The 144179-nt window shown below is 40.4% G+C and overlaps 11 protein-coding genes across 11 annotated transcripts; 3 read left to right on the forward strand and 8 right to left on the reverse strand.

Annotated features, from left to right (window-relative positions):
• Positions 1-14274: 14274 nt before the first annotated feature.
• LOC121148894 (olfactory receptor 4F3/4F16/4F29) lies at positions 14275-15213 on the reverse strand. The gene has a single exon (XM_040969251.1). It carries the CDS (start codon positions 15211-15213, stop codon positions 14275-14277), a length of 939 nt encoding a protein of 312 aa, XP_040825185.1.
• Positions 15214-24290: 9077 nt separating this feature from the next.
• Positions 24291-25264, reverse strand: LOC121148370 (olfactory receptor 4F3/4F16/4F29-like). The gene is given in 2 exon segments (XM_040968430.1): positions 24291-24517; positions 24520-25264. Coding segments are annotated over 2 exon segments (972 nt in total).
• A 10997-nt stretch (positions 25265-36261) lies between these two features.
• LOC121148871 (olfactory receptor 4F3/4F16/4F29-like) lies at positions 36262-37200 on the reverse strand. The gene has a single exon (XM_040969215.1). It carries the CDS (start codon positions 37198-37200, stop codon positions 36262-36264), a length of 939 nt encoding a protein of 312 aa, XP_040825149.1.
• An 11470-nt stretch (positions 37201-48670) lies between these two features.
• On the forward strand, positions 48671-49636 carry LOC121148371 (olfactory receptor 4F3/4F16/4F29-like). The gene has a single exon (XM_040968431.1). The coding sequence runs from the start codon at positions 48671-48673 to the stop codon at positions 49634-49636; it is 966 nt and encodes a 321-aa protein (XP_040824365.1).
• Positions 49637-58759: 9123 nt separating this feature from the next.
• LOC121148906 (olfactory receptor 4F3/4F16/4F29-like) lies at positions 58760-59698 on the forward strand. Its single transcript, XM_040969273.1, has one exon. The coding sequence runs from the start codon at positions 58760-58762 to the stop codon at positions 59696-59698; it is 939 nt and encodes a 312-aa protein (XP_040825207.1).
• Positions 59699-65787: 6089 nt separating this feature from the next.
• LOC121148870 (olfactory receptor 4F3/4F16/4F29-like) lies at positions 65788-66726 on the forward strand. Its single transcript, XM_040969214.1, has one exon. It carries the CDS (start codon positions 65788-65790, stop codon positions 66724-66726), a length of 939 nt encoding a protein of 312 aa, XP_040825148.1.
• Positions 66727-72114: 5388 nt separating this feature from the next.
• LOC121148372 (olfactory receptor 4F6-like) lies at positions 72115-73265 on the reverse strand. The gene is made up of 2 exons (XM_040968432.1): positions 72314-73265; positions 72115-72179 (listed from the first exon to the last, which is right to left on the reverse strand). Exons 1-2 carry the CDS (start codon positions 73254-73256, stop codon positions 72115-72117), a joined length of 1008 nt encoding a protein of 335 aa, XP_040824366.1. The 5' UTR covers positions 73257-73265.
• Positions 73266-78711: 5446 nt separating this feature from the next.
• Positions 78712-79650, reverse strand: LOC121148861 (olfactory receptor 4F15-like). The gene has a single exon (XM_040969202.1). It carries the CDS (start codon positions 79648-79650, stop codon positions 78712-78714), a length of 939 nt encoding a protein of 312 aa, XP_040825136.1.
• A 9900-nt stretch (positions 79651-89550) lies between these two features.
• Positions 89551-90516, reverse strand: LOC121148373 (olfactory receptor 4F3/4F16/4F29-like). The gene has a single exon (XM_040968433.1). The coding sequence runs from the start codon at positions 90514-90516 to the stop codon at positions 89551-89553; it is 966 nt and encodes a 321-aa protein (XP_040824367.1).
• Positions 90517-98326: 7810 nt separating this feature from the next.
• LOC121148375 (olfactory receptor 4F3/4F16/4F29-like) lies at positions 98327-99298 on the reverse strand. Its single transcript, XM_040968434.1, has one exon. The coding sequence runs from the start codon at positions 99296-99298 to the stop codon at positions 98327-98329; it is 972 nt and encodes a 323-aa protein (XP_040824368.1).
• An 11313-nt stretch (positions 99299-110611) lies between these two features.
• Positions 110612-115316, reverse strand: LOC121148821 (olfactory receptor 4F3/4F16/4F29-like). The gene is made up of 2 exons (XM_040969149.1): positions 114486-115316; positions 110612-110707 (listed from the first exon to the last, which is right to left on the reverse strand). The coding sequence occupies exons 1-2, from the start codon at positions 115314-115316 to the stop codon at positions 110612-110614; spliced, it is 927 nt and encodes a 308-aa protein (XP_040825083.1).
• Between the last annotated feature and the right edge of the window lie 28863 nt (positions 115317-144179).

Here is a 144179-nt window from a genome sequence, read left to right on the forward strand (position 1 = left end):
CCAGATGAAGAGATGTATGAGCTAATGCAATAATTTACATTGTCTCCCTTTCCAAATTAAAGAAAACCAACCTTCTTGTAAGTATCTTTGAGGCAAACAGGAAATTTGAAAGAATGTATGTTCATATATACTGAATGCAGAAAGTCATAAATGTTGAAAAGTAGGTAGATAATGATGATAGATGATACATACAAACATGGGCATAGATACAGATTTATATATAAGTATATATAGATTGAAGATATCAGAGAAGGAATTGAATAACAACAACAAAAGAAAAATCACCCATGAAATGAACCCAATATATTGCAGATCATATTCCTGCATGGGATTTATATCAATTGTTGATATAGTGCATAGTCAAAAAAATTAGTCATAGAGAAACTGTTCAAAGAAAGAAATAGCAGAGCTTCTGGCAACTTCAGTGATGAGGGAATCTAAACTCAAAGATTCAGATTGTAGAGGCAGCAAGAATATGAGAAAGAAAACATTTTAGTCTAATATTTGAGTCTATTAGGTCTTCTGACGTGTAAAATGATGCATCTGTCTGTTTACTTAAAATCTCTTAAATTTGTCCCAGCAATATTATGTAATTTTCAATGCACAATTTTAGTGAGGAAGTCATAATATCCTAGTTCACAGATTGCATGTTTCTATATTTAGGGGGAAACAAAAGATCCCACCAAAAGACTATTAAAACTCATAGTGACTTTTTTGGCCTTTTTTTCCACTTTATTACTTTCATATTCCCACCACAACAATGGTTCTTTTAGTGTAAATTAATAGCCATTAATGTTTCCTAACCATGCGTCCTCAAAGGAATGGGTGTGTCAAAAACCAAGGGACAGGTGGGGTGAAGGATCAATGAATCATGTTGACAAGGCTCTTGAAATTGCTGGTGGATTAAAGCTTCTCTCAACAGGCCTTCAGAAGGATCTGGAAACTACAGAGCTTGGGCACAAAGTGGCTGACATGTAAATTAGGCTGGTACTTGAGACACACCAAAAAGAGCATATAAGGGAAACCATAGCCAAAACAAGCATTATCCTGTGAAGATGTTTCAATGACTTGAGTGTGTGTACACATCCATGCACGAGGGCAGTAGAGCTTCCTCATTGCCTCACTGTGGGTATCCATTAGGCCAATAGGAAGCATGGGCTTAATCTCACAAGTGTACATGGGGACAGTACCAACACCTGGATGATGCCATGGTTGGTGAGGATAGGGCAGGCAAGGACTGATCCTGAGAGCATCTCAGCTGAATGTTCAATCACGTCACTCTGGTTGGGGGTTTGTCAGGTCGCAGATCCACAATCAATTCTAGAGCTTGTTGATAGTGAAGCACCTGCTCATTGAACCCAGCAAGATTAAATTTGTCCTGGGTGTTGCAAGATGCAAAATCAACACACACCAAAAAAAAAAAAAAGAATTCTTCCATAACAAAATTACAAAACATTAAAGAAATTGAAAACACCAAAAATATCTCAAGATTTCTTATTCATGACTTAGGAAAAATAAATGTTATCACTTGGCTGGGAGCCTACCTGGCAAAGCTAGATCACAGTACCCACCAGTGAGAGTTGAAACAGGGGATAGGTGATGTTAGGCTGGGCCATGACAAGAGGTAGACAAAGTCAACCTGAGCCAAAGACCCACTGGTGTGGGCAAGATCTGTCATTGGGCAGGGTGGGGGAAGCTTCCTTGACAGAGGAAATTGACAGAGGAGGTGGGGTTAGGGTTAGGGTTAGGGTCAGGGTTAGGGTTATGGTTAGGGTTAGGGTCAGTAAGTACAAGAACCAAGGCAAGGAGCAGCCCAGACCAGGCCAGGTTACAAACCCACTTAACATACTTGTGGGTCAGGTCTAGGGGCAGATCAGGCTGGGCCAATTCATAACATCCACTGGCAGATCTGAGAGCCAGGACAGGATGCAGGAGGGGCTGGTTCAGGCTGTAACACCACCCAGTTAGGTGCACTAGGGCCAATGGGAGCTGAAACTGGGGTCACGCTGGACTGAGACATATATGCCATACACTGGTGAATGCCAAGATGAGGCAAGCCATATCAGTCCTGGGGATGGGTGCTGGATCCATGAGCCCTATGGCTGGAGGGTCCAGCAGTACCCATGCCACCTGACCTGGGTCCTTGAGCCCACCTGCGTAGTAGGTGTCATGTTCGTAAGCTCCTAGGGCCAGGGGTCTTATGGGACCTGGGTCCTTGGAGCAGCTTTCATGTTGGGTGCCAGATTTGTGAGCCCTAGGGCAGAGGTCCAGCTGGACCCAAATTGTCTGGCCTGGATCCTTCGACCCACCTGTGCAGTGGGTGCCAGGTCTATGAGGCCACAGGGGGCATTGGGTATGGCAGGGCCCAGGTCACCTGGCCCAGGGCCTTAACCCAGGATCAGTGAAATTGACAGCATTTCAAAACTATCATATCCACCTGGGCAGAACCATAAAAGTGTACACCACATCAGAATCCTGGCTTGATATCAGGTGGCTATTCCCAGGTACAGAGGCAGTCAGGAGGCTTGGTACAGCTGCGCCACTTCTCTCTCCCGCTTCTTCCAGAAACAAGAAGAAGTAGAAAATTTGGAAACAATGTTCACATTCACTTTTCCCTAAACCTCATTCTTTCCCATCCTGATCAATTATGTAAACATCATCAGAAATTAAAAATCAGTGACATTCTTCACAAACAAAAAAATCCTAAAATTAATATGGAAATGCAAAAGGCACTGAATATCCAAACCAATCTTAAACAATAAAAACAAAAGTGTAGGAACATAATAACAGATTTCAAAACATAATACAAGGCTCTTGCATATACTATATCCTTGTATGATACTGGCACAAAAGTAAATATAGACAAATGGAATAAAATGTAAACCTAGGAATAAAACCACACATCCACAACCAAAATATCTTTCACACATTACAAAAATACTCCATTGAGAAAATATAGTATTTGCAATAAATGATAAGGAGACATTCGATTTCCACACAAAGAATTTGAAAAAGGTCACCTATATTAAACTCTGCACAGAAATCAATTCAAAATAGATAGAGGAGATAAGATAAAAATATGAAATTACTGGAAAAAAAGATAAACTCCATAAGACATGGGCATGGGAAACTTTTCTGCATAAGACCAGGCAATAAAAACAAAATTAGACAAATGGGCTTATATCGAACTTAAAAGTTCTGCACAGCAAAGGAAACAACACAGTAAGGGTCTAACAAGCATGACAGGAATATAAGATTTTCAAACTGTGCATATCATAAATTATTGATATAATTCTACCAATTGTTTCAGTAACTTACCCCAGTTCGCCACAAGGTATTCCAAACAATAAAAAGTGAGGCAATCCTCCCAAACTCTGTCTATGAAGCCAATATCACCTTAATACCAAAGCCAGATAGAGACACAACAGAAAAAGAGAATTACAGCTTGATATCTTTGATAAACATTGATGCAAAGATCCTCAACAAAATACTGGCCAACAGGATCCAACAGTAAATCAGGCAGGTCATTCACTTAAAACAAGTGGGATTCATCCCTGGTATGAGGGAATGATTTAACATTCACAAATACATAAAACACCACATCAACAAATTGAAAAATAAAAACCACATGATCATTTCAATAGATACAGAAAAAGCATTTGATAAAACCCAACACCACTTCATGCTAAAAATCTTAGGCAAGAAGGGCATGGAAGGAACATTCTATAACACAATCAAAACAATATACGAAAAACCCAACACCAGCATCATACTCAATAGAGAAAGAAAGCTTTTCCACTAAGATCTGAGATGGCAAATATGTCCATTTTCACCACTGTTATTCAATATAGTATTGGAAGATCTTGCTAGTGCTATTTGGCAGAAAAAAACAAATTAAAGGAATTCAAATTGGAAAGGGGAATTAAAATTATCCCTGTTTGCAGATGATACAATTCTCTAGTAGGAGAAACAAAAGACTCAATAAAGAGATTATTGGAACTCATAAGAGACTTTGGCAGGGCAGCAGGATACGAAATTAATGAGCACAAATCAATGGCACTAGCAAACACAAGTAACTTAATGGCTGAGAAATTGTAAGTCCAATATCCTCTAAAATAGTGGAGAGGAACCTTAAATAACTTGGAATTAATCTAATCAAATATGAGGAAGTCATCTATTGTTGGAAGGACAATGTGAATCTTTGCCAGTGTAGAGCCAAAGCTAGCTGCAATTCCTCTGGGAAGGTCCCAGGAACAGTTAATACAGGAATAAATAGACAGGAAACTCCCTAGTTTGCACGTAGAATAATAGGAAAAAACTACTAGACAACAAGTTGTGTATTGGGGGATTGTCTCTTGCTGTTGAAATGTAAATGGCTCAACCACCCTGCCCATGTCTATGTGACAACCTTCTTTTAAAAGTCTGATGCTGTGTGGCTTTTCATTGGATGGGATGATGTTCTACCAGTTCTGCTTTCAAACCAGAGATGGTCTCCCCAAGAAATTGTTGAATTTATCTGGACAATAAGATGCTGGACTCTATGCATGGTACATGCTTGCAATGAAAGAATCATGACTGGATTTGATCTGAATACTGCAACAAGGTAGAGGAATCCACCATGGGGTGAGGGCACAGGGAGGGGTTGAGGGAATCCCAGAGTTTATGAAACTGTGTCACAAAATGAAATTTAAAAAAATAAGTCTGATGCTGGCAATAAATTTCAGCTATCTGACCATCCTGGTAGTCCACGCATACTGTTATCAGACCTCAACACATACTACGAGGCAGTGGTCATAAAAACAGACTAGTGCTGGCATAGATACAGAAAAGAAGATCAATGGAACAGAATAGAAATACCAGAATGGTGCCCACACAGGTATAGCCAACTAATGTTTGAGAAGAAACTAAAAACAAAAAGGTAAAAAGCCTGGCCTCTTCAACAAATGCTATTGGGGAGACTTGATAGAAGCTTGCAGAATTAAGAAACATGACAACCCCCCCCCCATCTATCACCTTATACAAAAATCAGCTCTAAGTGAATCAAGAACCTAAATCTTCACCCAGAAACCATAAAACTATTAAAGGAAATATAGAAGACACTCCCCAAGATTTATAAAAGGGGAAAGAGCTCTTGAAAAAGTCACCCAAAGCACACAGTCAAAACCAAAATAAATAAATGGGACTACATAAAACTCGAAAGTTTCTGTACAGCAAAGGAAACGATCAACAAAGAAGCAACAAACAGAATGGAAGAAAATCTTTGCACACTACACCAGTAATACGGGATTAATATCCAGGATTTACTAAAAGTTTCAGAAACTCAGTGACAGCCCTGTGAAGAAATGGGTGAAGGAAATGAACAGCCTTTTTCAAAAGAACAAATTCAAATGTCTAGTAGACATACTAAGAAAAAAAAAAGCTCAGGTTCCCTAAGTATCAGGGAAATACAAAGGAAAACCACATTGAGGTTCCACCCAACTCCAGTGGATTGGCCTACATTCAGAATTCTACTAACACCTGCTGACACGGATGTGGGATGGAAGATACCTTCCTTCACTGTTGGTGCAGAATGCTAAGAGAACTAAAAACTGACCCAGCCTCAGGGAATATATCCAAGGGAAATGAAATATGCATATGAGAAATAGATCTGTAATCCTTTATTTACAACAGAACAATCTACAATAGCAAAGACATAGAAACAACCCAGACACTGCTCAAAAGAGGAGTGAATATCTACTCCATAGAACAATACTCAACCATTAAAAATAATTAAATCCTACCATTTGAAACAAAATGGTCCCAATTAGAGACCATTATACTCAGTGAAATAAGTCAGACTTAAAAGGACAAATATCATATGCTTTCTCTGATACAAGACAAACTTCTTCAAACTATGAGGTAACAGCCCTTCAATACTGTTTTTGCTATGAGTTTTTTATGTTTTTTGCTTTTATTTTCATTTCTTCAAAATAGTTTTCTTTTGTTATAAAATTCTTCACTGACTCACCAGTCATACAGTGGCTTCATTTTCTTCAAGAATGGTTTTTATTTCCTTTACATTGGTCATTCAACAAGCAAATTCTAAGGGAAAATCTTGCTAGGAAAGATTATGATAAGAGGGAAATCAGAAATATCAAGTGAAACAGTCTAACTTAGAGTGTTGGAATTCACATGAGAAATATAAATTTGCAAAAATTAAAGGGATTTTATTTGCCACAGTCAGGATTATAGCCACTTTCAAGAACAGAAGTGATTGCAACTGGAAAAAAATAGAGGATTTGGGATATGGCCACCTAGATTCTACATCTGTGGTTGAGTGATAATTACAGGGTTGTCCACTTTTTTAAAATGGGTCAAACTTTAAATTTGTTTTGTGCTGCTTTTTCTATTGTTTTACTTTACAATTAAGTATAATGGATGATAGATGATGGCAATAATTTATGTTAATAATTGATAGATATTCAAAGTTTGTTGAGCAAGTGACAATACTAAGCCTTCAATGTATAACCACTCTTGTATGGAAGCCAACATTTAGTTACCATTGGTAGAACATCAGTGCACTTATATTTTTAAACACTGAGGGAAAATGAGTGGAAATTTTTAATCATCTATCCAAGGGCATGAGGCAATTGCATCTTTAGGGAGTCAGAACCACTCAGAAAGTTTTTGTCTGTTGTATTATACTCTCATGTGTAAAGTGCTATAGAATGTGGCATAGCAAAGACAGTTAATTAACAGCACTAATTGTGCTTGGGTAGTGACCAAGTGGAACTTCATAGACCTAGGACTGCCAGCCAGAAATCAGTTTTGGGAATTAATTTCTAGAATCATGTTGGTTTTCCCAAGACAACTAATGAGAAAGAAGTTAATAGGTCACTTAGGGGGTGACACCTTTTCAGTAAATTGCCATCTCTTTCTCCAACTTAGATTTTTACTTTGACCAGGAAGCCAGAAAAAAACAGCTCTTAAATAATATAAAAACAAATTATACTGTAACAAAAATGACAGAAAGAAAAAACTGGGAACAATTTTATGCTTTTAAAACTAGTTCTACATTAGGACATCTGTGTTGAAAGGTTCTCTATTCATGGACACTTCAACAAAATTAAGCTGCCAAAACAATCTATTCCTTTGTCTATTGCTTTCAAACTTTCTCATGGTAACTAGGGTAGAAAATAAAGAGTTGGGAACAAATGTAGCCACAAAAAAAATCTGTTTGTATGTGAAAGTCTTAATTAGCAAAAACATGAAGCATAAATGTTAACGACTATACTAACACAGATCTTGCAGCGTTCATTTGAGTCTGCACAGAGGCATCCACAGATCAACATTCCTTCAAAATTTTAAATGAACGTGTCAGATCTTGAGAAACTGAAAATAGTCCAAGAGAATAAGTGAAAGTTAAGAGTAAATTAATGCATAGTATTCAAACATAGCCAAAGAAAGACAGAGATTTTCATAGTTTTATAACCATTTAAGTCCATAGTTTAAAAATAAGTGTGGTAGTCAATGTTTACAGAGTAACTCCTCTGTGACAGGCATTTTATTTTTCATTTAGCCTTTACTCTAACCCTAAAACTGGAGTATTTGAATACTGGATTTCTGATTTATCTTGCATGTCTATCCAGTTTTATTCATGTTTATTCCCTATGCATTTTCTAACATACTTGTATATAAAGATAGACCCAGTAGGACACAAAGAGGAAGACAACTGGACATAGAAAGTATGTAAAGTAGATTTATAGAGTCTGATGTTACTTTAGGGTAAAAACTATAATTAACTATAATTAAATCACTAACACATCGTATTCAAAATAAATACATGAAATAGGAAATTGGCCATGTCAACCGTTATTATTTCTATTGCAATGTTGGTATTAGGAGTACAGCCTAAAGTCAGTGCTCCTAAAACATGGTTGAATTCAACACATACTCACTGAGCAGCTGCAGGCAACCAGAAACTGTGCTGGATGCTAAAGACACAACATAAGAAGTCTGCTCCTCAGAAGCTTTCTATTTATCGGGAGAGTTACACTTGCCAAGAAAGTATTCTCATGAAATTGAGCAAGTTAAAGAGAGAGGGAGAGAGAGAGAGAGATTCATAAAATAGTACAAGATCAGAGAGAAGGAGTTTGGAAAAGGCAACTTTACCTGAGATTAAGCTTGGAATCACCACCAAGTGAAGAACTGTGTGAGTTCTCCCAACAAAAAAGACACATGAGCAAATGGAAGGACCAAGAAATAATGGGATGCATGGAATGGCTTTGGCAGCTTTGCACTACTTCCAGGAAGTAGAAGAATATCAGGAGTAACAGAGACGAAAGGTTTAGGTCTTAATTATAAGAAACCTGGGAGTGGCCTTGATGGAAAGAGGAGCTGCAAGTGTCACTGTACCAGGAGAAGCAGAGGTGACCGATGCTGTGCGGCTGACATGTCTGATCCAGCGGTGCTGAATGCAAAGGAGACCCCAGTGCCAAGTTAGATGCTCATTTCCCATTTTGAGTCCTTTGTTGTGGAGTCTTTTCATTATCAGCCAAGCATTGTGAAGATATGCCTGATGTTGCTAAATGTGGAGGATGCTTAGAGAAGAAGCTTCAAATTAACTTGAAAAACTTACCATTGAAAATTAACCAAGGGACTGGCATGTTGGCTCAACTGGCCAGCTAATCCTTCATCTCCCAACACCAGGATTCCTTATAGGAACTGGTTCGTGTTCCAGTGCTCAACTTCCCATCCAGTTCCCTGATAATAGCCTGGGAAAGCAGTAGAGGGTGTTCCAAAGCTCTGGGATCCTGCACACATTTGGGACACCTAGAAGAAGCTCTGGCCTGGGATCGGCTCAACTCTGGCATTAATTTGGAGAGTGAAGCAACAGATAGAAGTCATTTCTTTCTGTCTCTCCTTCTCTCTGTAAAATTTCCTTTCCAATATAAATAAATCTTTTTTAAAAACAAGAAGCTGGAATCACTATCACAGAACAGCAGACGAAGAGGAGAAATAAAAACTAGAGACCATTATGCTCAGTGAAATAAGTCAATTCTAAAAGGACAAATATCATATGTTCTCTCTGATATAAGGCAACCTTCACACAAAATACACCAATAGATACAAAGGTACAAAGGTAAACATGTATGTACATGCAGTCATCTAGAGGAACTGCTTAATAGAGACTATCGAATTGAGATATGAAGATATAGCACAGTTTGCATGTCTACTTCCAAATTAAAGATGGATTCCCAATGAAACTGTCAAATATAACTTGACAGTAGGATACTGGACTCTGCCTTCTTCGTACATACAATGTCACAATATGCTTACATAGCAGAACAATGGAAGTATGACTGTTTTCTGAAGGACTGTACTATTGTAATAAAAAAGGGGGTATCAGTGGGACAAGAAGGGGAGGGAAAGTCTCAGAGCTTTTGAAATTGTATCATGAAATTAATTAATTTTAGAAAAATAAACTTTATTTACTTAGTACTATTTTATTTAAAGAAATACACATAAGAGAGGTGGAAGTAATAAAATAAAAATAGAAAACACTATCACAAATTATCATGAATTCCCAAATTTGCAAAGACAAGAGTGTGTAGGTTCACAATGTTTGAAATGGTTCAGCACAAATGTGTTCCTGTGGAGCCTCAGTAACAGGAGAGGAATAAGTTACCATTCAGGGAGAATTTCCAGATGACACCATTGATGCCATTCAGGAAGAAGGAACGACCTGAGGTGGATGGTGCAGTATGCAAGGTCTTGGAGAAGTGAGGAAGTGATTTTTGAAAACTCTGTACTTAGTTGTCTGAACAGAGAGCTGATGTGGCCAAAGGGAAAGAGGCCCTTTAAAATATATTTATCCTACAATATGACTGTAAAATACCTCTGTCCTGTGAGCACAGGCTGTTGCTTTTATTGTTAGAGAGACAGTTGTGACTATGCATGAAATACTGTCAGTCAAAAAAAAAACTTTCTCATTTAAAAAATCTAAAATATAAAAGAATAGGAAGTCCATAAACTGCTTTAATAAAGATTTTGCTTCCTTTCTATGTGTAATGATCAAATCAAGGTGATTAACACTCTTTTTCCTCAAACATCTGCCATTTTTCTGCACTGGAAACCATCAGTTTCTTCCCTATGTACTTACTGATTTGTTTATTTTTCTATTTATTTATTTACATTAGTATAAATTGGAGTTGCCTTGCTAAGAACACTGAACACTGAAATTGATTCATGGCGTCTAATTGCATTTTAGTGCTTCCGCTTTGGTACACTGTTTCATTTCTCTCTATTCCCACATTCTCCTGTTTTCCAGCTTCTAGTGACCACTCTTCTACATTGTGCTTCCATGAGGTCAAATCTTTCAGCTTCCACAGATGAGGAAGAACATGCAGTGCTTGTAGTTCTGTACCTGTATTATTCCATAAATGACCTTATTATTATAATAACATAGTCCTTCGGCAGAAGTCACAAGTCCAACACTCTGCTATTTAAGTATATCATGGCATTGTAGATATAGGCAATGGCAGAAAATCTACTATTGTAAATGTGTATTTAATAGTTTCATTGGGTGTTCTCCTTTTATTTTGAACTAGAGATGCATACTGCAATGTATTTTTACTCCTCACTATGCTAGTCTCCATTATACAGTTTATATTCGAGAATATATTATATACTTGTTTTACCTATATACCTGTTTGTGTATTTACCTGTGTATTTTGCATGAATGTTTCCTTATATCAAAGATCATGTGATATTTGTCCTTTAGGGATTGGCTTATTACACTAAGCATAATCCAGTTGGGACAATTTTGTTGCAAATGGTAGAATTTCATTCTTTTTAGTGATTGAATAGTCTTCCATGCAGTAGAGGTACCAGTTTCTTTATCCATTACTCTTCTGACAGGTATCTTGGTTGTTTCCATGTCTTCACTCTATGTGTTTGCTAATATGCTGTTTGTGATACTAACATCCTTTTCTTTACTTCTATAGGCATACTTCTGTTCAGCTCAGTGTACACATTCATAATTGCCATTTTTAATAACTTTTCTATTAAAACTGTCATCCAGACACTCTCAAGGCTGTTTAGCTTCCCTGGCTTGGCTCTGCTAGGTCAGTTATGCTTCCCTGTTCGCTTTTATCCCTCACAATTTTTATTGGAAGTTGAACATTTTCGATTTATGTTGTAACAGTGCTGGGTAATAGTTCCCTAATATTAAACTCTCCTTATTTTTATCCTATGTCTTATTTGTTTAGTTACCTGCTGGATTGTCTTAATAAAGTTTATTCATCACTCACAAAATATTAAGAACCAAGATTATTCTTCAAAGAGGCACAGCTTTGCCCTAGAATGACAGTATCTTTGCTTAACTCTCTTCTTTCTCAATGTCCTCCCTAGCCTTCAACTCAGAGTTCCTGCTAATTGCTTAATCACCATAAACAATGTCCTGGGTTGCATGTTGTTATACAAACCAATCGAGTCAAAATCTAGCTCTCCTGAAAGGTTATTTTTAAGTCTATTTCATATTGACTTTGATTCTCAAAGGGTAGATTCCAGTTGTCTTATTCCATAATTCTTTCCTAAATACTACTCACCCACAGTTCTGCCTGTATTTTGAATATCTTCTCCAATGAACATCTCAATTGTTTATGAACATTTCAATTCTTTTTTCTATTTATTTTTATTTTACCTGAGTTGTCACTTTCTGCCTTTCAGAATATGCATGAACAAGACATTAGATCAGAAGCAAGATAATTGAGACTTCAACCAGGCACTCTGATATGGGAAATAGGTTCCCAAAACTTGATTTAATTGTTGTTCATGGACCCAATCCTAAGTTATTCTTGAGACCACACTGAGGCTTCACAACTTGAATGAGGGCCTCCATCACATCATTCAACCTTAACTTTCCATTGAAAAAAAAAAGTTTAGCATTCATGACTCTTGAAGTTATAAAGCTGCATGTGCACAGAAGTCAACAATCCAATTGAAATTGTTCATTTCAAAAATGGGACTGAAGCAGACACTGAGACATAAGTGTCAAAAGTGATTGATACAAACCCCTAGGTCCATACTCAATGTGATATTCCTATCATATTACTGTCTCTACTCAAAACATAAACCCTCCTGGTATGGTTCCTCAGATTCAGCTGAGTAGCAAAAATGTTTGGAGACCTTTTATAAATTGTTCCACCTACTTTGTATTGTTGGCATTTGCCACAGATTAATATTTGAGCTTCACCATACTGTGTCTTACATTGAAAACCAAATGTCTGCATATCAGGCACAATTATATTGAAACAAAAACTGTATTATTTAATAGAAAAATATATGTGAAATGCTTACAAATAAACATTTAAAATGCGAAATCAGCATGCCCAAAGTTAAAAACACTGCAGACAGAAATTGAAAGAACATGACATAAATGGAGGGATGTTCAGCATTCATGAGGAATAAACATATCATCAGATAAGAATGACATCACAGAGTGAGGTCATATCCACTGGTACATGCATGAGCAGGAATAAGTGCTGGCTGGCTGGACTCTGCTGCGGAATCAACTGGCAAGTGCCAGGACGGGAGGCAAGTCCTGTTAGGCTAGACCACAGTACCACCTAGAAAGCGCAAAATCCAGGACTAGGAGTGGTCCTAGTACGGAAACTACAGGAACCTCTTCGATGGGCTGCAGCTCTCACCACTGAGCATAAGAACCAGGGCTGGGTGCAGGACAGCCTAGGCAGGTAATAGCAACCACCATATAAGTGTAGGTGGGACAGCGGGGTATGTTGGGCTGAGTCAGGCTGCAGCACCCATTGGAGTGAGTACTAGAGCTGAATTGGATGTGAGTGGGACAGACTGGATCAGTCTGTTGTACACACCAGTGTGCTTAGGAAACAAGGTTCAGTAGGGTTTGGGGGATCACTCTGACTAGTTGCAATTCCCACTGGTGTGCATGTGGTCTGATATGTGGTGGACAGGATTCAACTGAGCCACAGCCTTCATTGGTTACGTATAACATAAGGCTGGGGAAAGAACTGATTAGGCAACTGCAACCACAAGTGTGAGTAGGCTGATGGGGGTTGACAGACTGAGCCAGACCAGACATTGACTGGCACAGGCAGGAGTCAGGTTGGGGTCACCTCTGGTGAGATTTCTTGGGAAGCCCCCAATTGATTCGCCGGACTCAAGACTCCAACCACAGGAAAAATCACAAGATCTCTGATCTGATCATGGAGTACATGTGTCAGAATGAGTCTTTTAGGTTGCGGAAGCCTGTGTAGTAGATGGCATGCCCAGATGCACATGGGAGACATGACACCTCGCTCTGAATTACAGAGAACATCTAATACCATGGAAGAGGATAGTGCGCAGAATAAACTGGACAACTCTCAAGATCAAGCTTTGACATCGAGTGTCCAGCCAAATCAAAAAATCAAAACTCTAAGGTGAACAAGTCAGCCAATGGATATTAAAAGGATTTCCTCAATGAGGGAGCAATGAAATCAACAGCATCTCAGAACTGATAAAACCACTTAAGCAATACCCTCAGAACATGTTGCGCATCAGGGAGCCTAGGATGACATTGAGCACTCCTACCACCTTCCCTGCTGTTGCAATTGGGCTGTTGGAAGTGGTCCTCTGCCACACTTCACCCAAATACAGGAAGAAAAAATTTGGAAGCAATTTGTCTCATTTTCTGTCATCCATTCTACTACCTCTGCAAACTTGACTGGTGCTTGGAGTGGGCATGCATCCTTCTCAACTACATTAACATCATCAAAATTAATTTAACTCAAAAATTTTTTAAAGAGGGCCCGGTGGCGTGGCCTAGCGGCTAAAGTCCTCACCTTGAACATGCCAGAATCCCATATGGGTGCCGGTTCTAATCCCTGCAGCTCCACTTCCCATCCAGCTCCCTGCTTGTGGCCTGGGAAAGCAGTTGAGGAAGGCCCAATACTTTGGGACCCTGCACCCGCGTGGGAGACCTGGAAGAGGTTCCTGGTTCCTGGTTCCTGGTTCCCAGCTTTGGATCAGTGCAGTACTGTCCGTTGTGGCTCACTTGGGGAGTGAATCATGGGACGAAAAATCTTCCTCTCTGTCTCTCCTTCTCTCTTTATATTTGACTTTGTAATAAAATAAATAAATCTTTAAAAAAAATTTTTAAAGAATGATGTCATTGGTCTAATAACATTTAAATCAATATTTAATATCTCAAAATTTCTGAATCTAAACTATCAAAAGGAAGAAACAAAATATGCATGAAAAAAGTTAGCATATAATTTATGAAATCTTTCTGTAAATCGTCATCTGTTTGCAAACTCGCTTCATTGCTGCCTTCATTTCCTTGTTCCTGAATGTGTAGATGACTGGATTTAAAAAAGGAGTGATAACAGAATCAAAAATAGCAAGATACTTGTCCATCTGTGAATTAGGGTGTGGCCAGGTATAAACAAACAGGGTTGGACCAAAGAAAAAAATCACCACAGTGACGTGAGCAGAAAGAGTAGAGAGGGCCTTGGATGAAGCCCCTGATGAGTGTTTCCAAACACTGAAGAAGATGAAGACGTAGGAGATGAGGAGCACAAAGAAAGAGCCCACACAGATGAATCCACTGTTGACAGTCACCATGAACTGTAACCCGTAGGTGTCCGTGCAAGCCAGCCGGAGGAGCCGGGGAAGGTCACAGTAGAAGCTGTCCAATACATTAGGGCCACAGAAGGGTAAGGGAATGAGAAAGGCCAACTGGAACAGGGAGTGAATAATGCCCAGGGCCCAGGCAGTTGCCAGAAACAAAACACACATCCTTGGGCTCATGACGCTCAGGTAATGCAAGGGCTTGCAAATGGCCACATATCTGTCAAACGCCATGGCCATGAGGAGCACCATCTCAACACCACCGATGACGTGGATGAAGAAGATCTGGGTGATGCAGCCCCCAAAGGAGATGACTTTGTGCTTTTTGAACAGATCATAAATCATTTTGGGAGAAGTGACAGAGCAGGCCCCCAGGTCAATGAAGGACAGGCCTGCCAGCAGGAAGTACATGGGAGAGTGGAGGTGAGGGTCAGTGCTCACAGAGAACACAATGAGGGTGTTTCCGGTCATGCTTGCCAGGTAGAGCACAGAGGAGATGACCAGCAGGAGAAGCTGGAGCTCCCGGGACTGGGTGAGTCCCAGAAGCACAATCTCAGACACTGCCGAGTGGTTCCCTCCATCCATTGACCAGGCTCTGGGCTGCAGCTACAATTAGGAGAGCTAATAAAATGAGAAGAAAATTGTGATCAGGGGATACTAACATGTACTAGAATTGTTGGAATCTTAATTTTCTCATGAGCGAATGGTATACACCTATCCAGTTCTCAAATAGAGAAATCAGCACAATATTATAATGTATAGCTCCTATGTAATTTAAACCCACCCTCAATGCTATCAATGTAACTTCATTTTATCAAATAAGCAAAGTATGGCAAAATAGTTCTAGAACTGACATGTTAAATCACTTATGATTATGACTATTCCTCATTTCTAACTTATTCTATGGAGTGTTTACGCATTTTCTCACCATTTTCTTTCCACTGTACTTCACACTGACAATTCCCATATAGAAAGTATGGATAAAGGAAGACATTCTGATTAACAGCAACAGTTATCAGATCAGGAGTTGAGACTGAGTTAATACTGGTTAGAGACAGAAGTTGAATAGATGCTCAATACGAAATTGGAGAGCCCAGAGGCTAATCTTTCACCCTGTGGCAATGGTAGCCATTATGGGTGACAGTTTAGGTCCAGCTGCTCCGCTTCTGATCCAGCTCTCTGCTAATGGATTGGGAATGCAGCAGAGGAAGGCCTAAGCTCTTAGGACTTTGCACCCAGAGGGGAGACCTCAAAGAAGCTCCTGGTTCCCAGCTTCAAACTGGCTCAGATTTGGCCTTTGCAGCCATTTGGGAAATGCAAGACCTTCTCTATCTCTCCTTCCTTCTTTGTAAATCTGCATTTCAAATAAAAATGAATAAATTTTAAAGATTTTTTAAAACCAAAGATTGAAGAGCCCATAAATGTAGTAAAACAGGAAAATTGGAGGGGGCGAGGGTCCATTTAAAAAGAAAAAAATACAACTACTGTTATCCATCTCATGTTCTTTTATTTCTCTGCTCTCTAATGCCACTACTTGCTATACAATTTTATGTTCTTATGGAACCTTTAATGGCTTCAACATCCTGTAATGATTTCATAAGGAACCTCTACCACCCGTGATGTAAGGCTTTCACAAAGCATAATCAATGTTCATTTGGGGATTTTTGCAATAATTTCTGCCAAAGTGCATGACTAAGGGAACAAAGCAGATGCAGAACTCCTCTCGCAGTAGCTTTGTACATACACATGAGGGTGTTAAGAGCCAACACGAACAATAGTGGAGATGTTGACTTATTTCACGAGTGTCTATGTCTCCCAATGGAATCAGCTTCCAGTGCAGCTGACATTTCCCTGCGGAGTACTCACTACCTCCAACATAGTAAACTGTTCTGATGATTTGATATTGTACTAAGCAGTTTAGTCAAAATATGTTCAGATACAGGTGTTTTTATTTTCAAGAAAATTTTAAATTTTTTTAAGATTTATTTATTTATTTTCACATTTTATTATTATTTCAAAAATTTTAAATTTTATACATGCAATTTTTGTTATAAAATGAATTGAAAATGAAAGTAAGTCACTTCTAAGGGAAGCATATGGGATTTCTTACAGATTTTAAGCAATAACATACAAAAGATGACGAGGTTTAGTACTTCAATGAATTTTGCATGAGTAGAGAACAGTATTTTGTTTATGTGTCTAAATGGGTACTTACCACAATCATTTTCCCATAGAAGGAAGTATTTCCTGACAAGGCTTAATAGAGATGAATTGTTTTAGAAGTCATAGAGCTGTGAAATGAACAGGGTTAGTGACATCCTATACTTTTGTGTCCATATGTGCCAACCTACTCACAGTTCATCTATGTAAGGTTATCACTCATTCTAAACCACAAAACCCCATCTCCTAACCCCGATTCTTGGTCCTTTCCAATGGCATGCTCCTCTAGTTTCATCTACATAATGATTATGCTGTCATATCCTCAGCTAAAAATGCGCACAATTTCAAGAAGCACACATTTTAGAACCAAAAGTCTATGGTCTGGGCAAGGAAGAAGAAATAGCCACAGTTACTGCTCATACAGGTAGGATGAGTTTGTGCATAAGAGCATTGACTTCTTTGAGAGGTGATAAGGCACTGCAAGAACTGACAGGAAAACTTAGTACTTGTGGAAAAGAAAGGTATTGATGGAAAGCAAACACGTACAATGTAATGATGGGATGAAATTGCATGTAGGGCCATTTTGCCTAATCTGGTCATCAATATTGCAAAAAAAAAAAAAAAAACATGGGATCCAGAAAAGTTCATTGATTTTCTAAATTCAAACAATTAAATTCAGAATACAAATCATATTTTAACCAACTGTAATGAGAAAAGGCACTCAAGGGACTGGTGTTGTGGCATAGTGGATAAAGTCACCACCTTCAACCCCACCCATACTAACAATTTTTATTTTTCATTTTTCTCTTCTATGTCATATTTTCTTCTTGAATAAAATAAACCTTTTTAATATAAAATGGTTTCTAGGATGGATTATTCAATAAACCCAACTGCATGCTTTGTGTAAAAGATGCAATCAACCAAAAAAAAAGATTTAGAAAGTTTGAGAATTAAATTTATACCAAGGAAATGCAAACATAAAGCAAGCATGGGTGGGTATAATTCTATCATAAAATAAGGGAATGATGACCAAGTGTTTATAGAATATAATTAAGAAAACACAACCTTATGTAAATACCTATATGCCAAATAATTCTGCAATAATTTTTTTATTTTACATTTATTATACTTCTTCATATGAGAAAACACATGTGGCATTTGTGTTTCTGTGTCTGGATTATTTCAGTTAGAATAATAATCTACAATTTCATCTATTTTGTGCAGATGTTAATATTTCACTCTTTTTATGGATGGGTAATACATTTTATGATATGGTCAGCATACATAGGGAGAACTCCCATTTGTAAAACACAATAGCTGTAACTTACCATCTCCCACTGCAAAGGCACCTGGAACTTCACAGCATGTTCCTTGCTGGGAATGGTATTTAATTCTCAAACTTACAGCCAGCTTTCAACTTCTTTTCCTAAAGTAAATGGAATAATATGACATACAAAAAAAAGTATAGGAGATGTAAAGGCAAAAGAATAAAGACTCAATATGTGAGAAATGTGGAAGAATAGGAGAAATTGGGAAATATATGTACAATGATAAAGAAAAACAAGAAAGAAAGCCAAAGGAGGAAAGAAAAACGAGTTGGTGAAGATTCAGAAAGTTCTCAGTACAGCAGTCTCTGCTGGCGAGAGCACAGTTCAGGCCAGCACAAACATCAGTTTCTTACTGTAAAGCACTGAGGCAGGGCTGCCCTTGACTTTGACACGAGCTCCACTTACAGGAGATAAAACACAGATTCTCTCATCATCAGCCTTCTCAGCCTTCATAGAGATTCTGTGAAAACCAAACAGACAAAAATGAATGGAAAGACTTTTACACTGTACAACTGAATTTACATGTGTAATGCACTGTAAACATGTAACTTATACCATGCTTTGAATAGCCTGGAAATAATATCAACCAAGAAGAGATCATACACAGCAACAGAAAGTGGGCAGTTGAAATTCCCCCCATTGGAGTTATCTTTGTGCTTTACCACTGCAGGAGAGCTCTCTGTCCAGTTGTCTTCTGCTGCTGAAGGTCTCAGTAGAGTTATTTCCAAAGGCCATGGTTCTTCTATAGGGTAGACTTATTCCATGGCTGTCTCATGCCTCACAAAAGTACAACAATCATTTCTAAATTTTTTCTATGACTTCATCAATCCTAAAAAAAAATCAGATTGATTTTCATACATTATAACAGAAATGTTAATAACTTGTGCTTTGGTGAGCTTTTTGAAACCAAGTTCCTTATTATGTGAATAAAATAAAATTCATAAACCTGTTGGAGCTTCAGTTTCCTCATTTTTCAAGAAGAGAAAATAAAGATTGGACATCTCTAATTTGAAAATCAAAAATAATATTTCAGTGTTCCACTAATAGCTGGCAACATGGCATACCTATAGTGTACCTTATAGTGTACCTTAAGGCAAGGTTTCTATGCTAACGTAGGATAAAACTGCTCAATAAAAGTGTTCGTCAAAGTTAAAAAATAAAATAAATTTGCATGAAATCCACATAAAAGTACAACAGTGAAAAAAAAGTGTTTGAGTTAGAGACTATAAAGGAAAAAGACTTAGAAAATAAAGACCCAGCTATGAAACATATTTACACTGATAATATGAAAGGAAGTAGTGAAATATTAGCAGAACAATAGGAAAAGGAGACATGGACCAAAAGAGCCAAGAGAAGCATGCATCAAGAATGATGGAAGAGGAGAGAAAACCAAGCAAGGAGGGAATGGGATAATAAAGCCAACAGGAGTACATTTCTAAAACCTGAGATAACAATTCACACAAATTCTCTACATTGTAAGTAGGGTTCAAGCCCAGTATTGTATGCAGACACCATGAATGTCAAACAGGTTCATTAGTGAATCGATAATATAAACATGATACAGCTGTTAAAGAGCATATGTTTAAGTCATTAAAGGTTGTGTGTCAGTTTTCAGAGATCAAATATGTAACCCTGCTGTGATGTCAGCAGTGCTCAACAGCTTGAAATGAAGATGACTTCCAACATGAGAATGACAAGGGTTGAGAAGTGAAATGTTAGGTCAGGCAGAAAGTCACACAGAGTGAAAGTTTTCCAGTCTTCAGTTGGACCAGGATGCTAACAATAATGCCCAGGTCCCACAGGAAGATATATAAGAAAGAAAGAGTGAGGCTGAACAGTGGGAGATGCTCAGCACAGAGGACGGGCAGTCATTAGATAAACTTGATTCTCCTCCTTTATGCTTGGAACTTTATGCTCATCTTTTTGAGGGCAATGTTGTTCACTTTCCTCTGCCAAAACCCTCCCTCCCTCCACCCAATCAATTCTATCACAGTGCCTTAATTTCTGCTTGATTTTCCTTCCCTGGCACCAATGCTAAAATGCTCACACATAAGGTGGACATCATATTCAACTCAGAAAAACATTTCTTAACACGAGAGCACAGAAAGCTTGACTTACTGATTTACTCACTGAAGAATTTACTTTTGTCCCTGTCACCTACCTGTGGGAACTAAGAACACAGAATCATTAATTATTAGAATAGATACGGTTCTCATAAGATCAACAGGAACCAACAAGAGATCACTTCAGACATACGCCATACCTGTATAAAACCCAGAAGGCGGAGACCAAATGAAGTTACAGAGATCTGGAATCACCACACTGAGATCACTTGCCTTGGGAAATATCACCTGTGACAATTTGGGTTTCCCCAAGGTAGCCAAGCAGTTAACCTATTAATCAGGCATATTAAAGGCTATTCAACTTTGTAATGGTAAAAACATCTTTTCTAAGACCAATTTAAGTCTTACAATTAAACCTGAATCTCAAAGAACATTAAAACATTATCCTATTAAATTTTGAATCATTCCTATTAGGTACAACTTAATGCTATTCAATTTAAAGCTAGAATTACAAAAAAAAAAGTATAAAAATATATGGAGAGAGAAATCATAATATATAATATGAAAAAGAAGAAAGAGAATACATATAAAGAAATGATGTTTACCGTGATTTTGAAAATTACACACCCTGAAGCCAGTGCTGTGGCATGGCAGGCCCCTCCGTGGTTCCAGCATCCTGTATGGGCATCAGTTGTAGTCCTGGCAGCTCCATTTCTGATCCTGCTTGCTACTAATGGCCTAGGAAGGCAGCAAAGGAGGACTAAGTTCTTGAGTCTCTATGTCCGCATGGGAGACAAGGAAGAAGCTCCTGGTTCCCAGCTTCAGATCCGCCCAGCTCCTTGCAGCCATTTCGAGGAGTGAACCTGTGGATGGAAGATTCTTTCTCTATCTCTCCCCTACTCCTCCTTTCTCTCTCTTTGTAACTCTGCCTTTCAAATAAAAGTAAATAAATGTTTTTAAAAAGTGAAATCTTCTATCCATATTTTATTGTATTCCCATCACCACAACATGAAGCAGGTTTGCTGCTGCCATGTGATTATACAAAGTACACATGGATGAGATATATCATCAATGGGGAATTTAGAGCTTTCTCAACATTTTCTTCCCTTCTCCCATTACCATACTTCCTTCAATTATTCAAAACTCACAATGTTATCCACAAATCCACAAAGCATATGTAATCTAGAGCCCAATTTTCCAGAGTAAAACAAAAATAAGAAGACTGAGCAAGCCCCATTTATATAAATAAAAGACTCTCAGTCCACACTTGGAAAGAAAACTTGCATGGAATAAACTGACACTGCACAAGACTTAACATCCAGATAAGATTTTGAGCTGGGACAGGTCCTGTGGCACAGAATATAAAGGCGTTGGGGGACATCCACATCCTATGTCAGAGTTCCTGGAATTGAATCTCCCCTTTGCTTCTACACCAGCTTCCTCTTATTGCACATAGAAGACAGTCGATGGCCCTAGTAGTTAGGCCTGCCACATGTGTGGGAAATCTGGATGGAGTTCCTGTTTCAGTCCTTACACGGTTTAGCCTTAGCTGCTGTGGATATTTGGGAAGTGAATCAGTGGATGGAAAATCTCTCCCTCCTTCTTTTTGTCTCTCTGCATTTCAATTAAATAAAATTTTAAAGGACCTTGAGCTAATCAGGAAGCTCAGCAGTCCTACAAGGGCAGATTCACTGAGAACACTAGAACATGTGAACCTTCACTCCGGAGTGGCAAAGAAAATGAGAGCTCAGGGAGAAACATGCAGACAAGCCACTTTAGAATTTTTAGGCTACAAGTGTGGTGAAAAGAAAAACCAAGTCAAAGAAAGAGGAGGCAATCAGACAATGGCAGTCCCCACTGTGTAATGAACAGCAAAGGGTAAATCAAAGACATATGACGAAACTGACAATGTAATTTTTCAAAGAAAGAAAGAAGTCTTCCATGGGATGTTAATGAAGAAAACTATTAAGGAATAAACTCCACTAGTCAATAATAATCAGAATCACATGCTTTAGACCACAGAGGTATTAACCCAGTTTCTGTATCATAAAGGAGGGAATTTGACTTATAGTTTCAGCTTCCTGTTCTAACTTGCCATGAGAGCCGTCCTAAGATAAGCAGCTTACAGAGGCCATGTTTCCCAGTTCTTCAGCCAGCAGCCTTGTTTTCTCCTTGGGGATTATTTTTGTTTTTGTTTTTTTGTATAATGACTAATATGTCAGACTATTCGTATAAATGCTATTCTCAGGTAGGAAGTGTAGCAGGAAGAAAAATGAAAAATGAAAAAAAATCTTAACCTATTATGGCTTACTTCTTTAATTTTCATTCTTCCCCATAATACAAAATTTCTCTGCTTTTTTTCTTTTCTTGTCCTCAGGCTGATGTAGGGATTATAGTATTTTTCTACATAGTTCAGTGTAATCAAGAGGGAAAATAAGCTATACTTAACATTTGGCAACCATGAAAAACTTTTTTAAATTAATTTATGTATCTTATTATTCCATAATACAGTTCCATAGGCCCTGGGTTTCCCTTCCCCTTTCCCCAAATCTCTGCGTCCCCCATGTTTAGTTTCCCCCACTATTACATTACAATAGTATAATCCTTCACAATCAGTCTTAAGTTCTTCATTCTGCTATTTAAGTATATCCTGACATTGTAGACACAGACAATGGCAGAGTCCAGTATTCTATTGTCAAGATATACTCAATAGTTTCATTGGGAGTTCATCTTTGATTTGAAAATAGAGATGCACACTGCATTGGAGATTATCACATACACACATGAAAATCTTTCATTGGATTGTAGAAGGCATAATAAATCTTCCACAAGTTTTTACTGCAAATATTTGCTTTGTATATCATTCTGATTAGTATTCTTCCAGGTGACATAATTTCTTCTAAATTCATGTATTAATAAGAGCAATTTGAGACATACAAGTTCATGTAAATAATTATATTTGTTTCAATATGAAAAATTTGGAATTCACTTTTATACTATGCATTTTCCATAACAATGGTTCCAAATACTACTCGTGTACATGATTACCACGGTCTTTGTATCTTGCAGGCTAGCCCCCACTTACAACACCAGCATTGTATTACAGTGCAATAACTCCAGATTTTCTGAACTTGGTCCACGACTTGGGTGCTCCACATCCAACCCAGGTTCCTGGTAATATCCCTGAGAAGATAAACTAAGATGGATGGCCTAAATACCAAGACCCCTGCTACCCACTTGTGAGACTCTCAGATGTAGTTATAGGTTCCTGATTGGCCCAGTTCCAGCTTTCGCGGCCATTTGGGGAGTAAAGCAGAGGATGTAAGATCTATGTGTTTTTTATTTCACTTTGCTTTTTGAAGTATTCCCATACACTAGCACAATTCCAGATAGTAAGGAAGTAAAAATAGAATTCAGATATATATATATTAATGGAAGAATGAATCTCTATTTCACAAATACGCATGTGTATGTGAACAAAGGCAAGGCTGTCATGAGGTTAGGCTTTTCAAAATACTTCTCAGAAGCATTTCAACCAACAACTATGCAAAAATATGGAGTAACACTAGAGCCCTTACATAGAAGCAGTGGGAGAGGGGTGGGAAAGTGAAAAATAAAAAGAGGGTAATTAGGCCACCTCTGATTTGAGCTGAGATCACGTCGTTTTTATCTACATGAAAAACATCTAAAGATAAATTTTCCTGGTAGACAATATTACCAAGTGCTACACAGTAAAAGTAGAAGTCAATAGGTTACAATAAGCCTAAATGTGTTCTAGTGCGTCAAAGGAAAAAAGCAAGAGCCATTGTTCTCAAAAGCAAGAGACTAGGAATAAAACTAATTCTTTAACAATTTGGATGGCTCAGGAATTAGATTATAAACAAATACCTCAGAGGAAGAAAATAACTTAAAGAAAGGAGAAAGCAAAGAACTTGATTAGAACAACTACTACACATTTCTGCAATCCCATCTGAATCAAAGTCAGTTTTAGATTAAGGTTTATTTATTTAACTCTTCCCTCTTTATGGAAAGAGGAACATTTATAAACAGTGCAATAGCAATCCAATCAACCTTGCTACCCCAAAGCAGACAATTCCATAAAAAAAAAAAATCAATTGCAGAACACACAATTATCAGGTCTGGAAATATTATAGTATTTTTCTAAAGTCATTACTGCTTTGAAAACTCGCTTCATTGCTGCCTTCATTTCCTTGTTCCTGAATGTGTAGATGACTGGATTTAGAAAGGGAGTGAGAACAGCATCAGAGAGAGCAAGATACTTGTCCATCTGTGAATTAGGGTGTGGCCAGGTATAAACAAACAGGGTTGGACCAAAGAAAAAATCACCACAGTGATATGAGCGGAAAGAGTAGAGAGGGCCTTGGATGAAGCCCCTGATGAGTGTTTCCAAACACTGAAGAAGATGAAGACGTAGGAGATGAGGAGCACAAAGAAAGAGCCCACACAGATGAATCCACTGTTGACAGTCACCATGAACTGTAACCTGTAGGTGTCCGTGCAAGCCAGCCGGAGGAGCCGGGGAAGGTCACAGTAGAAGCTGTCCAATACATTAGGGCCACAGAAGGGTAAGGGAATGAGAAAGGCCAACTGGAACAGGGAGTGAATAATGCCCAGGGCCCAGGCAGTTGCCAGAAACAAAACACACATCCTTGGGCTCATGACGCTCAGGTAATGCAAGGGCTTGCAAATGGCCACATATCTGTCAAACGCCATGGCCATGAGGAGCACCATCTCAACACCACCGATGACGTGGATGAAGAAGATCTGGGTGATGCAGCCCCCAAAGGAGATGACTTTGTGCTTTTTGAACAGATCATAAATCATTTTGGGAGAAGTGACAGAGCAGGCCCCCAGGTCAATGAAGGACAGGCCTGCCAGCAGGAAGTACATGGGAGAGTGGAGGTGAGGGTCAGTGCTCACAGAGAACACAATGAGGGTGTTTCCGGTCATGCTTGCCAGGTAGAGCACAGAGGAGATGACCAGCAGGAGAAGCTGGAGCTCCCGGGACTGGGTGAGTCCCAGAAGCACAATCTCAGACACTGCCGAGTGGTTCCCTCCATCCATTGACCAGGCTCTGGGCTGCAGCTACAATTCTGCTAAAGGGAAAAAGGAAGAAGTTGTGATTATTCAGAATGATGATGATATTAATTATGTACATTCGCCGTGTGAATGAGAACTACCTGGGAAACCAATTTCTCATATGATGATGTTGGTCATGGTGGTTTTTACAGTGATGATAACAATAAAAACACAATTCAAAGGCCTATATTTTGGTTGGAAATACCAATCACATGAAGCTTCCCAAAGCCTAGAATTAATAAGAGAACTAGACCTACCCAAATTATGCCTCCACTAAAAATCATAACATGCAAGTGAAAAGCGTTTACTTACAATATAGAATAAAATGAATAAGCAATATACTTAAAACAAAATTAATGAGTAAGTCTTATAGTATATGTCTGTAATTTCCCATCCTAACATATTTTATTTCTGTTTTGCGTTCATTTTCACACTCTTCTTTCCATAAAATATACAATTAAATATGTTAAGAGTAAACATGAATTATAATCAACCAGTGGATCACCATCCAGTAGTAAGAGTTTTCTGAAACCTTAAATGGAACTGAATTAAATTGAAACAAACTGAGATTAGGATATAGCTTGAAAATAATAAAAATGAAGTAAAAAAATCACAGCCCACGAAAATTACAGATAATATGGGCCTTATCAAAGATGGTAGACGCATTCTTCAACATGCTCACTAAAACATCTGCACACACACACGCACAATTTACTTTCTTGACCATTTTAACTCCAAACTTCAGCAGTGTTAAATAATTTTTTTTTCTTTGTAAAACAAATCTCCAGAACTTTTCCATCTCATGATTTAAAACTTGGTATCAATTAAAAAAAAAAAAACTTTAAACAAAACTCCATTGCCCTTTCCCCAATCCCCATAGCCATCACACTACTTTCCATTTCAACGATATTACTCAACAGGTTGCCCATCATCAGCATCACATACTCTTTGTCTTATTTCACCTCATAGAGTGTCCTCAAGATTCAACTACCTGAGATTTCCATTGTTGGCAAAGCAGCTCTGATTTCAACTATCATTCTTTGATCTATTAAGATCATCCAGAGCCCTCTACTGGTCAAACCACTCAACAAAATTCCGCTAGAGCCATAACCTTGACCAATACTTTTCTGAAGACCCAAGAAATGCACAATGTTTAGTAAACCCTAGCTTCCACTACAACATGGGCCTACATAACTACATAGGATGTAAAATACATCCCCATACTCTTCCGTTTCTCTGAACATTTTAAGAGATATTAAAGGCCAGTGCTTGGAAACAATGAAATATTAAGGTTTGCTTCACTCTTGTCGCAGTTTCACCCACCCATTCCCTTTTTTTGCCTAGAAGTATCTCTGTTTAAAGTATTCAGTGTTTTCATTTATTGTAGCCTGCTATAATATTCTATCCCATCATATTTTCTGTGTGAGAAATCTACATGGGGAATCGGCACTATGGCTAAATTGCTAAATCCTTGCCTTTAAGCACCTTGTGGCCTGGGAAACCAGAGGAGGATGGTCCAAACCCTTGGGAGCCTACACTCACGCAGAACACCTGGAAGAAACTTCTGGCTTTAAATAAGTTCAGGTCTGGCCATTGATCCACTTGGGGAGTCATCCAAAGAACTTTCTCTCTGTCTCTCTTTCTCTCTGTAAATCTACCTTTTTAATAAAATAAATAAATTAAATATTCAAAAACTAAACAGAAATCATGTGGATAGGTTCTATCTCCAAGGTCACTGGTTTATGTTTTTAAGATTTTAGAGTATTTTAGAATGAAAATACTGTTAGACTACAATAAGTAACATAGAAGGGCACCAAAATTTTCTCCTTGACCTTGAACATTTTCACTTAAAGCTGATATGTAAAGAGGCATCTTTTAGGTTTTCATGTTGTGTGTTTGAAGGGTAGAGTGATTGAGGGAATGGAAAAATTGTAATCATTCTGTGCCCAAATACCCACCACAATCCTTTCTAGTACAGCGTGAACCCTGAGAACAGTCACTGAAAGTTTACTCTATTGAACAATACTAAGATGCAGTGAACAGGTTTCCGGACATGTTTTTTCATTTGCAGACAGTCTCAGAAAGCTGAAGAATTTTCTCATAAAAGACTTGCCTAGCTGATAACCCTTCCAGCAGCTTTCATTCATCATAGTGTACATTCAGGCAGGTTTCACCATGTCCCAACTCTAGCTGACAATTCCTGAGCACAGTCCCTAACGCTCAAATGAGTCAGTTTGTTGTACCTTCCCTAGTCTATAGTCCACAGTCAAGAGGAGCCACTTTCTGCTCTTCATATTTCAGAAGTATGCAAGCCTGGGTAGGGGCAGGAAACCAGTGATACTGCTCAGCGTGGAAGGCAGACAGAACGAAGGCCAACAGGATGACAGAGGCCCTGAGAGCCAGCTGCTCAGCCATAGATGAAAAGACATAAAGCCTTTTGTGAGCAAAAGTATAAGTACCCACTAGGTTCACACAGATGGTTCATTCCAAGAACTGGTTTGGACTAGCTGTCCATAATAGAAAACCCTGAGACTCGAAAATGTGAACAGAACTGCTCATTTTCACACTAATGGCAGCAAAAGTCACTGGAACCCAGGTCTCTGAATGTCTGATCCAGAAAGTACAGATACTGTAGAAAATAATCAAGGAAGGAAAAAAAATCAAAATTGCAAATACAACAGCTTACATCAATTTTCTCTTTTTTCCTTAAAGGGCTTGCATAACAATAATCAGATAGTACATTAAAATGTGACTAATGAAATATTAGAAATAAAAAATAGACAGAGGTGAGATTAGTCTTTGCTGCCACAGTTGTTCAAACTTCTTACATAGGGCCCATTTGAAATAACACAACAATGCCAAAATAATTAAATTAATAATTGTTATCACATTAGATTTTCCACCGCTGTAAATTTTACTCTCTTCAAAAGCCAATGAAAATTCTAAATGGTTTAATAAAATTTTTCTTCACAGCTCTGTTTCACTGAAAAGAAAAAATTTTTCTAATTCCATAAGTCAGTAATCCAAAAAAAAAACCAGTTAAAAGATGCAAATTATACATACAATGGTTAAGACAATATGTATACATGATACATAATCAATAGAGAAAATGTTTTTTTATGTGTGATAAGAATAAAAGTTCAAGCGCCAGTGTAGCTGGTAAAGTCACCATTTGCACACAGTGTCCCATTGGGTGCCAGTTCGTGTCTGGTTTCTCTACTTCCAATCCATTTCTCTACTAATAGCTTGAAAAAGGCAGGGTCACAAATCCGTGTGGGGACCTGGAAGAAGCTCCTGGTTTCTGGCTTTGGCCTGTAATAGCCCTGGACATTGAAACTATTTGGAAAGTGAACCAGCAGATGGAAGATCTCTCTGTCTCTCCCTCTCTCTCTTGGTAACTGCCTTTTTCCTTAGTATTCCAGTTCAAAACTCCTGTATCTAAAAAAATGTACTGGATTCATTAACAAAGAAAAATATATCCTAAAATCAATCAATCAATCAATCAATCAATACATTCCTTGAAACTTAGGGGAATAGATCAGTGTTATGAGAAAAAAGGCAAGTATGAGAAACACTGTCTTTGTCAGGAGCAATTTGTTTTAAGATCTAGAGGAGAGCATTGGAATTAAAGTTCCTATGGGGTGGAAGTGTTGTTAATTAACCATGCTAGAAATACTTCAGGTTCGTATGTCTGGTTATAAACCTTAAATGGTTTAAAATGAAAGATTCAAAGCATTATTTTTATTAGTAAAAGACTAATTTTTTCAAATCAATGTTTTCTGTTTTATTAATACTGATTATATATAAAAGAGTAGGTCATGTATCTTTTTTCTCATAACACTGAAGGACAGAAAACAATAAGAAAGAGAGAAAATATGTATGCAAAATGGAATCCCTCATGGAATTTCCAAGGTTGCACTAACCCAGATAAACATCTGTATAATAACTTACTGTATCAGCAAATAAAAAGGATGAACTCCATGGAAAGATAAATATTACCCTGAACTGATGAAAACACATTCCATACATTTACTGTTGTACCATACTGTATCGAAAATAAGTTTGATCAAATTAAAATGATAGGAAGAGAAAAGAAGCAAGCTTGACTAAGTTGAAACTAAGTTGAGCTGTTTACAAAGAGTTAACTGTTAGAAAAACCATTTTCAAGACCCACTGAATTTTCTTCAGATAGCTATTGCTAAGCATGTAGCACTGGAAGTCACAGAGACAGTTTATGCATGCCCAACAGTCAATAATGGATGCAGAAGGAAATTCAAGGACAATTAATCATAGCTCTACTTATCCTTTTCCCATTATGCCTTTTCCATTCAGTTATTTTACTTAAAAGATGCATTTACTGAATCTATTCTGTTGAATGCTTGGAAACACAATGCTATAATGACATTTAAATATGCACAGGCAACATAAGAGGAGTATTGCACAGAGTCAGAGGTTCAGTGATGGCTGAGTGAAGCAGGAGGAAGGAAGTGCAGCAGAACAATCCCAGTGGAAGACGTGACAGTGAACAGAGCTCTAGCAGACAGTCGCAGCTGATCTGAGCAGGGAGGATCTTCACGTCACTGAGGCCAGCCCTGCTTCCCACAGAAACTCCCACCCTATGGTAATCTTACTGTTTTTATCCCCTCACCTACCTGTTTTGCCAAAGGAATTAAGAAGACAGATTGTGTTAAGAGCCACATATGACCTGCAAATAGCAACCAGAGCCTATCCTGGATTGTTACAAGCACACACAAATAGTCAACAACCTCATAAGAACAGAAGCTAATTACTGCTCCAGAGAATACTGACCAAGCTAGCTATCCTGCCAAGATCTGGAGTTGCCAGGTTGAACTCCATTGGGCTAGGGAATTAGTTCCTTCGATCACGTTGATTTTCCCAAGGTATCTGAATTTTAAAAATTGTTGATGATTAGAATAAGAGCCAGGTTGGCTTTATTTTGTTGTTCTTCCTGTTGTTTTGGTAGTTTTCTTATGAGAAGGAAACTTTATGTCACACCCTAGAATGATTTTTATTCACTTCTTTATTTGTTATTTCCTGGTTGTCTGGATTTCCCCTTTTCTTTAAACATATAATATCCAAATAAAAATTGAACATATTTGCAATGTGAAAATATGATGTTTAGACATTGCAGACAGAACAAAATGATTAAATCATACAGCTTCATTGCCTTGCATATATATTTATTTTAGTCCCACTTCCCTTAAACATTTTGAGTCCACATGTCTGTCCCATGTGACAGATGAGTATCATTGAAAAATCCTCATTTCTGTTAGCTTTAATTGTGGTTTCAATAGGATTTAGTCTGTCAGACTCATGCATACATGCAAATACCAAACTGTTGTGTGCACAGTGAATGAGCTGCTACTGGATTACCTGATCCACTTTTGGTGTCTTGGAGGTGGGACTGGGTGCGGGTGTTAGGTGCCAGGCTTACCATTGGACGATAATTCTCAAGATCAGTTGACAGTGGAAGCAGAGTCTGGATGATCGCTGCGTCTCTGACTCTTGACTTGCCACGGGATCACCTCTCTCCTCTCCCATCCTCCAGGGTCAAAGGACGCCAAAACCATTGGTGCTGCTCAGTCTTCTGGCATGCAAGCAGACCTTTGCACAGCCTGAAAACTCCCCTCTCTCTGCCCACCAATATCTGCTTTGCTATCAGTGCCACAAGCACAGGAAATGGGTTTACATTTTATTTGCTAATATGTTCCAAGTACCCACAATACTAGAGACACTTTGTAGATATTTCATGATTGGTGTAAGAATGAAAAAACAGAAGAGGCAAAGACAGCTGTGTTTCATGGCTGCATAGACAACGCTAAGGGGAAAGCAGTTTTCAGGGATGGTCATAAGCACTGTCGGGTCAGACCTGCTGGTCATGGAACATACGAGGTACCCGAGAGAACATGTCAAATGATGTATCACAGATGAATTTGGATCCGAAAAGGGTCCGCATGTGCCACAGTGCGTCACCACCTGCAATGCTGGCATCCCAGATCCGAGTTCCTGTTGGATTCCCTGTTGCTTCTCCTATGACTCAGTTTCCCAATGTGCTGGGACAGTAGCAGATGGTGCAGAAGGTGGCTTGGGTCCTTGCCACCCAAGGAGGAGACCCAGATGGAGTTCCTGGTTCCTAGGTTCAGCCTGGCTTGATCCTAGCTGTTGCAAACACTTGGGAGGCAAAGTAGCAGATGAAACATCTCTCTCCCTCCATCTCTCTCTTCTCTCTCTGTTTCTGAATAAATTAATATATCTTTTTCAATTCATCAGGATTGTATTTTAGATAATTACGCAGTGTAGAATGGGGATAATTTTACAAATCAAAATGTAAATCACAGAATATTCACTAAATGATGCTGGGAAAAGTAATAAAATAAACACAAACTTTACTTCTTGCTGTATTCATCAAAAATAGGTTTAATGTACATTGTGTATCTTTTAATACATGTTTATGAATGTTCAGTAGATACTGACATAGAAATGCTCTTCATAAGATAAAAATATGGAAGTCATATTTTAAAATCATCATAGAGTTGGAGTATAAAAATTATAGATTTAGCATAAAGAGTGTCATAGGTGAAGTGAAAAATGAAATTGCAACCAGGGAAGTACCTTGAAAACACACGTAAGAATTAAAGAATTAATGGCTTTGAAAGAAATAGTCTTGAGCTTCAAAGTGGATTTCTGAGACTTACAATTCAAGAAGTTCTTACAAGATTGGATATACTAAAAATCAATAAACACAAAGCAGTATTTTACTAGTTTTCATCTTTGAAGTAGAAATCAACTTTTATACATAATCAGAGTCAGTCCTTGGAAAGCACACAGGCATGGATGCACTCAGCAAGCACAAGTGCTTTCAGACAAGAAATAACATGAGCACAGACCTGAAAATTATTGTAGCTTATTCATTCCCATTGTACTGTTTGTAGAGGAAATAATGTGGCATGCAAGCAGAGATTATTTGGAAGGGTTTCTAAGGCAAGTTAAAGTGTGGAAGGCAATCTACCCAACAACAGAAAATATGTAGTATAATCATAATTAATCATAATGTAGTGCCAATCACACATCTGAAACTACGGAATAGTATGTAATACCATGACAAAATTTTTAGATTTATTAATCAAAAAAAGCTATTGTAAATATCAGAAATATCCCAAGTTTAGTCATAGGACACACTAAATATACCAAGATATTATTAGGAAATATCCCCATGTGGTGGTTTCTATTTTCTAAATTCTGATTTCCAAGTAAATTTTGTATAATTTAGAGGAAATATTTTTTTAAATGAAAAATAATAGAAAAGATTTCACATCAGAGTTTTAACAGAGTTCTCTTAATAATGAAAAGGCTTTTATCAATGCCTCTTTAAATTGTGACATTATCACACCCTAAACAAATTTAGGAAGGAAATTTAATTTACCACCTCAGTTACTAATTACAGGTAGGTAGGAATTAATTTAATCTACAAAAGAGCTGTCATTAAATACTTGAATGCTGTAAAACATCTTTCTGCAATCTCAACCTCTCTTTCTCTCTCTCTCTCTCTTCTTTCATCTCTGTAAACATTTGTCTTTCAAATAAAAATAAATACATCTCTTTTTCTATGCCATGTGGTTACAATAAAGACACATTTTGCCAGAAAAATAAGATTGTGCAGTTGAACAAACATCAGGAACAAATATACAGTGCAGGTATTTCCACAGAGACTTATTAAAACACCTCCCATGACTAGACCTTTCTGTACTGCTAAGCCACTGCTTGAGATGCCCACATCCTGTACTGAGGTTTCTGGATGCAAGGCCCAGCTGCACTTACAGTTCCAGCTTCCTGCAATGCTGCGAGCGGCAGCAGGGAGGGGCTCAAGAGGCTGGGTTCTTGCCTCTGATGTGGGAGACCTTGATAGAGCTCCTCACCTCTGGAGTCACCCTAGCTCAGCCCTGACAGCTGTAGGCATTTCAGTGGTGAACCTGAATATGGGAGATTCTCTCTTTCTCTCTCTCCCTCTCTCTGTCTCTATTTCTCACTCCCTTCCTTTACATCTATCTCTCTTTGTTTGCGTTCAAGTAAGTCAATTTTTTTAAATACCTCCCACAGGCACAGCATGGTGACCTAGTGACTGAGGTCCCTCCCTTTCACCTGCCAGGAACCACGTGGGCACTGGTTCGCGTCCCAGCTGCTCCACTTCCCATCCAGCTCCCAGCTTATGGCCTGGGAAAGCCACAATCTTCTTTTCAATAAAAATAAATAAACTCTTAAAAAAAAGAAAGAAAGAAAGAAAGAAAGAACAAAAGAAAGATAATACCTCCCACACTGTAATTGAGACTGTGTTGACACAAATCATACAAATGTGACAAGAATTATCTTGCATCAGCAAAAGGAAGAGGAACAACCTGGTTATTTACATACATAAAAGTAATATAACACAGAAGACAGCAGAACGTGGTACCAAAAGGAGAGTCAAAACATAAATCTTGTGATGTAAGAGGGGTTAACGCTGTCCAGTTAAGAATAACCATAACTAAGGATCATATTTTTCTTGTTGTAAACACAGGCATATCATAGTATAGAAATATACCCACTGTGCTCGAGGCAATGGCTCAGTGCCTAAAACCTCACCTTGCATGCACTGAAATAACATATGGGCATAGGTTTGTGCCTGAGAATTTCCAGTTCCCATCCCATCCAGCTCACTGCTTGTGGCCTTACAAAGCAGTAGAGGGTGTCCCAAATTCTTGGGCCCCTGAACCTGCAAGGGAGACCCAGAAAACTCATGGTTCCTGGCATTCAATCAGTTCAGCTCTGGCTTTTGCAGCCTCTTAGGGAGTGAACCACCAGAAGAATGATCTTTCCCTCTGTTACCTGTTCTCTCTGTAAAATATACCTTTCCAAAAAATAAAACTTTTTTAAAAGGAAATATTTTGTTTAAGTATGAATTCTGATATCATTAAAAAGCTGAGTAGTCACACTAATTTATCTTGCTCCAAACCATTCTGGAAGAATCCTCATTATCATTCAGCTTCACAAAATTTTGCCGCAGTTAAAGAATGAGTTGAATTCACAAGCCAGCAACACTTGATACATATTTTGTGATAAACTAATAATTTGACAGATTGATCTATGAATTTCCATCTCCTCTACGTGAAATCAATCTTTAATCTTAAATTACTCAAGCTGTTACACTGAAGAAAAACAATTTAGATGTAACCAATGAACCAACAATCAATGTGAATCAGACTGTTTATGATCTACATCAAAGAACTGTAAAACTTAATATACTTTTAATGCCCTATGTTATTCTGTAATGGGTAGAAAGAGCAGAGAAATCTACCACCTTATTATAATCTGTGAGGAAGGCGTGAAGTATAACCTATCAAGAATATGACAGGTAACTTATAGACAATAGACTCAAATCAGCACTAGACAGTAGAAAAACTATCAAGACATACAGGGGGAATCAAGAGCAATCCTGACAACCTCTTTACAGGAGGTCATATGCACAGAGCTGTGGGTAGGGAGATGCCAGAGCCGAGCAGGAGAACAGGAGGAGGCTTGTATCCTAAACCTGGAGACTCCCAGATCCTGACCAATGACTATCAACTGACAAGGAGACCACAGGGAATTGGACTGCCCTTGAAGGCTAAGAACTCTGAGGTCATCCACTCCCTATCGGATCTCCCACATGGGATGGAAGAAGCCCAGATCCTTCCTCACAGGATCGAATGTCGTCGGAACAACAGCCAGGAGCCCTGAGCGGTCCTCAGAAAAAGAAGAACAGTAAAATCCCTTCGGGACACGGGAGGGGAGCGTTCTCTGGTCCTTACTTAGTTCCAACTTTGGCTTCCCATCCTCTCTTGCAATGACCATTAGGGTCATTCCTGAGGCCCCTGACACCCCACCCCCCGCAAAAATTAGATTAGAAAGATAGAGACCAATAAGGAAAGCTTAGAACAGACAGGAAACGGTCAGCGTGGATCCACATATACCTTACTAGGTAGGACGCAAAGATTAGTTACTCCTCGCTAAGGTATTGAAGATTTCTCTGCACGCCCCTACTAAAATTATTCTGCACCTCAATTGTAAACATATGCCATGTCAGAGTTACAAACTTGTTTGGACTATCCTAAAATTCACCAAGTTCAGTAAAAATCATGCTTCAATACCATAAACTGCTAAATATAAAAATGAAAAAAGACACAAGACAGCTGAATAGTACCCTATAACCATTTTAAGGTGTGCAGCAACCGGTTGTGTATAAACTAAAATTGAAATGTCAATGAACTAGTCACAGGATGTGGTTAAGAACTTACATTTTCTAACATATTGGTCACTCAATACCATGTCAATTCACTCCATAATGTTGTAAATTGTTGTTGATGTTATGTTGTGGCTTTTCATTGGACAGGATGATATTCTGCCAGCTCTGCTTTCAGACCAGGGCTGGTCTCCCCAGGAAACTGTTGAATTTATCTGGACAATAAGATGCTGGACTCTATGCATGGCACATGCTTGCAATGAAGGAATCATGATTGGATATGGACTGTAATACTGCAGTTAGGTGGAGAAACCCACCATGGGGGGAGGGGTTGAGGAGGGCGTGGGGAGGAATGGGGGAATCCCAGAAGTTATGAAACTATGTCATAAAATGGAATTAAAAATAATAAGAATTAAAAACAAAAACAAAAAAGATAAACAATTCAGAAGTCTTTGCCATGGAAAGTTCACCAAAGGAACAGCTTCTGAGAGACACTAGATTGTCCTTCTCCCAGAGACACTTCTTACCACACTACCTGCTTTTTCTAACTGGAAACAGGAATCAAAGTTCTCCATTAAAATGTTCAAAGAACTTCATGAGTTATATGGGATACCCAAATATGAATGGAGTATTTTGAAACACTTAATATAAACTTACAGATATTCAACATTACTTCAAGTCAGTAAGAAAACTTCACACTATGTTGTCAGGAAATTCTTCTGTAAATGACAAGTTGATTGCATACTCTTCTCATTGCCACGTTCATCTCTTTGCTCCTAAAGGTGTAGATAACTGGGTTCAGGAATGGAGTGAAAACTGCATCAAAAAGTGCAAGAAACTTGTCTATATGTGATGTGGGGTAGGGCCAAGTATAAACAAATATACAAGGACCGAAGAACAAAGTGACCACCATGATATGAGTTGACAAAGTAGAAAGGGCTTTGGATGAGCTGCCTGAAGAGTGTTTGCAAACCGTGATCAAGATGAAAATGTAGGACAGCACCAATATGAAGAATGATCCCAGAGATATAAATCCACTGTTAAATGTCACCATGAACTCCAGTCTATAGGTATCCAGGCAGGCAAGTTTGATTACTCGAGGGAGATCACAGTAATAGCTGTCCAACACATTAGGGCCACAGAAAGGCAAATTTACAACAAAACCCAGCTGAACTGAAGAGTGGATCAAGCCAATTACCCATGCAGTCACCAGCAACAGAACACATGTTTTTGGCTTCATAATGCTCAAGTAGTGGAGAGGCTTGCATATAGCAACATATCTGTCAAAAGCCATGGCTATCAGCAGCACCATCTCCACGGCACCAATGACGTGGATGAAGAAGATCTGAGCAATGCAGCCACCAAAGGAGATGACTTTGTGTTTTCTGAAAAGGTCATACATCATCCTGAGGGAAACAACAGAAGAAACGCCCAGGTCAATGAAGGAGAGGTTGGCCAACAGAAAATACATGGGGGAGTGTAAGTGGGAGTCCATAGCCACCGTGAACACAATAAGGGAGTTGCCTATAATGGTGGCAACATAAAATATGGAGGCGATAACAAAGAGTAGAAGCTGGATCTCCCAGGAATTGGTGAGTCCCAGGAACACAAACTCTGTCACAGAAGAATAATTTGCTCCATCCATTGATTTATCAGTTAAGGTGTCTCAATTGTTACTAGAGAAAAAGAAATGGAGACAAAGCAAAAATTAAGAATGTTGTAGGTTTCAAGGTTATAATAATTACCCAAGGATATTCATACTGCTAAACATATATGTGCACATATACATATATATGCACACATATATATACATATATGTATAGTGTTTAGATAGCTAAGGAAATAGATAGATGGAGAGAAAGAGACAAACATACTGATAACCTCAATTCTTTATTTGGAAGTGAGAGGTTTAACTGAATCAGTTCAATGCCACAAATAACATAACCATCACATTGACTTACAGGGACTATTTTATATTTATAAACAATATAATGTAAAAACATGAATGAATATTTATGGGTAATTGGAAGGCAAACATAAAATGAAAATGAAGAGATATGGCCTCATTTCCCAAAACTCACTGGTTCTATTTTTAAGTTGTTCTTAGAACTGTTCTTCATCCATTCAGGTTATTGATTCTCTTGACTACATCTCATCGTGATCACAATACATTATTCTCACAATGCTATCCATAGGCATATTTTCAAATTCCAAAAACGCCCATAGGATCACAGTGAACATATGATAAGTTGGTATCAGTTAGAGAAGTGACTCCAGAGTGCATTAGAACCAAAGCAAGTGAACACTAGTTGTTCATGGCATAAGTTACATTCATGAATCCTCAGAAATAGAGGAACTTACTATGATGGTTAGTAGTCAGGACATGGACATGATGTGCAAAAGGGGTGGGTTTTGGAAGTCCCTCATTGGTAAAGCAAGGCAGTTACAATACCCATTTGGTAGACAGCTATGTCTGTAAGGAATATATCCTAAGAGCTCCAACTGATGTTTGAAATGGCAAAGAATATTGACCTGTGTTGATATTACATGTCATATCATTCATCTATACCCTTGATAAAGTTTAAAAATTTAGCACAGTAAATGTTTAACAGTGATTAACAATAAAATAGAATATCCATAAAAATTTACAAGAGTAAAACTACCAGGATCTTATAAAATAATAATTACTTAGACACAAGTAGTGTGATATCACGGCAACTGATCTGATGACTAAGATCACCACTGCATGGCTAATGGGTAAAATGATGGATGTGCTGGACGATGTTCAGGCAGAATAGTGAAGGATGACATTATCACAACACTCCGAATGATACACACTTTGCAATTTGTGAATTGTTTATTTCTACCTTTTCCACTTGACACTTTTTACTACAATTTACCCCTATGTAACTGAGACTAGAGGAAGATAAACTAGAGATAATGAAATGTATTCCGATTCCTTACAATCACTTAGGCTTCTGCTCATTGGTTTTTTATATTGGAGTGCAAGCTTGTATTGGGTTTTGTTGGAAAAGTAGAAATGCACACTAATGTTATAGTTGGCATATATGTATTGGATATGCATCAATTTCCATGATTCTTACCACTTCTTGCTAAGAACACAGTTTACCCTGAGGAACATAAAGTCTCATGACTGGAGGCTCTGGTCCCAAGCCCTCTTGCTCTCCAAACGTTAGGTGTATTAGTAAAAGCGTTGGAGTGCGGGTCAGATAGGAAGGCTGGGGCACAAACCGCAAATTGCTGGTGCAATAAAGGGACCTAACCACAAAAAAAAACTCTTCAGACCTGGAGTTGACTGGGAAGGGAAAAAGAAACCTAGCAAAAGATTTAAAATGGAGCCCAAAGTTTTGCTTTTGGATGTGCCATTCATATAAACACATACACACATTCTTGTGACAAATGCTGAACAAAATAAACCCAAAAACTATTACCACACAAACCCAATGAGTACAGCTTGATCTTTAACAAATAATAAATTGTTTATAAAACCAGTGAAAATTTTATGCTATATATACTTCTCAACTTATGATGCAGTTACCTTCTGAAAAACTCATCATATATAAAAAATGTCATCAAAAAAGTACATTTACTGGGCCTGGATCACTTGGCTCATGTCCTTGGGCCCAGCTGTACAGCAGGTGCCAGATCCATGAGCCCTGGGGAACGAGTGGTCCGTAGGGACCAGGGTCACCTGACAGCGTGTGCAGACCGCCTCTGTGGCATCTGGTGGGTCCCGGGTCACCTGGCCTGGATTCCTGGGCCAATCTGAAAGATCATATTCTCCTCAGTGGAAAGGACCAGTAGTGAATGACAAGCCCAGATGCGCATGGAGGGTTATGGTAGCCAATTTGGGGCCTGCAGAGGACATCTGGAACAACAGCAAAGGAAGGAGAACAGAAAAAAATTGAACAACTACCCCAGCCAAACGATGACAGTAAAAATCTGAGCAAATGAAGGGTCCAGGGTTGACCACATAAGCCGATGGACATCGGAAGGCTTTCCTCAGCCTTATTGGAGAGATCAAAGCATTTCAGAACTATCAGAACCAGGTGGGGAGAACTCTAGGAGCATGCGTCACATCAAGAACCTGAGCTAATTCTGGGTGCCCCTTACCTATCCTTGGGTAGTTGCACAGTTGGGAGGCTGAGTATGGCTTCTTCTTTTATCCCGTCTTCCCAACAATAGGAAAAAAAATAGTTGAAAACATTGGTCACACCCAATTTTCCCTAACCCTCAATTCTTCCCATCCAGATCATACATGTAAACATGATCCAAAATAAAAGTTTTAACTTTTTCCAAAAGTGAATTTTCCACACATAGCTTATACAACACAGTAAGCCGACCACAGAGCTACTGTAGAATACCACTTACTTACCATGTGCTCAAGAGGCTCACCAGAAGCTATCAGAAGCAACATGTTCTGGCACCTGTCCAGTAGCAAGTCTCATACCTCATATAGTCTGAAAAAAGATCACAACTCAAAATATGAAATTTTACTGAATGCAAATCGCTTTTGCATCATCATGAAGTCAGAAAATCCTTAAGGTGATCACTTTTAGGTTGGCAACCATCTGTAGCTACAACAGAATATCTAGGTTTGTACTCCATTTACAAATTTGGGTTTTACATATGAAAGGGGGAAAAATGAGAAGATGTAAGCCAAACTGTGCATCTGCCAGATCCAAGAAAGAAGCCACTAATCATACACAATGATTAAACAAAATTGAGAAGCTAAGCAGTTAAGTTAGCCACATGTCAGTTACTCAAAAGACACACATACCCAGTGGCTATGCAATGGACAGTTTACTATAAGATTTCTAGTCACTATCCAATTTAAGGAAAAAGCTCCCCCAAGAAAATCTTCTCTGAAGATCCATCGAATACAAATTTTTTCTCTCTTTGGCTTTGATAAATTAGGAACCTTAATATTTAATAGGAGGGCAAGTGTATGGCACAGAAAAAAAGTTAATGTAGACATCCTGTGTTGACATACCTGAGTTTGAGCCCCAACCCCACCTCTAAATTCAGTTTCTTGATCATTTACACCCCATTAGGCAGCTGGTGACGCTCAAGTCAGTTCAGGTTGGATCCCTTTGACCTACACGGTAGACTTGCACTGAGTTCTGGACTCAAGGCCTAACTTCAGTTATTTCATGCATTTGAGGAGTTAACTCAATAGTTGGAAGATATCTCTATCTTTCCCTTCTGTCTCATTCTCTCTTTCTCTTTCTCTCTCCAGATAGATAGATAGATAGATAGATAGATAGATAGATAGATAGATAGATAGATCATTCTCGCCCCTCTTCTGATTTACATATGTCTGCTTCTTTCAAATAAATAAAAACAATTTTTAAGCAAAATTTTAAATCAGAAAATTAAAGCCCAGTGCAGTGGTATAACCTATTCGTGCTGGCAACCCACAAGGGTACCATTTCTACTCCTGGCTGCTCCATTTCATGCTCAGCTCTCTGTTTATGGCTAGCAAAGCAAGAAGGTTGTCCTAAGATCTTGAGGACCCATAACTAGGTGGGAACCATGGAATAAGCTCCAGACTCCTGGCTTTAGATCAGCTCAGCTCTGGCCATTGCAAGCATTTGGGGAGTAAACCAGGAGGAGGAAGATCTCTCTCTCTCTCTCTCTCTCTCTCTCTCTCTCTCTCTGTCTGTCTCTTTCTCTCTGTTTCTCTATGTCATGCTCTCTCTCTCAAAACACACACAACACGGAAAAAGTGGGAGAGAGAGATAAGGAAAGAGAGGGAGGGAGGGAGAAAAAGTTTTCTTACAAGGGAGGACATAGAAGAGTCCACTGCACAATCTGGAGAAAACTTTACATAGGAAGTGTTGGTGCAAGATTTGAAAGCTGAGAGTTTTAACAGCCAGGAGGAAAGACCAATGTATTCTGTAACAAGAGAGTAACTTATCTCAGATTTAGCCCAAATCCTTTTGTTCTAATTATAATTCTCTGATGCTGTCTTTCTTATACATTCTCTCTCCCAACTAAATTCTATAAGTTTCAGGGGGATAAATGACTTTTGTTCTTGTCTTTGAGATCCAGACTAGAGGAAGAAAGGTTTCCTGATTATTCAGTTAGTAACATTTCTCTGAGGTGAAGCCATGAATTTGGCCCATAATTTCACACAGGTCCTGATTTTTTTTTTGTCCTTCCAGCCTTTTAAAATTAATCCCAGCATGCATAAAAGAAGTTTCCAAAATCAAAACCAGGTGTTCTTCCGTGCACTGGTTCACTCTCCAGATGGCCACAACAGCTGATACTGGGTCACACAAAATCAGAAGCCTAGAACTCCTCTACAACTCACATGTTGGTGCCAGAGACATATAGCAGGAGGGACCAGGTTCATAAATTACAACAACAGCTCTCAAACCAGCACCCATCTGGGATGTTGACATCCCAGGCAGAAACTTAACACGCTGCAACCACAATGCCACCATCGCAGAAAAAAAAACATAGAAATCCTTCACACTTTGAAAATGTTTCTGAAATAGTGAATGATGGAATTTTAATTGCTGGAAAGCATAATTATTTCCATGGCACATAATTATGTGGTGCTTTTACAATCTGCTGCTGAAGGTCAGTATAACTATACTACAAGTATATTCATCTATGGCTTCTAAGTTCACAGAAATTAGCATCTTACCCAAAATTGTAAAGATATGCAGCTCAGCACCAAAAGTCAGGATTTTTCATTCTAAACCCAGGACTCCTCAATTATGTTAAAGTAATTGATTTACCTATTCATGATGAAAAACTAATGTTCTTGCCATAAATGAATACATAATTTCACTTGCAAAAAGATTCCATCCGGCATATATAGACATCAAACATATGCATAATAAACTTAAGATTTCACTTGTAATAAGTGACAGAGCCAGACATAACCCATATGTTATTAAGACAAATTAGACAGAAAAGGAGAAGCAGTTGCTAGCCTGAGTGAGAAAGGATAACTACACACCACATTGCGATTCCAGCAAGAGAATCAGGTTTAAGAAACAATCTACACACATTTTCATCAATGCCTAGGACCACTCAATGCGCTGGCTAGAGTTAATTATTCCATAATCTATTAATACAAAATCATAAAAATTGACAGGCAAGAAAGATTACAGTTGCATATAAAGAATATAGGGGTCATTTATAAGTTAAAAGTCATGAGGAAGACCTTATTAAATTACAACGCTAAAGGAACAATAAAGAGTAAATATTCAAATAGAATAAATCCATATTAAGAATTATCTTTGATTAGCATTCCTACTTTTTTCACATATATTTATGCCTTTTAAAAACCCATTTCCATGCACTGCAGTAGGAAGTACAAATAAAACAATGTCAAAGAAGAAAAAAACACTTTCTGCTTCCATATGCCACGCAGAGATCCAATTAGAACAAGAAAGTAGCATGTATTCAGTGCTGAGCAATTATTTGTAATATTAAAGACAGACATTGCAATCAAACACAAGAGAGAGCATGAAGATCGTGGATAAGTAAAAATTATGACAAATGAGAAATTTAAAAATACCCTCATGAATATTGGGGGAGGATGAGTAAAATCATGCATTATTTGTATGAAATTTACAGAATGGCACAATTCTGTAAACAAAAGGCATCTTCCTGAACAACTTTGAGAATGTCAAGAACCTGGACAATGCTTAACTGAAATATGTTTGGCATCATTCAGAACATTCAAAAATGTTCGTGAACTCAAGACTTGGAATTTCAGGGTAGCTCCATGTTCTGATACAATGAACAGAACGGAACACAACAACATAAGTTTGATGTCTGAGGTCATACTGAGATTGTCTGACCAAATTGTAGATGAACTGACTTTGGCATCCTGCAGATCCCTCACTTTCTATCTGTGTCTTAACAAAAGTCACAGAGTGCCCTGTCTTCTCTGTGACAAAACCAACTCTAGGTATCACCCCGTAGCACTGAACTCAAGCCAGGACATGGCATTTAGATCTAACTACTTAGAATACTTTTCAACGAGCTGGAAGAAAATGTGGTTAGCCCTGAGCCAATTCCTTTCAACGCTATAAACTCCATAGGACGCTGTGGACATACCCGTAGAGGACAACATCTTTGTCTTTTGGTCAGTTACAAGGATGCGCTGTGGCATTCTGGAAGTAGGCTTTCCTACCACATGATTGGGGCTGATCCCTCTGGTTTCCCAGTGCTCCTTGCTTTGGACTCCCAACCAGCCCCGTCTCACTTTTGTTAGGGGCACTCTCTTGCAGAAATTCTTGTACAGACGTTAGGGGTGATTCCAGCTGCAGCTATAACTAGGAAGAATCATTGCTACATGAAGAAAATAGCAGGAAGAGGTATCCAAGATCATAAAAGCAAGCACGATAACACATTCATGATGGCTTTTACATGTTGATTCTTAATTGCAGATTCCTTCCTAGTAAAAATCAAATCACTCTGTGTCATATTCCCTTCTCCATACAAATGCCCACCTCTTCCTTCTGGTGCAATTTCTGCTCCTTGATTTACATTCTTCCTCTCTGGAGGCATGAGGACCTGGGGAAAAAAGGTCTTTCATATTACATTTCAAAAATTACCGCCCATCTTCAACACCTACCTGCTAATATATCAGAAGACTTCAGATGCCATCGTCATCAGGGCATTGGCAAGGTATGCATCCTAACACTGCTGCCACGCAGAACCACTGTCCCCATCCCTCCACCCACCTTCCCTCAGACAGGAGCTGTATATAACACCACCATTTGGGGATAAGCACTCAGCTCTGGGAAAAGGTGGAGGTCAAGTGAGGCCCGGAGCTCTGAGCTTCTCTGAGAATCCAGCTCAGAGTGTGGGAAGGAGAGGGAGATAACAAGACCAATAGCATTTTATTATAGAAATATTTGCCACTTCATTTCTACCCGATTTAATTTTTATTTTATGATAGAGACAAGGAAGCACCAATGCAAAGAAAAAACACATTCTGTAATTTTTAATGGAAATGTCTAAAACACTTCTGGAAACATCAGAACCAAGATTTTTAAACTTTGTATTGACTTTTATTCTGTTTGAAAGGCTGAGGCACACATAGACCAACAGAGATCTTCCATGGGATATTTCACTCCCCAAGTGCTCACAACAACTAGGGCTGGACCAAGCCACATCAAGAACAGAAAAATCAGTTTGGGCCCGGCATGGCCTAGCGGCTAAAGTCCTCACCTTGATCGCACCGGGATCCCATAAGGGTGCTGGTTCTAATCCTGGCAGCTCCACTTCCCCTCCAGCTCCCTTCTTTTGACCTGGGAAAGCAGTCAAGGATGGCCCAGAGCTTTGGGACCCTGCACCTGTGTGGGATACCTGGAAGAGTTTCCTGGTTGCCGGCTTTGGATTGTCTTAGCACCGGCCGTCGCACTTATTTAGGGAGTGAATCATCGGATGGAAGATCTTCCTCTCTGTCTCTCCTCCTTTCTGTACATTTGCCTATACAATAAAAATGAATAAATCCTTACAAACATTCAGTTTAGACCAGTGACGGTCCTGAGACCCAAGTACTTGACCAATAATTTACTGCCTCCCAAAGTTTACATTAGCAGGAAGCTGGACTTCGAAGCAGAGCCAAGAGTCAAACCCAAACACAACAATATGGGATTCAGGGATCCCAAGAAGGGATATAGCAAGGAGACAGGGCAATGGAGGAGAGGGAGGAAGCCCTGTGCCTACAAAAGTGTAATATGAAAAATATGAATTTAAAAAATGTGCATTATGACAAAATTGGAAATCAATCTCATTCATACTGAATCAAAAACATTTTAAAAGTCATTAACTGAAACATGTGAACCCTAAACTATAAAGCACTAAAGAAACTGAAGAAACAAAATGAACTGAATCAAGAAAAAGGACTTCTCTACCATGAAGGAAATAGCCGAGAGAGTAAAGAGAAATCAACAAGTTGGAAGCAAATACTGCACGCTATTTATTAATTCAGATGGCCAACAGGCATATGCAAAAGTCTTCAAAATTGGTAATGCCGAGAGAAATGAAGATCAACAATATGATAAGTTGTCACCTCATCTCAATCAGAATGATTACTGTTAATAAAAAAAGGTAGTGGACCAATCTGAAAGCATGATCCAGGAGCTTCTTCCAGGTCTCTCATGCGCGTGCAGGTCCCAAGGCTTTGGGCTATCCTCGACTACTATCCCAGGACAAAATCAGGGACCTGGAAGGAAGTGTATCAGTGAAAATATGAACCTGTGCCCACATAGGATTCCTGTTATGCAAGGTGAGGACTAGGCCACTGCTTCAGGTCTGGGTTTTACACTTTTTGAGCTTAGACCAATATATTTTTTTTTAAAGATTTATTTATTTATTGGTAAGTCAGATATACAGAGGTGATTCACTCCCCAAGTGAGCACAATGGCTGATGCTATGCCAATCCGAAGCCAGGATCCAGAAACTTATCCGGGTATCCCATACGGGTGCAGGGTCCCAAAGCTTTGGGCCATCCCCAACTGCTTTCCCAGGTCAACAGCAGGGAGCTGGATGGGAAGTGGAGCTGCTGGGATTAGAACCAGCACCCATATTGGATCCCGGGGTGTTGTTTTGAGATGTTTGCATCGCATATCAGAGTGCCCGAGTCTCAGTCCTCACAGTTCCAGTTCCTCCCTAACGCACATTCCCAAGGCAGCTCAACTAGTCAGATCCCTGCCATCCATGGCTGATGGAAGGTCTTGCGTTTCTGGACTTCACATAACATACACAAGAATTGTATAAAATGAATGGACTGTGTGATTAAACTAAACGTTGAGGTGTTAGTATTGTTCTTTCCGTTAGCTTATAAATATATTTTATTTACTTGAAATGCAGCGTTAGAGAGAGAGAGAGACTTAGTTCTTCCATCTGCTGGTTTACCACACAATGGCCATCTCCATCAGGGCTGTATCAAGACAAAACAAAGAGCCAGAAAATTCTTTTGGTTCTCCCACACAGGTGGTTGGGTCCAAAACTGTTGGAACATCTTTTTTGCTCTCCTTGTCAACTAGCAGCGTGCTGGCTTGTAGGTGAAATAGCTGGGAAGCACATTGGCACCCATATATTTTGCAGGCATTAGAGCCATTGACTTTACTTGATGTGGCCACATGCTTGTCCCTGCAGGTCCTAATTTTCAAGGAACCTACAATGTTACAGGCTTTTTACCGAGTTGAAAGGGAGAGAGAACAAAAAGAAGAGAAGAAGAAATGAGAGATAAATTTGTGAGTTGACTTCCCAATGTGTTCAACAGCTGAGGCAGGGTCAAACTAAAGCCAGGAGTCTGGAACCCTCTGGATCTGACATGCAGGCTGGTGTCTCTCAGGATACACATAGCAGAAGCTAGATTAGAAGAAGAACCAAGACTTAACCCACACACCTGAGCTGGGATGTGTGAGTCCCACATTGTATCTTGAAGCTATGTCAAATGCAACCCCATTGCTTTTAAATGTGCAAGAGACTCGGGTAGATTCTTCCTGATTTGCATATATATGCTTAAGCTGAGTGAATTTTATAGTGAACTTCACATAATCTTGACTAAATATAATCACACTCCCCATATAGCCCGCATCATTTTATGCCACCAATGAGGATAGCAGAATGTCAAAGGTGATGTTCTTAGCACATCAAGGTTCAGTTTTGTGTCGTCTCCAATGACTTAGAGACTCATTACAAGCTGCTTTTGTCTCTTCCTACACCAACTGGGTTTCAGGAACAATTCCCTTGGCCACGTGAACAAAGCTGGCAAGTCCAGGTTCCTGAAGCAACGCCTGGTCATTACTCCTCCATGCTGTTAATTAGCCATTGTTCTTTCGGGTTTTTGCATAAAAGCAGTAGCACAACCAGCAGCTCAGTGAATAAGAAACTCTAATAACCTGAAGATGCTATGTTCTGTGAACAGGTAGGTGGAAAGATGGAAAAAAATATACTTGGCCTTTTAAATTTAGTTTCAAAACATCCACCTAATAAATACCAAATCAGTTTTTGGATCTTTTCCACTCAGTTATAACATGGGGCAATAGATTGTGGAGAGACATAAATGATTAAATTTGACTTTTACCAGGTGGTGAAAGCATGTGTTGAGGTTGTTTTTTTTTTAATGTCTTTATTGTTATTTGAAAGGCAGAGCTGCAAAGAAGAGAGCCAGCTGGAGAGGTTCTTCTCTGTATGTACTAGTTCACTCCTCAAGTGGTTTCAATGCCTGAGCTGAGCTGAAGCAGCAGCGAGGGGCTCCTGCTGGGTCTCCCACATGGGTGCAAGGTCCCAAGGCTTTGGGCCATCCTCCGCTGCTTTCCCAGGCCACAAGTAGGAAGCTGGATGGAAAGTGAAGGAGCTGGGACACAAACTGCTGCTCATATGGATGTTGGCACTGCAACAGAGGACTAGCATGCCACTCTGACATCCCTGGAACTGTTTTGGTTTAATCATTATTCACTATACTTTTTTGGGGGTCACCTTCTATATACAAGACATTGTATTGGCAAAGTATGGGAACAAAAGCACAAAGGGATAGTTATCGATTAATATAGAGTTATGGAGGAAAACAAGCACGTAGCAAGAAGCAGATGAAATAAATTTAGGCAGAAAGGTGGACCAGGAGAAAGATATGACTGATGAAGTGTCATGTCATCTGAATATTAAACAATGACTGTTATCTTGAAAAATATACAGATTTTGATTTCTGGCTTGAGTAACACAACCAGAGTCGTGGGATTCTGCAGATTCTCCCATAGAAGTCGTGTTTCTCTGTCTGCCCTGTGCAAGTTGTTATTCCCCCAGAGAGCACCTAAGTCTCATGTATACAAACATTGGACATCCAATGCTGCTTGTTTGTGTTTTCTTCAGGTGCCTCATGGGAACTGATCCTCCAGACCTGGAACTATACATGTTGTTAGCAAGCCCATGTAGCAACTCATTAACGGTTACATATAGCTTTGGCATTAGTAGCCACACGAATGCTACTCATAGTTTGTGAAATGTTCAGGTAATATTTGACTTTCATGATTTAAGTACTTTTGCAAAGAGGAAATTGGCATAATGCTGTTTATTTGCATTCTCTCTCTCTTTATTTTCCTTTAGGTAACATGAGAGTGAATCTACCGCATGACTCAGTGAATGGAGAAAACCACTCAGTAGTGTCTGAATTTGTGCTCCTGGGACTGTCCAATTCTTGGGAGATTCAGATGTTTCTGTTTTGTTTTTCTAGCGTCTTGTATGTTTCCAGCTTGACAGGAAACCTCCTCATAGTCATCACTGTGTCCTCTGAGCCTTACTTGCACTCCCCCATGTATTTTCTGCTGGCCAATCTTTCTGTGATTGATTTGATATTTTGCTCCATTGCAACCCCCAAGATGATTTGTGATCTTTTCAAGAAGAAGAAAGTCATCTCGTTTGGGGGCTGTATGGCTCAAATCTTCTTCAGCCACGCTGTTGGGGGTGCTGAGATGGTGCTGCTCATAGCCATGGCCTTTGACCGCTACGTGGCCATCTGCAAGCCTCTGCACTATCTGACTATCATGAGCTCACGGCTGTGCACTTTGATATTAGTGCTTGCCTGGGTCATTGGTCTCGTCCACTCCTCCACCCAGTTGGTTTTTGTTGTAAATTTGCCCTTCTGTGGCCCTAATGTGTTAGATACCTTTTACTGTGACATTCCTCGCCTCATCAAACTTGCTTGCACAGACACCTTTAAACTGGAGCTCATGATCACTGCTAATAGTGGGTTCATTTCCTTAGGGGCTTTCCTCCTGCTTGTTCTCTCCTACATCTTCCTCCTGGCCACTCTTCAGAAACACTCCTCCGGAGGCTCATCCAAAACACTTTCCACTCTGTCGGCTCATATTACGGTGGTGATTTTATTCTTTGGCCCACTGATTTTTTTTTACATGTGGCCATCTCCCTCAACACATCTGGATAAATTTCTAGCCATGTTTGATGCAGTTTTGACTCCTTTTCTAAATCCAGTCATCTACACATTGAGAAACAGAGAGATGAAGAGAGCGATGAAGAGAGTATTCAGGCAGCTCGTGGGCCTTAGAAGAGTTACTTAAATGGCTTGAGTGAAATAGAGCTTCTGAGTGCCTCTTGGAAATGGATGATAGCCTCCTCTCACAGAGAACGGACTTTCTGTGAGCCAACACTGTGTTCATGGAATTTCATCACTTGTATGGTGTGTCTGTTGTTATGGAAGAATGGTGACAATCCTCCTTGAAGAGAAAGACAGATTTTAAAATCTAAAACACACAGAAATAAAAATTATATTAATTCTTGTCTTATTTTTCTGAAAGAACTGTGCCAACAATAGCATTTGCCTGTATTACATAGTTATGTCAATGCTTTTGTTCCTCAGGATAGCTATACTACTGTTTTTAAGCTGCCCTTCCTGTAGATGTGTACTTGTTAATCTCATGCTTTTTATCTGCTTGTATTCCTTATATCCTTTCTTGTTTTTTCTGCTTTGCTGTTTCAGTCTTTGAATTGTGAGCAAAGAAAGGAAATATTTGGCATCTGTGACCATTAAAGCGTTCTCTTTTGAAATTATTTTTAAAAGATTTATTTACTTATTTAGTTAATAGCAGAGTTGTAGGAGAGAAAGAGAGAGAGAGAATAAGAGAGAGAGAATGAGAATGGGGGGGGGGAGTTATTCCAATCTCCTCGTCATCTCTTGTCCCTTTGCAACAAAGCTACCAAATGTCCACAATTGCCTGGGTTGAGCTGAGCTGAGGAGAGGAGACAAGAACTTCTTTTGAATTACTCATATGTGTGGCAGGGGCTGAAGGACCTGGGCCATTTTTTGCTGCTTTACAAGCACATTAACATGGAGCAGCCAGGAGTCTAACCAGCATCAATCAACACAGTTTGAAGCCATTGCATGCTGTGGGTCTATTTCCTCTGCACAGCACTGGCCTCCCACTTATGCATTCTGATCCACAAATCTTGCTTTCCTGCTTTGCTTTGTATGTTGAGGGAACATTTTCCAACTTTATTTTAAATCAAGTAGATTTGATGTTGGCACTTGTCTTTCTCTGTGAAGAAAAGAGTTTGATCATTAATAATTTTGTCTGTGTAGGCCACAACCATGGCCTCCCTTGCAATCCCTTAATTCTGCTGTTTTATGGAAATAGCTGTAATCAGCACTTATTTCTGTTTAAATGTTTATAATTTGTTCCAAGTCAAAAAGCTACAGACTTCTCTTCCAGTTTTTTTATAATATGCATGCAAAAATTATTGTGATAATCACTCATCATGATGAGAACATTGGAACTTATGCCTCCTTTGGGTGTTGTGTGAGTCTTAGCCTCCTTCTATCCCTTCCTCAACTCTGCTTCTCAGTAATCAACATGAAATAGGACGTGTGCTTTGTGTGTGGGTGTGTGTGCCACACTTGTTTCACCTGACAGAAATACCTCCCGCTGCATGCAATTACTACAGCCCACAGGATTGCATGTGTTTTGTGGATGAGTTGGACTGTCTTATGTTTATTTACCATATTTTATTTCTTCTCCATTGAGGGACACATAGGTTGATTCTATATCTTTGTTATTATAAATAGTTCTGGAGTAAACATGAGACTACAGATATGATTTTCAATACACTAATTTCATTTCGCTTGACTGTGTATCCAATACTGGAGTTGCTGAATCTATATGTTAACTCTATTTTTATTTATTTATTAAAGCTTTACTTATTTTTTATTGGAAAGTCAGATATACAGAGAGTAAAAAAGACAGAGAGGAAGATCTTCCATCCACTGAATCACTCCCCAAGCAGCTGCAAAACCTGGAGATTACCCAATATGAAGCTAAGAGTTAGGAGCTTCTTCCTATCTCCCACATGTTGTCAGGCTCCCAAGGTTTTGGGAAATCCTTTACTGCTTTCTCAGGCAACAAGCAAGGAGCCGCAGGGACATGCACCAGTGCACGTATGGGATCCTGGTGCATGCAAGGCAAGGGCTTCCGCTTCGAGGCTACCGTCCTGAGACCAGTTCTATTTTTAAAGATTTATTTATTTATTGGAAAGTCAGATATACAGAGAGGAGGAGAGATAGAGGGGAAGATCTTCCGTCTGATGATTCACACCCCAAGTGAGCGCAACGGCCGATGCTATTCCAATCAGAAGCCAGTATCCGGGAACTTCTTTTGGGTTTCCAACACAGGTGCAGGGTCCCAAAGCTTTGGGCTGTCCTCGACTGCTTTCCCAGGTCACAAGCAGGAAGCTTGATGGGAAGTGGAGCTGCTGGGATTAGAACCGGCGCCCATATGGGATCCCGGCGGGTTCAAGGTGAGAACATTATCTGCTAGGCCATGCTGTTGTGCCGGGCAAAACAAGTTCTATTTTTAATGTTTGAAAACTTGCATACTGTTTTTCATATTGCCTGCAACCATTTGCATTGCTCTCAACATGGTTCCTAACTCTCCATATGCATACTACTTTTCTATTAATAGTAATCATTCTGATTGAGATAAGGTGACATCTTATCATAGGAACTGGAACTGTGAGGACTGAGACTCGGGCACTCTGATATGGGATGCAAACAACCCAAACCAACACCTTAACCACTGCACAAGACACCAGCCCGATCAGTCCCTTCCTATTAAAAGTGTAATGGTCCGGCCCAGAGGCATGGCCTAGTGGCCACACTCTGAGCTGGATTCTCAGAGAAGCTCAGAACTCTGGGCCTCACTTGACCTCCACCTTTTCCCAGAGCTGAGTGCTTATCCCCAAATGGTGGTGTTATATACAGCTTCTGTCTGAGGGAAGGTGGGTGGAGGGATGGGGACAGTGGTTCTGCGTGGCAGCAGTGTTAGGATGCATACCTTGCCAATGCCCTGATGACGATGGCATCTGAAGTCTTCTGATATATTAGCAGGTAGGTGTTGAAGATGGGTGGTAATTTTTGAAATGTAGTATGAAAGACCTTTTTTCCCCCAGGTCCTCATGCCTCCAGAGAGGAAGAATGTAAATCAAGGAGCAGAAATTGCACCAGAAGGAAGAGGTGGACATTTGTATGGAGAAGGGAATATGACACAGAGTGATTTGATTTTTACTAGGAAGGAATCTGCAATTAAGAATCAACATGTAAAAGCCATCATGAATGTGTTATCGTGCTTGCTTTTATGATCTTGGATACCTCTTCCTGCTATTTTCTTCATGTAGCAATGATTCCTCCCAGTTATAGCTGCAGCTGGAATCACCCCTAACGTCTGTACAAGAATTTCTGCAAGAGAGTGCCCCTAACAAAAGTGAGACGGGGCTGGTTGGGAGTCCAAAGCAAGGAGCACTGGGAAACCAGAGGGATCAGCCCCAATCATGTGGTAGGAAAGCCTACTTCCAGAATGCCACAGCGCATCCTTGTAACTGACCAAAAGACAAAGATGTTGTCCTCTACGGGTATGTCCACAGCGTCCTATGGAGTTTATAGCGTTGAAAGGAATTGGCTCAGGGCTAACCACATTTTCTTCCAGCTCGTTGAAAAGTATTCTAAGTAGTTAGATCTAAATGCCATGTCCTGGTTTGAGTTCAGTGCTACGGGGTGATACCTAGAGTTGGTTTTGTCACAGAGAAGACAGGGCACTCTGTGACTTTTGTTAAGACACAGATGGAAAGTGAGGGATCTGCAGGATGCCAAAGTCAGTTCATCTACAATTTGGTCAGACAATCTCAGTATGACCTCAGACATCAAACTTATGTTGTTGTGTTCCGTTCTGTTTATTGTATCAGAACATGGAGCTACCCTAAAATTCCAAGTCTTGAGTTCACGAACATTTTTGAATGTTCTGAATGATGCCAAACATATTTCAGTTAAGCATTTTCCAGGTTCTTGACATTCTCAAAGTTGTTCAGGAAGATGCCTTTTGTTTACAGAATTGTGCCATTCTGTAAATTTCATACAAATAATGCATGATTTTACTCATCCTCCCCCAATATTCATGAGGGTATTTTTAAATTTCTCATTTGTCATAATTTTTACTTATCCACGATCTTCATGATCTCTCCTCTGTTTGATTGCAACGTCTGTCTTTAATATTACAAATAATTGCTCAGCACTGAATACATGCTACTTTCTTGTTCTAATTGGATCTCTGCGTGGCATATGGAAGTAGAAAGTGTTTTTTCCTTCTTTGACATCGTTTTATTTGTGCTTCCTACTGCAGTGCATGGAAATGGGTTTTTAAAAGGCATAAATATATGTGAAAAAAGTAGGAATGCTAATATAAGATGATGAATAATATAGATTTATTTTTTAATGTATTTTTTAAGGTTTATTTCTTTTTATCGCAAAATCAGGTATATAGAGAAGTGGAGAAACAGAGAGGAAGATCTTCCATCCTATGGACTCACTGCTTAAGTGACATCAATGGCAAGAACTGAGCTGATCCAATGCCAGGAACCTGAAATTTTTTCCAGATCTCTTTTGCAATTCCAGGGTCCTAATGTTTTTGGCCGTCCTTAACTGTTTATCCAGGCCCAAATAGGGAGCTGGATGGGAAGCATGGCTGCCACCGGCACCCATATTGGATCCCAGCAGTTTTCAAGGCAAGGAATTTAGCCACTAGGCCACTGAGTCAATCCTGAAAGTGTATTTTTTTTCTTGTTCCTTTATCATTATATGTTTGATCAAAACCTCCCTAGGACTTTTAACTTTTAAATTACCCCTAAATTTTTTTGTATGCAACTATGATCTTAGACTTGATTCTCTTGCTGGCATTCACATCTGGTACGTAGTAATCCATTCTTATACTCACTAGCAACTACTCCTTTTCCGTCTAATTTGTCTGAATAACATATGGGTTATGTCTGGCTCTGTCACTTATTACAAGTGAAATCTTAAGTTTATTATGCATATGTTTGATGTCTATATGTGCAGGATGGAATCTTTTGCAAGTGAAATTATGTATTCATTTATGGCAAAAATATTAGTTTTTCATCATGAATAGGTAAATCAATTACTTTAACATAATTGAGGAGTCCTGGGTTTAGAATGAAAAATCCTGACTTTTGGTGTTGAGCTGCATATCTTTACAATTTTGGGTAAGATGCTAATTTCTGTGAACTTAGAAGCCATAGATGAATATACTTGTAATATAGTTATACTGACCTTCAGCAGCAGATTGCAAAAGCACTTCATAATTATGTGCCATGGAAATAATTATGCTTTCCAGCAATTAAAATTCCATCATTCACTATTTCAGAAACATTTTCAAAGTGTGAAGGATTTCTATGTTTTTTTTCTGCGATGGTGGCATTGTGGTTGCAGCGTGTTAAGTTTCTGCCTGGGATGTCAACATCCCAGATGGGTGCTGGTTTGAGAGCTGTTGTTGTATTTTATGAACCTGGTCCCTCCTGCTCATATGTCTCTGGCACCAACATGTGAGATGTAGAGGAGTTCTAGGCTTCTGATTTTGTGTGACCCAGTATCAGCTGTTGTGGCCATCTGGAGAGTGAACCAGTGCACAGAAGAACACCTGGTTTTGATTTTGGAAACTTCTTTTATGCATGCTGGGATTAATTTTAAAAGGCTGGAAGGACAAAACAAAAATCAGGACCTGTGCAAAATTATGGGCCTAAAGTCATGGCTTCACCTCAGAGAAATGTTACTAACTGAATAATCAGGAAACCTTTCTTCCTCTAGTCTGGATCTCAAAGACAAGGAAAAAAAAAGTCGTTTATCCCCCTGAAACTTATAGAATTTAGTTGGGAGAGAGAATGTACAAGAAAGACAGCATCAGAGAATTATAATTAGAACCAAAGGATTTGGGCTAAATCTGAGATAAGTTACTCTCTTGTTACAGAATACATTGGTCTTTCCTCCTGGCTCTTAAAACTCTCAGCTTTCAAATTTTACACCAACTCTTCCTATGGAAAGTTTTCTCCAGATTGTGCAGTGGACTCTTCTATGTCCTCCCTTGCAAGAAAACTCTCTCTCTCCGTGTGTGTGTGTGTGTGTGTGTGTTGTGTGTATGTGTATGTGTGTGTGTGTGTGTTGTGTGTGTGTGTTTTGAGTTAGAGAGTGAGAAAGAAAGAGAAATAAGAGAAGGAGACAAGGAGAGAGAGCAAGACATAGAGACAGAGCGAGAGAGATCTTCCTCCTCCTGGTTTATTCCCCAAATGCTTGCAATGGCCAGAGCTGAGCTGATCTGAAGCCAGGAGTCTGGAGCTTCTTTCATGGTTCCCACCTAGTTATGGGTCCTCAAGATCTTAGGACAACCTTCTGTGCTTTTCTAGCCATAAACAGAGAGCTGAGCATGAAATGGAGCAGCCAGGAGTAGAAATGGTACCCTTGTGGGTTGCCAGCACGAATAGGTTATACCACTGCACTGGGCTCTGTTTTTCTGATTTAAATTTAAATTTTTTAATGTATGTTTTTATTTATTTGAAATTAACAGAGATAGGTAAATGAAAGGAGGGAAGAGAGAGAAATATCTTCCAACTATTGAGTTATGTCCTCAAATAACTGAAGTTAGCCCTTGAGTCCAGAACTCAGTGCAAGTCTACCGTGTAGGTCAAAGGGATCCAACCTGAACTGACTTGAGCGTCACCAGCTGCCTAATGGGGTGTAAATGATCAAGAAACTGAATTTAGAGGTGGGGTTGGGGCTCAAACTCAGGTATGTCAACATGGGATGTCTACATTAACTTTTTTTCTGTGCCATACACTTGCCCTCCTATTAAATATTAAGGTTCCTAATTTATCAAAGCCAAAGAGAGAAAAAATTTGTATTCGATGGATCTTCAGAGAAGATTTTCTTGGGGGAGCTTTTTCCTTAAATTGGAGAGTGACTAGAAATCTTATAGTAAACTACCCATTGTATAACCACTGGGTATGTGTGTCTTTTAAGTAACTGACATGTGGCTAGCTTACTGCGTAGCTTCTAAATTTCATTTAATGATTGTATTTGACTAGTAGCTGCTATCTTGGACCAGGTAGATGCACAGTTTGGCTTACCTATACTTATGTTAATTTTCAGCTTTCATATGTAAATTGCAAATCTGTAAATGGACTACCAAACAGAGATGTTCTATTTGTAGCTGCAAATGTTTGCCAAATTAAAAAGATTTGACTTAAAGATTTTCTGACTTCATGATGATGTAAAACTGATATGCATTTGGTAAAAGTTGATATTCTGAGTTGTGATCTTTTCTCAAACTAGCCATATGCGGTATAACACTTGCTATTGAACAGCTAGAACAACATATAGCTCCTGATGAGCCCCTCAATCATGATGTAAGTGGTATTCTATATTGTGTTATGTAATCAGCCTACAGTGTTGCATTGTTTAGGTGTGCTAAATGCATTTCTGTTTTATGATATTTTCACACACTAATACTTTGTTAAGAGGTAATCAAATGATAAGTTGAGAAGTATATATAGCATAAAATTTTCACTGGTTTTGTAAAAATTTGTTATGTAAATGATCAGGCTGCACTAATTGGGTTTGTGTTATAATATACATTGTTCATCATTTGCCACAAGTGTATGTGTCTGTGTTTGTGTGTGTGTTTATACGAATAGCAAATGTGTTTATTGAAAAGCAAAGCTTTGGGATCCATTTTCATTTTTTTGCTGGATTTCTTTCTCCCTTTTAACTCCAGGTCTGAAGATCATTTGTGGTTAGGTCCCTTTATTGCACCAGCAGTTTGCAGTTTGTGCCCCAGCCTTCCTATCTGATCCGCACTCCAATGCTTTTAGTAATACACCTAACGTTTGGAGAGCAAGAGGGCTTGGGACCACAGTGTTTAGCCTCCAGTCATGAGACTTTATGTTCCTCAGGGTAAACTGTGTTCTTAGCAAGAAGTGGTAAGAACCATGAAAACCAATGCAAGCTTGCACTCCAATATAATAAACCAATGGCCTCAAATCTAAGTGATTGTAAAGAATTGGAATAGATTCCATTATCTCTAGTTTATCTTCCTCTAATCTCAGTTACTTCTGGTAAATTGCAGTAAAAAATGTCAAGTGGAAATCTCAAAGTGTGTACCATTCAGAGTAGTGTGATGATATCATTCTGACTATTTTGCCTCAATATTGTCCGGCATATCCACAACTTACTGATTAGCCCTGAAGTGGTGATCTTACTTATCAGATCAATTGTCATGATATTACACTGCTTGAGATGTCAAGGGTTACAGTTAGAGTTAGGCTTATTATATTATTTTACTTAATAATATCCCAAAGCCCAAGAAGTTGCTATTTTGACTCTATAAATTGCAATGGTTATTTTATTTTAGTATTAGTTACTGTAATCTCTTATTGTGGTACTTTTCCAAATTAAACTTCATCATGAGCATAGATGAGTAAGATAAAAGTAATATCAACACAGGTCAATACTCTGCAGTTTCAAGCATCAGTTGGGGCTCTTAGGATTCCTTACAGACACAGCTGTGTACCAAATGGGTATTGTAACTGCCTTGCTTTACCAATGAGGGACTTCCAAAATCCACCCCTTTCGCACATCATGTCCATGTCCTGACTACTAACCATCATAGTAAGTTCCTCTATTTCTGAGGATTCATGAATGTAACTTATGCCATAAACAACTAGTGTTCACTTGCTTTGGTTCTAATGCACTCTGGAGTCACTTCTCTAACTAATACCAAATTCTCATATGTTCACTGTGACCCTATGGGCGTTTTTGGAATTTGAAAATATGCCTATGGATAGCATTGTGAGAATAATGTATTGTGATCAAGATGAGATGTAGTTAAGAAACAATTTGGATGGATAAAAAACAGTTCTAACAACAGCTTAAAAATAGAACCAGTGAGTTTTGGGAAATGCCATCATATCTATCTCTTGATTTTTATTTTCATGTTTGCCTTCCAATTATCCATAAACATTCATTCATTTTCATGTTTGTCCATTTTCTTATTTATTGATGTAGAATAGTCCCTGGAAGGCATGATGATACTTCTGTTAAGTGTGTAACTCAGCTGAGATAGGTAAAGTGCTTACTTTCTAAGAAGGAAATGAAGGGATGTATCGGTTCATCTATTATCTATCATGTATCTATTAATAAATGTCTGTCTTCCTAAACACGTGTATATATGATTACATTCATATATAGCAGTATAAAGTAATTATTATAACCTTGAAACTTACAACATTCTTATTTTTTGCTTTGTCTCCATTTCTTTTTCTCTAGTAACAATTGAGACACCTTAACTGATAAATCAATGGATGGAGCAAATTATTCTTCTGTGACAGAGTTTGTGTTCCTGGGACTCACCAATTCCTGGGAGATCCAGCTTCTACTCTTTGTTATCGCCTCCATATTTTATGTTGCCACCATTATAGGCAACTCCCTTATTGTGTTCACGGTGGCTATGGACTCCCACTTACACTCCCCCATGTACTTTCTGTTGGCCAACCTCTCCTTCATTGACCTGGGCATTTCTTCTGTTATTTCCCTCAGGATGATGTATGACCTTTTCAGAAAACACAAAGTCATCTCCTTTGGTGGCTGCATTGCTCAGATCTTCTTCATCCACGTCATTGGTGCCGTGGAGATGGTGCTGCTGATAGCCATGGCTTTTGACAGATATGTTGCTATATGCAAGCCTCTCCACTACTTGAACATTATGAAGCCAAAAACATGTGTTCTGTTGCTGGTGACTGCATGGGTAATTGGCTTGATCCACTCTTCAGTTCAACTGGGTTTTGTTGTAAATTTGCCTTTCTGTGGCCCTAATGTGTTGGACAGCTGTTACTGTGATTTCCCTCGAGTAATCAAACTTGCCTGCCTGGATACCTATAGACTGGAGTTCATGGTGACATTTAACAGTGGGTTTATATCTCTGGGATCATTCTTCATATTGGTGCTGTCCTACATTTTCATCTTGATCACGGTTTGCAAACACTCTTCAGGCAGCTCATCCAAAGCCCTTTCTACTTTGTCAACTCATATCATGGTGGTCACTTTGTTCTTCGGTCCTTGTATATTTGTTTATACTTGGCCCTACCCCACATCACATATAGACAAGTTTCTTGCATTTTTTGATGCAGTTTTCACTCCATTCCTGAACCCAGTTATCTACACCTTTAGGAGCAAAGAGATGAACGTGGCAATGAGGAGAGTATGCAGTCAACTTATCATTTACAGAAGAATTTCCTGACAACATAGTGTGAAGTTTTCTTACTGACTTGAAGTAATGTTGGATATCTGTAAGTTTATATTAAGCGTTTCAAAATACTCCATTCATATTTGGGTATCCCATATAACTCATGAAGTTCTTTGAACATTTTAATGGAGAAATTTGATTCCTGTTTCCAGTTAGAAAAAGCAGGTAGTGTGGTAAGAAGTGTCTCTGGGAGAAGGACAATCTAGTGTCTCTCAGAAGCTGTTCCTTTGGTGAATTTTCCATGGCAAAGACTTCTGAATGGTTTATCTTCAGTATCACAGAGTGAATCATGTAAGAGGAAGCTGTTGATACAATTGAGTAGAAATGGAAAATTCATATATTAAGTATCAAACTATTAATCTATCACAAAATATCTATCAAGTGTATGGTCTTCTGAGCTCAACCCATTCTTTATGTGCAGGGGAATAAGCTTTAGAAAGCTGAATGATGGTGAGGATTCTTCTAGAACAGATGTGATTAATTTTTAATGATATCACATTTCATACTTGATGGATATACTTTTTTAAATGAGTTATTTATTTTTATTTTAATGGAAGATTTTACAGAAAGAAGCAGGAACAGAAAGAAGATATTCCATCCAGTGATTCCTTCCCCAAATATCCACAATGGCTGGATATCAACCGATCTGAAGGCAGAAGCCAGGAGTCTCTTCTAGGTCTCCCACACAAATGCAGGTTCCAAGACTTTGGGTCATCCTATACTTTTTTCTCACATCACAAGCAGGCAGCTGGAAGGGAAGTGGAGCAGCTGAGATATGAACTGGCACCTATATGGGATTTTCCTGCATGCAAGGTGAGGATTTAGCCACTGAGCAATTACTTTGATCCCAGTGGGTATATTTCTATGCTAGGAAATGTCTGTGCTTACAACAGAAAAATTGGATTCTTAGTTCAGGTTACTCTTAACTGGACAGCGTTTTCCTCTCTTATATCACAAAATTTATGTTTGACACTCTTTTCAGTAGCATGTTCTGCTGTCTTATCTGAACTCTGTTATATTATTTTTACATATGTAAATACCAGGTTGTTCCTCTTCTTTCTGATGAAACAAGACAACTCTTGTTACATTTGTAGAATTTGTGCCAGCAAAGTCCCAATTTTAGTGTGGGAGCTATTTTTTTTTTTTAAATAATGTATATATGTGAAGGCAAACAGAGATAGAAGTAAAGGAAGGGAGAGAGAGAATATGTGTGTGAGAGAGAGAAAGAGAGAATCTCCCATATTCAGGCTCACCACTGAAATGCCTACAACTGTCAGGGCTGAGCTAGGGTGACTCCAGAGGTGAGGAGCTCTATCAAGGTCTCCCACATCAGCGGCAAGAACCCAGCCTCTTGAGCCCCTCCCTGCTGCCGCTCGCAGCATTGCAGGAAGCTGGAACTGTAAGTGCAGCTGGGCCTTGAATCCAGGAACCTCAGTACAGGATGTGGGCATCTCAAGCAGTGTCTTAGCAGTACAACAAATGTCAATCACTGGGAGGTGTTCTATATATAAACACACTCTCTGTGCAAAACACTGCTTGTACTATATATTTGTTCCTGATGTTTGTTCAACTGAACAATCTTGTTTTTCTTGCAAAATGTGTCTTTCTTATAACTACATGGCATAATTTTAAAGAGAGATTTATTTTTATTGCAATGACAAATTTTTACAGAGAAAGAGGGAGGAAGAGAGTTGTGGGGGAGGAATAGAAATCACCACAGGGGGATATTTCCTAATAATATCTTGGTATAATTACTCTAGTGTTTCTTATGATTAAACTTGGAATATTTCTGATATTTACAATAGCTTTTTTGATTAATAAATCTAAAAATTTTGTCATGGTATTACATACTATTCCGTAGTTTCAGATGTGTGATTGGCACTACATTATGATTAATTATATCATGATTATACTACATATTTTCTGTTGTTGGGTGTTTAGGTTGCCTTCCACACTTTAACTTGCCTTGGAAACCCTTCCAAATAATCTCTGCTTGCATGCCACATTATTTCCTCTACAGACAGTACAATGGGAATGAATAAACCACAATAACTTTTCAGTTCTGTGCTCATATTATTTCTTGTCTGAAAGCACTTGTGCTTGCTGAGTGCATCCATGCCTGTGTGCTTTCCAAGGACTGACTCTGATTATGTATAAAAGTTGATTTCTACTTCAAAGATGAAAACTAGTAAAATACTGTTTTGTGTTTATTGATCTTTAGTATATCCAATCTTGTAAGAACTTCTTGAATTGTAAGTCTCAGAAATCCACTTTGAAGCTCAAGAGTATTTCTTTTAAAGCCATTAATTCTTTAATTCTTACGTGTGTGTTTTCAAGGTACTTCCCTGGTTGCAATTTCATTTTTCACTTCACCTATGACACTCTTTGTGCTAAATCTATAATTTTATACTCCAACTCTGTGATGATTTTAAAATATGACTTCCATATTTTTGTCTTATGAAGAGCATTTCTATGTCAGTATCTACTGAACATTCATAAACATGTATTAAAAGATACACAATGTACATTAAGCCTATTTTTGATGAATACAGTAAGAAATAAAGTGTTTATTTTATTACTTTTCCCAGCATCATTTAGTGAATATTCTGTGATTTACATTTTGATTTGTAAAATTATCCCCATTCTACACTGCATAATTATCTAAAATACAATCCTGATGAATTGAGAAAGATTTATTAATCTATTTAAAAACAGAGAGAGAAGAGAGAGATGGAGGCAGAGATGTTTCATCTGCTACTTTGCCTCCCAAGTGTTTGCAACAGCTAGGATCAAGCCAGGCTGAACCTAGGAACCAGGAACTCCTTCTGGGTCTCCTCCTTGGGTGGCAAGGACCCAAGCCACCTTCTGCACCATCTGCTACTGTCCCAGCACATTGGGAAACTGAGTCATAGGAGAAGCAACAGGGAATCCAACAGGAACTCGGATCTGGGATGCCAGCATTGCTGGTGGTGACGCACTGTGGCACATGCTAACCCTTTTCAGATCCAAATTCATCTGTGATACATCATTTGACATGTTCTCTCGGGTACCTCGTATGTTCCATGACCAGCAGGTCTGACCCAACAGTGCTTATGACCATCCCTGAAAACTGCTTTCCCCTTAGCATTGTCTATGCAGCCATGAAACACAGCTGTCTTTGCCTCTTCTGTTTTTTCATTCTTACACCAATCGTGAAATATCTACAAAGTGTCTCTAGTATTGTGGGTACCTGGAACCTATTAGCAAATAAAATGTAAACCCATTTCCTGTGCTTGTGGCACTGATAGCAAAGCAGATATTGGTGGGCAGAGAGAGGGGAGGCTGGAAGCACAAGTTTTCAGGCTGTGCAAAGGTCTGCTTGCATGCCAGAAGACTGAGCAGCACCAATGGTTTTGGTGTCCTTTGACCCTGGAGGATGGTGGGGGAAGGGACATGATCCCGTGGCAAGTCAGGAGTCAGAGACGCAGTGATTATCCAGACTCTGCTTCCACTGTGAACCGATCTTGAGAATTATCGTCCAACGGTAAGCCTGGCACCTAACACCCGCACCCAGTCCCACCTCCAAGACACCAAAAGTGGATCAGGTAATCCAGTAGCAGCTCATTCACTGTGCACACAACAATTTGGTATTTGCATGTATGCATGAGTCTGACAGATTAAATCCTATTGAAACCACAATTAAAGCTAACAGAAATGAGGATTTTTAAATGATACTCATCAGTCACATGGGACATAGGCATGTGGACTCAAAATGTTTAAGCAAAGTGGGACTAAAATAAATATATATGCAAGGCAATGAAGCTGTATGATTTAATCATTTTGTTCTGTCTACAATGTCTAAACATCATATTTTCACATTGCAAATATGTTCAATTTTTATTTGGATATTATATGTTTAAAGAAAAGGGGAAATCCAGACAACCAGGAAATAACAAAGTAAAGAAATGAATAAAAATCATTCCAGGGTGTGACATAAAGTTTCCTTATCATAAGAAAACTACCAAAACAACAGGAAGAACAACAAAATAAAGCCAACCTGGCTCTTATTCTATTCATCAACAATTTTTAAAATTCAAATACCTTGGGAAAATCAACATGATCGAAGGAACTAATTCCTTAGCCCAATGGAGTTCAACCTGGCAACTCCAGATCTTGGCAGGAAGCTTGGTCAGTATTCTCTGGAGCAGTAATTAGCTTCTGTTCTTATGACGTTGTTGACTATTTGTGTGTGCTTGTATCAATCCAGGATAGGCTCTGGTTGCTATTTGCAGGCCATATGTAGCTCTTAACACAATCTGTCTTCTTAATTCCTTTGGCAAAACAGGTAGGTGAGGGGATAAAAACAGTAAGATTACCATAGGGTGGGAGTTTCTGTGGGAAGCAGGGCTGGCCTCAGTGACGTGAAGATCCTCCCTGCTCAGATCAGCTGCGACTGTCTGCTACAGCTCTGTTCACTGTCACGTCTTCCACTGGGATTGTTCTGCTGCACTTCCTTCCTCCTGCTTCACTCAGCCATCACTGAACCTCTGACACTGTGCAATACTCCTCTTATGTTGCCTGTGCATATTTAAATGTCATTATAGCATTGTGTTTCCAAGCATTCAACAGAATAGATGCAGTAAATGCATCTTTTAAGTAAAATAACTGAATGGAAAAGGCATAATGGGAAAAGGATAAGTAGAGCTATGACTAATTGTCCTTGAATTTCCTTCTGCATCCATTATTGACTGTTGGGCATGCATAAACTGTCTTTGTGACTTCCAGTTCTACATGCTTAGCAATAGCTATCTGAAGAAAATTCAGTGGGTCTTGAAAATGGTTTTTTAGGAAATAAGATTTACTTTCTAAAAGGTAAGTGTTTGTAGATTTGTCTCATCTTAGTCAAGTTTGCTTCTTTGTCCTCCTCTCCCTTTTAATTTTAATTGTACACATTATGAGTCACCTAAAGGTTGAGTTGTGATGTTTCTGCTGACCAAAATCCATTTAACCTTTTTAATTAAATCACATTTCCATGTAGTTAGCACTGTTACAAGCAACATAATAAAATTTACTGAATATCTAAATGTGAATTGTCTACACACCAAATACGTGCTTATCATTTTAATTATTTTCATCTCTGGAACTTGTTCTGAGAAGTTTGTTTTCTTAGTGTGCAGTTTTGTGAATAAATATATTGATCAAGAGTGTAAGTAAATCACACAATATCAATTTGTCAGCTTAATTGACTAGTAAGTATCCTGGTTGTCTGAATCCAAACTCCCATATTCTGTCTGTTAAGTTCCTTCACTAAGTAAGACAAAGTAGAGTGTAGTGTGATAGTGATTTGGACTAAATAGTTTCCGCTACACAGCAGTGTCACTCCTGAGTTAAGCTTTTGTAATTATGTTGTAAGGATGATCAGGCAGGCATTGTCACAGTACTGCAGGGTCTCCTACTCACCCCCTACTCGGTACTTCATGGAGTGATGCTTTACCAGAATACAAATAAGACACTTGGGTTTAGCTGTAATGCCAGATTGCCAGAAAGGTTTCTGAACATGTGTAATCTCTGTGCCCAAAGTAATGCAAACCAGCTTCACAATTCTGGGGAGCTCTTTTTATTGCTTAAAGAACGGAGACTAAACAAGCCATAGCCACTGATATGAAGATGACTTTATCTCTTTGTAGTCAGGCTTGTAACTTCTTTAAAAAATTACAAGATTCATACAATACAAGGTAGTCATATGGGGAAACATTTATTGATCTTTAGGGACAAATGCTTTGCAGCCATAAGGAGTGAGAAGAAAGTTCTTGTTTACTCAAAAAGGATTGTTCTCTTGGATAGGTTGTGACAGTTGAGAAATGGCATACAGATAACGATTCTAACAGAAGGGTGATGATGCCTCATCATCATTTTAATTTTTAATTCCTAGATGATAAATGATGATGAGCATTTTTCACATATTCATTCACTGTTAAGTTCACCATAATGGTAATATTAACGTAAGCTTTCATAGTTTCAACTGTATCTATTCTAGGTTTTATATGCCTCCCATGATTCAATTTCATGTATTGTTTTTCTCATGTAGCACTGTCAAAAATCCAATGGACGGCACCAATCGTTCTGCTGTGTCGGAGTTTGTGTTCCTGGGGCTCACTGACTCCTGGGACATCCAACTCCTCATCTTTGTGTTTTCCTCCATACTTTATGTGGCAAGCATGACGGGAAACTCTCTCATTGTGTTCACGGTGGTCACTGACCCTCATTTACACTCTCCCATGTACTTCCTGTTGGCCAATCTCTCCTTCATTGACTTGGGTGCTTCGTCTGTCACTTCCCCTAAAATGCTTTCTGACCTATTCAGAAAGCACAAAGTCATCTCCTTTGGAGGCTGTATTGCCCAGATCTTCTTTATCCACATCATTGGTGCTGTGGAGATGGTGTTGCTGATAGCCATGGCCTTTGACAGATACATGGCAATTTGTAAGCCTCTGCATTACCTGACCATTATGAGCCCACAAGTGTGCATCTTACTTTCTGTGGCTTCTTGGTTGATTGGCCTTCTGCACTCTGTAGTTCAGTTGGCTTTTGTGATAAACTTACCCTTCTGTGGCCCTAACGTGTTAGACAGCTTTTATTGTGACCTTCCTCGGTTCATCAAACTTGCCTGCACAGACACCGATAGACTGGAGTTCATGGTCACAGCAAACAGCGGATTCATCGCTGTGGGATCTTTCTTCATACTGACCATTTCCTATGTTGTTGTCATTGTCACTGTTCAGAAACACTCTTCAACTGGTTCATCCAAGGCTCTGTCCACACTTTCAGCTCACATCACTGTGGTGATCCTGTTCTTTGGTCCATTGATATTCATCTACACCTGGCCAAGCCCCTCCACACACCTGGATAAGTTTCTGGCCATCTTTGATGGAGTTCTCACTCCCTTCTTGAACCCCATAATTTATACATTCAGGAATCAAGAAATGAAGGCAGCAATGAAGAGAGTATGTAGACAGCTGGTGACTTACAGGAAGATCTCCTAAATGGTTGCCTGTACTTTGAAGATTTCTCAAAGAATACAGAATTTCATTGTTGATGTTCCAGCTCAGACATTCGTTACTCTTTTAACACTCTGTTTACTTATACACACTAGTATTGGTTATATTTTGTCTCCAATAGGAAGGAGCAACATTCTCTTCTTCAATGAAAGAAGCAATCACATATGTGTAAAAATCAAAGATTATACTAATTTTGAATCTCAATTCCTAAGGAATAGTGTTTACATAAAGCACTTCTTAGAAATATAAAAAAATGGTCTTACTTTAAAGGTAAACTTCATTTTTATTAGGAGGTTGTTTAAATTGATGTAAGATTTTTTTTTGAAAAAGACTCATTTATTCATTTGAAAATCATATAGTAAAGACACACATAGATGTACACATAGAGAGAACCATGTAGCTAACCAGCAGTTTAACCTGTTACTCTAAAACACAGCCTTTTTTTCTGCTTTATGTACCTTGGCTATACTGTATTCCACTCTTAGGTCTATTCTAGAGCTGAGAAACTTGAGTAGAATCTTGAGCACACACACAGTAGTCTAATGAGTATACATCTGTGAGTAGAAGCTGCATGAACTCTGTCACCAAGCTTGCTCTTCCCAATTAGCATTAGTTGCTCTCAGACTCATTCAATTTTCCCTCCCATTCCACTTTTCTTCACCACGTTATGGTCTATATAGTAGTAAGTTCTTCTCTTCCTTTCCCTTTCCTCTTTCAGTTTCATTTTTCTCCTTTTTCAACCAAGCACTTTCTGACACCAGTCTGACTTCCTTTTACTACATGCTCTATTACCTTGTGAATTCAGTTTACTACCTTCTTAAACTGCTCTATTGCTATTTTGGTATGCTCACTGCACAAGTTTTGACTTGATGAACTTGTGTATTTTTTAATAATGGGACTAAGCTGTGAGTCCCACAATTCTTGATAGTGTCTTCCAAAAAGAAACATAATGTAAATTAACATACATACTGTGACTCACTGCACAGAGCAATCAAACCAACAAAAGTTTCATGTAAAAGTAGATATTTTTAGAAAAAAAAATCTCTAATTTTAATTTTCTTTTTCATTTCTTCAGAGACACATTGGTCACTCAGTAGCATGTTATTTAACTTCATGTTGTGGTTATTCTTCTTGTGCTTGATTTTGTTTTATTTCCTTTTTTAGGTTGATATAAAGTAGTTGTTAAATGCAGAACTTCAAATCCAGATGTGAAGATATAATGCAGTATGCATCTATATTTCCAAATCAAACATTAACTCCCAATGAAACTGTGAAATACGTTTTGACAATAAGATGCCTGATTCCCTGCCACTGCGTACACCTAACTGTCAGGACACAAGTAAACGCAGAATAATTGACTTATGGTTGTTTATGAAGGACTAAACTATTGTAATAATCTATGGGAAATCAATGGCTGGGGAGAGGACTTGTGAATTGGGAAGAGGAAATGCAGGGTCTATGGAACTGTATCATAAAATAATAATAAAAGCTATGCAAAAGAAAAGAATTATAAATTTTACCTATATTGTTAACTGTTAAGTGTTTGGAGAAGATATATGTGAATGAATTTAGTAGTTTATACTGCAAAGGATTATGGAGACTAAATCAGAAATAATTGGCATTCCAGAGTTTCATCTGGAATTCGGACAATGATGTGTGTAATGCCTTGAGCACTGGAATTGTGCTGGTAGCTTCTAACACTGGCTAATGAGCCTCATACTCAATGAAAATATCCCAAAATGAACAACCAGTGGAGATGGTTGAGAGAGGCACCAATGTTTTAGCTGTGTTAGACATTCATCTGGCAAAATCACATACAGTTGAAGTGGAGCTTTTACCAGCTTAAAATACACTATTCTAACTAGACACATACTCATTATAATGACAAGGTAAAAAGGATGAAAAGATGTAGAGGAAGGTATTGAAGTGTGACTCTAGAGAAAATGCAGCAAGGCAGGAAGAACGGAACAATGGATCTACAAATTCATCACTAAATACCAAATTGTATTAGTAAACACTTGGTGGCCCACCACTCTAATCCTCCATCTGCAAGTGACAGCATCACATAAAAGCATTGGCTTGTGTTCTGGTATTCCCATTTCTCATACAGCTTCCTGCTGTGGTCTGGGCAGAAAGAGGATAATGGCCCAAGTTCTTGGACCTCCACACCCATGCGGGAGACCCAGAGGAAACTCCTGGCTCCTGCCTGCAGATTAGCTTAGATCGGCTGTTGCAGCCATTTAGAGTGTGAACCAGTGGATGAAAGACCTTTCTCTCTGTCTCTGTAAAACTGACTTTCACATAAAACAATTTTTTTTAATTTTTTAAATAGTAAAACCTTGTTTTTAAGTATTTGGTTTAAACATAAGTGGTGTAAGTTATTGGATAAGAAAAGACTAATATTAATTGAATTCAGTAAAACTGTAAGTATGGAATAAATATTAAAATACTAATACCATTTTGATGTTAGTTTAAGATACAATGCAAAGGCTAACAAAATTTCAATGACATTTTAGCACAAGCAGAAGAAACAATTCCATAGTTTTTATTGGAGCATGAAAGACACTGAGTAAGCTAGACAATCCTGCCATATAACCAAATTGGGGGAATCACATCATCTGATTCAAAATATCTCAAAACTGTGTATTTTGGTGAATCAAGATGGCAGACTAGGGTAAGGACACTTTTAATCAGACAAAGAATCATCAGCTAATGAGAAGCAGCAAGGGCACATTTCAAGAAACAAAAGAGGGCAGAACAACAGCAGAGGGGTACCTGGAGACTGACAGACACAGTGAGTGATACTGCAGCAGCACTCAGCGAGTGTGATCTGAATTGCAATAACAGTTGGAACTCCACCAGCGGCAAGGTGGGGATGTTCACCGGGAGCTATGGAGGAGAAACCAAAGAACTGCCCTTCCTGCTGGTCTGTATGATTTAACCAGGAGCAGAAACAGAGCAGCAAGTTCCCAGATGGGCAGTGCGGAAACAGGGTGGATTTCACAGTCCAGCTTGCCCCCAAAGAGCTGAGTGTTCAATACAGAGGACAAAAGGCTGAAAAAGGTGAAATTGGTGAACAAAAAGTGATTGATGCTTGCAAAGTTACTTCCCTTATAGGCAAAATAGAACTTCCTGGTGACACTAAGAGGGACCACAATGTCCTGTTTTGTACTCTGATGTTAGCCCCAGGCATCCTAAATAACACGTTAATTGTAAGGTCACCCTTCTGTCTCATGTAGACTTTTTGAAGTAACAATGTTTGTTAAAGAATTGTTAACTAAGGGCGAGCATGGTGGTTCAGCATACTAATCCTCTGCAGCGAGTGTTGGCATCCCAAATCAGCACCAGTTCACATGCCAGCTGCTTCACTTCTAATCCAACTCTCCTGTTTATGGCCTGGAAATAGAGGACAGCCCAAAGCCTTGGGTCCCTGCACCCAAGTGAGGAACCCAGAAGCAGCTCCTGGCTCCTGGCTTCATATCAGCTCAGCTCCAACAGTAGCAGCTATTTGGGGAGTGTACCAGCAGGCGAAAGTCTCTCCTCTCTCTGTAAAATCTGCCTTTCAAATAAAAATAAACAAATCTTTTAAAAAAAGAATTGTTAACTAAAAAGTATGAAGCATTTTATAGGAGGACATTGTTTATTTGATTGTTTCTAAGAAAGAGGAACTTCTTTTTTCTTTAAGATTTATTATTTTTATTGGACAGTCAGATATACAGAGAGGAGGAGAGAAAGAGAGGAAGATTTTCCATCTGTTGATTCACTTTCCAAGCAGCCACAACAGCCAGTGCTGGGCTGATCCAAAACCAGAAGACTGGAGTCTCTTCCAGGACTCCTACATGGGTGCAAGGTCCCAAGGTTTTGGGCCATCCTCGACTGCTTTCCCAGGCCACAAGCAGGGAGCTGGATAGGAACCAGGGCTGTTGGGATTAGAGCCGGCACCCATATGGGATCCAGGTACGTGCGAGGTAAGGACTTTAGCCTCTAGGCTATCGTGCCAGACCCTGTTTGTTTTGAAGAACGAGAACAATAAACACATTTATTACACAATGGAGGATTTGCCTGCCTTTCTAAACTCTGATTTTCCTCATCTAGAACTCCAGCTCCAAGCCCTCCAGCAAATAGCTACCTGCCCAGCCACACCAGCTGGGCCTCAAGCCAAGCACCTAACAAGCTTGACCTGCTGCTCTTCCAGAAGATGACTGGCTTGGATTTGGGTTTTTTGTTTGTTTTCACTTATCATATTTCTTCTGAACTTTTTTTTTTTTTTTTGCTATTTTTTGTTGAAAATCTCCTCCTCCTCAAGAGTCTGCCTGGCCCCTTCTGGCAGCCCAGGGGCAGTACGATTCCTACCACTGTCAGCCTGAGCTGACTGATGTGCTGTCAATTAGCCCAGTGCAGCTCTTCACCTGGTCGTTCTTGAGGGCATTGCAGAGAGCATCAAGGATTCTTCATTTGCGAGCACAACACTTGGGGTCCCAGGCCAAGCTCGGCATGCCCAGCCTCAGGGTGAGGTCCTTCTGGTTGGTTGCCTCCTCTGTCATGCGCTGTACCTGTTTGGCGGGGCCCATCTTAGTGCTGGCAGCTGGGTAGCCCAGGTTGTACTTCCGCATCTTATGGTAAGGCTTTCTTTTGCCCCCAGTCTTGAGGTACTTGTCCAGTTGCCCTGAGAGCTGCCCATCACCCGGAGCTGGCTGGCAAAGTGAGTCCATGGTTTCCTATTCACCTCTTACACGGGCTCCAGTAAAGCCAGCCAAACCAGAACAGATTCCCATGTGTTAAGTGCCATGTTATCCAACCAAACCTTGTAATGGGGCAGTTTTCTAATATTAATACCAGTCCTAAAACACCAATAATAATACTAATGCCCTTTCCAAACTACCCAAACTAAATCATCAGATTACCTGGGTTGGACTCTCATCTCCAGTTCCTGATTCCAGCTTCATGCTGCTCCAGACATTAGGAGACAACAGCAATGGCTCAAGATTTCTAGTTCCTGAATCTGCTTGAGACCTGGATTCGTCCTTGGTTCCCAACTTTCGTTCCCCATCCATGGCAAACATTAGGAAAATTAACCACAAAATGAGAAATCTATTTCTCTTCATTAAATAAACCTCTGTGGCTTCTGTCTCCTTTCAAGACTTGGGGAAAGCTGAATTAGAAAGTACATAGCTAAAAGCAAAGAGCTAAAGAAAAGATATAAGACAAACCAACTGAATAGTAATACAAAGTGAGGGAATAGTTATCTTTTAAAAGAAGATAGTCCACTTAAAATGAAAAGAAATAGAAAATGAATGACATACACTGACTTTCAAAGTGGGTTGTTTACCATTTATACTTATTATATTTGAATCTAACACAGAAGTAAGGTCATTAGTGAAATAAGAGCCGCCGTATCCTGTACAAACAGTCAAGAAATGCATCAATCACAACTAAGTCTGGAAAGACAAAAAAGAGGACATATCACATATCACATATTAGTATATAGTTACATTCTTGATAATTTAACGGGTTCATTAGCACAAAATCCATCCAAAATTCTAACAGATTTTCCATGTTTATATACACTTACTATTTTTAGACATTTGACTATAATTCACAAACTGAATGCATAATCTTCTCATCGCCATCTTCATTTCTTCATTCCTAAATGTATAGATGACTGGATTCAGAAAAGGAGTGATAACTGCATCAAAGATGGCAAGGAATTTATCCAGATGTGTTTTGGGAAATGGCCACATGTAGAAGAAGATTAACGGCCCAAAAAACAAAACCACCACAGTGATGTGGGCTGACAAAGTGGAGAGAGCCTTGGATAAACCGCCCAAAGATTTTTTCTGAACAGTCACCAAGATAAATATATAAGAAATGATCAGCATTAAGAAGGAAGCCACAGAAATAAATCCACTGTTGGCTGTAACCATGAATCCCAACTTGTAAGTCTCTATACAGGCAAGTTTGATAAATCGAGGAAGGTCACAAAAAAAGCTGTCCAGTTCATTAGGGCCACAGAAAGGCAAATCTACCACAAAAGCCAACTGAGTCACTGAGTGAATCAGGCCAATGAGCCAGGCGGCAACTAAAAACAAAGTGCACCTGCGGGGGCTCATTATGGTCACATAGTGCAGAGGCTTACAGATGGCAGCATAGCGGTCAAAAGCCATGGCTATGAGCAGCACCATCTCAGTGCCCCCAACAGCATGAATAAAAAAGATCTGAACTATACAGCCCCAAAAAGAAATGGCTTTGTGCCTACTGAAAATGTCATAAATCATTTTGGGAGCTGTGGAGGAGCTAAATATTACATCAATGATGGAAAGGTTGGACAACAGGAAGTACATGGGAGACTGCAGGTGAGTGTCAAAAGTCACAGTTAGCACAATGAGAAGATTTCCCACCAGACTTGCCACATAGAACACAGAGGAAAAGAGAAAGAGGAGAAGCTGGATCTCCCAGGAGTCAGAGAGTCCCAGAAACACAAACTCAGACACCATGGAGTGGTTGGCAGCACCCATGGCCTCTGTCAGCACTGAGCGCTCTCAGCGACCTGAAAAGGAAGAATTAGGAAAAACTAAGACAGGACAGGTGGTATGGATATTGACAAAATCACAGGAAATTCAAAAGTTGTCAGGAAATTAGGCTAATCTTTAGAGACAATTTTTATTGTAAAGCAATTCATGTGTTTCTGTTATGTATTTGATGGCCAAAAGTCTAACAAATAGAAAATAATCTTTTCACGTTTTGGATGTGTAGCTCTGTTGAGTTTTTTTTAATATTATTTTACAATCATATCTCAATTATGACAGTAAGCTTAAAGTAGATTTTTATAAACTATGTGAAATCCTTAAATGATAGTGAGTTTCATAATTTAGACATTCCTTAACATACTCATTCTGTCAAGTTCTTCCAAGTATCTGTATAGGTATTTTAAGGCCTTATGAGATAAATTTATTTTAAAATGGCAAGAAATAGAGGAATAAAGGATGACAGAGATGGCACTCACCACAGGAAGTAGAGAAAAGTGGCATGATTATGGGTGCTGGGGAGAAGATTCTGAGTAAGGAGTCAGGTAAGAAAACATGAGACATCAAGTAAAAGAGGTGACAGAATGAAAACGAAGAGTCCTAAATCTCAAGTAAAATAAACAAAGCGGAAGATCAGAGCATTTAGAAATGGCCCCATCTGCATGTACAGGAGCTCTTTAACCACCTTCAGAACTAAGTAAATGCATAGCAAAATAGAAAAGTACCAGGGCTTTATCGTTGAATTTAAATTAGATTTACTGTATATTATAGAAGTCCTGGAAAGAGGTAAAGAGAGTTTGGATTATGGTGAGACACATAGGAGAGCTGGGAAAATTTTGACTAAAGATATGTTTTCTAAAATAGAAGTAATAGAATAAATGAATAAATTAAGTTTACAAATAATACTGAGATTTTGCTGAGAAACATTTCAATTTGCTCATCATAGAAATTTTTTTCACTAGTTTTCCACTAGTTTGTTCTTGAGAAAGGAAGGAAGATCTCAGGACACTATTCAGAATGTAGGAGAGATGGAAAGAATGGGCACTGTCTCTGCCTGCTCTCACAAAGGTAGGTCTTAGCACTATCAATGCAGAAAGACCCAAAGAGGGCTGTTAATTGTCATGACCAAAAGAAAGCTTTTCTAGGAATGCCCAGTACCTTTGTCTTAGAGTTGGAGAAACAAAGGTCCAGAGAGAAAGACTCCTGTAAGCTAAAGAAACCTTGTAGCAACCTCAGAAGATGAGTTTGGCCCTGGTTCATCAGTTCAGATGGTTTCCATTAAACCATGCTTCTTTTACTGCAGAGATCCCATGGCTGTATCCTGGGTGTGCCTGAGGAAATCATCATATACCAAAGCTATACAATAACGAAGAGAGAATTTTGTTCCTGAAGATATTATTATTGCTCTCTGCACATATCAAAGCATCACACTGTGTCCCATGAATTTGCACAATTGCATCAATTTTATTGCATCAATTTAAAATTCTGTAAATAAAGCCAAAAGAAATCAAAGCTAATTTTTTTTACTATTGTCCAAAACTCTTCCCACTTAGCTCTGATGGGACTCGATTCTTCCAACCCTACTTTATTCTTTGCCTGGCCATCAACACATACCTGTACAAATACCATTATAAGAACATCTCCAACATGGGACAAGAGATTATAGTTGAGTCTATGCATCCTGTTGTCTCCCACATTTTAGTTACTGGTTACTTTACTGCAATTTTCCTGTTTGAAAACTGTTGATTTTCTTCCTCCGGTTAAATTCTCCCTCTCATTGCTCTGGGTATTTCCACGTGAAGTTCCATTTACCATTCAAGATAGTTTTCATCCATCTAATTTTCTTGAACCAATGTTGAGATTGTCATGCAGTTAGACAACCATGAAACAGAACTCTGTTCCTTGAGATGTTATTGGCACTCGATCTTTTTTTTAAATCATATGTAATACCATAGAGGAAAAGGTAGATAATTAACAGCACTAAAAAGTCACTTTGCTCCTGGGGAGTCCTGGGATTACCGCCATGAATTCATTTGGCCAAGGGAATTGTTTCTTAGGACCACAGAAATTTGGTCACCACAATCAAAGCAGAAAGACAATAATGGACATTTGAGGGGAGGAAGAAGAAAGATTTGGGGTGAAACTCAGATCTTTTTTTTTCTTTTTACCTACTTATTTTTCTCATTTATGATGGAAGAAACCCCATAAAAATGAAAGATAGAAAAAGCAGCCCTACTGTGCTAGCTGCCATGTGATCCATGTCTCCTAAGAAAAAATAACTAAGTTGGAGGGAATTGGAGATGTACAGCTGTCCAGGCAACAGTTATCTAGTTCTTTATAACGTGTATGATAAAGATAAACCAATTCTTACAGGAGCGGCACAAGGGGATGCACTCAAAACACTAGCAGAGATGAGATAAGGCAAGTCACTAACAATTTAACCCTCTTGCAATTTAAATCTTTTTCCTTTAGCAGCTGCCACAGACTAATTCTCCACCATCAAGAACTGCAGTCCTTTATTGGTGCCAGTTCATGCCCATCTTCTCTACTTCCTGTCCAGCTCCCTATTTGTGGCCTACGAAGGCAACTGAGGATGCCCCAAGTGTTTGGGACCCTACATTCACATGAGAGACCCAGAAGAAGTCCTGCCTTCCAGCTTCAAATCAACTCAGCACCAGCCATTAAATGAACCAGCGGATGGAAAATTTTTCTTTCTCTTCCTTTGTGTAAATCTGTCTTTCAAATAAAAACAAATAAATCTTTTTTTAATTTTTCCTTTAAGAGAAACAAAACAGAAAACTTGATTGCATTTTATTTCTCTAGCTCAAAAATACATCAATCGCCCCGGAGAGGTGGCCTAGTGGCTAAAGTTCTGCCTTGAATGAACTGGGATTCTACATGCTCACTGGATCTAATTCCGGCGGTCTAGCCTCCCATCCAGATCCCTGCCTGTGGCCTGGGAAAGCAGTCAAGGACAGTCCGAAGCCTTGGGACTTTGCACGCACGTGGGAAACCTAGAAAAGGCTCCAGGCTCCTGGCTTCAGATTGGCTCAGCTCCAACTATTGTAGCTGCTGGGGAAGATCTTCCTCTCTGTCTCTCTTCCTCTCTGTATATCTGACTTTCCAATAAAATAAATAAATCTTTGAAAAATATATCAATCAACTGATTTCTTTAATTTTTATTATTGAACTCTATTTAGTGGAGCATTAAGTCTTTGCTTACAAAGTTACCTTGCAAGGTTATCTGAAAAATTGATCCTAAATAAATGAAATGTTAGTGTATCGAGAGTCAATGAAAGGGTTATTGATAAATTCTATGCAGAGTATTTTTTGTCAGTTCACTATTGCTGTATAACAAAGCAGCTTAACTCAATAACATTTTACATACTCATAAATCTACAGTGTGAACTAAGTTCAGTTGGATAGTCCCAAATGGAGACCATTATGTTCAGTGAAATAAGACAGTCCTGGAAGGACAAATACCATATGTGCTTTCTGACATAGGGCAAACTTCATGCAAAACACAAAGCAAATAGGTATTTAGGTCTACACATATGTAAATATTTTCTCATAGACTATATAATGCAGTCTAGCACACAGGGAAGATATTATTTAACATAACTACCACAACTTGGTGACACTAAGAAAAATAATGGGAGAGTGACATTTAAAGCGTTCCACAAAGTAGCAATATCAAAAGAAGGATGTTGCTTAAATGTGGATGTTTTAGTAAGTGACATAAATAAAAGCCAAGATACGGAAGGAATGATAATGATAAATTTATGCAGTTATCAAACAATCTGGACTTGGTTCTAGAAAGTTCTTTTTAGGTTCCAGACAAAGAAAGAACTTGGAAACAACAAATAATCACATGAAACTGATGTCCACTTAGAAAGTAATCACCTGTGATGTTTCTTCTATCACTGAATTTATAAATAGAAAGGCAATGGAAACCCAGCCTCCCCACCAAAGCTTATCAGTGACCCACACAGGGTTCATACCTCTCAACTATGTGGAAAACATTTAAAATAAAATTTTAAATATATAATAATTAAAAATTTAAAGTTCATGGAAAGATGAAATTAAAAAGATGATGCAAAGGGCCAGTGTGGTAGCATGTAGGCTAATTCTCCACCTGTGGCACTGGCATCGCACTTGGGTGCCAGTTTGTGTCCTGGCTGTTGCTCAACTTCCCATCCAGCTCTCTGATGCTTATGGCCTGGGAAAACAGCAGAGGATGGCTCAAATCCTTGGGCCACTGCACCCATGTGAGAAACCCAGATGAAGCTCCTGACTCCCAGCTTCGAATCAGTCTTGCTTTGACTCTCATGACCATTTGGGAAGTGAGAAGAGCAAATGGAAGACTTTTGCCTGTCTCTCTGTAACTTTGACTTCCAACTAAAATAAAACTTCTTTAAAAACTAATAATGTGAGTTTAAAAAAAAGAAATCTACCAGTTTAATCAGTTAGTGGAAGACTCAAGGATCCAAGCCAGTAAGTCAGTATAAATATTTTAATTGTTTTTGAGTCAAAAATAAGGAAACCTGTTTCTTAATTACATGACATTTTAATATATTCATTTAATATTCAAAGAGTGTAAGAAGCAAGCACACACTAAAGGCAGAGCAAAAATTCAAACCAGTTTATATGATGGTATTTTAGTAAAAGGTTTGCGGACAGGACCTTAACCAATCCAAAATAAGGAAAATGAGACTGGCAGTGAGTCTAGCTAGCGTGGTCCACTCTCAAGCGTTTGAGTCGACGCCCAGCTCCAGCTTTTGAATTCAGCTTTCTGCTGATGCAAGTTCTAGGAGGCCGTGGTGATCACTCATTTAGTGGGTTCCTGCCATTCATGGGGAAAATCCAGAGTGAGTTCCAGCTTCTGACTTCAGCCATTGCAAGCACACAAAAATAAACCCAGGTGATTGAAGGGACCGCTAGCTCTCTCTCATTTTCTCTCTCTTTTTTTTTTCTCTCTCTCTCTCTCTCTCATGCACACATACATTTTCAAATTTTATACAACCAAACAGGGAAAATATAACACTGAAAAGAAATGACACTGCTGATTTGCAGGACTAAATTGTTTAATATTTTCTCCATTTGGCAACTTTACAGGCAGGAGACTATCAAAAGTGGTAAACTGGGTTAATATTAGAAATATTCTTATTTCTAGCACTTGTTAGTTTTTTTTTAGGTTAAAATACTGCACAGTTATCATGAACATTCAAGAATTTATGTTAAACATCTCCCATCACGGATTCTGAAATATAGAGGGCTCCAATGTTCATTCTTTTTATCCTTGTTGATTGGGATACTTGAGATGCACAATAGCGTGGTAGATGCCTAAATATAACCTAAAACACAAAACTAACAGAGATGTACAATTTTGGTGACTTTCAAATTTTCACTGAATGTCAATTCACGCTTTCATTTATCTTTAGATTATTTAGGACAACTTTCTATAATGCACAAGCTGATGGCAAAGTTTCTTCATTGCTGATTTCATCTCCATGTTTCTGAAAGTATAGATAACTGGATTCAGAAAAGGAGTGAGAACTGCATCAAAGATAGCAAGAAATTTGTCCAGGTGTGATGAGGGAAAGGGCCAGGTGTAGAAAAAGATCAATGGCCCAAAGAATAAAACCACCACAGTGACATGAGCTGACAAAGTAGAGAGAGCCTTGGACAAACCACCTGAGGAGTGTTTCCGAACAGTAACCAGAATAAAGACATAAGAAATAATTAATATGCAGAAGGACCCCACAGAGATGAGTCCACTGTTGGCTGTGACCATGAACTCTAATCTATTGGTCTCTGTACAAGCAAGTTTGATGAGCTGAGGGAGATCACAGTAAAAACTGTCCAATATATTTGGGCCACAAAAGGGTAAATCTACAATAAAAGCCAGCTGGGCCACTGAGTGGATGAGGCCAAGGGTCCAGGCAGCAATCAAAATGAAAATGCACATTCTTGGACTCATGATAGTCAAGTAGTGCAGAGGCTTACATATGGCTACATACCTGTCAAAGGCCATGGCTATCAGCAGCACCATTTCTGTGCCCCCAATAGCATGAATGAAGAAGATCTGAGTTATACAACCCCCAAAAGAAATCACTTTGTGCTCTCTGAAAAGATCATAGATCATTTTGGGGGCTGCAATAGAGCAAATCCCCAGATCAAGAAAGGAGAGGTTGGCCAGCAGGAAGTACATGGGAGAGTGCAAGTTAGAGTCAGAGGCCACAGAGAACACAATGAGGAGGTTGCCCATCAGACTCGCCATGTAGAACACACAGGAAAAGAGGAAAAGAAGAACTTGAATCTCCCACGAATTGGAGAGTCCCAAGAACACAAATTCAGATACTGTTGAGTTGTTGGCTCTGTCCATTGGCTGTGTGAGCGTTAACTGACTCTAACATGACCTGAAAAAGACAATAAAGAGAAAACCCAAGCCTTGAGTGAATCACTACCTGCATGAGTTTCAAACTGTGAAGAAAAAAAAAAGGGTGTGTGTGTGTGTGTGTGTGTGTGTGTATATATAACCTTATATCATAAAACCAAGCCTCCTCTACTTAACCTCTAAATTGTCCTTGCAGGAAACAGGTCATAATTTATAACTACAAAACATTGCTTCTAATTCCCCAGACTAGCTAAAGTCTACCAGGTATTGATAAATAAAGATCAGATAAAAAGAAATGCTGCACCAGATCAAGGGCCATGAGAGAGCTAGGAATTCCCTGAAATAATATCAAGATTGTTTTCTCTCTCTCAGTTTGTTACTCCTGCCTAAGGTGTTCCCTAAACATCCCTATCACTCCCTCATTATTATACATTCAGGTTTAGTTTTCTGTTACTATACTTTGATCAAACCATATCAACGGCTTTTTTCTGATAAGAAGAGAATATGGAAATCCTGTCCACTTTTGCAGCCCATCAGGCAAAGAAATGTCCACAGCTGAGCATATGGCAGAGTTAGGAGAGATTTGTGTTGCAGAAATTTAACATGGATAAAGTTAATGCAAATTAACAAATAAAATTCCATGTGATTGATACCAATATTATTATTATTATATTATAATAATTATTATATTATAATATATTATAATATTATTATATTATTATAATTATTATATTGTATATAATATAATATTATTATATTATATTATTATATTAACTCTTCATGGCTTGTAGATTATAACTTTCTTCCTGAAATCAGAAGGAGGGAATTCAAATCTACCCTGAGTCCATGAAAGCTTAAGTCTTCTCTCCCACCCACTCCATTCTTGACTCTTTTCTTGAATTCAGTTTAATCATTTTTTAAATAGACTGAAGAAGATGATGTTAAGTGATCCTTCCAAGTCCAGCACTTCTATTATTCTATAAGACAAGGCTATTCCAGTATGTAATGAAGTTCACAATCATGATAATACCCTCTGCACAGGATTACAACCATCTTCACAACCTTGTCCCTTGTTTGGATGGTTGTCAATATCATTACTCTTCATTTTAATTTCCCTCTTCCATATTCATTTTACAACTCAGTGTATTACTATAAGTTTGTTGAATTATTTATTTTGGCCTTTACCAGATGCCTACATAGCAGACTCTGGACTTATCAAGGTATCAAAGCATTCACAACCCTTATGCATTTTAGATTGTAGTCCATACAAAAAAAATGTAAATAATGAAAGATGCACCACATAAAAATGTTGAATAAACAGTAGAGCATTAGATTTCTGAAGCAAAAGAAATATCCATAAACACGATGCCATGCAGTAGTGGTGAGAGCTACCATCAGAGCTGATGCAGCAATTTAATAGTTGCATCTAATTTGATTCAATTTACAGCTTCATGTCAGAGCTTAAAGAACTTCTGAAATACTCAGGAAATATCTACAAGTTTGGAGTAGTAGTTGATAAGCTATCAATGAAAATATTGACAGCCAAAATGAAACAGAGTGGCTATCTGTGCAAGAAACCACAATTACTTCTTTACACACACTATCTTAACTGATACCTATGAAGTTTCTATTTTTGACTTGTTTTTACATTTAGTCAAAATGGAATTCAACAGAGCAGGGGGGAAACAAATAGGAAAAGTAAATGACAGAACTGACACCGGTGGTCTGGTCTGCCTCTTACCCAGTCTGTAGAAAATACTCTGCTCTTTTCTCCCGACTTTCCAATTGTGTTACACACTTCAGTTTCTTTCTGGGTGCCTCAGCACCCTCGGGACATCTAAGAGAGAGAGGAGAAAGCAGCTTTGTCTTCAAGTATTCACATGTACCTGGGCTTCTTAACATACTCTAAATACATCTGTAATTCATCTGGCTTCCTAAGTAAACATGGTAGGAAAAGACAAATCCATGAAATACCTGCAGCTCAAAGCACCCCAGTTGAGTTCCCAGACATTCATTGTCTTGATCCACATGAAATCCTCAGTTCTCACTATTCTAATGAGCAGAAAAGACAAAGGTGCTCTGTCTTCACATCAAGAATGAAGAAAAGGCCAGTCCTGAAGCAAGACAGACTCTATCCCCACCCACAGGACCACCTCTTAACTACTGTAATTCCCTGTGTTGGATCTTAATCTTGCATAGTAATGAGGGGTTTTTTTTTTTTTAAGAAAGGAAATCTCAATTCTCCATTTTAAGTCCTATTCCTTTTCATTTGTATTGGTTATTTCTCATTATGCTCAGCCGAAGCTGCTTCAAAGCAACGTTCAATTGATTCCTTTTGGCAGCCATACTGTCAACACATCCATCTGCTCAACACTGGCGCTTGGAGACTTCAACTTTGTACACCAATATCCCTAAGCTGTTTCTGTATTTGCAATCAACTCACTCCAATGCCAAAGCTGTGAGTAGACTTAATTATATCCACCCTTCCTCCAAGTGTGATTACTATTACTTCAAGCACAAACAAGCATAAAAATGCTGTTATGGCGAGAGTCGGACCTAACTGGCACACAGGGGAGTGCTGACCAAATGATTCCTCAGAGAAATAGAATATCAATATGATTTAATTCATCAGGGGAAATTGCCACCCAGGATCTTAGACAACCAACAAAAGAAGCTAAAACTGCATCACAAAAGATAAGAGAACAAAAAGGTATGAATGTAAAATATGTAGATCATAGTAATAACATAGAACTGAAGCCAGAACAGAATCCATGCCTTCTTTCCAACCACCCACAGAGATTATTTATGTGACTAAACATTGTACCACAGTGAATTACACAAAACTGGGAGTCATATAGATGCACTCTAACAAAAATCTAAGAAAACTTCAATAATAAAGCCCCCAAAAATTAGAAACCTAAAGAAATTACATGATCATAGGTATGCTACACAATGTATTATTCATATTATATAATTCCATATATTAAAATGCCAAAAATTACAAAGATTTTTGTGAAAATTGAAGAAACCTGGGCCACTGTTATGGTGTAGCAGGTAAAGCTTCAACTTGTGATGATGGCATCCCATAGAGCTGCCAGTTCAAGTCTCATCTGCTCCTTTTCTGTTCCAGCGCTCCACTAACATGCCTGGAAAAGCAGAAGACAGACCAGGTTCTCACCTACATGGGAGACCCAGAAGAAACTCTGGACTCCTGGCCTCAGCCCAGCTCCAGCCATTGTAGCCATCTGAGGAGTAAACCAGTAGATGAAAGATCTCTCTCCATATGTCTCCTCCTCTCTCTACAAATCTGCCCATCAAATAAAATCTCCAAAAAAATGTAATAATATGATTAAGTGTTCAATAACAGAAAGATATCCGCATTATATCAATATGGTTGAAAAGCAAGATATAAAGCCATATTAACATATAATTATATTTCATAACATAGGATTTATACATAGAAAAACGGCATTTATACAAAATTGTAAAATCTGCTTTTAATTTGGAAATTTTAGCAGTGATTATCCTTTATGAAGGAATTTTTGGTAACTTTCATGTTTTATCTCATTCTCATATATTATGATGATCATCTGCCTATATGTATAGAAATACATCAAAACATTATTGTATGCAGTATTTATGCTTAATATGTTTTCTATATTAATCATATATGTTGAGCACTTCAATAAATCTAGAGGAAACGTATCTGTTGAAACATAATGTTTGATCTTTGGTCTGACTTGCTCTCAAGACAATGGGATTCTAACCACACTGATCTAAACTCCATCCTCCTATTAACAGGAAAGCACAGGCAGACATTTGGCCAAGCAGTTAAGATGACACATTCCATGTCAGAATGACTGCTTCTGATTCCAGCTTCTTGCAGACACACAGTGTGGAAGGCAGAAGGTGATGGTTCAAGTACTTGGTTCCCTGCCACCCATGTGGGAGACCTGGATTGATTCCCAGCCTCCTAACTTTAGCCTTGTAGGACCCTGACTATTGGAGACATTTGCAAATAAACTGTTAAATAAAAGGTATCTCCTATCTCTCCCTTTCTCTCCCTGCTACCTCATTTATCTATTACCCTCATTTATCTATTGGCTTTCAAGTATGAACAAAAATAAATAAGTGAATTTTATTACATTTTATTAATATAAATAGAACAAATATAAAGAAGTTCATGAATACAATTTTAAGAATAACTATACTTCCTTTCCTTCCTTACCCCTCTTCCTCCCCTCCTCCGCCTCTAACTTTGGACATAACATGTATGTAAGTTACTTTATAGTCAAAGGCTTAACTGTCGCTAAATTAAAAAGTTCAACAACCAAAAAACGAAAGACTACTGTTCATCAGGAATATACACAATGGTTACAAACATTCACCAAATCCAAAGATAAGACAACTTCATTCATTAGCAGTAAAATTAAAATTACATTAAATACCACAAATAAAAGAAAACATGATCTTTATCTTTAGGGGTCAGGCTTATTTCACTAATAATTATCTCAAACTGCATACTTTCGTGGCTGAAGTCCAGATTTCAATCTTTTGTATGGTTGAGTTATATTCCATTGTGTACATATGCCACATTTTCTTTATCCAGGAATCAGCTGATGGACAGCAAGATTGTTCCAATGTCCTGACCATTGAATTGCTGTTAACATGGTAACGCCGGTAATTCTCTCACATGCTAATTCCATTTACTTTGAGTATATTCCTGGGAATGGGATAGCTGGTCATACAGAAGATTTGTTTTCAGTTTTCAAGGAATCTGCATAGCATCTTTCACTTGGTTATAGTAGCAGCTAATCTTCCCACCCCGGTGTGTTAGCACAGCTTTTCTCTACATTTCCCTGGCATTTACTATTCTTCCAGATTGAGAAGTGATAGCCATTCTAAGGTAAATGAACTATTAAAAGGGAGATGTCTGTCTCTTCTCCCTATCCCTCTCTCCCACTCCATTTATCCATCTCTGCCTCTAAACTACATAAATGACAATTAAAATTTTTAGAAGAAACAAACAGCTGAAATGCTCTCAAGTTTCTTGGGAGATAGAGCACTAAAGTCAAAGTCAAATAAAATTTCTATTTCCAAACAACCCATCGGAAAAGGCAAGTTTGTTCTCTCCTGTGTCTCTCAAGATGTGTAGATGCAAACTGAAGGTTGAAAATGTTATTAGATTATCAAATCCTTTTTCTCCCGGGATCTTGGCTTCCTTCAAAGTACAGGACACTATAAAAAGAACATAAGTGTATAGATTCTGGGATGATGCTATTAATGGCATGATGTCTACCCATGGCATCGCTGGCACTAAGTCAGCTCAAGCTCAGCCCAAAGGAGTGATTTTCACAAACCCTCCTCCAGATTTCTGCATTCCCAATGCCCTCAACATCAGCAAGCCCCCCTTCAGACCTCACAAGGGTGCCACATCCCAACAATCAGTCCAGTGAAGTTCATGTTCCTGTCTTCTCAAGTCCCATCCAGGAATCTAAAGTACTTTGGGTCATGTTATGCTGTGATAGGTACCAGAAATATTAGCTCTTGAAGAACCTCATTCATGACTGAAACATCCAATTTTGGTACTTATGAGTTTACATGTGTCACCAAAACATGATATATATAAGTGGTAATGTAAACATCAAGATCCCATCAGTCCTATGCAAGAAATATGGAGAAGGGAAAGCCCAATCCTGTATGGGAGGCAGTTTCTGAGGACAGTCATATCGTAAGATTCACTTTAAGGAAAGGCATTATGAGACAGACTCTGGAGGGAAGAGAAGAATCAATGCCCAGATACCAATTAGGAGGTGAAGAATAAGAGAGTAGAGTCTAAGAACAGGATGCTGAAGGGAAAAGGAAGAGGAATATACACAGAATATCGAAGACTAGATAGTCTTCCAAGCAAGATAAACTGCTACTTGTAGTGCCCTTACCACACTGCAGATTTGGGTCCCAACTGGCCTGCTACCAATACAATTTCCTGCTATGCATGCCAGGAAGCCTCACATGACGGCTCAAGTACCTGCCACCCATGTGTGAGATACACATAAAGTTCTAAGCTTTAGGAACCCACACAAATACAGCCAATTAATCTTTGACAAAAAGACCAATGATAGCTCAAGCAAGTGGGAAGGCCTCTTTAGTAAATGTTGTTGGGACAACTGGCTGATAGCCTGTAGAAACAAAAGGATAGACCCACATCTATCACCATACACTAAGATCCAATCTACATGGATAAAAGACCTAAACCTACATCCAGAAACCTTCAAACTCTTGCAAGAAAATGTAGGAAATACACTGCAAGACCTAGGAGTAGGTTCCGACTTTCTAAGAAGGACACCAAAAGCAATAGCAGTTGAGAACAGAATAAACAAATGGGACCTCATCAAACTAAGAAGCTTTTGTACAGCAAGGGAAACAATCAACAAAGTAAAAAAGCAACCCACAGAGTGGGAGAAGATCTTTGCACACGATATAGGCGATAGGGGGCTAATTTCCAGGATATACAAAGAACTTCAAAACAACCAAAAAACCAAAACAAACAAGCCACTCAAGAAATGGGCAAGGGAAATGGGCAAACATTTCACAAAGGAACAAGTCCAAATGGCAAACAAACATATGAAAAAATGTTCCAGCTCCCTAGCAATAAGGGAAATCCAAATTAAAACATCGATGAGGTACCACCTAACACCAGTAAGATTGGCCCACATAAACAAGAACACCAACGACGCTTGCTGGCGAGGATGCGGGGAAAAGGGAACCCTACTCCACTGCTGGTGGAGCTGCAAATTGGTACAGCCTTTATGGAAATCAGTCTGGAGAACACTCAAACAACTCGGAATCTGCATGCCATATGACCCAGCAATAGCACTCCTAGGAATATATCCAAAACACCTGATTTACGACAAACCAACATGCATCCCTATGTTCATTGCAGCACAATCAGTAATTGCAAAAACATGGAAGCAACCGAAATGCCCATCAATAGAAGATTGGATAAGAAAGCTTTGGTTCATCTACTCCATGGAATACTACTCAGCTATTAAAAAAAACAAAATGCAGTTCTTTGTGGCTAAATGGGCACAACTGGAAACTATAATGCTAAGGGAAATGAGCGAATCCCAAAAGAATAGATACCACATGTTTGCCTTGATTTAACCTGTAATTTATTGTTTGGTTGTTTGTTATTTTTTGAACGTGTCATTGATGCTGTCTCAACCCAGATGTTTCGAAGAATGGAACTTGCATTATTTTTAACATATTGTTTACCCAATACTATGTCAATTAATTCCATAATGTTGTATATTGATACTGAGGCCTTGTTGGGGCTTTTAACTGACCGGATCTTTACTCTGTTAGACCTATCTTCAGACCATAGAAGGTCTCCCCAGGAGGCCACTGAACTTATCTGGACAATAAGACGCTGAACTTTATGCTAGGCATGTGTTTGCAAGCAATGAATCTCAACTGAACTTGAACTATGGTTATGCAGCAAGGTGGAGGAATCCACCATGGGGGGAGGGATATGGGGAGGGGTGGGGGGAATCCCCAGCGCCTATAAAACTGTACTACATAATACAGTGTAAGCAACAATAAAAAAAATAAAAAAAAAAAGTTCTAAGCTTTAGAGATGGCCATGGTGGCATTTCAGGTTATACTGCCACGTGTAATGGGTACCAGCTCAAGTCCTGGCTCCTCCACTTCCAATCCACCTCCCTGCTGATGCACCTGAGAAAGCAACAGAACATGACCTATTTATTTATTTAACATGACCTATTTATGACCCACACTTGAACAACAACATATTCATATGAAACCTGCATCAACATGAAAGATCCAGACAGAGTTCCCGGCTCCAGGCTCCTGGCTCCTGGCTCCTGACTCCTGGCTCCTGACTCCTGGCTCCTGGCTCCTGGCTCCTGGCTCCTGGCTCCTGGCTCCTGGCTCCTGGCGTTGGCTTGGCCCAGCCCTGTCTGTTGCAGAATGAATCAGTGGATGCAGATTCTCTTCTCTCTCAGTCTTTCAAGTAGATGAAAAACAAACAATATTTTTAAAAACCGGGGTGGGGGAAGCATACTAAATGAGATTCTGGTAGTTGATAACAGAATCTAAATATCTTTCAAGGTTCTAACTTGGAAAAATTTTAACAGCATCAATGCTCTAAGGAAGAAATGCAGAAAAGGATATTTCTAAGGGAAAACAGCAAGTTTATAGGACCAATGTTCTGTCACAGTAGGATAACCTACCTCCTGTGACAGCAACATGCAGGTCTGCATCACTGCTCCTCTCTCCAGCTCCATGCTAACGCACCTGAGGAAGCAGCAGGTAATGACCGAGTACTGGGCCACCAGCACCCAGGTTGGAGGCCAGGATGGAATTCCCAATTCCTGGCTTCAGCCTGGCCGAAACCTATCACTGCAGCCATTTGGAGAGGAAACCAGTAGATGGAAAATCTCTCTCAGAGACTTTCTCTTAGAATGAAATAAAGAAAGGAGTCATTCTGTCTTTTGAATAAATAAAAATTGTAAAGCAACAATTTTAATAAAAATGTAAATGTGCAATTTCCCTTTCAACTTATGTCATCTGGAATTCAACGCAGAACTCAGGACTGTCTTTGGAAATTTGGGAAGATATTTCCAGGCCTGCAACATTCAGTGCAGGACTGTTAATACACGGCAGAGAGGACTACAAAAGAGGCATGCTGCAACTATCTCAAATATCACAGACCTTTCGCTGAGATTCAGAAGCAGATTGTTCACAGAAAGGAAAAAAGGCTCTACTGCAAGTACTCATCTCTGCACGTCACAGTATTCTTCCAGTTCTTTAATAACAACAATCACAAGAATTCCCAAGGATCATTTGGGACTCATGATAGCAACAGTTTTTTGAACAGACTGTGTGGCCCACACTTGAACAACAACATATTCATATGAAACCTGCTCTGTCTCAACTGGTAAGTGAAAATAAGATATGCTCTTCAAACAAAATTATACTACTTCTAAATGAACAGATTTTAATAATTATATATTTTATCATGTTAAATTGTAATGGATTCATCACTACAAATTCATATCTGCTCATTTATACAGTTTTATAACACTATTTCTTTCATAATTCTACAACTTATATTTGCTTTTTAGTTATAAATAGGTTTGTGCAAAATAAGTCTTTTGAATTCTCATTCATTTATTAATAAATCTAAGCTTTCTATTTTTAGTTCCAAATATTCAATCCATTCATAATCATTTATTATATATATAGTTTTTCTTGCCATATAGAAATAATCACTACCAATTAGCAAGTAGTTGGAGTAAAAACAATTTTAATTCATCTTCTGTTTTCTAAACATTTTCTGAGATGAATGCTTGTGAATTATTCTAAATTTCATTTTCCAGTTCTAACTACATCTAAAATCTTAATTCCAGCTAAAATCTGAGTGAGCACATTCAGATGCCAAAAGCTTCAAATTTTCCAGCTTAGTGAAGCAATTATCCTCATTTTGTTTACTTTTTAAATATTCAGACACTAAGATAAAGGACAAGAATATAGACACTATGTGAACTTGAAAAAAAAAATTTCATTGAGGTGAGAGCCCAGAAAAACTCTCCAACATTGGCTATAAGTGTAAAACACGCTGGGCATGTACAATTCTGGCAAATACTACCACTGAAAACTTCAGTAAAGAGCAGACATACAGCAATCTCCAGGCCTGAATTCACTCCTCATCGTGTTCTCAGGACCCTGGGAACAGGAGCTCCCCCCAAAACACCTGCCAGAACAGAATCCTTATAGGGAGATTTTACAGTGGACATTTAAAACATTCATTCACATGAAAATATTTATGAAGTACTTAAATAGGTTAATTTTTAATAAGAGTCAAAATTAACCTGTATTTCTTGGAGTATGCATAAAACAGCTCTTTCGGAAACATAAAGCTTTAAGAAACAGCCTCTGCATCGCCACCTTCATCTCTTTATTTCTGAGAGTATAGATGACAGGATTCATAAAAGGAGTGATAAGGGTATCAAAGATAGCTAAAAATTTGTCTATGGGCAAGGTGGGAAATGGCCACACATAGACAATAATGCAAGGGCCAAAGAAAAACACCACAACAGTGATGTGAGCCGAGAGGGTGGAGAAGGCCTTGGAAGAACTGCCCGGAGAGTGCTTACGAACCGTGAGCAGGATGAAGATGTAAGACACAAGCAAGATGAAGAAGGTGCCCATGGAGATGAAACCACTATTGGCAGTGACCAGAAACTCCAGCTGGTATGTGTCTGTACACGCAAGCTTGATGAACCGAGGAAAATCACAGTAAAAGCTATCCATTTGGTTGCTACCACAGAAGGGTAAGTTCACCACAAAAGCCAGCTGAGCCACAGAGTGGATGAGCCCAATGGTCCAAGCAGCAGTCAAAAGGCAAGCACACATTCTGAGGCTCATGATGGTCAGGTAGTGCAGGGGCCTGCAGATAGCCACATAGCGGTCATACGCCATCACGATGAGCAGCACCATCTCTGTCCCTCCTACCGTGTGAATGAAGAACATCTGAGTGATACACCCTTTCACAGAGATGGCTTTGTGTTTCCGGAAAAGGTCGTAAATCATCTTTGGGGTGGCAATGCTGCAAACGCCAGTATCAATGAATGAGAGGTTCGCCAGCAGAAAGTACATTGGGGAATGTAGGTGGTGGTCCGAGATGATGGTGAACACAATGAGAAGGTTTCCCAGCATACTTGCTATGTAAAATACCGTGAAAAACAGGAAGAGGAGAACCTGAAGCTCCCAAGAAGTGGTGAGTCCCAGCAACAAAAACTCAGACACCATTGAGTGATTTCCTCTATCCATGAACCTCATGTGAAAGCTCACCCTGATTACCTGAAGAACACAAGAGAGGAAAATGCAAAAATTTTAACACAAGTTGCTATCAGTAAAGCCCTCCCCTGCCTGACCATTGCGAGCCTTGAATATGTATCTTTCTTAGGAACCTGCACCCACATAGGAGAGCCATAAGAATCTCCTGACCCCTGTTCTGGGCCCAGTCCATCCCAGGTCATTGAAGCCATTTGGACAGTGAATCAGAGGATAGAAGATCACTCTCCTTTCCATCTCCCTCTGTTACTCTACCTTTCAAGTAAATACGTTTTTAAAATTAAAGAAAGAAATACAATAATTATGGGGCTTGACATTAAGGCTAACTCACAGTAGCTATATTCTTATCTAATACATGTTGATCAAACGTTTAAGGCTGACTTGGGTGTTTCATTAAGGATCTAATCTCAGAACTCAACTTACTCTCAGGTATTTTCTGTTACATAAAGGGCTGGCCTTGAAAACAATTTTTTTTTTTACAAGAAGAACAAAAAAAATTGCATTAAGTCTGTGAATATAAAGTGGCCTGAGATTATGTTTTTGCAAAAGTTAAAGAAAAAAGAAGAAAGAATGGGACCTCATCAAACTAAGAAGCTTTTGTACAGCAAGGGAAACAATCAACAAAGTAAAAAAGCAACCCACAGAGTGGGAGAAGATCTTTGCACACGATATAGGCGATAGGGGGCTAATTTCCAGGATATACAAAGAACTTCAAAACAACCAAAAAACCAAAACAAACAAACCACTCAAGAAATGGGCACGGGAAATGGGCAAACATTTCACAAAGGAACAAGTCCAAATGGCAAACAAACATATGAAAAAATGTTCCAGCTCCCTAGCAATAAGGGAAATCCAAATTAAAACATCGATGAGGTACCACCTAACACCAGTAAGATTGGCCCACATAAACAAGAACACCAACGACGCTTGCTGGCGAGGATGCGGGGAAAAGGGAACCCTACTCCACTGCTGGTGGAGCTGCAAATTGGTACAGCCTTTATGGAAATCAGTCTGGAGAACACTCAAACAACTCAAAATCTGCATACCATATGACCCAGCAATAGCACTCCTAGGAATATATCCAAAACACCTGTTTTACGACAAACCAACATGCATCCCTATGTTCATTGCAGCACAATCAGTAATTGCAAAAACATGGAAGCAACCGAAATGCCCATCAATAGAAGATTGGATAAGAAAGCTTTGGTTCATCTACTCCATGGAATACTACTCAGCTATTAAAAAAAACAAAATGCAGTTCTTTGTGGCTAAATGGGCACAACTGGAAACTATAATGCTAAGGGAAATGAGTGAATCCCAAAAGATTAGATACCACATGTTTGCCTTGATTTAACCTGTAATTTTTTGTTTGGTTGTTGGTTATTTTTTGAACCTGTCATTGATACTGTCTCAACCCAGATGTTTCGAAGAATGGAACTTGCATTATTTTTAACATATTGTCTACCCATTACTATGTCAATTAATTCCATAATGTTGTATATTGATACTGAGGCCTTGTTGGGGCTTTTAACTGACCGGATCTTTACTCTGTTAGACCTATCTTCAGACCATAGAAGGTCTCCCCAAGAGGCCACTGAACTTGTCTGGACAATAGGACGCTGAACTTTATGCTAGGCATGTGTTTGCAAGCAATGAATCTCAACTGAACTTGAACTATGGTTATGCAACAAGGTGGAGGAATCCACCATGGGGGGAGGGATATGGGGAGGGGTGGGGGGAATCCCCAGCGCCTATAAAACTGTACTACATAATACAATGTAAGGAACAATAAAAAAAAAAAAAAAAAAAAGAAAAAAGAAGAAAGGAGTGGGATTCAGAGAGGGATGCTGGGAGGGAGGAAAGCATGGTTATCGTCAAGTTGTACCTGTGAAATGCATGAAATCTGTTCTTGTATTAATAAAAATTTTTAAAATAGACCCACTTTCCCACCAGAAAAAAACAATATTTGGAATTTAAAGCAATATTTCATCTTGCTCATGTTTCCACATGTAAGTCTTGGATGTGATGCACTTTATGCTTCTTCTGTTGAAAATCTGGGGAAAAAAATCTGGAAGTAACATACTAATTTTAAAATAATCACAAGTCAAACTGCTCAATTTAAACTTGATTCAACTTCCTATCTGCCACTTACTCTAACTTTTAAAAACATACTTAATCACATTATACTCACTATTCATTCATCTGTTCAACAGAGTAATGACAGTTCTGGCCGCTAATCTTAAAGAAGATTCAACAGTATTTGGTCACAGCAAGAAATCAATGATTGTTTGTTATAAAGATTAAAAGCATGCTTTAGCAACACTAAACTCTTGTGGAAATTCTGCTCATTCTCAAAGCATTTGGTGATTTCTCCGTTGTACAGGCTTCACTGACTACATAACCAAGAATCGTATTTAAGATCTTGCCTGTTCTCTTCTCCCAATGGGTTTTCTCTTCAGTAGTATTTAATCTTTCCCAAAAGTTTAACCACTATGGGAAAGACAACAAAAATACTAACAGAGTATTTTCTGTCATTCTTTATTAAGTAGTCATATTACCTCAAGACTACTAAGCACCTACAAATATCAAATTCAAGCCCAAGTCTTAGAATTATATTTTAATTCAAATGCATAGAAAAGCGCCTGACAAAAATGACAGACTTTTATGTAGATACCCAGGGTGAAAATTTTTTCTTTCTAGTTATACTTACAAATTTTTAATTGGACACATGCATTTTTCTTTAAAGAAAAACATCAAAAGACAAGCAGGTCCCCACTCCAGGTGTTCTTCACTACAATATTCTGTAAGTCACAGACAACCTGAAGTCTAAGATGAGTTTCAGGGACAGGAAGAAGTATCCTTGTCAGGATAAATTTTGGGGGGGAAATGATTCCTGGGTGTCTGCATGTCATCTCCAGTTCCTCTACTGTCTCTCGATATGCTGCCTTCTCTCCAGGCATCACCTGCCTTCACATGCCCCCATCAGGCTCTGGCCATCTGAAGACCTTTTCTCCATCACGCCAAACAGATCCACTCCTTTCCAGGTTCCTAGTGGACAGAATTACCCTTCCTAGATCTTCTGCAATTAAACTGTTCACATATTGAGCCAGTTCAATGGAAGCAGCTAAGAGAAAAATCAGTGCAGTTATCTCGTTTCATATAAAATACACTCGTGTTAAACTTACATTTTAGTTACAGATATTCCAACCATGCTGCATCCTGAATATCCCAGGCTACTACCGCTCTCCAGTACTCACACTGCCTTCCTGACACACCAAGCAGGAAATCAGCAACTGACCACTCAACTTCTAAAACACTGCCTGTACAGGATTTAGCTCCCCATTGCAAAATTCACAAATCAGAATCGAGTTTGCTGAATTTTGTTGTGTGTTCCATCAATGTTACACTAAAAAAAAAAAAAAGTTGACTCTTCTCAGAAAGTATCATGTTCAATCAGGAAATGTTCATTAACCTTGCTCCCCGTAAAAGCAATGAAAATCAAAACTCTCTTGCCTGAATGAGACCAAAGAATCTAATCAATTTTCATCACATCACAGATCAGTCTCCCTCCCATTTTCCCAGGAGATTCACTTACATGGAAACTAACAATTCTAAAAGAGAAAGACAAGAACTTACTGCAGTAATCCTGAACATCGAACGTCAGACAATGAGACTGTTTATAAAACAGATATTGAAAGCCTCACTTAATAATTTAAGCAGCATGAAATGCTAAAGCAAAATGTAGAATAGGATTACAAAAAAGAATGAAAACATGCTCCTTTCACTTCCTGGAACATCATCTTCTGGTCAAAATTCCACCCTTCATTCAAGATCCTGTTTAGTGTTTAGTATCATTAGCATCATTAGTAAAATCCCAAACTGACCATTTTCATACTCTTCCTCATGCCTTGTCTAGAATACATATGCAAAAAACATGTCAAATAAGAACTAAATTCAGAGAAAATTACTGAACAATAATTAGAGACATATCAATCTGCTGAACTGTGCGACATTTCCTTTGTATGCACTGGACATTTGAAGCAGGAGTGCTTTTCTAGGTCCCAACAAGGATCTCACACTCTGACTGAGATGGTAACCTCTTCCAAGTAAGTGGGATCCTAATTAGGAACCTCGGTGTTGGTGACCAACGACAGTGCCGAGTCAGGGGAACTCCTTCTGCAATTGGAATTTCCTGGGAATTAGACCTCAGAGTCCACACTGCTTTTCACCCAGGGAATAAAAAAGACAGGGGAACAGAAGAACGGCAGCTTCTGAGTATTTAAGGCAATGGTGCCTTAGATAGCTATGCCAAAATATTTTTACTTTTAAAATGAGAAATTAGAAGAAGTTAACACTGTAGAATTCTTGGGAGGTAGAACTAGAAGTACAAAAAGTATTTGTTCTGTTCCACCCCTGAGTAGAAATTCCACTGGTGTGGAACAAAGCCACTCTTTTCAATGAGGACCCAGAGGTTAGAGGCAGTAATTATCTCTTCAAATAACTATGAAAGCCATCCTTCACCACATTTAATAAGACATCTTTGCATCTTTCACAGGCTGATCTCTCCCTGTTTACATCCTTTCTATCATCTTTCAGAATGTGTCAATTCATGTTAGCTCTCCTAAAGAACCTCTGTTGGTCAGCTCCAATGCCTCTGCCACACACAGCCATAACCTATTCAGTGAAGACAACCAAGCTGTATCCACAATGCAAAACACATGGTCAACACTCAATATCCACTCTAGGGGCTCATGTGGCAGAGTAATTAAATGCCTCTGAGACATGACATGGCGTGCCTGAACGCCTGCTCTTCGAATCCTAGCTTCATTCTGATAGTTTCGTGCTAACGCACACTCTGGGAGGTAACAGATGACGGCTCAGATAGGAGACTCAGACAAACTTCGTGGTGCCACGCTTCAGCCTGCTGTAGCTCTGTCTGTTACAGAATATCAGGAAATAAGCCAGTGATTGGAAGAGATTCATGTCTCTGTCCCTTTCTCTTTCAATCTCTCTGACTCAAAAAAAAAAATGAAAATAATTATGTAAATACACTTTTTAAAAGAAAATGATCAGAGAAGTGCACAATGAAAATTATCATGTATATCCTAACAGTCAAATTTGGTGACTATATGACTAATATTTCTTCCAAAATAAATTAGATTTTAAAAATATGGAAGCTCTGTAAAACAAACTATGTAATCATTAAAAATTATATGTGGGATCTGGCACAGTAGCGTAGTGACTAAAGTCCTCGCCTTGCACGCACCGGGAACCCATGTGAGCACCAGTTCTAATCTCGGCAACTCCGCTTCCTAATCCAGCTCCCTGCTTGTGGCCTGGGAAAGCAGTTGAGGACAGCCCAATGCCTTGGGACCCTGCACCCGCGTGGGAGACCTGGAAGAGGCTCTGGGCTCCTGGCTTCAGATTGGCGCCGGCTGTTGCAGCTGCTTAAGGATTGAATCATCAGACAGAAGATCTTCCTCTCTGTCTCTCCTCTCTGTATATCTGACTTTCCAATAAAAAATAAATAAAATAAATCTTAAAACAATGATATGTGGCTAGATATATAACATGGAAAGATTGCCACATACATCATTGGTACATTTCAAAAACAAAAGACAGCACAGTAGACTATGATTATGTTTTGTATTATATTATTTTTAAATTTCACATAATGAGCATTTTAAAAATGAGTGGGCATAGTTATGCAGAAGTTTAAGCTAATGTTTGCAATACCCACATCCCTTATCAGAGAGCTAGCTCAAAACCTGGCTTCTTTATTTCCCATCCAGTTCACTGCTGACGCAGCCGCAGACTACTTGGGTACATACTACTTTTCAGGGAGATCCAGACAGAGTTCTGTTCTTCTGACTCCCATCTGGCCAACCATGGCTGTTGTGGAAATTTAGAAAAGGAAATAGTAGGGGCTGGCACTGTGACACAGCAGGTAAAGACATTGCCGACAATGTTCGCTTCCTATCTGCTCCACTTCCAATCCAGTTCCTTGCTAATGCAGCTGGGAAAGCAGCAACGGATAAACCAAGTGCTTGGGCTCCTGTCACCACGTGGAATAACAGGAAAAATCAGGGCTGCTGGCTTTGGAACAGAAACCAATGCAGATCTTTAGGGAGTGACTCAGTGGATTCAATCTCTCTCTTTCTCTCTCTCTCTCTCTCTCTCTCTCTCTCTCTGTCTCGCTCTTGCTTTCAGTGAAGCAGTGGATTGTGCTGTTGTTTTCTCTCTCCCCCAACTCCCGTCTACAACTCTGCCTTTCAAGCAACTAACCTTTCATAAAAATAAGTGAAACAGCAGATGAAAGATTTATCTCTCTCTCTCTCTCCTTTTCTCTCCCTCTTGCTCAGTTCTTCAAATAGATAAAAATAAACATTTTTAAACAAAAATAGAGAATTTGAAAAATGTATCTGTTAACACATAGTGTCTATCTCTGGTCAGGCTACCTCTCAAAGATGGGACTTCTTCTTCCTTACCGAAAGGGTATCCCTGATTTAGGAATGACATAATCCTAGCAGTTAGGAATGGCATCAGAAATTTGGGTTGTATTTCAAAAATAAAATACGGACCACATAAACTCAAGAACAACAAAGAGAAGTGCCACCCCACCATGCCCAAATTTAAGAGTTTAACCTTTTATGATAATCAGTGGCAGATTTCTGTAGGAGAAATGGAATGCTCTGCCAGAAATATTACTGTCTGCCTTTAACTTTATTCTGTTACTAACAATCTACTACAGCCATAATTGCTAGAACTCATGGGAGGAATGAAAATTTACTACCAGATTGTATAATCTGCACTTAAACAGCAGTATTTCAGGTGACACATGTTCCTACCCATTTGATACCACAGAGAAAGTACAGAGATATTCTCCATGAATATTTATTAGCAATATTTATAAATACTATATTTTAATTATTACATGTATATATGAATGAATTAATATAATTCTTTATAAATTTATTATTCTTCCTTCATAGAAATTTCACAAAATATTTTTTAGACTCTCATCCTACTTTTTTTTTTTACTTAGCCATAAATCTGAATCATATCAAACAGGACACTTTCATTCTTGTTTGTTTATTCATAAATCAATGCCTTCCCTTTTTAATTCCAAAATAGGGACTCAATTTTTAATCACTCAATATCACAGTTTCCATTTCCACATAAAAATAATGACTGATCTCTACGGAAAAAATGGGATAAAATGTAATTATCATATTGTCTGAAAACATTTTGTTCCTTAATAATGTCACAGTTTCCTAAGGTGACTCTATGATTTAAAACAGCTTCACTTCCCAATTCTATTACTTCAAAACCATAACTACCTTAGGCACTAATGAAAACTCAAGGAGCAAATTCAGATGTTAAAAACATCAAACTCTCCAAACTTTCTATTCAGTATCCTCGTTTTCTTTATTCCTCCATATATGAAGACACTGAGAAACTCAGAAGGCATGAACACAGGAATATATGTGAATTAGAGGAGACAGTCTGAAGAACCAGTGCCACAGACAGCATGCCTAACATTGGATGTTACAGAAAACATGCCCAGTACTTGTGATTACAACAAGCATCATCACCAAAGTCTTCAGTACTAAACACGTACGTGACATTTCAAGTCTGTAGTCCTTCCTTGGTCTTGCCAAGGGCTCCCTATGGTGACATCACTGATCACAGCAGTCATCACAAGAGAGATTTTACAGACATATTGAAAACCCTAACTAAACTGAAAAGACATGTATTACTTAAGGGAATTAATCTCCAAGAAGAGTCAAACTGAATGTGAATTTCTTGGAGTGTGTATGAAAGAATGCTTGCCAAAATGTAAAGCCTTAGAAACCAGCCTCTGCATCGCCACCTTCATCTCTTTATTTCTGAATGTATAGATGACAGGATTCATAAAAGGAGTGACAATAACATTAAAGATAGCTAAAAATTTGTCTATGGGCAATGTGGGAAATGGCCACACATAGATAATAATGCAAGGGCCAAAGAAAAACACCACAACAGTGATGTGAGCCGAGAGGGTGGAGAAGGCCTTGGAAGAACTGCCCGGAGAGTGCTTACGAACCGTGAGCAGGATGAAGATGTAAGACACAAGCAAGATGAAGAAGGTGCCCATGGAGATGAAACCACTGTTGGCAGTGACCAGAAGCTCCAGCTGGTATGTGTCTGTACACGCAAGCTTGATGAACCGAGGAAAATCACAGTAAAAGCTATCCATTTGGTTGCTACCACAGAAGGGTAAGTTCACCACAAAAGCCAGCTGAGCCACAGAGTGGATGAGCCCAATGGTCCAAGCAGCAGTCAAAAGGCAAGCACACATTCTGAGGCTCATGATGGTCAGGTAGTGCAGGGGCCTGCAGATAGCCACATAGCGGTCATACGCCATCACGATGAGCAGCACCATCTCTGTCCCTCCTACCGTGTGAATGAAGAACATCTGAGTGATGCATCCTTTCACAGAGATGGCTTTGTGTTTCCGGAAAAGGTCGTAAATCATCTTTGGGGTGGCAATGCTGCAAATGCCAGTATCAATGAATGAGAGGTTCGCCAGCAGAAAGTACATTGGGGAATGTAGGTGGTGGTCCGAGATGATGGTGAACACAATGAGAAGGTTTCCCAGCATACTTGCTATGTAAAATACTGTGAAAAACAGGAAGAGGAGAACCTGAAGCTCCCAAGAAGTGGTGAGTCCCAGCAACAAAAACTCAGACACCATTGAGTGATTTCCTCTATCCATGAACCTCATGTGAAAGCTCACCCTGATTACCTGAAGAACACAAGAGAGGAAAATGCAAAATATTTCAGTTGAGACAGACATTCTGGTTGTAGATTAATGGTGGGTCCAATGCCAAAAACTTAAGGTCACATTGCCACATCTTAGAATTTACACAGCATAAGACCCACCAAGAGCCAGCCTGAGAATTTTTTTCCATACCTAAGTCTTCAGTATGTAAGTGCATAACCTCAAATTTACCTTGGGCTCTAGTGTGTAATGAAATAGGGAATATTTCAACAAAAGTATGTAAGAATTTAGTAAGAGTTTTGCAAGGAAATATAAAAGAACGACTGCCTATTTTTTACATGGAAAAAATGTCATAGAAGAGACATACTAAAATGCAGACTCTATTTTTGTCTGTTACATAGAGCCACTCTACTATTTCCTGCAGTCTTTACTGAAATGGCTTGAATATTCTAGGTTTATCATCCTCTTATCAGAAAAAGAGATAAATTTTTTATTTTTAATGTTCTCAGATTTAATTATGGTGATATACAATTCGTTAATAACGTATTTGCCCATTCCTTTTTTAATCTTTATTTATTATTCTCATTTATTTAACAGGCTGAGGAAGGGGCATCCTCTGGTTCTCTGCGCACATCTCACGACAGCTGGGCTGATGGTGGTAATAGCCAGGCTGGTACTCCCTGCAGGTGTTTCATGTAGGTGGAGGCACCGCAGACACTAGTCATCATGCAAAGCCCTAGGATGTGCATTAGCAGGAAGCTGGTTCAGAAGCAGAGTATCTGGACTCCAACCATGCACTCCAACATGGGCAGGCAGCCAAGCAGTGCCTTAACGTCTCTGCTGTTTTCACAGTTACCAACCCTTTTCTACTGACCATTTCTTTAATTTCATTTTATAATTTGATGCCTACCAATCTGTTCTATTTCCTTCCTAAATCTGTTCTATTTCCTTCCTATTACTCTCCCTAAACAGCATCTTGTTTATGTAAGTAAAACCAACAAAAAATGTTCAGTGATTGAGCAGGTGCCAAGTCCAATCACATGAGCCCTCACCACTGCCTCCCAAGGTCTATACTGGCAGGAAGCTGGACTCAAGCCACAGGCAGATGTCAAACCCAGCGACTCCAGAGGCAGATGTCAAACCCAGCCCCTCCATTTGAATTATGGGCATCCTAACCAACTTTTCTACCTCCAGATCCAACACTCACCAGTTACCCCATTTTTTTTTTAGTATCTTCACCTATCTTTAAGTTATAATAGATATCCAGAATAAATGTTTTTATTTTTAATCATATCTCCTTTCTCAAATCATAATATGTAAATGCTTCCCCATCTTTACCACCTACAAATCTTTTCCTTCATGTGCTAATGAAACTGGGTTACAAAACTGTAATAAAGACAAGCCTAATTATAATATAACCAATGACTTCCTCAGTTTTACAGGTCATGTTTCTGTTATTCCTGATCTCATACTGTATTTCAAAATATTTCAAAAAACATTGCTTTAATAGATCTTCTGTGTAAGCCAGGGGATTGTTTTGTAGAGAGTCAACAGGTCTGATGATTAGTTCTGAGTTATAAACTCAACAACACTATTTTCCCATCCTCCAACATAATTATAAATAAGACAATTTCTATTAGCTGTAACATAAATTCCACTCTGTTATCTTAGTTATCACTTCCTAGAGTATAGAAATAGCAAGGTTTACAGTATTAAGTCATCTCTTTCATTGATGTTTCCTGTCTCTAAAAAGCTTTCACTTTTTGTAGCAAGTATTTAATAAAGAAATTGTATAGTCCATGCTTTGTAAATCAGAAAAGGGGACTCAAACAATTTAATCGAATTGCCGATTTTGAACAATGAAGTAACTAATTCTTGCAATTAGTTTTCCAAGTGCAAGTTAATAAACAGCACCTGGGGGCTGGCACAGTAAAAGGTAATCCTCTACCTGTGGCACCAGCACCCTATAAGTGTGTCAGTCTGAATTCCCAGTTACTCCACTTCTGATCCAGCTCTGTACTTACAACCTGGGAAAGCAGAGGAGAATGTTTCAAATCCTTGGAACCCTGCATCCACATGGGAGACCCAGAAAGAAGCTCTTGGCTCCTGGCTTCCAATCAGCTCAGCTCCAGCAATTGTGGCCATTTGGGGAGTAAAGCAGCAGATGTAAGGTTTTAATTCTCTCTGTCTGTCTGTCTGTCTCTTTTTTTCTGAAAATCTGCCTTTCAAATTTAAAAAAAAATTGAGAACCTAAAGAAACTGAAAATTTTATGAAAGAACCAAAGGCAACTTTTTTTTCTTATTCTGCTTTTTCCTACTGACTATCTGCCTTTCTCTTAAAAAAAAAAAAAAAACACTAAACAGACAAATTAACACCTGCTTCCAAGTGGTCTCCACCTACTACTCTATAAGCATATACTGTTCTGACAATCTTGAATAAAAAAATTATTAAGGGTATGAAATTCTTGGCACAACAAGTTAAGCCACCACTTGGAACAAAAACATCAAGTCCTTACTTCTCTGCTTCTGACCCAGCTTTCTGCCAATGTGCCTAGCAAAGCAGCAGTTGGCAGCTGGAGTACTTGGGTCCCTGCTTCCTATGTGGGAGACCCTGATGGAGTTCCAGGTTTCTGGCTGTGGCCTGGCCCAGCCCTGGGAACTGCAGATATTTGGGCAGTAAACCAATGGATCAAAAAAGTATCTCTTACTTGCTTATCTCCCCCTGATCTCTCTGACAATTTGCTTTTGAAATAAATATTTTTTAAAAGATAATTTCCAGGGTCATGAAGAAGTATCTTACTTCAACATATTGATTTCATAGACAGCAAACTGATTCTCTGACACCTTCACCAGACCTTTTCCCATATGTTCCCTTGTCACACTGCTGTCAAGTCATATCCAGGCACCCCTTTGCCTAACAGAAGTCTTCTCCAAATTTCTAGCCTTAAAGAAGTATCCATTCTAGACCCACTCTAATTAAACTGCTTACATGTTAAGCCAGTTCTGTGTGAGGAGTTAGGAGGAAGCAGTGCAGTTATTCCAATTTTATATAAATTTTATATTTTTATTTTAGCTGCAGATATTTCTAATCATCTATGCTTTTTGCCTATTCCAGGCTGATACAATTCTCCAAATCTCACCTTGTTTTTCCTTGCACATCAAAAAAAAGGAAATCAACAATTATTACTTCAGCAAAATTTTCACAAGAATCGACTTACATGATCAATGATAAAAATTTTCATTTATCCTGCTCTCAGATAAAAGCAATAAGAACCAGAATGTTCTCTTACCTGGGTTAGACAAAAGAATGTAATCAGGTCTCATTAGATGATGTGTCAATCCCCTACAAATTTTGTGAAAAGATAAGAAGTTTTGATTACAGTTAAACTAGCATTTCTAAAAATAAAGATAAGAATCTGAGTGCTACTGAGAGCCAAATAACAGAAATTGAATTCATAAAACAGAACTTTAAAACAGAACTTAGGAATTTATTCACCATTTAAAGAAAAATATAGCACAGAAGTACAAAAAGGAACAGAGAGGATGAAGGAGATACAATGGGTCTTACTCATGGACATCAGCATCTGGTCAAAATTTCACCCTTCTTTCAACATCCTGTTTTGTGTTTTCTGCTTCCAAAAAAAAAATTCTCTGATACCATTAGTAAAATACATACCTCACTTATCTTCCTGCTCTTCTCCATGCTCTGCCCAGAATACAGAGGCCAAACTGCAGATTAAGAGGAGAAATAATCATTGACCAAAAATTGGAAACACCAACTATCCTGGAAGATGTTGCATGAATGTCCAATCTGCTGAACTGTGTGACATTTCCTTTGCATGCATTGGACATGACAATATTTGAAGCAGGAGTGCTTTTCTAGGTTCCCAACTAGGATCTCACACTCTGACTGAGATGGTAACCTCTTCCAAACCAAAGAGTCTCGTGTTGTTTTTCTCAGGTAAGTGGGATCCTAATTAGGAACCTCGGTGTTGGTGACCAACGACAGTGCCGAGTCAGGGGAACAGCCACTCCTTCTGCAATTGGAATTTCCTGGGAATTAGACCTCAGAGTCCACACTGCTTTTTACCCAGGGAATAAAAAAGATAGGGGAACAGAAGAAATACAGCCCCTAATTTTTTAGTGCAATGGTGCCTTAGATAGGTGTGCCAAACTTTTTGTTTCAAAATGAGAAGTTAAAAGAAACTGGTAAACCCAATTTTTTCAATTATTGAGAAGCAAAACTAGGACAATATGCTCTGTCTAGTACTAACAGAATCATGGGGGGAGGGGAAGCATTCTTTTCCATGAGGACCAGAAGGTAGGGCTAAATGAGAAGCCACAGACTATGGAAAGCTGTCTTACTTCATCCATTTCACTTTTCTTCAGGCTTTGCTCTTAGGCTCAAGAGCCCCAGGACCTCCATCAGAGAGCACTAGTAAGCTAAAGCTGAGATTTATTACAGTTAAAGAATTTTGCCGGAAAGTTTCCAAATAACCATAGCTTTTCCAGAAAAGCTTTCATTCACCACATTTGATAGAAAATTCTCATATCCTTCAAAGGGTCCTCTGCTTCTCATTACCTCTGCTTCTCTTCCTGCCATCATTCTTCAGATATTATTAACTCATTTAACTGTTACGTAGAAATATAACTCCCAGCTGTAGGTAACTACCTAGGTTGCCTTGTGCCTGGACAGTGTTACACTGCCGGAAGAAAAGCAGCCAGTAGCTGGTGGGCATTCTAGGCCTGGTGAATCCCAAATTTGTGTCAACTACTACCAGTAGGCCAGTATAGTTGTTTTATTTATTTATTTATTTATTTATTTATTTATTTATTTATTTATTTGGTTATTTATTTATTTATCCATTTGTTTTGAAACTTATTTTAAGATAAATGGAGAAGGCATGGGAACACTGGGACAGAACAAGCCACCCTGGCCTCCAGGCAGGGAAGCTGCAAATTGCCAGGAAAGAGGGCCTGGGAACATACTGCAGTGGGAGCAGCTGTGGGCATGCTTGCAGAGAAGGAATGACTTCTGGGGTCTTCCACAGTCCAGGTCACTGCATGCAAAAGTAGACAAGGGAGCTGAGACCGAGTGGTCTAGAGGGAGGAAACTGGAGGACATCTCTGGGTTGGGCCAAGGCACCTGCACACGGGGTAGATGTACAACAGGCTAAGCAACATTGCCTGTGGTCCATCGGCGCATGCAAAAGCTGGGTCTGGGAGCATGCGTGGCTGGCTAGGACACAGTACCCACCCACAGGTGTTGGAGCAGGGAGTGGGCCACATCAGACTAGGCTGCAGTACCCACCAGGATGCGAAAGAACCAGATCCGGGTGCAGATCCCATAGATCCCATAGAGGACTTGTGGGCACCTCTGTGGGATGGCAGCAGAATTACAGAGAGAGCTGGGGGTGGTGAGGCAGAAACATCTTCCATCTGCTGGTTCAGTCCCCAGAGCTGAGTGAATCCGAATTCAGGAGCCAGGAGCCTCTTTCAGGTATCCCACACGGGTGCAGGGTCCCAAGGCTTTAGGTCTTCCTCGAATGGTTTCCCAGGCCAAAGCAAGGAGCTGGAAGGGAAGTGAAGAAGCCAGGATGCAAACCGGTGCCCATATGGGATCCAGGCGCTTTCAGGTGAGGACTTAAGCCACTAGGCTACCGTGCCGGGCCCCGTTTTTTTATTTTTGTGCCCACATAAAGTCTATGGTAGAAACTCAAGTCAATGAATCTTTTGAAGAAAAACAGTTGTATTCCATATGAAATAATTTAAAATAAAACTAAGTAGAACACAATTTGGGAATATGATGAAGGCAAAAAGGAGGATAATTAAAATGGGAAAAGACGTAGCAAGCTGAAGAGCATATTTACAGTAATAATGCTGAAACTGAATACTAATAAGTTTTACTTGAAGTTACATTACTGTATATCTTATGAAGACTTGATTACAAAACAATTTTTAAAACTTGCTGAGACCTTTTTAAAATTAATGGAAGTGCCTTACATAAGGATTGCATCAAAGTTTTTGCCAGGAAATTGTTACATTTGCAATGTGTTTTGTGTTTGTATAGACTTGAGCTAGTGTTAAAGAACAGCATGTGGAAAGGAATATGTGTAACTTATATTAGAAAAATAATTCTTGCCCTGTATCGAAGTTGATACAAATGTGATACAAAAGTTGATACAAAGTTGATAATAAATGTGATCTTAAAATTGCTGTGGTTTGTGTTAATTATAATTGGCACTGTGAAGCATAAATCTTTTTTTAAAAAAAAGATTTATTTTTATTATTTTTTTTATTGGAAAGGCGGATATACAGAGAGGAGAGACAGAGAGGAAGATCTTCCATCCGATGATTCACTCCCCAAGTGAGCGCAACAGGCCGATACTATGCCAATCCAAAGCCAGGAGCCTCTTCCAGGTCTCCCACGCGGGTGCAGGGTCCCAAAGCTTTGGGCCGTCCTTGACTGCTTTCCCGGGCCACAGGCAGGGAGCTGGAAGGGAAGCGGGGCTGCCAGGATAGAACCGGCGCCCATATGGGATCCGGGGCGTTCAAGGCGAGGACCTTAACCACTGCGCCACCGCACCAGGCCCTGTGAAGCATAATTCTTACATGTGTTTGATACAACTATGTAAATGACTGTAAAAGTGTTCATCTTATTTCACCAAACACTTCATGAAAATTACTTCCTTTTCCACTGAAAAGAAATTATCACATAAGTACAAACAATGAGCATTGGATAAAACTCACCCCCATGACAATAGGGGCCAGCAGCAGCTCTGTGGTGCAGCAAGGTAAACCTTCCCCTGCATAACCAGTACCCCATAGGAGTGCCGGTTTGAATCCCTGCTGCTCCACTTCCCATCTAGCTCCCTGCTTAATGCTCCTAAGAAAGCAGCACAAAATGGCCCATGTGCTTGGGCCTCTGCACCAGTGTGGGAGACCTGGATGAAGATCCTGACTTTTAGCTTCTGCCCAGCCCAGCCCTGGCCATTGTGCTCATTTGGGGAGTGAACCAGCAGATGGAATATTTTTTTCTGTCTCCTCTATAATTATTTCAAATTTTCAAAAAGAAGGAAGGAAAGGAAGGAGGGAGGGGAGAAATGCTGTCTCAAAGAAAAAAGAGTATACAAAGGAATTAATTCTGTTAGCCTAGAAAAAAATCCACAGCAAATATCACTGTTTTTAAAATTTAACTTCTTACTTTTTAATAAGGATTTATCTATTTGAAAGGCAGAGTTACAAAGAAGTGAACCTGTTGATTAACACCCCAAATGGCTGCAACAGCCAGAGCTAAGCCAATCTGAACCCAACAGCCAAAAGCTTCTTCTGGGTCTCCCATGTGAATACTGGAGCTCAAGGCTTTGGTCCTTCCTCTGTTGCTTTCCCAGGCCACAAGCAGGGAGCTGCATCAGAGGGCAAGGACATGAACTGGTACCTATATAGGATGCTGGTGCTAGCAGACTGAGGGTTAGCCTGTTGAGCCACTGTGTGCGTCCCAACTTTCATACCTTTATTTGTTTGAAAGAGCAGTGAGACAGAGTTCTTCCATCCACAATATCTTTCCTTATTTCTTTCTGTGTATTTCTCTCTCTTCCTCTCTGCCTTTCAAATAAACAAATAGTCTTTTTTAAAGGGGCAATTAAGGTTGTGAAGACAGTAAAGTATATTACAGAGAATGACTTAAGTAGAGGCAAGAGGGAGATCTCTCCTGGGACTTCTTGCTCACGCTGAAACCCGAGCGATGAAGCTCTTGCCCCAAGCATCCTGGCAGTGGTGCTCTGCAGGCAAAGGGGAAAGTCGGTGTTCAAATCCCAGGAGGCCACAATCTTGGTGTGTTAAAAATAACAGGAAATCTAAAAATGGTTAGGCACAGCACACAAGGAAGAGAAAGATGAATGAAAGTTTGGTGGGGTTCGTGAAAGCAGATCATGTGAGGTTTTATTGAATGTGGCTGAACAATGAGGTAGAGCAGGCACCCAGCTACCCAGGCAGGCTGTGGTGTCAACTGCCTTTAGTCTCTGGAGCATTCACAATTCTCTCTTCCATGGTGTGCATTTATGTAAGAAGACAGTCCATATAAATTCTAGGTTGTAGGCATTATTACTATTATTATTAGAAAGGCAGATCTACAGAGAGGAGAGACAGAGAGAAAAAGATCTTCCAACTTCTGGTTCACTCTCCAAATTGCCACAATGGCCAGAACTGAGCTGATCTGAAGCCAAGAATTAAGAGGTTCTTCTGGGTCTCCCACATGGGTGCAGGATCTCAAGGCTTTGGGCCATCCTCTGATTTCCCAGGCCATAAAAAGGACCTGGGTCAGAAATGGAGCAACTGGCAGCACAATAACTCAACTGACTGATCTTCCACCTCTATGGACCAGGAGCCCATATGGGTACTGATTCATGTCCTGGTTGCTCCACTTCTCATCCAGCTCCCTGCATGTGACCTGAGAAAGCAGTAGAGGATTGCCCAAAGCTGGCTCCTGGCTTCGGATCAGCTCAACTCCAGCTGTTGTGGCCATTTGAAGAGTGAGCCAGCTGATGAGATCTCTCTGTTTCTCCGTCTCTCAATAAATCTGCCTTTCCAATAAAAATAAATAAAGCTTTAAAAAAAAACGGAGCAGCCAGGACAGGAACCAGTGCCCATATGGAATACTGGTGCTTTAAGTTGGAGGGTTAGCCTATTGAACCATGATGCCAGCCCCTAGATTCTAGATTTCTAACACAGGTAGATTCCTTCCACATCTGCTGCCACAGGAACTGGAACAATATACTTTTTCACCAATTGAATTTCTATAGTTGTTTAAACTAACCAGCTTGTAACTTCTTTCTGAACAGTAAGAAGCAGCATAGAATTCAGACTTCGCATAAAAGAGAAAGTATAGAAAGCTGGATTGTTAGACTATGAAGGTCTCAAGAATATTCAAATATTTTGATAATTTTAATAACTTAATACTCTTTCCCTATTAGGAAAAGAACAAGTTCTCTTTTTTTTAAGTTTTTGACAAGTAGACAGAGACAGAGTCAATTTTTACTGGTTCCCTCCCCATATACCAGCAATGGCCTGGGATAAAGGTAACGGCAGGAGCCAAGGACACAGGCTGGGTCTCCCAGGTGGATGTCAGGAATCTAATTGTGTATGCCACCACTACTGCCTCCCAGAGTCTTCATTAGCAGGAAACTGAATTTCGGAGCCAGAATCAGGTGTCAAACTCAGGAACTCTAATGTGAAGTACAGGTGCCTTCACTTCTAAGCTAAATGGCAACCCTAAACGCGAGTGCTTGATTTCACAATACAAATTTAGGTGCAGCGTGATACTTCCCACCCTACCCTCTCTCCTCTCTCCTCCTTTCTTATTTTTTACTGTTAACTTTTACAGTGGCATGCTTTGCAAACACAAGGTTAACACTGCATTAAGTAAATAATTCAACTAATATCAAGTAAAAAAAAAGACCCTACTCTTTCTCAAGAGTATAGACAAAGGCTGTAAATAATAATCAAATCTCAAAATGTCAATCTCATGTAGATTACATTTTTTGCGTTCTGTAATTAGTTCCAACAGATTGGAAAAAACTAGATATTAGTCTATTGGGGAATCACTTATTTTACTAAACAGAATGGTTTCCAGTTGCACCCATTTGTTGCAGAAGACAGAATTTCGTTGCTTTTTATGGCTGAGTAGTATTCCATAGTGTATATGTACCACGTTTAATTCAGCTGTTATTTAAAGCCTCATGAAAAAGATATTAATCAAAATAAGCTGTCATTTCCTAAAATCAGAAACAACCAAATATCATGAATTTCAAATAGTTCAAACCATCTCCATTTTATAGATGAAAGAACTTAAGCATAAAGGTAAACAACTTGATAGCAAAAAAGCAAGCCTAATCTTTGAAATCAGTTATAATTGTATCATTGAAAAAGAAGTTTCCCAACCCTGGGGAATTAGTATTCATGTCAGTATAATTGAAAAAAGCACTAGTGGGAAGAGAATAAATTGGGTTATTGTCTTTACTCCCTAATAAGCCTCCATTGTTCAAATCTTCTGACAGGGCTGGTGTTACAGTATAGCGGGTAAAGCCATCACGTGCAATGGGATTCTGATTCAAGTGTCAGGTGTTCCACTTCCATCCAAGCTCCCTGCTAATGGCCTGCTAATGGGGAAAACAGCAGAAGATGGGCCAAGTATTTGGGCCTCTACCACCCAAGTGGAAGACTTGGATGCAGCTCCTGGCTCCTGGCTCCTGGCTCCTGGCTCCTGGCTCCTGGCTCTGGGTTCCAGCATGGCCTAACCCTGGCAATTGTAGCTATCAGAGAAGTAAACCAGATGGAAGACCTCTGTCTCTCTGTTTCTCCCTGTGATTCCAACATTCAAATAAGTAAATCATTTTTTTAAAAAAAAAAACTCTCTTGACAGTGTACCAGTAGTTTTTGCAATAATTTGAATAATTACAGGGCTTTATTTGTAGTTACTATGCACAAGCAGCAGAAATGCTTAAAGTGATGGAACTCACAAAGTCCATGTAGACTGATAAAAACACAAAATAATTTCAAAATAATATAAGTTCTTTCATTTTGTTTATTAAAATGTAATATACATAATAAAGTAATAATATATCAATAATATCTCTTCAAAATCCCCTTTTTACATTTCGTCCATTTTCTTCACACATTATACCTGCTCCAAGACATCTCACCCTGAACTTTAAAAACAATTTCTTAATAATGGCAAATTTTTGCATATTTTCCAAATTTTTGCATATTTTGTTCATATTCTACACAAAAATCAATCTGACAAGAAAGGATTCTCCTCACAATGCAGAGACTTTTTCCAGGCAGCCCAGAATTCTCTTTATCAAAAAGACTGAGAAAAATGTGGAAAGAGCTCTACATTAACACTTTCTATTTTAACACATTGCAGAAGAAAGGAAGAACAGTGTATCCTCCTTGTATGGAGACAAAAAAGCACGTTAGGGAAATGCATTAACCTAGTAAGCAGGCTTGCGCTGTGTTCCATGTTTGTAATATGGATGGGGCATGTTAAAGATATTTGTCTTTCTTGTATCAAACTAAGTTAATAGTGCTAGGTTTATGGTCTGGGAAAGCAGCATGGATACCCAAGTCTTTGGAACCCCACACCCATGTGGGAGACCCATGTGACTCCCAGCTTTGGATCAATTCATCTCTGGCTGTTGTGGCCCATTGGAAGTGGAAGACTTCTCTGTCTCTCCTTCTCTCTCTGTGAAAATATGCATTTCAAACAAAAATACACAATCTTTTCTTTTAAATAAGTTAAAACCATTTCTAGTAACTCAGCAATTTGCCGAATATTCTCTTCATGGACATCTTCATCTCTTTGTTCCTAAAAGTGTAAATGACAGGGTTCAGAAATGGGGTGATGTAGGCCCCGATCTCCCAAGGGTTAACTCCACAGCTCAGCTGTTTCTCAAAGGTGTAACAGGAAGGGCAATCATGGCCTGATACATTTAGCCCATGGCTGCTGCAATTTTCCCTCCTTTCATGCTTTGACCATTTTTGCACGTCCTGACTGCAATTTCCCTCTTTCCTGACTTCCCCTTTTTGCATGTCCTTGGGGGAGCTTAGGTGTTGCTTACCATTGGAAGATCCTGGGAGGGGGCCAAGCAAACTATAAAGAGAGTTCGATTTGAATAAAGGCTCTCTTCACAAGAATGAGTCTCAGTGTGTTGTGTGTCTTGTGTGTATTGTCTGTCTCATAAACCCTAGTTCCTCCGCCTCGACTCGGGCCTTAGGAGGTACGTGGCAATGCAGGCGTTGCAACAAATGGAGGTTCCACCGAGATCGAGAAAGAGGGATACATGACGAAGGGTCGTCCAGGAGGCGGGCCAGCAGGTAAGTGGGACGTATTGTAAGTCTTTCTAAACTGTAGGAAAGGGAGTTTTATTTTGAAATATAGGTAGGTTTAAGATTTATTTTGAAAAATAGTTAATTTGAGGCATTAGTTAGGTTTTAGATTTATTTTGAAGTAGGAGTTAGGTTCTGGTGTTTAATTCATCCTGCGAAAGGACAATAAAATGGGTTCAGCCTTCTCCAGGAATAAATTGGACACTGAGCTTGAAGCAATTCTACATAAATAAATGGGGAATGCTGTTGGTCAGAACTGCTGAACGGAGAGTTAAGAATTCAAGCAAGGTAGATCAAATAAAAAGGAAAAAAAAAGAAAAAAAAAGAGTAAGAAGAAAAAAAAAATGAAAGAAAGGACCACGTGTCTCTGCAACTTAATTTAACAAAAATAATCTTGATCTAAAGTTGTCAACTGTTGAATTAACCTTAAGCATGAGATGACCTAAGTTCTTGATTTATAAAATAGCTCAGGTTAAAGTATGTTAAAGAAGAGTTGGAAATTGCAAGTGTTTACGAGTTATATTGATCTCTGTTCTGATGTGTTTGGTGTTTGTGCATATGTTTAGTCATTATTGTGGTGTCTATTATTTTTGTCCGGACAGAAACAGATTTTGTTTTAACATTATTTCTCCAGTTCTGTCCTTTCTTGAATTTTTAAGTTGTTTCTTGTTCAGAAATGGGTGGTGTGTGACTGATGACTGACAAGATGTGACGGCGATGACCTACCCCTTTCTTTCTCCTGGTAATTAGTTTGAGAGGTCTAAAAATTCAATAGCCCTGGCCACACAGACTCCCTACTCCATGGGGAAACGTTCTATGATTGTTTTCTTCTATGATATTTTGATCTTCAGCTTACAGTGTTGTCTTGGCATTGAGCATATAAGTTAATTGCTAAAGGTATTTTATTATTTAACTCATTAGGCTCGAAATTCTTCAGAGTTCTAAACCAAGTCTTCATGACTTTAGCGTTCTAGTAGGATCCCTGGAACTCTCAAAGATGAGACACAAATTTGGGTAGTGTAATTGTCATTCAAAATAATTTAGATTAATCAGATGTTTTCCTAATTATGAAACTGGCCCTGATGTTTGAATTATTTGTGTTTTATTTACAAAGAAATATGAGATTTTGCCTTACAGGAAAACAACAAATTCGTTAAATGGTACGTGAAAAATGGTATGAGGTGTTATAACTTCTGCCATTTTTTGCCTTGAAGACAAATGGAGTTCGAGGTCTGATTTCTTGTGGAACAACAGTGTTGTAACTCTCATTCAAGTTATTTTTCACCTTATTGTTAAGTACTTGAAGTTTTTGAAGTGTGCATACATAAAAAATGAGTAATATCTAAAAACAAAAAATATCTCTAATTTTTAAAAGCTGTTAAAATCAAGCATTGAATTTATGTCTCTGTTTAATTGGTAAATTTATCAAATGTCTATACCGGTTCAGTAAGCTCTATTCTTGTGCCAACTTGAATTTAGTAAAATTTTAAAAAGTTTGAGAGAGCTGTGTTTCAGGAGTATTTTCTATTATGTATTTACTTTGACAATATTTGGGTGATCATTTACTGTGATAAAATTTTTTGATTATGTCGCTGTTCAAATCAATTTGGAGTATTTTAAAAACACTTTTCGGCTATTTAATAGACTGCACTCTTCTGGTTTTGGATTTCTAGATGGGCCCTAGCAGCCTCAAAGTCAGAAGAATGTTTCAAAAGTTGATCTTTCAGTTGGTAAAGTTAATTGTAGAAAGACAATTGACTCGATCTGTTTAAAAAAAAAAATTGGGGGGCATTGCTAAAAATGTTATAGTAAATGAGGTTATGGGTTTATGCAGATTATTAAAAGCAGAATGTAATTCTAAACAATTGGTAATTTTAACAACTTAAGAGAATTCTCAAGTAGCTGTTACAAAAGCAGTTTGTTTTATAATGTGTTATCTGATATACATGTACATGCTTATGTGGCAAGCTATGTAGTCTATCCTAATTGGCTTATAGATGAAAATATTCATAAATGTGAATTGCTAAGCTAAATCCTTTTGAAAATAATATATGGATACATGATTAAGCTCTTGGAGAGGCATGTCTATTTCTGTTTTCTCAGGACCTACAAAGTTTGTGCAGCTGAATGGTTCCGAAAGAGAAGCCTCTCAAGTGCCAGGACGCACATCAAACACCTGATGACTTCTGCCTTCTAGCAGGAACCACTAGATGGACTGACCCCCAACTGCTGCTGTTACCCAACTGCTGCTGTTACCCAACTGCACCCCCCACTCACCAGGAAGAAGCTAAGAGCTGATGACTACGCCCCTTTCCCTAAGAACTTTTGGGATCCATTTTTCTGTTTGGAAATGTAAGAGCCAGATGAGATGATAAGTAGTTGGGGTCTCCGGTTCCTGCTAAAATTGTGGTATACATGTAACATTTTAGCTCTGTGAGATTCTTGATTGTTAGTATTTTCAACAATATTTGAACATTGTTAAGACTCGAGTGACCCTCATGTTGGGAAAGTTATTGTAAATGGCATTAACTGGCAGCATGGATGTTTAAGGAATGGAGCAGAGTCTTAGCCTTGGGACTGATGGTTGGTAGCCATGATTGCAGTACTGTTTACTCTTCTTTGCCGCCTATGCAGGCAACAAGCCCAGGAGCAGGTCATCACTTGACAAACTATGATGACTTTAGCTGTGGAAAACCCTAGAGCTCAAGTCCAGTTGAGCATGATGTGTGATGGGCAGCCAGAGACGGGTAAGATCTGGCAGAGCTGATGACCAACCTAAGACAGGGATCCCACATGCCCCGGGTGGGGCTCCCCATGACGGGTAAGGCATCAACTGACTGCTGGACAACCTAAGACAGGCATCCATTTAAAAACAAAAAGGGGGGACATGTAGGCCCCGATCTCCCAAGGGTTAACTCCACAGCTCAGCTGTTTCTCAAAGGTGTAACAGGAAGGGCAATCATGGCCTGATACATTTAGCCCATGGCTTGACTGCAATTTCCCTCCTTCCTGCTTCCCATTTTTGCACGTCCTGACTGCAATTTCCCTCCTTCCTGCTTCCCCTTTTTGCATGTCCTTGGGGGAGCTTAGGTGTTGCTTAACCATTGGGAAGATCCTGGGAGGGGCCAAGCAAACTATATAAGAGAGTTCGACTTTGAATAAAGGCCTCACTTCACAAGAATGAGTCTCAGTGTGTTGTGTGTCTTGTGTGTCTTGTCTGTCTCATAACCCTAGTCCCTCCGCTCGACTCGGGGCTCGGGGTACGTGGCAATGCAGGCGTTGCCAACAGGGTGATTATTACATCAAAAATGGCAAGAAATTTATCTATAGGCACTGTGAGAAATGGCCATGAATACACAAAAATGCATGGACCGAAAAATAAAATCACAACAGTGACGTGAGCAGACAACGTAGACAGGGCCTTGGACAGGCCACTTGAGGAGTGCTGCCAAACAGTGACCAAGATGAAGACATAGGAGACCATCAAAATGATGAAAGTTCCCAAGGAAATGAAGCCACTGTTAGCAGTAACCACAAACTCCAATCTATAAGTGACTGTACAAGCAAGTTTAATAAACCGAGGAAGATCACAGTAAAAGCTGTCCATTTCATTGGAACCACAAAGTGGTAGGTTTACAACAAATACAAGCTGGATCAGTGAGTGGATGATTCCCATAGTCCAGGCAACCACCAAGAGTATAACACAAGTTCTGCTGTTCATGATGATCAGGTAATGCAGAGGCCTACATATGGCGATATATCGGTCAAAGGCCATAACTATGAGCAACACCATCTCAGTTCCTCCCGTGACATGAATGAAGAACATCTGTGTAAGGCAAGCTTTGAAAGAGATTACTTTTCTCTCCTTGAAAAGATCAGAAATCATCTTGGGAACCGTATTGGAGGAAACCCATATGTCAATGAAAGAGAGATTAGCCAGCAAGAAGTACATGGGGGAGTGTAAGTGAGAATCACAGGTCACTGTGAGCACAATTAGGAGGTTTCCTAGCATTCCTGCCATATAGCAAACAGAGAAAATGAGAAAGAGGACGAGCTGCATCTCCAAAGAATGAGTGAGTCCTACCAACACAATCTCAGACACCACCGAATCATTTCCTCCCCCCATGATCTCAACCACTTCTGAATCCAGATTGTCCTGAAAGAACAGGAGAAAGAAGTGAAATCATTTACTGTATCATTCAGGGATCCACTAGCATAACAAGTTGAAAACAGTACACTATGGCCTTTGTCATAGGAAGCTGACCTTACATAATCATGGGAGCTGGTTTAGCAGTCCATTGTCTTTATATAGAATGCTGTAGCTTGAAGTCCTCAGGTCAGGCAGTCAGAAAACTGAATGTAAAGTTGGTGAAAGGCAGAATAAATTGGAACCCGCAGTCAAGAACTAGAGTCCACAAGGACAGGCTAAAACCCAAGTCAGATTTCTTGCCTCTGACTTTGATGATATGGGTGGACTGCAGAAGGCAGGGTGCTTGAACATAGAAATATACACACATCCTTAGTCCATGAGCTAATGAATGTAAGAGAGAATCCCAAGGAAGGGGTGGCAATTGTAGTCCCAGCCACTGTCTCACACCAATAGCACAAGCCAGCTGAGTAAAAGAAGTACATATGAGCTGCAGGTGCAGCTGCTGCTCTGGTGCTGTCCTCCAAATTCTGCAAAAGAATCTTAAATCCTGTCCTAGTCGAGCGAGAAAATCAACAGATTATGTTGAAAGGATGAAGAGTGTTTCAGTGGAATCAAAAAAGATTAATTCAGTGTTGATGAGCTTATTAGTAAGAAAATATGCGCTTGAAGACAATGACCTTATAGGAATTTTTCACTAATGCATTCTCAATGCCTACGATGTGCCTAATACATACATCACATGTTTTCATAAATATCTATGGGATAAATAAATGGATGAACAATGGTGAGAAGAACTCAGATTTCCAGAGGTTAAGGAAAACATGCATATTAAGAAAGTTACTCAACTGAGCCATACAATTATAAAATAAAAGAAGAAAGCAGAATATTCTAGCAACTAAACAAATGAGAAATGAGCATTTCATATGAGCCAATGAAATCAATGTGAAAGAGCACAGGAATCAGAAGTAATTAGTCATAATATCCTGGAATATCACAAATAGGCTAAGTGAAGAAAAAAGATAAGAAGAGTTGGGACGGCATCTAGCCTAGGAGTTATCAAACCAGTTGGGACACACACATCTAATATCAGCACGCCTGGGTTTCAGTCCCAACCCTGTGCTTGATTTTAACTTCCTGTTATGTGCACCCTGAGGGGCAATGGGTAAAGGCCCACACGGTTGAGTCGCTTTTACCACCTGGAAGACCTGAACTAAGTTCCTGGCTGGCAGCTTCAGTCTGGCCCAGCCATGGCCATTACAGGCATTTGAGCAGTAAATTGAGACGGAATCTCTCTTTTCCCACTTTCTATCATAAGATAAAAATTAAAAGTAAATATACTTTTGAAAAAAGATAAGATGAGTTGGCCTTACAAAATAAGAGGATATATATATGGCTCTGGATCAAGGAGAAAGAAAGAAAAAGTACACACTAAGACACGAATAAATGAATCTATACAAACACTTTTGTTGTAGTGAATATAATACTAGACTGGTGACAAGCAGATTTTAACAGCATTACACTTCAAAGATCATTCTGGCTCCACAGTCAATAAGTTGCATAACTCTTGATTTTCAAGTGGTCATCTGTTACTCTCGATTCTTCTATTGGATCATGTCACTGTCAAATAAATAAGAAGACCCAAAATCCAAGGAAAATATCCTCAGCTATCCTGTAACTGGAGCATCTGAAAGAGGAAAAGAAACACCAAAGTTTTCAATGGTTTATCTAGAAACAGGTTGGGATAGGGTGAGATCTCAGGCTATAGAGAAGAAGCACAAATATCAAAAACATAGAATAAATCAGAAACACATGCTTCAAAGTGACATTTAATAAGGATTAACCAGCCAGAGGTGAAAAAAATAAGAATTCTGAAAATTCCCAGTTCCCAACCTGTGCTCTTCTCAGCTCATTTCATAACAGTTTACCATTATGAAAACATGAGTTATGCCTCAATTGCTACGAATCATTCCCCATTGGATAGTGGGTCCTTGTCGTCTCAAGAATGGTCATGCCATTCTGGGCTCAATCAGCACTCCTACCATCTCTAAAACTTTCCTTTTCTCCTTTGGCTCAAACGATCTCTTTGCTGTGTCAAAAGGTTAACCTAATGAAGTGTGAAGCATGTGATTGCAAGGTGAAATAAAAATATGCCATTGTTAGATTTTTAAAAAGAAGGAAGGAAGGAATGTTGGTGGGGAACACAGGAGGAAGGAGGGTAGGGTGGAAAGTATCAATATGCTCCTTAATCTGTATTGTGAAATATATGAAATTTGCTCATTTTATATAAACAAAATAAGTTATTTTTAAAATAATGATCATATGATCATAGAAGCTTCCTCTGTGTAGAAGAACCCTGCTGAATAGGCTCATCTTTGAACACCTCCAGCTCCTTGGAGATGAATGGCTCAGAGGAAGAGCATAGCAATGTGAAGCTTCCAGTAAAATGTCACCTCAGAAACAGGTTATTTTGCTACGTGAAACTAGTTAAAACACTTTACCAACTAATTTGACCATTATACAGACAACACTCCTATTTTTCATTCCATTCTTGGCTTTGATTTACACAGTAGTGACATCGTGTGCTGTTTTTTTCTTTTTATCAGTTTCAAGGTGAAAACAAAATTTTTCATGGAACAGGGCAATTGCTCAACTGGCTAATACTCTATCTGCTAGCACCAACATCCCATATGGGTGCCAGTTCATGCCCTGGGTTCTCCACTTCTGATCCAGTTATCTGCTTATGACCTGGGAAAGCAGTAAAGAATGGCCTGAATCCTTGGGATCCTGCACCCACATGGGAGACCCACGTCGGCTCAGCTCTGGCTGTTGTGGCCATTTGGAGTGTGAAGAAGCAGATGGAAGATCTTTCTCACTGTCTCTCTTCTCTCCATAAATCTGATCTGCCTTCCCAATAAAAATAAATAAGTCGCTTTAAAAAAAAAAAATTAAAATTCCAGGCCCCTTTTGAAGAACTCTGAAAGAGTGAAGAGTGAAGTCATGCTTTAAAAGTGGGAAAGAAAGACTTCACCTGGCCATTATGGATATTTGAAAAGTGAACCACCAGATAGAAATCTCTGTCTCCCCAGTCCCCCTCTCTAACTCTACCTCTCAGATAAACAAATAAATAATTTTTCATGGAAATACGTTTTCTTGGCATTGTAACAACTACTATGAAAAGATCAAATGGTTTATAAGCATATCCTCTAGGGTTGGTGCCATCGCACAGCAAAATAAGCAACATCAGCATCACATATGGGCACTGGTTCATGTCCAGCTGCTCTGCTTCTGATCCCCTCTCTGCTCATGGCCTGGAAAAGGCAGCACACAATACCTCCAGGTGGTCCTGCCACCTACATGAGACCTGGATGAAGCCCCTGGCTCCTGCTCTCAGCTTGGTCCAGCACTAGCTGTCGTGGCTATGTGGAGAGCGAAGCAGCAGAGGGAAGATCTGTCTCCCACTGTCTGACTCTCCATGTTAACTCTTTGTAGATAAATTTTTTTAAAAAGAAAGAACAAAAAAAAAACTTTCCTCAAGCTCTGAGACTGGAGGTTAATATTCCCAAATAGAACATGAGAAAAAGATGAAAACTAATTTACATATTTAGACTCCCAAGCAGCCCTACCCACACACTCAGTGGAAATCTTCGTAGAGAAACATTTCTCATGCAAAAACGAAACCTGAGTTTTCCTTCTCAGAAAAAAACTATAATATCCATTTGAAACCCAAATGTTTCCCATTTCTTGCATCTTTCCTAATGACATTTCCCTAAAGAGAATTCCTCTCTTATTACCTGTCCACCTGTCGGCTATTTCTCTTTTCTGCACAGTAAGACAATGTCGCTTTCTGCTCCTCTCTCACACAGCAGGCTCTGAGCTCAGACAAGAAACTCTTACAGTGCGTCTGCAGCACCCAGCACAGTACGAGGAGCATAATAGAAACTGAAGAAGTGATTTGTTGGATGAAAAAGTGGATTTACCTAATCCTGATATCAAGGTTCTTGAAATTTTCAGAAAGATATCAATCCCGTTAAGAAAATTGGGGAAAAGATTTGCTGTCAGCAATCAGCCCAGCTTTGATCTCCTGGATTGCTTCTTACAATGGCTGACTAAACGACCCATGGGAGGGGAAAACATAGACAGTTCCTACTTCTTTGGCAAACTTCTGTACTTCGACTTCCACTGCACAGTCCATACAGTAGTTGTCTTCAAGACGAAATACAATTATGGTAGTGGGGGATGGGGGGCTACCGTCAAACTAATCTGAGTCAGGAGCTCAATGCAAATACCCTAATTTTATTCACTCTCCTGTGTGCTCCTGGCTCACACCTAACACTCTCCACGGTTCTTACCTTCAGCACCTGTGGCTAACCCCAACACATCCCAGTTTAAACACCGGGATGGCAGAATATTGGTCAGTTCCTGCCTGCTGACTCAGCTACGGTTCCCAATTCTTTCTCCTTTGGGCACCCTCTAGTCCTATACTCAATATTAACTTCAAATCTGTGATTTGGCTGCCAGGAAATCTACGTAATCTTGCAGTTTCTGTCTGTCCATCTATCTATTAGCCCACAAAATGTAATGATTTAAATGGCTCTTTTCTATCTGTCCTTCTCACCCACCTGGTCTACTGCAGATCTGAAAAGGCAGTATCTTTAGAAACCATACAAGGCACATAAACTATCTGAAGTTATCCCAGAAGGGTGAAGATATAAAAATCAGCAACACAAAGAGGAGTGAGAAACGTTATCAACAAAGGTCAATGCGATTTGAGTCACTAGGAGCCGTCAGATAGTGTAATACCGTTTTCCCAGAGCAGCAAAGGAGGAGGCAGTTAATGGGTCACCAGGGGAAGGAATCCATCAGGAATAAATAAGCCTAACTGCATGATTTCCACACCTCATGCTGTGAGCCCAAGATGAAGTCCTGTGATTTATGAAAATATCTTTTAACTACTTTTTAATGGAAATCATAAACACACATAGAAAACACAAAAAATGTGCAATGGATCCTTATTGGTTCCTAGATATATGCATTGGGCAGGTTCAGAAATCAAAAACAAGCATATACTGGGATCAGGAAAATATAGTAAGTACCAAGAAAAGGAGCCACCAGAAGTAAGACTCCTTATGCCTGATCTTGTTCCTGAGTCTACCTGTCCAATGAACTTGCTTCAGTTCATCAATGTTCTTCCCTCTAAATATACAGTCCTCTCCCAAACAAATCTTTTACAAAGTGTGTGTGGATTGAGGTCTATTCTGATTCAGTTTTGGAATTTGCAGTGCCTTGCTAATTTTCTTAAAATATTTTTCATTATTCAGAGATCACTGATTGGGCCCGGCACGGTAGCCTAGTAGCTAAAGTCCTCACCTTGAAGCGCCTGGATCCCATAAGGGTACCAAAGGCAACCTCACTTCCCATCCAGCTCCCTGCCTGTGGCCCGGGAAAGCAGTCAAGAAGAGCCCAAAGCCTTGGGACCCTGCACCTGTGTGGGAGACCTGGAAGAGATTCCTGCCTCCTGGTTTAGGATCGGCGCAGCACTGGCCGTTGCGCACACTTGGGGAGTGAATCATCGGACAGAAGATCTTCCTCTCTGTCTCTCCTCTCTGTATATCTGACTTTGCAATAAAAATAAAATAAATCTTTAAAAAAAAAAAAGATCACCGATTAAGAAGGTAGATGGGTGAGAGGCTCAGTCTTTTCTACAAATACTAACTGGCATTGCAACAAGCCCAGCTCACTTATACATAGTGATTACACAGAAAGGAGAGGAGGAGGCATGACCTCTCAAATATTCAGTCCACAAACGATAGGCAGAAAAACATCCAAAATAAAGTGATGCAGATAGTATTAAAGGTCTACACAGAAGACGAAATGATAAAACAGGAATGGAAAGTATAAAGAGCTAACACCTTGGCTTTAAGCACTGACAGAAGGAACAGTGTCTATATGAAGATAGCAAAGTTTGAAATACCACCTCATACCCAGGGAGTTGCCAAAAGTTTATACATGGAATGTATGATTTACAAAGAGAACTGAGGTTATCTGGAAATAATTGTAGAAACCTGACAAGAATGAAAGAACAGAACAGTTCATTGTCAAGTGCACAGAAAGTGGCAAACAACAGGATATTGGCCACAGATCAAAACATAGCACACAGCGTTGTGTCTTGGCTATAAAGTCCTAGATAATTTTTATTACTTTTGAAGACCTAAGATGAGAAATCTTATTATCTTTGATTTAAAGTGAGTTTCAGTCAATATAATTATGTAGTACTCATTTCTTCTCACTTTTTCCCTTTCTGTATATATCTAACTCACAAAGCAGACCACAGGAGCCTAACTATTCATCACTTACACAGCGCTCTAAGCCAGTACTCGCCGGGTCCTTGAACTTCAACATTCATCTGTGTTCCTACAGAATTCAGTTATTTTATTGAGGTATAAATGTCCTGTATGTTTGTTCTTACGTAGTACTGATTAACTCATATTGGGTTTTTAATAATTTCTTATCAGCCCAAAGCCCAGAACTTAGAGCATTCAAGGAAAACTTCACCACTCCTATGCTATCAAATCACTGTGTTACAGGAAAATCCAACCTATCTAGTTTCTATTTCTCACCTAGATTCAGGCAATTAAATAGGAGCCAAGTCTGCTAAAATGCATAGGCTTACTGCTGACACTGCTGGTTCAACAAATACCAGCTACATTAAATATTTTCTACAGACCACCTACTGACGAATAATCTAAGGCATGGGCATAAGTTTGAAATACCTTATATTTTACAAATCTTACACGCTTGTGCAATGTGTTCTTTTAGTGCTCCACCATATTTTAACTACAGCTGTGACACATGTTAGTAGATTCCACTTCCGCTTGCACTGAATAGTGTTATCTCAACTTCTTCAAAAACTATTCTCTCCTACAGTAGTTCCACACACAAACTACATAGAGGCTAATTTTTTCATTCACTTCCAACTTAGCCATGATTCATGAAACACAATCTTAAAAATATTAGTAGCATTTTTAAACTATTAGTAACATTTGTTAACTTATCAAAAGCCAAAAGAAATCCCTTGAAAAAAAATTGCCCTGGGACCAGCACGATGGCTCAATAGGCTAATCCTCCTCCTGCAAGTGCCAGCACCCTATATTGGCACCAGTTCATGTTCCAGCTGCTCCACTTCCCATCTATTCCCTTGTTTGTGCCCTGCAAAAGCAGTAGAGGACGGCCCAAAGCCTTAGGACCCTACACCCATGTGATAGACCCATAGGAAGCTCCTGGCTCCTGGCTTCAGATCAGTTCAATTTTAGCCATTGTGGCCTTTGAGGAGTGAGCCAGTGGATGGAAGGTTTTTCTGTCTCTCCTTCTCTGTGTAAATCTTCCCTTCCAACAAAAATAAATAAAATATTTTTAAAAGCTTGCCCTCGGCCCAGCGTGGTAGCCTAGCGGCTAAAGTCCTCACCTTGAACGACATGAATCCCAAATGGGAGCCAATTCTAATCCCAGTGGCCCTGCTTCCCATCCAGCTCCCTGCCTGTGGCCTGGGAAAGCAGTCAAAAACAACCCAAAGCCTTGGGTTCCTGCACCCACATGGGAGACCTGGAAGAGGCTCCTGGCTCCTAGCTTCGGATCAACTCACCTCCAGCCGTTGAGGTCACTTGGGGAGTGAAACATCGGATGGAAGATCTTCCTCTCTGTCTTTCTTCCTCTCTGTATATGTGACTTTGCAATACAAATAAATAAATCTTTTTTTATTTGCCTTGATTTTTTTAATTAATTGTTAATGTTGCTCCAAGATCCTGAACTCTTAAAAAAAACTGTTCTCACTGAGTAGCTAATATTCTTAAATTTATGTCTTTTGGATACTTACACTGTAAAAATAAGGCAAGGTTTCTTTAAATCAAAATTGCTGAAAGGCTTTTCAAGGGGCTGACATAATGGCTCAATTGGCTAGTTCTCCACCTGCAAGTGCCAATATCCCATATGAGTGACAATTCATGTCCTGGCTGCCCCACTTCTATTCCAGCTCTTTCCTAGGAAAACAGTGAATGATGGTCCAAAGCAGTGGCACCCTGGACCCACACGGGAGACCCAGGAGAAGCTCTTGGCTCCTTGCTTTGGATCAACTCAGCTCTGGCCCTTGTGACCATTTGGGGAATAAAAGATCATATGGAACGTCCGTCTCTCTTTTTTTAATTTTTTATTTTCTTTTTAATATTGTTTACACAGTTGAGAGGGCTGCATGCCTGATTGGGGTGGAGAAGGTCAGGTATGGAGGGAGGTGTGTGGGACATGATTCAGGGGTTTGTCTTTTTTTCCTATGTCCACGGGGTGGGGGGTGAGAAAAGGCAATCAGTCCTTGCTGTCAAACTGCATCAGTACCTGGAGATGGGGGTTGGCCATTTAATTACACCCTAGAGACCCCGATGTGGGGAAGAGTGTTCCACGGTGGTTATCTCCATGGCAGTTATTTGAGCGGTTTTTGATACTTTTGAAAAATTGTTGGCTTATTGCACCAGGGTTGAGATCATCTCTCCAAGGTCTGTTGGTTAACACAGTTCATCTTAATGTATCCACAGAGCCAGGAACAAGCTGCTAGCTTGGCCAGGAGAATTGTCCAATCTGCCTGCTTTCTACCCTCTGAGGAGGCAGTCAGCATCCCCTGCTGGCCTAGATGAGCTGATTGTCCTGTCCCCCATGTGCATCTGGGCATGCTGTCCACTGCACAGGCATCAGCAGCTGAGGAGGCCCAGTCCCTACACATATAGCCCAAGGTTGGGCAACACATTCTGTGATTTTTCCCTGTGGCCAAGTTCTGAGTCCAGCGGTCCCCCCAGAAACCTCACCTGGAGTGACTTTACTCTTGTGTGTGCCTGCCTGTGCAGGGTCAGGTGCAGTCAGTCACCTGCATTAGCCAATGCGCATATCGGTAGATACAGCTGCCTGGTTAGTTCTGCCCCACCCATATCACATGTGAACTGATGGGTGCTGTGGCCCAACCCAGCCAGCCTGCCACAGACCCAGTCTTTATGCGTGCCAGCAGGTGCCACCACCTAGTCAAGAGACTCCCAATAACCCTCACCAGGCTCACCCCAAGTCCCAGTTTTTATACATGCCAGCTTCTGCCGCAAACTAGCCTGACCCAGCCTGTATCCCATCTGGCTCTCTTGCACCCCCAAGGGTGCTGTGGCTTAGCCCACTCTGCCACCCTCATGTATGCCAACAGGTACCTCCACCTTTTCTAGCCTGGCCCATCCTCAGCCCTGGTTCTTGGGCTCACCAACAACCTGAGCAGTGCCCACAGCTCACCTACCAGGCATGTTCCCAGCCCCAGATCTTGCACCTGCCAAGCGGTACTACAGTCCAGCCTGACATGACTCACACCCAGTCCTGACATTTGCCAGCTGGTGCTTTGAACTAGTGCAACTGGACTGTACCCATTCTGGCTCTCATGTGCACCAGCAAGTGCTGCAGCCCAGTCTGAGAGGATCCATCCCCAGTCCCAGCATTCTCCAGCAGCTGCTACACCCTGGCTCAGCCCAGCCCATCACCATTCCCAGATCTCTCCAGCAGATGAAGCAGCCTAGTCACCCAGGCCCACCCATAGTCCTCATGTGAACTAGCAGGTGTTGCAGTCCAACCCCGCCTGGCCTGCACCCTGCACCTGACTCTCACTCATGCCAGTGTGTGCTGTGGACTGACCCTACCCAGCCCACCACCAGGCCTAGCTCACACATATGCTGCAAACAGGTCCTGTAGCCCTGTCTGGTCTTCTGCTCTCAGCCTCAGCTCTCACACTCACCAGTGGGAATGGTAGCCTAGCAGGGGAATTCCTCAAGTTCTCTTAACAGGCCCACCCCAACAATGGATTTTGCATGTGCCAACAGGCACTGCTACCCAGACTGACATGACCAGCCCCTAGTACCGGAACTCACCACTGCGTACTATGACCCAACTGGCCTGCACCCATTCCAGCCATCACCAATGAATGCTATAGCCCAGCCCAGCCTGGCCCACCCCCGACCTGGCTCTCATGTGATCCAGTAGATGCCATGACCTAGCCTAGCCTGTCCTACACCCATTCTTGCTTTTGCAGTTTCCAGCAGATGCTGAAGCCTAGCCCATTTGGCCTATACCCAGACCCAGCACACACATGCTGATGAGTGTGGCAATCTTACACAGACTAATTTGTCCAAGCCCCAGCTCTTATATTCACCTGTGGGAACTGCAGTACAGCAGAAGAGTGTTCAGAGTTCCCCTACCAGGCCTGTTCCCAGCTTGAGGCCTTGTGCATGCTGGTGGATACTACAACCCATTCAGGCATTGCCCACTCACAGTCTCAGCTCTCACTGGTAAGCGTTGCAGCCTAACCCAGTCAGGCATGGCCAACACCCTGTCCTCCTCTTGTGCGTACCAGTGAGTACTGAGGCATGGCCCAGCCTGGCCTGTCCCTCGACCCAAACAATCATTGACAAGTACTGCAGACTTGCCTGGCCAGACCTGGCCCCAGCGCTGGCTCTTGTGCTCCCCAGCAGGAGCTGCAACTTAGTAGTGGAATTCATCAACTTCCCCTACCAGGCCTGCTCCCAGGCCTAGATCTCACAGAAGCCAGTGGGGTTAGCAGCCCTGCTTGGCCTGTTCTGCCTCAGTCCCTGCATTTGTATGTGCCAGCAGGTATTGCAGCCTGGCCACACTCAGCCTTCTTCCAGCCCCAACTCCCACAAATGTCAGGTGAGTTCGTGTCGAGTGAGTTCTGTGGTCCAGCTGGCTCAGCCATTCACGAATCGCAGAGCTCCATATAAACCTATGAGTGCTGCAGTCCCAAAGAGACAAGCCTACAATTCCCCTACAGAATCTGCTCCCAAATCTGGTTCTTTCACATTGTGGTGGGTGCTACAGCCCAGCCTGACATGGCCCACCCCCTGCTCCAACACTTGTAGGTGAGTACTACAGCTTAACCCAGCCGGGCATAAGCCCCACTCCCAACTTTTGCTGCTTATGCCCTCCAACTCTCCCAAGTGGCAGGTGTCTTGGCCTGACTCTGACATGCCGTCCAGTTAGCCTCCTCTAAACAACTCCATCTCAGCTCCTCTGCCCACCTGTGAGTGCAGTGGCCCAGTCTGTGGAAGACTCCAGAACTCAATCCTTCCCTATCAAATACGCTTCAGCTGTTCCCACTCCAGTATGTCTCCAGATGCCCTTCCCTGGGCAATCTGTAGCCAACGTGCTCCAGCCCAGAGTTCCCCAATTTCCCTACTTATCTTTAAACAAAAATAATAGCCAACTATGCTGGCACACTGGCATAGTTAACACAAATTTGGCATTAATCAGACCCGGAATGCCTGCTGGCTACTGGCTGCGTTCTCCCAGCAGTGTAACACTTGCCAAGATGCAAGGCAACCTAGGCAGACGCCCACAGCCAGGGCAAGATCTGTCTCTGCCCCTCCTTCTCTCTGTAAATCTGCCCAACAATCCACCAGTAATCCTTTTAACTGTTTCTACCGATGGATGATATGCCTGACTCACAAAGAAGTCCCTCCGTTTCCCCAAGCTCGCATGATTGGTGAGTGTCAAAGCCAACCTCTGAACATGACTCGTCCAGTGCCAAGTCTGTTGCCTCACCAACCCCAACTAGTGGAGCGAGAACTGAACCCAAATGGACAGTCAGTAGTAGGAAATCAGCATGATATTTTTACTGCTATAGTGAGAATTTATCAAATCGGTCAAAAGAAACTTTTTCCTCAAGTTCACAATTTTACCAGCTGTTCCATCCTGCTTCTGATCCAAAGGCTGGAAAAATGCTCCATTAGTGATGAAATCCATCCCAAAACTGATTATGGCAAGAAAGGAGTTACGGGTTTGGATGTCAGAGAAGACCAATGTACAGAAATAAAAGGGGGGAAATGCGTGTTTCACAGCTTTTACAACAATTTCTTCACAATAACTCGATGATCTTGCAAACTTTCTTTTTTCTGCCACCAATGAGGATTACTGTCCATCCATCAAAAGAAGATAACTTGCTAAAATTGCAACAATTTCTACCTTCTACCAGGAAGCCTATATGAAAAGCTGGTCAAAAGATAAACATCCAGAAAAGACAAACTAGAGAAGAAGGCGTAAAATGTTGGACTGTACTTCCTGTGGGCTCTGTTTCCCCTTTGTAAACAGATTGCGTAGTGATTTTTTCCTCCTATTACAAAGTCATTTTGCTTTCAGCTTAACCTACCTTGTAACTAAATCATTTCAAATATAAACAGTTCACCTTTAATCACCTGTTTGAAATTAAAATACTTGTAATTATGTTTTACATTAAAATTGAGTGAGACTTGACACAATAGCCTAGTAGCTAAATCCTTGCCATGCATCTGCCGCAATCCTATAAGGATGTCCCAGCTGCTCCACTTACCATCCGTCTCCCTGCCTGTGGCCCGGGAAAGCAGTGGCGAGCGGCCCAACGACGCCCCCATGTGGAAGATTCAGAGGATGCTCCTGCTTTACATTGGCTCAGCTCTGGCCGTTGCAGCCATTTGTAAAGTGCATCAGCAGATGGAAGATCTTTCTCTCTGTCTCACCTTCTCTCTGTAAGACTTTCAAAAAAAAATTGAATGAAAGTTTACTATATAAAAAAGAGAGAACCCGGCATGGTAGCCTAGCGGCTAAAGTCCTCGCCTTGAATGCACCTGGATCCCATGTGGGTGCCAGTTCTAATCCCGGCAACCCTGCTTCCCATCCAGCTCCCTGCTTGCAGCCTGGGAAAGCAGTCGAGGATGGCCCAAAGCCTTGGGACCCTGCACCCACATGGGAGACCTGGAAGAGACTCCTGGCTCCTGGCTTCAGATCAGTTCATCTCCGGCTGTTGTGGTCACTTGGGGAGTGAATCATCGGACAGAAGATCTTCCTCTCTGTCTCTCCTCCTCTCTGCATATCTTTTACAATAAAAAACAAACCTTTTTTAAATAAAAAAATGTTCCATATCTATTCTGTTACAAAATCTTCCCTGTGAAAAAGTGATATCTCCGGGCCAGCACCTGAACATAGCAGGCTAATTAATCCTACAGCTATGGCACCTGCACCCAAAGTGGGTGCCAGTTCAAGTCCCAGCTGTTCCACTTCTATTTCAGCTCCCTACTTGTGGCCTAGGAAGGCAACAGAAGATGGCTCAAAGCCTTGAGACACTGCACCCATGTGGGTGACCCAGAAGAAGCTCTTGGCTTCAGACCAGCCCAGCTCTGGAGGTTGCAGCTCTTTGGGAAGTGAACCAGCAAGTGGAATATCTTTCTGTCTCTCCCACTTTCTTTGTAACTCTTCCTTTTAAATAAAAATAAATCTTAAAAGAGAAGAAATGATATCTGCCTCTGTGTAGAAACTGGCTGCCCACAGACAGCGTGTCCAACCTCCAGAGCCGCCCAAGTAAGTCTTCTCCTACCGGCAGCCGTCCAACCACTAAGTACAGCTGTCTCCCTACTCTTGATAAAAGAAAGGACTCCTTTAATTCAACAGTTAGTGTGTACCGAGGCACTGAAGGCATCGCTTAGAGCAGGTGTCTAAGAAAGCTCCACTCATTTGCAGGTGGATTTAAACACCTTGTGTAAACCCCAGCCTGGGATGCCTCCCTCACAGAGCAGGGATAGTAACCATGCCTACGACAGACTGAGATGCATGTCAGTTTAACGTGACAGCACGTGTCAAGTATTTAGCACCTGCCTGGCAGTTACTAAGTACCTGATGATTACTGTTGCTCAACATTTCCTTGGTTTGTTGCTGCAAACCCTCCCCACTCAAGAGGAGTCAGCCCTGGACAGAACAACCTGTGTCACGTGATTTCTGGTCCCAGCACGATGAGTCACAAGCAAAGATACTTCCAGGTACACCAAATCCATCTAATTTCTAACAGGGCATTCATTGCATCCTGTTGGGACCAATTGTTTCTGAGGAAAGCTGGGAGGTCGATCTGGGTGGAGCATGACTGCCACCTGGTGTAACTTTTATGAATAGCCAGTATCAAGGTTTTTTTGGTTTGGTTTTGTTGTTGTTGGTTTTCTTTTGTGTTGTTTTGGTTTTGCCCAGGAAAAAAGGCATTTCTAGAATGACCAGCGCACAAAGACCAAAGGCAGGATTTGAGATAATATCCATTTCCTTCATCCTGGTCAATTGATATAAATATGATAAATAACATATCTTACAAACCAAATGTCACTTTTGCTATTGACACAGCATGTGGTTCAGAGGCATGAGAGCCAAACAAGAAGGCAGGGCCAAGCAGCCCTGGGCTTCCACAGGCTTTCTCAAGCACAGGTCCAGCCCTAAAAGAAACATGGGGCGTAACAAGCTAATCTGCCTGCGGCGCCTGAATGCCATAAGGGCTCCAGTTTGTGTCCCAGCTGCTCCATGTCCAGTCCAGCTCCCTACATGGGACAAGCAGCAGAGGATGCTGGAGTCTTTGGAGCCTGCACCCACATGAGAGACCTAGAAGAAGCTCCTGGGTTCAGCTTGGCTTACTCTTAGCTTTTGCAGACATTTGGAGGATGAATTAGCAGACAAAAGATAACTTGCTCTCTCGTTATCTGCCTCTCTCTCTTTCTCCTCTGTAAATATGCGTTTCAAGTAAAAATACATAAATCTTTTTTGGGCCCGGTGCGATGGCATAGTGGTTAAGGTCCTCGCCTTGCACGCGCCGGGATCCCATATGGGCACTGGTTCTAATCCCGATGGCCCCATTTCCCATCCAGCTCCCTGCTTGTAGCCTGGGAAAGCAGTCAAGGACGGCCCAAAGCTGTGGGACCCTGCACCCACGTGGAAGACCCGGAAGAAGTTCCTGGCTCCTGGCTTCAGATTGGCATAGTATCGGCCGTAGCACTCACTTGGGGAGTGAATCATTGGACGGAAGATCTTCCTCTCTGTCTCTTCTCTCTGTATATCTGACTTTCCAATAAATAAATCTATAAAAAAAAAAGAAAGAAAGAAAGAAAAGCAGAGCAACAGGGCCCAATACAATGGTTCAATGGCTGAATCCTCGCCTTGCACATGCCGGAATCCATATGGGCACCAGTTCATATCCAACTGCTCCACTTCCCTTCCAACCCCCTGCTTGTGGCCTGGGAAAGCAGCAGAAGGGCGCCCAAAGCCTTGGGACCCTTCACCCACATGGGAGACCCCAAAGAAGCTCCTGGTTCATGGCTTCGGATCAGCTCAGCTCCAGTTGTTGTGGCCACTTCGGGAGTAAACCAGTGAATGGAAATCTTTCTTTCTCACCTTCTCTCTGGAAATGTCTTTCAAGTAAAAATAAATAAATCTTTAAAGAAGAGGAGGAGGAGGAAGAAAAGGGGTAGGAGGAGGAAGAAAAGGGAGAGGAGAAGGAAGAGGCAGGGGAGGAGGAAGAGAGCAACAAGGACGGAGTCCATCTGCTGGGTCACTGTGTTATGGCCACAGCAGCCAGGGCTGGGCGAGAGAGGCAGAACACAGCCAGGGGCAGGAACTCCACCCACGCTCCCTCCTTCCTGCCGGCACACTCCCCTCACTCCGCAGGTCACCTGGTCACCTGCCGAAGGCGCACTACGCACTGGGGACTGGATTCCAGAAATACTGAGTGGACACAAACATTCAAGCCATACTAACAGGTATTCAGAAGTGAAGTCGGGAAATCCCTGAACCGGTTCATCTTTATTTTGACTAACCTCTGATCAAAATAACCACTCTTACTATGAATATAAGCAACAAGACACATGGTATTAGCAGTCCCTATGACTTATTCACACTGCAAGTTATAGGTAAATTTCAGGTTCTTTACAATTGTGGTGCAAGTCTTAACTTACTCACATCCCTCTTTTATTATTTTATATTATTATTTTCCATGATACAGCTTTGTAGTACAGGCTTTTCCTCCCAACCCCACTCTTTTCCCCTCCATGTTTTCTTCTCATGCCATTTTCCCTCCTACCATCACAGTAGTGTAGTCCTTTAGTAACAAGTTTAACATTCACACTCATCTTTTATTTAAAAATACTGGTGATTATTATAGTTGCCACCAAATTTTATTATTCAGCACATTAATAAAGACTATATATTACCATATCACAACTTGAAAAAATCATTTTGATAACTGTTTTTAATAGTTATTAATTTATTTGTTTGAAAGGCAGAGTATCAGAGAGAAGAGACACAGAAAAAGAATTTTCCATTGTCTAGCTCACCCCCAATATGGCCACAACATCCAGAACTGGGCCAGATCAATACCAGGTCTCCCAAGAGTGTGGCAGCAAGCTGACTACATGGACCATCTTCCACTGTTCCAAGGGGCATTAACAGAAAACTGGATCAGAAGCAGGACTCGAACTGACCATACAATATATGATGCTGGAAACACAACGGGCAGTTTAACATGCTGTGCCATAATGCCAACTATATATTCTTTTGAAAGGCAGGAAAACAGGCAGACAGCAGACAGAGTCTTCCACTCCCTACATGCCCACATCAGCTAGGACTGGACCAGGCAAAAGCCAAGAGTCAGAAATTCAATCTAGCTCTCCCACATGGGTGGCAAGGATTCAAGTGTTTCAGTCATCACCTGTTGCCTTCTGGGTGTGCAATGAACCTGGAATTAGCAGAGTCGGGGTCGGGGGGGCGGCCATGCTCTGCTGCAACAGGTTATATTGCAACCCGAGATACCAGCATCCCTCATCAGATTGCTGGTACATGCCCTGGCCACACCAGTTCTGATCGTTTTTCTGTTAAAACAACAGAAGATTGCCCAACTGCTTTAGTTCCTGCCACTCCTACGGGGGACTAGCAAGGAGCTCCTGACTCCAGGCTTCATTAAGCCCAGCCCAGACCTGGCTGTCACAGCCATATTGAGAGGGAAGCAGTGGATGGAAAATCTCTGTATCTCTCTCTGCATATCCCTGTCTTTCAAATGAATAAGTTTTTTTATTATTTTATTCTTTATGATCTTTACACAGTCGAGAAGGGTGCATACCCATGTGGACCACTGATTAAGTTGAAAAGGCTCAACAATTAGGGGAAAGAGGATGCGACAATTGTTTCCGATTTTCTTTTTTCTTCTTCCTGTATCATGGGGAAAGGGGGAAGAGAAAGGGAGAAGCCACACCCCACATCCCAACTGCATCATTGGGGAACAGCCACCCAATGTCATTGCTGGGTCCCGATGTGAAGTATGCTTTGAGGGTGCTGCATACCCTCCACGTGCATCCAGGTATGCTCCGTCTTAGCCACTGCGAAGGCCCAGTTCTGACACATGCACAGTCAGACCACAAATCCTGAGATTCTCCCCATTGGTTGGGGTTTTGAATCCAGTTGAGGGTATCCCCAAAGAAATATCATCCGAAGTGATCCTAGACATGAGTTTTGTACAGGGTGGGGCTCAGTCTGTCACACACATCAGCCCACACATACATGGGTGGTTGCAGTCACCTGATCAGTTCTGTCTCCAGCCCCATCTGGTATGCAAACCAGTAGATGCTATGGCCCAGTTCATCCCCACCCAGCACACACTTGGCCTTCACGTACACAGCCTAGTTGGAGTGAACCTCAATAACCCCCACTAGGCCCGCCCCCAGTCCTGCTTCCTGTGCTTGCCAGTATGTGAAGCAGACTGGTCCACTCTGTCCCACATCCCAATCAGCTCTCACATATATCATTGGGCGTTGAAGCCTAGCTGAACTGACCCAACTATTCAGCCCACACTCATGCCAGTGCCACCATCTGTCTAACCAGGCCTGCCCTCCGCCCTGGTTTTAACGCTCACCAGTGGGAGTTGTAACCCATCAGAGAGGTGCCTACAGTTTCCCTTCTGGGTCCACTCCTGGTCCTGAATCTTGCACTTTCCAGGTGATTTTGCAGTCTAGGTTGACAGGACTTGCCTCCAGTCCAAGCACTTGCCAGCTGTTGCTGCAGCAAAGCCTGACCAGCTTACACTTACTCTGGCTCATGCATGCACCTGTAGATACAGTCAGTTAACCCAGCCTGGCTCTCCCTTACTCCAGGTCACAAGTATGCCAGCACGTTTTATAGCCCTACCCAGCCTGGTTTTCCTCTGGTCCCAGTTCTCACACTCACCAATGGGAGCAATGACCCAGCAGAGGAACCTGTGCACGTGGGTTGGTCCTTGACCGAGACTGATTTAGTTCATCTCCTGTCCTCGCAGGAACAGTGTCATTGTCCGACCAGCCCACACCCACACTGATTCTTATTGTTGGGTGTTATACCCAGTCACACCTGGCCCACGCCCAGACATGGCTCTCCCATGGTTCTGTGAGTGCCAAGACCCAGCCCAGCCTATCCTACATGCACTCTGGATCTCACAAGCATCAGTGGGTACTAGAGTCTAGCCCAGTGGCATACACCAGACCTGGTCTACACACATGCCGAGGGACAATGAAGCCATGCCCAGCACAGATCACTGTGCGCATTCTGGCTCTCACGCTCACCACTGGGGAACTACAACCCAGCCAGGGCATCCCCTTTGCTCCCTAACCGGGCCTGTTCCCAGCCTCAGATCTTGCATGTGCCAGTGGTTGCTGTGACCCAGTTCAGCAGAGCCCATCACCCATCTTGGCCTTTGTCATTGAAAGCTGCAAGCTGGCCTGTCCTGGCCTATCCCAGTCCCAACTCTCGCTGGGGGTGCTGCAGCCTAGTCTTACCCAGTCTGCCTCATCCCTGGCTCATGCAAACCAGTCACTGTGATAGCTTAGCCCAGCATGACCCATACTCGAGCCTGGCTTCTGCACATGCCAATGTGCTAAGGTTTGGCCTGGCCCTGTTTGACCCACCTGTCTCCACCCCCAAACCAACCCACACATTTGCCAATGGGTGCAGCTGCTTTGTATGGCCTGACCAACATCAAGACCTGAATCACATGCTCACAGTGGAAGCTATGAACCACCAGAGGAGTTTTCCAAGTTCCTCAACTAGGCCGACTCCCAGACCCAGATCTCAAATGTGCCAGTGAGTACTAGGCTTTTATCTAGCACTATCTGCCCCCTCTTCCCTGGCCTTTGAATGAGCTGGTATAAGTTTTGTATGAGCTGCATGAGAATAGAATGTTATGGCCCAGCCCAGCCCACACCCTATTCTTGCGTGCACCTGTGGGTGCTGCAGCCTGGTCCAACCTGGCCTATCCCAACCTGTGAGTGTCAGAGGGTTCAATGGTCATGCCTAGCTCAGCCTGTCACCACAGCCAACTCTTAAGCTAACCAATGAAAATTGCAGTTCCATAGGATGAGCCCGTATATCTCCCACAGAATCTGCCCTGAACCTGGTTCTCTCACGTGCTGGTCAGTGTCATGACCCAGTCTACCATCAGCTATCCCCTGTTCTAACACTCATTGGCAGGTACTGTGACCTAGCCCTGCCAGGTTGGCCCTAGCTTTAGTGTGCACTGGTGATTGGTGGTCCTTGGTGGTCCATGCTAACTAGCCCAGTTCAGGTCTTCCATGTGGGCAGGTATATCTAGAGGAAAAGTCCTCTAGCTTCCCCACTCCAAACCACTCTGTCTCAGCCACCTCGCCTACCTGCAAGTACCATGGCCTTTTTGATGCAAGTCCCTCAGAAGTCATTCCTCACCTGCAACATACTCCCTCAGCAGTCCTTCCCCTCACACATTCCCTAACCCCTTCCCATGGGCAGTCCACAGTCTCTGCACCCGGAGTGCATGGGTTCACCATCCCAGTCTTCTGAAGCCCAATCTTCCAGTGGAGTACTATACTGGTCTGAAGCTCTACCTACCCACTAGAGTCCTAAGCTCCTGGCATGTGCACTGGCCTGGGAACTTATCCCTCTGCCAAACCTGGATCCAAGCGCATTCAAAGCTCCCCATGCCAACATGCTAACCTAGGACTCTCCTCTCTCCTCCCTACTGCCCGGATGTGACCAAGCACATGGGGAAATCCTCAGACTAGCTCCACCTGCCTAAGCATGCACCCCCAAGTCCCCATAGGGCCCACCAGGACCATCCCTAAGGCCTCCTATAAGCCTGCACCCTGAGGATCCCATGGGCCCATATTGGCACCGATGCAAAGGCAGATGTCCATGTCAATCCAAATGGATAAGTTTCTTTAAAAAAAAAAAAAGTGAGGCACAACTCCCACCTGTACCGTGGTGATGCCTCCCAACTCACTTCTGATTACCAACCTTTCCCCACTCCAGCACATCCTGTCCCACATGATTTGTAAAACAGTCCCAGTTGGGGGAAGGTAGGAACTAACAAGTTGACAGCACTGCAGAATAGTAGGCTAAACTCCCCGACAGTGCCAGCATCACATGTGGCCACCAGTTTGAGTCCCAGCTGCTCTACTTCCAATTCATATGCCCACTAATGGCCTAAAAAGAGCAGAGGATGGCTCAAGTCATTGGCTCCCTGCACCCACGAGGAAGACCCTGAGGAAGCTCCTGGCTCTTGGCTTAAGATGGGCACAGCTCCAGCCCTTTTAGCCCTTTGAGGGATGAACCAGCAGATGAAAAATCTGTCTCTCCATCTCTCTCTGTAACTCTGCCTTTAGAAGCAAGAGCCCTGCCTTTCATTTCATATAAAAATCAGCTCTAAATGAATCAAGGGCCTAAATAAGCACCCAGAAACCATCAAACTATCAGAGGACATAGGAAGCACTCTGCAAAATATGGGCATTAGTAAAGACTTTGTAGAAAAGTCACCCAAAGGTGCTGGTTCATTTTCTAGTTGCCCTACTTCCCTTCCAGCTCCCTGCTTGTGGCCTGGGAAAGCAGTAAAGAATAGCCCAAAGTCTTGGGACCCTGTACCTGCATGGGAGGTTCCTGGCTCTTGGCTTCGGATAGGCTTAGCTCCAGGCATTGCAGCTATTTGCGGAGTGAACCAGCAGATGGAAGATCTTTCTGTTTCTCATTCACTCTATAAATATGAATTTCCAATAAAAAAGAATATATTATTAAATAAGGTAAAATAAAACTTTTTTAAAAAAGAAAGAAAGAGGGGGCCCAGGGCATGGCCTAGCGGCTAAAGTCCTCACCTTGAACGCGCCAGGATCCCATATGGGCGCCGGTTCTAATCTTGGCAGCTCCGCTTCCCATCAAGCTCCCTACTTTGGCCTGGGAAAGCAGTCGAGGACAGCCCAAAGCTGTGGGACCCTGCACCCATGTGGGAGACCAGGAAGAAGTTCCTGGCTCCTGGCTTCAGATCGGCATAGCATCAGCCGTTGCGATCACTTGGGGAATGAATCATCAGACGGAAGATCTTCCTCTCTGTCTTTCCTCCTCTCTGTATATCTGACTTTCCAATAAATAAATAAATCTTTAAAAAAGAAGAAAGAAAGAAAGAAAAATCACCCAAAGTGCAGACAGTCAATGCCAAAATAAACAAATGGGACTACATTAAACTAAGAGGCTGCTATACAGCAAAGGAAATGATCAGCAAACTGAAGAAGCAACCAACAGAATGGGAGAAAATCTTTTCACACTACACAACTGAGAGGGAATATGCAGGATTCACAAAGAGCTTCAAAACGTAACAACAGGAACACAAACAACCCTGTGAAGAAGTAGGCAAAGGAAACGAACAGACATTTTTCAAATGAACAAATGGCTAATAGACACATGAAAAAAAAACTCAGGCTCCCTAGCTATCAAAGAAATACAAATAAAAACCACATTGAGATTCCACCCAAATCCAGTGAGATTGGCCTACCTTCAGAACTCTGTTAACAACACTTGCTGGCGTGGATGTGAAGAGAAAGGTATCCTTCTTCACTGTTTGTGGAAGTGTAAGTTGTACAACCACGATGGAAATCAATATGAAGAGTGATAACAGAACTGAAAATTGATCTACCGTATGCCCCAGCTATCCCACTTCTGACAATGTATCCAATGGGAATGAAATCCGAATATGATAAATTGACCTGCAATTTTATATTTATAGCAGGAAATTCACAATAGTGAAGACAGCCAGGCATCCATCAAATAGAGGCGTGGATAAAGAAACACTGGTATATCTGCTCTGTGGAATACTACTCAGTCATTAAACAGAATGAAATTCTACTATCTGCAACCAAATGGTCCCAAGTAGAGACTATTATGCTCAGTGAAATAAGCCAATTCCCAAAGGACAAATATTGTATGTTCTCTCTGATATAAAGCAACCTTCATGCCAAATACAAGATCAATATATAAAAATGTCAATATTCATGTATATACATACATTTGTCTAGACATTCTGGATAATGGAGGCAAATATACCATAAATTAGAGATACACTGCAGTATGCATCACTATTTCTGAATTAAAAATGGACTCCCAATGAAACTTTAAATATATTGTGACACTAGAATGCTGGACTTTATATCATTCTCTATATGTACAATGTAGGATATGTAAATAGAATGAGTGACTAAAGTATTGCTACAATGTAGAAGCAAACAGTGGGAGGGAGAGTGTTGGAGAGGGTGCAAGGGGAAATCCCTGAGCCTAAGGAACTGTATCATGAAAAATAAAAAATGTATTTAAAAATTCCAACATAAATAGAACTTAAAAAAATATATACTCCTTAATCCTCACTATGCCTCCCTCACCAGCCTGGTCTCCTGCCATGCTCTTCCCAGCACTCTGACCCCACAAGTAAGTTCACGCCCTCATCAACTTACCCCTGTCTTTGAACTATGCTCTCCTGGTTTGCCATGCTCTGTCCCTCGCCAATGCATTTGCAAACTGTTATTCATTCAACAAGCTGTAATTCCACTAACATTCCTTAGGGAAGTCCCTCTTGAGACATTAGCTGATTCCTTCGTTCTACCTCGAGCAAGTCCTGTTCGCATCTGCATTTCCATATAGCTCATGCCATCAGAAGCACAAAATGATTAAACAAAGAACAAGACACTAATTATTGAAGAAAGCAACCTGTATATTGGACCCTGAACAGTCACACCATAGTAGACACACCCTAGTAGACACAGTGCCCTTTTGTAACCCCTCCCCTGAGGCCAGGCAGAGCTTGCAATTGCTTCTAACAGAATATGGCAAAGGTGACAGGATGTGCCCCACGTTTATGCTACATTACTTGGCAAAAGTGAACAGATTTGACAGATAAGACTAAGGTCTCGGCTAGTTAACTCTAAGTTAATCTAAAAGGATTTTTATCACGGATGAGCCAAGCATAACCAGACGAGCCCTTGAAAAATAGTTTCTGGAGTTAGAGACTAGAAGCAACCGGAGCCTTGACAAGAGGGGTAGGGAGGAGGGTTAGCAAGCTGCCACAAACAATTAGGGCCTCAAGGAAATGAATTCTGCCAACAATGACAGCACCTGGAAGTGGCTACTAACCCAGTTGTGCCAACAGGAAAGAACACGATTCCGCCAATGTGTTGATTTCATCCTGTCATTGGACTTAGTGCCTGCACCCCTGGCCTGCAGTCCCAGTAGCGACAGGGCGCTTTTTGGAGCTGCTACTACTATAGCAATTTGTTACACAGAAATAGAAAGCAAGTACAGGAGGCCTTTTTGCACAAAACATACCCAAACTCATAACCAAGGTCTCTCCTGTGACGTGACTGTGGTCAGACTCCTCTCAACTTTCTTTCAATGAGGCTCTCACTTTGGTACTTCGGTGTCTGCTTAGTCCAGTTATAGCACAAATTCTGCTGGGTCAGCTTTAAAATCACCCACTCTTGGAGTCTGATCAAATTCATTATCCATCATCCTCCATATCTTATCTCCGAGGTCTGTGTAACCACAATTCTCCTGGTCCCTCATGCTTCTTCCAGATAATTTTCTACCCAGATTCCCTTACTATCCTTTGGCTATAAATCTCCACTTGACCTCACTAAAAATCAAACTCTAGTAGTCCAGCTAAAGTCTGTCTTCTCTTTAATGAGTATCATGGATAATTTTCTTTAACACTGGATTAACAAGTAGAAACATTTATTCTCTCGTGTGACAGAAAATGTGGAAGCACTGTAGACTCCGCCTGGTTCAGAGGCTCAAATCTATCATCCAAAGCCCTGATTCTATACATCTTATCCCTCTGCCTTCCTAGCTGCTGGCTGATCCTGGGGTAGATGCAACACAGCTCCCACAGTCACAGATGTCACAGTAGAAGCACCCAGAGGATGCAATGAGAATGTCAGTGTTAGTAGGTTTGTTTCCTGAAAGGCAGAGATACAACGAGATCTTCTATATATGGTCCACTCCCCACATGTCTGCAATATCCCAGGCTGGGCCAGGCCAAAGCCAGGGGCGAGGGACTCAACTCAGGTCTCCCATGCGTGCGTGGCAGGGACTCAAGCCCTGGACCCATCATCTGCTGCCTCCCAGGGCAGACATAAGCAGGTATATAAAGTCAGAAAGGGTGCTCAGACTTGAATCCAGGCACCCAATATGGGATGTGGGCATCCTCGGTGACATCCTAAGAGTTTTCTCTGAGAGCTTTCTCTTAAGAGTAAAGAGACTTCCCGGGAGCTCCTCAGCAGTCTTCCTTGGCATCTCATTGGCCCAGGCCATGCAATCATTCCCAGTAAGTTGTTGGCCAGAAGAAAAGGGCTTAAGTGCTTGGGTCCCTGTTATCCTTGGGGCAGACCCAGGACAGAGTTCCTGGCTCCTGGCTTTTGCCTCACCCAAGTCTGGCTGCTACAGCCACATGGGAAGAAAATAAGCACAGGGATGCTATATCTCTTGCTCTGCCTTTTAAATTTAAAAAAAAAATTAATGTTCAAAAATAATGCCACAGTTGCCAGCATAGAAGTGCAGCAGATTAAGCTATCTCCAGGAATCCCATCATCCCATAGAAGCACCAGTTCAAGTCCCAGATGTTCTGCTTCCTATCCAACTTCTGGCTAACATACCTGGGAAAGGCAGCAGAAAATGGCACAAGTGTTTGGGTCCCTGCTACCCACACTGGGTGACTCAGATGATGATACTGACTCCTGGCTTAAGCCTAGCCCAGTCCTAGTTATCATGGCCATTCTGGCATGAACTAGTAAACAGAATATCTTCCCCAGTCCCAACCCCATCTCTTCCTTCCCTCTGGAACTTTAACATTCAAATAAATAAATCTTCTTTTACAAAATTGCAACAATGGGGCCTGGCGTGGTAGCCTAGTGGCTAAAGTCCTCACCTTGCATGTGCTGGGATCCCATATGGGCACTGGTTTGTATTCCAGCTGCTCCACTTCCTTTCCAGCTCCTGCTTGTGGCCTGGGAAAGCAGTAGAGGATGGGATCCTGCACTCACATGGGAGACCCAGAAAAAGCTCCTGGCTTCGGATCAGCTCAGTTCTGGCCATTGTGGCTGCTTGTGGTGTGAATCAGCAGATGCAAGATCTCTCTGTCTCTCCTTCTCTCTGTAAATCTGACTTTCCAATAAAAATAAATAATCCTAACAAGATTGCCACAATGACACATTGCTGTGCAGCCAGTCATAAAATAAAGAAGCAACTGGGCAAGAATTAGCAAGGATCCAGAAAGTGTCGGAGTGTGCAAAACAAGCAGAACAGACAAGCAAAGAATAGAAATCCAGACAATATACTGCCTAGAGGTCTCATCAACTGCACAGCAGGAGAGTGAGCAAACAGGGCAGAAATGTCCTCTGCGTCTCTAGACTCAGCTGTAGGGGATTATGCTTGATTTTTTCACTCAGGGCCTTGTGTTGTTTCTTTGTTTTGGGTTTTTTTTTTTAATTTTTTAAATTGGAAAGTCAGATTTACACACCACGCCCACTCAATTTCTCTAACGGTGATCACTTTACATTCTTTGAATCATGAGCCAGAGTTTCACTGTTTTCCCCTAAATTTTTTTAAAATTTTTTTATGTTGATGATCTTTACATGGTTGATTAAGGATCAAAGGGTCAAGGGCTACAGGAAAGTGGGTAAGACCATCGTTCCACATTCTCTTTTTTCCTTCCTGTATCTGGGGGAAGGAGAAAGACTTCCCTTAAATCTTTATAGGTCCCTACTCAGTTTCCCTTGAAATTTATCTTCTTGGAGATTTATTTATTTTTCTTAGAAAGGCATATCAGATTAACAAAGAGAAGGAGGGACAGATAAACCTTCTATCTGCTGGTTCGCCTCCCAAGTGGCTACAACATCCAGAACTGAGTAGATCTGAAACAAGGAGCTTCCTCCAGGTCTCCCATGTGCATGCAGGGTCCCAAGGCTTTGGGCCGTCCTCTGCTGTTTCCCAGGCCACAAGCAGGGAGCTGGATGAAAAGTGGAGCAGCCGGGACATGACGGCAACCATGTAGGATCCCGGCACTTGAAGGGGGAGGATTAGTCAATCAAGCCATCACATGGAGCCCTTGAATTTTCTATATTAAAGAAACCAAGCTATTGGTCCTGAAATTTTCTTTGAATAGGATTGATCTTTTTTATTTTCTATTTTCTTTTTAGTATTGTTTTCATAATTGAGAGGGATGCACATCTATGCCCATAGGGGAGGAGGGAAAGGAGCTGTCCGTGCTATCAAACTATGTCAGCATCAAGTGGGGAAGAGTGTTCCGAGAGTGTTGAGTAGTTTGATAGTTGTGCGATGTTATAGGTTTCGAGGGTTGAGAAAAATCTTTCCAAGGTCTATTAGTTAACAAAGTCCACCTTAGTGCATCCACAGACACAGATACATGCTGCAAACCTTAGTTAGCAGAATTTTCCAACCATTTTTGCTTTCTGCCCTCTGAGGAGGCAGTTGACATCCTCTGCTGGCCTGGATGACTGCCATGTCCCCCATGTGCACCTGGGCATGCTGTCCACTGCACAGGCTTCAGCGACTGAGGAAGTGCATTCCTGATACATGCACTCCAAGGCCAGACCACACATTCTGTGATTTTCCCTGTGGCTGGCAGGAGAGTTGTCCAAGTACCCTCACCAGTGCTGCTCCCAGCCCTGGATTCTACGTGTGCCAATGGGTGCAGCAGCCCTACATGGCATGATCTGCCCTCAGTCTCTGCCTTGACATGTGTCAGCAGATGCCTGGCCCCACCAGGCCTCCTCCCAGCCCCAGTCCCCATGAATGTCAGCTGGGTTCCTGTCAGATGAGTTCTCTGGTCCAGCCTGGCTCAGCCCATTACCACCCCCAGTCCTCCACATAAACCATGCTGTGTATAGTCCCACATAGGCAAGCCCTGGAAGTCCCCTAAAGAATCTGTCCCTAGATCCAGCTCTCCCGTTCTTGTGGGTGCTGCAGCCCAACCACACATGGCCGGGACTGTGACCCCAGCCCCAGCTTTTGTGTGCACCTGCAGGTAGCAGGAAACGCTATTTAGCCCAGCCCAGGCCATCTACAAGGGTGGGTGCCTTGGTCTGACCCAGACACACTCTCCAGTTCTCCCCCTCTAAATCACTCCATCTCAGCTCCCTCACCTACCCACAAGTGCAGTGTCCCAGTCCTTGGAAGACTCCAGAAGTCATTCCTCCCCTGTCAAACATGCCCTCAGCCATTCCTACTCCAGTAATCCCCAGACCCCTTTCCCTGGGCATTCCACAGCTTCCCCCTCCCCGCCTAGGGACTGGGGTAGTGTGTCATGGGCCAGCATTCTCTGCCTTCCAGAATAGGCAGCTATGCTGGTGCACTAGTAATAGTTAACAAACTTTGACATTAACTAGGTCCTGAATGCCTACCAGGTACTGGCTGCTTTCTCCCAGCAGTGTAAAACTTGCCAAGGTATAAGGCAAGCATTGCCTACTGCTGGGGTTACACAGTGCTTTGTGCGTGATTATTATCACTCACATATCTGTCTGTGATAATTATCAATATATGGCTTTGGGCTCCAAACTTAATAACTGGGCAATTGCATAAAAATAAAATTATGGGGCACAGTGCAATGACTCAATGACTAAATCCTCTCCTTGTAGGCTCCAGGATCCCATATGGGTACCACTTCTTATCCAAGCTGCTCCATTTCCCTTCAAGCTACTTGTTTGTGGCCTGCGAAAGCAGTCAAGAATGGACCAAAGTCTTGTGTTCCTACACACATGTGGGAGACCCAGAAGAAGCTCCTGGCTCCTGGCTTCAAATCAGCTCAGCTCCAACTGATGTGGCCACTTGGATAGTGAACCAGCAAACAGAAGATCTTTCTCTCTCTTTCCTGTCTATAAAATCTGATCTGCTTTTTCAATAAAAATAATCAATCTCTTAAAAATAAAATTATGTGTAATTATGAACTTCTGACTTGCCTTAACTAAAAAAAAAAATCATAAAAATATAGGAAGTGGGCCCAGCACGGTAGCCTAGTGGCTAAAGTCCTCACCTTGCATGCACCTGGGATCCCATATGGGCACTGGTTCATGTCCTGGCTGCTCCACTTCCTTCTAGCTCCCTGCTTGTGGCCTGGGAAAGCAATCAAAGATGGCCCAAAGCCTTGGCACCCTGCACCTGTGTGGGAGGCCCAAAAGAAGCTTCTGGCTTCAAACTGGCTCAGCTTCAGCTGTTGCAGCTACTTGGGGAGTGAACCAGTGGATACACAAATCTTTCACTCTGTATCTTCTTTCTGTATATCTGCCTTTTCAACGAAACTAATAAATAAATCTTTCAAATGTGTAAGAACTATTCTGAGAAATAAAATCTGTATTCTTTTTGATAGAATGGAAACAATCTTCTCTAAGAATCCATAAGAAAATGTCATATAGTCTTTTTATTTACTTATTTATTTATCGGATCTGAAAAGCAGAATTACAGCAAGAGAACGAGAGACAGAGCTCTTGCATCCACTGATTCACAACAGTTGTGGCTGGACCAGGCTAAAGCCAGGAGCCTGGAACTCCTTCCAAGTCTCACACATGGACAGCAGGGGCTCAAGCACAATAGCCATCACAAAAGCCATCGCTTTCCTAGGCACATTAACAGGAAGCCAGATCAGAAGTGGAGCAACCCGGACTG

The sequence above is a fragment of the Ochotona curzoniae genome, unplaced genomic scaffold (genome assembly GCF_017591425.1).
Source record: "Ochotona curzoniae isolate NIBS_2020 unplaced genomic scaffold, NIBS_Ocur_1.0 scaffold_4701, whole genome shotgun sequence".
In the NCBI taxonomy this organism is placed as follows: domain Eukaryota; kingdom Metazoa; phylum Chordata; class Mammalia; order Lagomorpha; family Ochotonidae; genus Ochotona; species Ochotona curzoniae.

Bases quoted from the DNA above. Each gene is read 5' to 3' on its own strand.
- LOC121148894 (XM_040969251.1), bottom strand. From the start codon at position 15,213: ATGGATGGAGGGAACCACTCGGCAGTGTCTGAGATTGTGCTTCTGGGA.
- LOC121148871 (XM_040969215.1), bottom strand. From the start codon at position 37,200: ATGGATGGAGCAAATTATTCTTCTGTGACAGAGTTTGTGTTCCTGGGA.
- LOC121148371 (XM_040968431.1), top strand. From the start codon at position 48,671: ATGAGAGTGAATCTACCGCATGACTCAGTGAATGGAGAAAACCACTCA.
- LOC121148906 (XM_040969273.1), top strand. From the start codon at position 58,760: ATGGATGGAGCAAATTATTCTTCTGTGACAGAGTTTGTGTTCCTGGGA.
- LOC121148870 (XM_040969214.1), top strand. From the start codon at position 65,788: ATGGACGGCACCAATCGTTCTGCTGTGTCGGAGTTTGTGTTCCTGGGG.
- LOC121148372 (XM_040968432.1), bottom strand. From the start codon at position 73,256: ATGGGTGCTGCCAACCACTCCATGGTGTCTGAGTTTGTGTTTCTGGGA. The intron at 72,180-72,313 runs GTAAGTGTATAT...TTGTCTTTCCAG, and splicing joins TAGTCAAATGTCTAAAAATA to ACTTAGTTGTGATTGATGCA.
- LOC121148861 (XM_040969202.1), bottom strand. From the start codon at position 79,650: ATGGACAGAGCCAACAACTCAACAGTATCTGAATTTGTGTTCTTGGGA.
- LOC121148373 (XM_040968433.1), bottom strand. From the start codon at position 90,516: ATGGATAGAGGAAATCACTCAATGGTGTCTGAGTTTTTGTTGCTGGGA.
- LOC121148375 (XM_040968434.1), bottom strand. From the start codon at position 99,298: ATGGATAGAGGAAATCACTCAATGGTGTCTGAGTTTTTGTTGCTGGGA.
- LOC121148821 (XM_040969149.1), bottom strand. From the start codon at position 115,316: ATGGGGGGAGGAAATGATTCGGTGGTGTCTGAGATTGTGTTGGTAGGA. The intron at 110,708-114,485 runs ATCACCCTGTTG...ATCGGGGCCTAC, and splicing joins TTGCCATTTTTGATGTAATA to ATCACCCCATTTCTGAACCC.